The following is a 144,179-nucleotide window of genomic DNA, read 5'->3' as shown; positions in this document are numbered from 1 at the left end:
TGTCATGACATTCCCTAATGGTAATTTGAGGGACCCGTATATCTCCTTTGCGTAGATGTCTCTGAGTTGACATCCTTCTACTTCCACAGGTGGTATTTGATGCTCTTCCTTGTGGCATTTCCCTCTTCTTTTCCTGGCTACAACTCCAAAACCCTGAAAGCATTGTTTGTGTCCATCTTTCATTTATGTTATCTTACTGAGGAAGATGTAAAAGACATACATGAGTAGATAATCTATAGAAACAGTGCCCCAAATTCCAACGCTTTATTTCAATTTTCAAATTGAAGAATTAAATTAATAAGTAATGTAGTTAAATCTTTAAGTAAATGAAATTACTAATTTTATTTATTGAATTGTTGATTTGCTCATTTAAATAAATGAATAAATAAGTAAATCATAGATTAAATAAAGGACTTAAAATGCTTAACATAGTTAAGATCTTCTAGACTGCTCCCTAAATCTCATCACTTATACTCCTTCCCAGAGGCAACCTTTATCAAGGGGTCATTTAAAATTATTCCATTCCAGTTTCTGTATTTTTCAAACATAAATGCATTTTTATAAACTATACTGGTACAAATAGGTTTCCACTTACACAAATAGTAGCATGGGGTAACTATAATCTTGCAATGTGCTGTTTTCCAATCATCATTATGTTTTTAAGATCTATGATTTAAGATGTTAACAGTTGCATGTATCATTCTATTGTGTGATTATACTCACACTTTGTTTTGTCATTTCCCTATTGATATACATCCATGCTGTTTCTAATTTTTACTGTTACCTCATATGCTGTATGCTGTAGTGAACACACACTTGAGTATGTCTCTTCATGAACATATGATTCTCTGGCATATATGTAAAATAAATCAAAGGATATGTGGATTTCAGTTTTTTAAGATACCGCCAGAGCACCTGGGTGATTCAGTGGGTTAAGCCTCTGCCTTTGGCTCAGGTCATGATCTCAGGGTCCTGGGATCAAGCCCCACATCGGGCTCTCTGCTCAGCAGGGAACATGCTTCCCTCTCTCTCTCTGCCTGCCTCTCTGCCTACTTGTGATCTCTCTCTCTCTGTCAAATAAATAAATAAAATCTTAAAAAAAAAATAAGATACTGCCAAATGTCTTTCAAAATAGTTTATATCAATTTTAACTTTTTTTTTTCTCTTTCTCAATTAACATATAATGTATTATTTTTTTCCGGGGTACAGGTCTGTGATTCACCAGTCACAATTCACGGCACTCACCATAGCACATCCCCTCCCCAGTGTCCATCACGCAGCCACCCCATCCCTCCCACCCCCCTCTCCTCCAGCAACCCTCAGTTTGTTTCCTGAGATTAAGATTATGTTTATCTTATGGTTTGTCTCCCTCTTTGGTTTCATCTTGTTTCATTTTTCCCTTCCTTGCCCTATGATCCTCTGTCTTGTCTCTCAAATTCCTCCTATCAGTGAGATCATATGATAATTATCTTTCTCTGATTGACGTATTTCACTTAACGTAATGGCCTCTAGTTTCATCCACATCATTGCAAATGGCAAGATTTAGGTTTTTTGATGGCTGCATAATATTCCATTGTATATATATACCACATCTTCTTTATCCATTCATCTGTTGATGGATATCAAGGATCTTTACATAGTTTGGCTATTGTGGACTTGGCTGCTGTAAACATTGGGGTGCATGTGCCCCTTTGGATCACTCCATTTGTATCATTAGGGTAAATACCAGTAGTGCGATTTCTGTGTCATAGGGTAGCTCTATTTTCAACTTTTTGAGGAACCTCCATACTGTTTTCCAAACTGGCTGTACCAACTTGGATTTCTACCAGCAGTATAGGAGGGTTCCGCTTTCTTTGCATCCTCACCAACACCTATCATTTCCTGACTTACTAATTTTAGCCGTTCTGACTGGTGTGAGGTGGTAGCTCACTGTGGTTTTGATTTGTATTTGCCGAGTGATGTTGAGTGCTTTTTCATGTGTCTCTGGGCCATTTGGATGTCTTCTTTGCAGAAATATCGGTTATGTCTTCTGCCCATTTCTTGATTGGATGATTTGTTCTTTGGTATCAATTTTAACTCTTACAAGTACTCTGAGAATATCCAATTCTCAACATCCTTCCCAATATAGAATGTTAGATAGACTTTCAGAAATGATGTCTCAATGCTATAATTTTAATTTGCTTTATCCTTATTATTTCTTATTAGGAAAAGAAAGTATTTCCTGTCACTTGATATATTGTGAATAAGGTAGCATTCTGCTTTATTTTAGTGTGTCAAATAACTTGCTTTATTCTTGCCTTAATGAAGCACTCTCTACCTTATTTAGCCTTTTGGGGGGGCATTAACCAGTACTGTTTTATTCCAAGTGACAGAAATCCAACCTAAGATGGCTGAGGCAGGAGAGGGGATTTGTTGTCTCTTGTAACTGGAAAGAAGAGAGGTGGATGTTGTTCTGGACAGAGCCACTGCTTGGGGCTCAGATGATGTCACTAATCTATCTCCACCTTGGAGCTGTTTTTCTTTGTGTTGGCTTCACTCTGAAGTGTTCTTTTCCCATGAAATACCAGAGATGGGCCTCAGCAGCCCCAGACGCACAGCCTCTCAACCTAACACCACAGCGGGGAGAGAGAGAGCACACTTTTACCCAGTTATTCCAGCAGAAGTCCCCTTATTTAGGATTGTCTCCCTTATTTAGCCTTCTTAAGAACTATCCATTCTTGGGACGCCTGGGTGGCTCAGTTGGTTAAGCAGCTGCCTTCGGCTCAGGTCATGATCCCGGCATCCTGGGATCGAGTCCCGCATCGGGCTCCTTGCTCGGCGGGGAGCCTGCTTCTCCCTCTGCCTGCCATTCTGTCTGCCTGTGCTCGCTCTCTCCCCCCCCTCTCTCTGATAAATAAATAAAATCTTTAAAAAAAAAACAAAACTATCCATTCTTGGGGCACCTGTGTGACTCAGTGGGTTAAGCCTCTGCCTTTGGCTCCCAGAGTCCTGGGATTAAGCCCCGCATTGGGCTTTCTGCTCAGCAGGGAGCCTGCTTCCCTTCCTCTCTCTCTGCCTGCCTCTCTACCTACTTGTGATTTCTGTCTGTCCAATAAATAAATAAAATCTTTTAAATTAAAAAAAAAGAACTATCCATTCTCAATTTTAATGATATCCAGATTATATTATATAATGATTGTCTGTTTTTTCCAAACTCTACTTCTTGAGCTATTTTAGAGGTTACAAAATAAAACAACTAAACGATCCTCCAGGATTCCTGGCTTTTAATTCTAAGGCAGCTTGGTCTTATTTTCTCTCTTGGGATGAGTGAAAGCTTAGATCTTATAACATCTGGCTGTGTCTCGACTTTCCTGAGTCTCCAGCAAAGTTCTCCATACCTTTCAGGAGTCTCAGTGGCTCTTCTAAATAGCAAGGGTGTTTGTCTCCATCTGTAGCAGTGCTTTACAATGTTCCCCCTCCCTCCCCCATCCCCAGTAGCTGAAGCCTGATCCTCCATGGACCATCTCCCTCTCACAAAGTGGAGATCAGAAGCAAGATTTTCCATTCAAGAGAAGCAGAGGAAGCCAGTCATTATTAGTTCAATGGCTGGTTCAGATTAACACAAGGCACTAAGATGTTGTCAGCAGGTTCTAATGATCAGCATAAATTATTATTTTTGCTTTTATTTTTTGCCATAGAATTTACTAATCCTAAACAATCTGATTGTCTTCTTCTCTTTGTCTGTCTTTTAAAAAATGCAGTGCTCAGGGTGCCTGGATGCTCATGCGGTTAAGCATCTGCCTTCAGCCCAGGTCATGATCCCAGGGTCATGGAGCCCCACGGCGGTCTTCCTGCTCAGTGGGGAGCCTGCTTCTCTCCCTCTGCCACCCCCTCTGTTTGTGTTCTCTTCTCCTCTCTGTCTGTCAAACAAATAAATAAAATCTTTTAAAGAAATACAGTCCTCCATAAATGCAAACCAAATTTTAGAAGCTGTTCTAAACACTAGGGACCATCCAAATGTTTGTCCCTAAAGCACTCCAGTTTACAAAATGTATTGCGAGCTAATCTATCAACGTGTAGGTGATTTTAACTCTTAAAACCTACGCTGAGAATTCAGTAACAAAGATCTTTCTCAAAAGCGCTATTCTGGGGCACCTGGGTGGCTTAGTCGGGTAAGCATCTGCCTTTGGCTCAGGTCATGATCTCAGGGTCCTGGGATCAAGCCCCGCATCGGGCTCTCTGCTCAGCGGGGGGCCTGCTTCCTCCTCTCTCTCTCTTTCGGCCTACCTCTCTGCCTACTTGTAATCTCTATCTGTCAAATAAATAAATAAAATCTTTAAAAAAAAAAAAAAGCGCTGTTCTGTGAATTCAGAAAATAGACAAAATGTGGGAGAAAACAAAATTAGAGTGCAACAGTAGAGGATCTGGGACACCACTTAGAAGAATGGTGCTTTATAATACATTTATCTATGCTTTTCCTAGTGTGTTTCTTCTTTAATGAGACAGTGTGGTAACCAGGGTCCCAAGTCTAGCAAAGGTTAAACTGTTTATCTTCATTATCACAAGTCCTGGAGAACTTAATAAGCCTCAAGGCACATGCTGAATGGTTTCTGTCGTATATAATTGAGTGTGCTATACTTCCAACCAAGATAAAAACCTCAGGATCTATTTTTAAGATATTCCTATGAATGCTTACTATATTCTCAGAGGGTTGACGAACTTCAGTACTATTTTCTGAAAATGTAACATAATTTCTGATAAACTCTCAGTTTGTCCAGACCAAAAAGGAAGAATTCATTTTATTTTAAATTGAGCTTTTATCTTACTAATAATCATGAGCTGTCTCCTTTGAATAGTGAAAATGCTGAGACCATGGTATGATCAGTTACCAGTACAATTTGAAGGTGTTTTCCCCTTAATGATGGTGATTCTTGGAAATCCACTCCTCAGTATATGCCAGTTTCATTCTGGGTACAGTTCTACATGTGTCAATTTGCTGATTTTTATGAAGTTATAATCTGAAACCCAGACCGAAGTTAAATGAGGTTCAGCCTGGAACCCTTTCATAGGAGATATCAGAGACATGTGTTTGCCACGTGCTAAAACTCAGCTAGGAATTATTCCTAAACATTTTTCTCAGCTGGGCAAAGCGCCTAGGTGGACTGATACTATAAGTGAGTATTTAGATTTTGAGATGATGGTTGTGGCTGAGTATCCCAGGCTTGATAAAATTAATCCAAGTTGTTGCTGATAAATGCTGTATCAAAAACCCACATCGGGCTCTCTGCTCAGCGGGAAGCCTGCTTCCTCTCCTCTCTCTGCCTGCCTCTCTGACCACTTGTAATCTCTGTCAAATGAATAAATAAAATCTTTAGAAAAAAATAATTATATATTTAGTGAATCTTTATTGTGGTGGCGACCATACGTCAGGCACTCATATAAGTACTCAGGCTTTCATGGTACATAAACGTAGTGCTCTTGCCTTCCTGGAACTTACTGATTTGGGGGGATGGAGGGATAAATCAGCGTATAGAAATAAGCAGTTATAATTAATTTTTATATGCAGAGAGATGAAAGCAAGCAAAGTATGCTTGCTATGAGAGCCTCTGGAGAGGTGCTAAACTCAAATGGAAGAGGGAGATCAGGCAACATCCTGGAGAAGGCAGCATCAGAGCTGAGAACTGAAGGGAGGGGGAGGTTACAAGAGTACCAGAGGAAAAGCACATAGGAAGGTTAGGACAGTGATACATTTTAAGGACCTGAAAGAAGTTTGGAAACATGAGCTGTGTTGTGCAAACTAGGGAATCACAAGAGGGAGGGCACAATCAAGCTGTCTGGGAGTGACATCATCTCCCAGGTGCCTTGGGCTGTGGTCGGCTGGAAGTACTGATCAGAGAGAGTCCAGGTGGTTCAAACTGGCTCTGAGTTAGTTTCTGTGGTTACATTATTTTCAAGTCATTGTAAAAATGTATCCTTTCCCTATTTATCAATGTATTTAATTTATGTAATTTTTTTTTTTTTTTGCAAAAATGGTTGAAAGTCGTTTCCAAGGTTACATAAAATAAAACACAACTGCATGGATTTAATGTAGAGGGCAAGGAGACAGACAAAAGAAAACCACAACTGGGATACAATGAATACTCCTATGAAGGTGTGTTATACTGATCTGTAAGCTCCATCTCAGTAACATGAACAGTTGGAGTCAGGGCTTTTCAGATTCTTATGATGTGGTGGGCAGTGTTTTCAATGCTTTGCTCCTGTTCTCTCATTCTGTCCTTTCAGCCATTGCTGCTTAAAGTGTGGTCCATAGACCAGCTGCCTCAGGATCACCTGGAGTTTGTGGGAAATCCAAAATCTCTGGCCTCATCCCAGATCAGCTGAATCAGAATGTACACATTACCAAGGCTCCAGGTGATGCCTGAGCACAGGAAATATTGCCAAGAACTGGACTAAGAGACATTTAATGTTACTACATTTTCACATTAAAGATCAGAGAACAGAGTTCTGAGAGAAAAAGTAATTGGCCCAACACCAAACACTTAGCGAATGCAAGTGAGGATTTTGAATTTTTATCTTTCCGACTCTTGGACAGTTTGTGATCTCCAAGTGGCGTAGCCTCTCCACACATTTGTTCCTAAATTTACATTGACCAGGCAAATAGGAAATATGGGCTTTTATACAAAATACATTGTCACAAGGTTGATATCAGACCAGTTGCTCAGAAGAACAGCTGGGCAGCTGTCATTGACATTATCAGAAAAGTATGTCTCCCAGAAATGTACATAGACAAGACTTTGCCTGATGTGATGAATGATAACCCAAACAAAATTCTCCCATAGATACTATCTGATCAACCAAAATGATGTGCTTCAATGGAAAACAAATAGTAGCAAGTAATTAGCATACTTAGTTATCTCACAAGGCAAAGAAAAAGTTGATCAGACAGGGACAGTAACCTCAGATCAAAGTCAGTTAGGAAGTCAAGCTAATGATATCAAAGGCCCCTTCTACTTCTATTATTTTGATTTCTGCTGGGTCATTCATTCCATGATTAAAAATGAAAATACTTTATGAATGTTCACAAACCCAAATGCTTACACAAGTGTTATGGGCTGATTTGTATCCCCCAAAATTCATAGACTGATGCCTTAACCCCCAATATGACTGTATTTGGAGATAAGGTCTTTAAAGAGATCACTTAGATTAAATAAAATTATAAGTATGAAGCCCTAAACCAATAGAACTGGTTCTTTAAAAGAGGGATGACACCAAGGGGGCATGCACACACAAGAAAGGCCATATGAGGAGATGACCAGAAGGCATCCATCTGCAAACCAAGGACAGAGGCCTCAGGAGGAACCAAACTGGTCAACAGTTTAATCTTGGACTTCTTGCCTCCATCACTATGACAGTGAATCTTTGCTGTTTAAGTCCCCCAGTCTGTGGTATTTTGTTATGTCAGCCCTTGATGACTAATGCAAGGAGTTAGGCAAGTAATTTTTTTTTAAGATTTTATTTATTTATTTGACAGAGAGAGTGATCACAAGTAGGCAGAGAGAGAGGCAGAGAGAGAGGAAGGGAAGCAGGCTCCCTGCCTAGCAAAGAGCCTGATGTGGGGCTCTATCCCAGGACCCTGGGACCATGACCCGAGCCAAAGGCAGAGGCTTTAACCCACTGAGCCACCCAGGTGCCCCTAGGCAAGTAATTTAAGGAAGGGAGACAGCAAGGACTAAATGGAATTCATGCATATGGGGAACAGTGGAGAGTTCTGGGGCCATGGTTGATAGAACTGTAGAATTGGTGTTGTCCAACTTCCTAATCTTTAAAGAAGAAAAAAGAGCATTCATGTAAAATCTATTTAAGAAGAATATTTTTATTTATTTAAAAAGTCATAGGAGCAGCTGGGTGGCTCAGTTGGTTAAGTATCTTCCTTTGGCTTAGGGCATGATCTCAGGGTCCTGGGATGGAGTCTCACATCAGGCTCCCTGCTCAGCAGGGAGTCTGCTTCTCCCTCGCTTTCTGCCTCTCTTCCCAACTCATGCTTTCTCTCTCTCTCTCAAGTAAATCAATGAAATATTTTCTTTAAGAGTCATAAAATTTTTTTTTAAAGTCATAAAATACTGCATGGTCTGTGCAAAACACATCAGGGGTTTACAACCTCTTTACCCAGACTGTTAACAATACTGTATAGTAGACGCAGTGAAAGTCTATGTGGCCTTACAGTCCTCTTGCTTTTTATCATAATCATCCAAATGACACAGTTATAAGTATTTTCACCCAAACTCTGTAGATGCTATAAGAGAAAGGCTGCTCTAAAATATGCAAGATAGAACTGTCAGACCTTGACACTACATGTATATTGCAGGAGGCCAGAATAGCTATTGCTAAAAATGCATTTCATTGACTATTCCATCTGCAAATGTTGTGCCATGATGACAATCAATCAGGATAAATCACACAGCTACTCAACTAATTCATCCATAAAGAAAACTGGTAATTAGAATATTGAAGTCAGCAAGGCTGAAATCACATGCCTGTAACATCTGCATCTGTGGGAGATGAGGCCTTAATGGTAGTCCGTCAGAAATTTTAAGAACAGTCATATCAGTATTATCCGAAACTGTACTTGAGATAGCATCTGCCATGATTTTCAAGGTCACATGGGTGGTTAAAATGCAATTCTTGTGCATTTACAAACTGTAGGAGCTTTCTGGAAGAAGTTCTGAATAATTTCCCTGTTGCTAATTGCAGTTCTGAAAACTCTAAATTTGAAATGCCAGCTTCTTTTTGGAAAATAGTTTCATATTGGTGCTGGTCAGTAAGATTTCCCAACTTTGAATCAATCCCTTGATCACATTTTATTCACTGAGCATTGTTACTGCATTTGCTGTTTGATTGCAGGACTCGCTCCGTGTTTCTGCAGCGGTAAAATTCTTTACCTTTCGCCACAGAAACTGTTCTCACTCTCTCTTTCCTGGATTTTCACCGTAACTATTAATGATCCTAAGGTTTCCCAGCCTTGCCTGACTCTGCAGCGTGTCATTAGTATTTCTTTTTTAGGTAAAATTTTATCACAGATTTTGGATTTAGGTCCAAAAAATATAGTGTGGTATTCATGGTCCTACAAGCTCTTACCCCAATCTGCCACTCTATATTGCCTCTTCTTAGGTTCCTTTTCCATTTCATCCGCCACAGCTGAAAAGAACTTACTGCTCACGGAAACACAGGTCCACCAGTGCAAATGCCCATACTGTCACCTGTTAATTTGGGAAAAAATCTTTATAGATGCTTTGTTTGGTGGTGTATGTAGAATTATAAATTTTGTCTAAGGTTTTCTTTTTCCTCTTGCTTCAGATATTTCTACTGCTATATTCTCTTTCCTTGTGGCATTTAGATATTGTGTATTTTAAACCTTTTTTTTTTTTTTTTCCTTTCAAAGTAATCTCTACACCCAGCAAGGGGCTCAAACTCAACTAAAACTCAAGAGTCTCATGCTCTACCCACCGAGCCAGCCAGGCACCCTGTGTACCCCACAGCTCATGGATGTTCTGGGGGTTTTTATTCTTTTCTTGTACTTTTCATTTTATTTGGGGACATTTCCGCTGATCTATCATTAAGATCTGTGGTTCTTTCCTTGACTGTGTTCAATCTAGTAAGGAGTCGGTCAAAGGCATTCTTCATTTCTTTTACAGTGTTTTTGATTTCTAGCCTTTTGTTTCTTAGAGTTTGTTTCTTATAGTTCCCATCGCTCTGCTTATGTTACCCATCTGTTCTCATGTGTTGTCTACTTGTTCCAGTACAGCCTTTAACTGAAATCACAGTTATTTTAAATTCCTTATTTGGTAATACCAACATTTGAGACATATCTCAGTTTTTGTTCTGATGATTGTTCTGTCTCTTTATGTTGTGTTTTTGTTTTTGTTTTTGTTTTTAATTCTCTTTTATCATGCCTTGTAATAATTTGCAGAAAGCTAAATTTGTAATACTTTGTAGAAAGTCAGACATGTGGTATCGGGTACTAGGAATTGAGGTCAGTAGTCCTGTGATGTGAGAATTTCTAAGAATCTCCTTAAGAGTAAGGCTCTACTTAACGTTTACTATAGCTTCATAGTAAAAAGCCTGGGATACAGAGGCTTCAAATTCAGCTGCCGACCTTGTTTTGGTCTCCCCCTTGGACCTGGGACTTCCCTAAGTACTTGTTTTCAAAGAAAGGCTTAGTTTTGCAGCTCTTTTAGCTATAGTCTGCTGTCATGATATTGGGAAATTCTTGGTGTGATGTAAAGGTGTAGGAGAAAGGGGGCATGATATAGTCCTCCAATTAAATCTTTGTTTGGGCACCTGGGTGTCTCAGTCAGTTAAGCATCTGCTTTTTGGCTTAGGTCATGATCCTGGGGTCCTGGGATGGACCCCCGCATCAGGCTCCCTGCTCTGAGGGAGTCTGCTTCTCCTCTCCCTCTGCCTGCCACTCCCCCTGCTTGTGCACTCTCTCTCTCTCTCTCTCTGTCAAGTAAATAAATAAAATCGTATTAATCAGTCAATCAATCTCAGTGTTTGAATGGGCCAATATCCTGGAACCATGACCTTTTTGGTATAGCTTTTTCCCTACTTCCCCATATCCCCCTTCCTGGCTGCAGCATTCCCTATCTATTCCATTGATCCCTCTTGACTATGTTTTTCTTCCTTAGGTGAGACAAGAAGACTAAAGGGAGCTTGAGTGGGAGGAATGCCCTGCCCACTTACTGAAATAAACTTTTAGCAAACTCTTTTTCTCTGAAGAGTCAGCCTCTCTTATGGATAAAGCTCCGGTCTCTTTACAGATTACTCTTCCCTTCCTCCTGCCTGAGCCATCAGGAGGTCTTTCCAGATCTTCACAGTGAGAAACAGATGGAGTTTCTAAATATAAAGCCCACTAAAGTGTGAGGGTCCCCAGTACAGCAAACCGCACCCCCACCCCCATGTAGTATTTTGTCAGAATTACCATCTAAGTGTTCCTACCAGTATAGAGCTCCAGCAGCTTCTGCTCAAAGTAAGTAGATCTCAGGTGTTCCTGTCTGGGTGCCCCCAGATAGTTCCAGAAAAGTTACTGATGTTCCATTTGTTCAGTGTTTCCTTGTTGTAAAGCAAATGTGATGTCTAAGCTTTCTACATTTCAGCTACAACGGAGCTGAGACCAGAAGCCTACGCTTTCTTAAAAGTCAGGTTTTTTGTTTTTCTTTTTAATGTTTAGAAGCTCTAAGACAAAAAAATTAAAATGCACGCCAAGAGTGCCTTGGGTAGGATGAAGCCTTGGGTAGGATGAATGAAGTCTTTTCAATTCAACTGAGGGCCCAAAGGATAAAATGCCTTCCTCAAGCAATCACAGCCTTACATAAAATTTCTGCTCCGCTGGTGCTTGCTGTAGCTAATGGGGACAGAGTTGAGACTTGAACCTGAAGTCTGCAGTGCTGCTTCTGTTAACACAATGTAGTCCATGTGTATTCTCCTTTGAGCTGTTATGGTAAGTCTTGACCGTTCCCTCCTCTCCTATCCATTCTTAAGAACAGCAGGCTCCCTGGGGTACAAAATGGGTATTTGGATAAGGAGAGAGAAATTTTACTAACTGCCACACAGAAAGCTTAGCACTTAAAACTGTGTATTGAATATCCAGACAAACCTGTGAAGATGAAATCTTGTAATTCCTCCTTCTTCTTCTTGTGATGAGAGAGGTGAGTCTCAGACTGGCTAAGCAACAGTCAGGAGATGAGTAAGCAGCAGAGTCAGCGGAGGCCCCGGCCGTCTGGTTGCAGAGATCATAGCAGCAGCAGCTCTTGCAAGACAGTGACTCTCACTGTTTTGTCTTGTCTTTTCTCTATATTTCCTTCTGCTACTCCCACTCCCACCTCCTCCAGAGCCTGTGTAGAGCTGTAGATAGATAATCGGTTTCCTGTTACTGCTCTAACGATGAAGTACATACTTTGAGTGGGTTTAACAATACAGATGTTTTATCTGGCACTTCTGGAGGTCAGAGTCTGAAGTGGCTCTCACTGAGTGAAAACCGTATGTATAAAGCTGTGTGCCTTCTGGAGGCTCCAAGAAAGAATCTTTTTTCTTTCTTTCTCTCTTTCTTTCTTTCCTTTCCTCCCTCCCTCTCTCCCTCCCTCCCTATTTCTTCCTTCCTTCCTCTTTCTTTCTCTCTCTCCCTCTCTCTCTCTCTCTTTCTTTACATTTTCCAGTTTCTAAAACCTACCCACAGTCCCCATCTCATGGTTCCCTTCCTGCATCTTCAAAGCCAGTGAAGCTGGACTGAATACTTCCCACACTGCCATTCTTTGAACCTCCGTATTCTGCCTCCCTTTCTACTTTTAAAGACCCCAGCTAGGGGCTCCTGGGTGGCTCAGTGGGTTAAGCCTCTGCCTTCAGCTCAGGTCATGATCCCAGGGTCCTGGGATGGAGCCCCACATCGGGCTCTCTGCTCAGCCGGGAGCCTGCTCCCCCCCCCTCTCTGCCTGCCTCTCTGCATACTTATGATCTCTGTCTGTCCAATAAATAAATAAAATCTTTAAAAAAAATAAAAATTAAAGACCCCAGCTGATTGACACCTTCAATTCTATTTTGCCCTATAACCTAACATACTCATTTTCAACAATTAGGCCATGGACATCTTTGGATGTCCATTGTTCTGCCTACTATAGGTAGATAGATAGATAGAGAGATATTCCTCCTTTAGCACATAGTTTGGTGGTTAGATGTATAAGTTGGAAAATGGAAACAATGTTATTAGAGATAAAGATAATATAGAGCAATTAATTTATTAGGTTCAAGTTGTGACCATTGAAATAAAAAGAAGTCACTGATGCAAAGAAACCGGAAACATCCAAGAAATTTACGTACAGTTGGGTATTAAATAACTGATTAGGTACTGGATGAAGCCAGAAATGATGTTCATGAAAAAAAGAAAACAGTTGGGAAAGAAGAAGTTATGTGCACAGAACAGCAATGGAACTTACTTCAATAGACCGAACCTCATGTTGGTAAATAGTGAGGAAAAAGTCGCTAGGAGGAGTGCAGTACAATTTGGGTAATTCTAACTAATTAGTCAGGGAAGTTTAATGGAATGATTATTTAAAACAAGTCCAAGTACATGGTGTATACATTACCTTTGGGTTCAGAAAACATGTGGGCAATCAGGAAGGGATTCGTCATGCTATATCATCTGACATTACCATGTCTGTAATGTTACATTGTTGAAGAAAAAGGGACCTGGAGTGGGCGCTGAGGGGAAGAAGATAACGGTGTAGGCCTGGCTGCTATTCTATTTCATACATTCTCATATATTTATCTTGTGAAATAGACTGTGATATTATTGTTGCGTAATGAATTAAAACGTCAGGACTTTAAATACTGTTAATGGGGCACCTGGGTGGCTCAGTGGATTAAACCTCTGCCTTTGACTCAGGTCATGATCCCAGAGTCCTGGGATCGAGCCCCGCATCAGGCTCTCTGCTCAGCGGAGAGTCTGCTTCCCCCCACTCCCTCTGTCTGCCTGCCTGCCTACTTGTGATCTCTCTCTGTGTCAAATAAATTAAAAAAAGTCTTTTAAAAAGAACTGTTGGGAGCCTGGGTGGCTCAGTGGGTTAAGCCGCTGCCTTTGGCTCAGGTCATGATCTCAGGGTCCTGGGATCGAGTACCGCATTGGGCTCTCTGCTTGGCAGGGAGCCTGCTTTCCTCTCTCTCTCTCTCTCTGCCTACCTCTCCATCTACTTGTGATTTCTCTCTGTCAAATAAATAAATAAAATCTTTAAAAAAAAAAAAGAACTGTTAAATATCAGCAATCAATTGTCGTTCACCATAGGAGATTCGTAGAGGCTCATTATTAGAAATACAGGGGAGGTGGAGGACAGTCACTGATCAGCAAGCTGTTCTTTATATTCACCACAAGAGGGTGGTAAGGAATTATACTTTACATCCGCACACCAACAGCTTGGCTGTCTTTCTTCACCCACCCACAAAAACAATTATTAATATGTAAGATGGAACGTTGGAAAATTTTTTTCTTTCTCATTTACATTCGTTAATCCTATTTAACATAGCTTCACTGGGCATCCTCTGAGTGTATTGGCTGATGGCTGGCCATCTTCAATGCAGAACACACCGCTTACAAGCGCGTATCTCTGTCTTCCATGTGTGCTGTCCACACTTAAAAAGCAACAGCTTCATGCATAAATTATGAGCATCTCGTCACTGTCAAACTTCTAATCTGTGATGATGAATTCAATAGAATTTTAAATGGGTAGATCTCTATTTTAAATCCATCCCCCCTTCCTGTTTATGAAACGAAATATTGAAGTGAATTGAAGGGAGTGGTCCTGTGGTTCAGGCTTGAGTGTTCGTTAGTCAGGCTCCTACTGTTGACTGTTCCCAGTGACCTTGACCAAATTGCTCAACTCAGCTGGGAACTCAATTGTGTATTTAGAGGATTAAGCAGTGCTGCACGACATTTGGGAGTCAGACACACCTACCACAACTTGCTCTGGCATTAATACCCTGTCGCTTTTGAATGAAAATGGAAATCTCCGTTCTGCACAGGGAAGGTCTCAGGGGCTTGAAACCATGTTCACTCCATCCTTCTGGTGTTGATTTCCCTTTTCTTTCTCCATTGCTCTTCTTTAAAACTAAAAAATTTCCAAAGTTTTTAATAGACATATTTCATTTCTCTAGAATTTTCTGATCATTGTTTTGCGCATCTGTGGGGGTGACTGTATGTGATTCTGTGTGCATGTGTGCACGAATGCATGTGAGTATATACTTGTGTGTGTGATGTGTATGGGGGTGCTTACATACCACATTTGTATACATCTGTGTTAGGGTTGTTCCCATGTGTCTGTTCATGTGAATTATGTGAGTGTGTGAATGTTGCATGCATGAGTATGTGTGTGCATGTGTGCCTGTATGAAGTGTGTGTGTGTGTGCACATGTACACATGCAAGGGCATGCATTGTGTGATATGTACCAGTGTACTTGCATTTATATATGTGTTCACGGAATATGCATTAGAATGAGTTCGTGGATGCTGCATGTGCTCACATTATGTGTCTTTGTACATATGCATGTTCTTGATGTGCATATGTATGTGCCTATATGTGTATTTGTGGCATTTTGGTGGGTAGGTAGGGAGATTTCAAATTGTATTTCTGCGTCTATGTATGCACATAAAGATAAGGAACTAGACAAATTGGCTATTGTCATAAGAATATTATTCATAGTTAGACATTTTTCTGAGCCAAGAGAAGGCGTGTGCTGCTTGTACCCATCTTTGAGTTCAACAGGGAAAAGCTCTGAAATCTAGTGGCCTGTTACTGCTTTGCCCCTTTCTCTCTTCCCTCCATAGCCCTTCGTCTTCCTCTATTGTGTGAGAACCCATTTTAAGTTCTCCCAACCCTCCCCTTAATTTTCATTTCACCTGTGTACTTGAAATTAAAAGCATTTTAGAGTAAAGAATATAAGTGATTTATCAGGGTATGAAAGCGATCATTCGTGTGTGTGTTTCTATCACTTCATAGTCTGACTTCCTTTGGATTTTCAGATTCTACTCTTGGGTAATATCATAAAGATTTTGAGTTTCAAGAAAAGAAGTATAAACCATCATTTGATTTGATCTTTTCACTAATAATGACCTTTTTTTAACCTCAGCATATTCTTAAAAATAAGTATTTTCAGCTAATCTTTCTTTTTTTTTTTTAAGATTTTATTTATTTATTTGACAGAGAGAGAGAGCGCGCACAAGCAGGGGGAGCTGCAGAGGGAGAGGGAGAAGCAGGCTCCCAGCCAAGCAGGGGCCCCATGTGGGACTTGATCCCAGGACCCTGGGACTGTGACCTGAGATGAAGGCAGAGGCTTAACCATCTGAGCCACCCAGGTCCCCCCTCGGCTAATCTTTCTAAAACTCAGTTTATGTCTGTCTTTAATGTAAAACTCAGTATTTTTTGCCAAAAAAAGCCAGAATTGACTTTGCACATTCTGTTTTCTAAGAAACTATTATTGCTCACCTTTGAGATTTGTTTTAAAAATGTGTTATCTGACCTCAGTGCTTGGTACTTAGTCATTTATTTTTCTTTTTTCCTACCTGGTTAGGTTAGTTTTCTGAACCAGCGTTTGCTAGTTTTAGAATACTGTAAAAAGAGCAATGACTTTGCAGTCAGAGAAGCCTAGGCTCACTGGGTCCAACCCCATATCAAGTTAAACTCCTGGCCTTTACAACCATTTATTTATGATATCTTCTGAGCATCTATAAAATTTTAAAATTTTGGCCTGTACTGTACAATAAAGAGCCAAATAATATACTATTTTGCCTTTTTTTTTTTTTTCCTTACAGTACCCTACATACCACTAAGTTATATAGCCGGTTTGTCACATAGTCATTGTCATTGAAATTTTATCAAGGAAACTATTAAAACACTGACAATTTTCAGACAGATTACATTTGAAACACATTAATGTAGTTGATTTTCTGCATAAGAGCCAGAACACTTTAACTGCATAAGATCCAGAAAATTCTTTTCTTCAAAAGAACACTTAAGCCTCTGACTTTAAAGTATATAGATTATATAAAAATGTTTAGCAGCATTTTTAAAAATAAATAATTGTTGGTACTTATTGGCCTCATGAGAGAAACGATTTGGGAGGTAAGATATGGCTTAACTACCAGAAGTTTCCAGAGATGGCCAAGATTCTTAAATTATTCTACTTACTCCAAACGACATAAAAGTTCAGGTCCTCTTTTAACTCATATTCAAGAGGAATATGAGCTATCCCTTTGAAGGAGATGCTGGAAGATTATGTTTCTTAGTTCACAATGTCAAAACCAAGAGTCAGAAATATTAATGACATGATTAAGTCAGCTGATCAATAGGATACCATTGTGAACTTGTATGGTTCTTCTTGATCCATGGCTACTGTCTTTGTTCCTCTGATCCCAATTCAAAATTTATCAGTACACTTTTCTTCTACCTTAGACTGATTCATCTTTGATCTCATTCCCTTCATACCCCACAGTTTGCCTTATAGGTAACCTGACTGGGTGATCTCTACTACCTAAGAAGTTTACGGGACACCTCTCCCATCTATATGCATTTTTCAAATTCAGTTCAAGTGAACTGATGTTTGGTCATCTCCTTATATGCAAAACACTGATTCAGACTCTGAAGATTCACAATGACAGTTCTATCCCCTATACCTAATAGAAGCCCTTAGGTGTAACCAGAAAAACTAAAAGATCTATGGCTTCTACCTCACCATAAGATGAAGTAAAAATAATATTTTGCTTTGTAGTACAAGGCAAAAATAAAAACAAAATATTTTTAATAAAGGGAAAATTCCTTATTTATTTCACTGCTCTTGAGATTGCCTATTCTTTCTCTTTGATTATATAGGTTAGCTGATCGAAACAAGAGTGATGGTAACTTAGTCATGATGTATTTTTTTGTTGTTCATCTACCTATAACTGAATCTACATAGTCATTGCTGAGTTCAGGTGGGAGCAGACCTTGTGTCATACTGAGTCTACTTCTTCAAGAGCTGTACAATCTTCTCTAACTCAGATTCACTCTTCTACTTAAGGAATGGAAAGAACAATGAGAAATTCTATTGGAAGACGTAAGAATAAGATTGGATAGCATTCCTGATTGCAGAAGTATTGTAAGGACAGAGACACTCAGTGTTACTAATAAGATAAAGAAGGGAAGAGATTCATAGCTTGTTACTATGCCTGGGCTTTTCTTCCCCTTTTCCAGACCAAATTCAGCAGCCTTATTCTCATTATACCCTTTACCTTCAACTAGTTTTATTGAGTAAACATCTGTTGACCAACTCTCAAATCCCAGAAGCTGTAAGTTTTAGGCAGCAGCAAACACAGTCTGGTGAATAATACGTGATAAATAGTCGAGATCAACAACTGAATAAAAAGATAATGAAAGATGCAGAGTTTTTCCAACATGGGGGTATTCTCCTTTTTCACTTTCACTGATTTCTAGGTGTAGCAAACATCTGTGGGCTCAGAGCTGGACCTTCCACTGACGGTGCCGTTCCTCCTTGCTGACCAGGACCCTCTCTATCTGTACAGCACTCACTGCCAGCACGCTGTACTCCTGACTTCTTCAACATCTCTGCCTGCCTGAAGACTTGTTATTTGCTAGCTCCCTTCTGCTTAGATGGAATTCCATGCCAGGATCTACCTGACCCAATGATTGTGTACTCTCCAAAGTTATTCAAATTTAGGGTACAACGTATAAGAACTTGAAGCACTCATTTATTCATTCATTCAAGAAAAGCAATGAGCATCTACCAAGTTCTGGGCCATGGTACTCAGAATGGATCCCACATTCAATAAAAAGCGTTTTTTACCCAGAAAATAAAGAGAATAACAAAGAATCTGGTAATTACCAAAAGACAGCCCAGCTTGAGCACCAAACACCTATATTACGTAAAAACCTATGACTAAAGTCTCCAAAATGGCCAGAGTTTGAAAAGTATACAATGCATAATTTTTGATGATGTCAGCAAGTATTTGCTAAAGACCATTCTGTTTTTTTAGATGGACAGAAATCTATTATATTAAGTCAATATAGAATAAATCACATCAAACAAAGGGATGATATTGACTGGAATCACAATAAAACCAAAGTGGTACTTTTTAATATAAATTAACTTAAACTAAGCTAATAGCCCTGATATGTAGAAAGTTCTAGAAGACCTGCTAAAAAGGGGAGATACTAATTATTTTAATTAGTTTATCAGCCTTTAAAATAGTGTCTCTAAAGTGTCAGGCGAACGTGATAACCACTACACTATGGAAACTAAAATAGTGTCTCTAAAGTGATAATACATGCTTTGGAAGAGTTTGCTTTCCTCAATTACTTTTTTTTTTTTTTTTTTTGGTATTCATTTGAGGGAGAGATCACAAGTAGGCTGAGAGGCAGGCAGAGAGAGAGGAGGAAGCAGCCTCCCTGCTGAGCAGAGAGCTGGATGCAGGACTCGATCCCAGGATCCCGGGATCATGACCCGAGCTGAAGGCAGAGGCTTTAACCCATTGAGCCACCCAGGCACCCCACCTTTTATCGAACTCAGGTAGGCAGTGCCCTGTTAAAGGTCACTCCAGCTATTGCCACATGATCATAAACTCCAAATGAGTGCCTTCTAAATGAATGAAATTTTACTGCAAAATAATTCTGCTCGTGTCGGCCAGGCTCCATGAATGCCTTGAAATATTTCAGGAACCCAATCCTCATAAGCTACTAGGAACTCAACTTCATTATGCAGTTATGGTCACCAATTTTTCCTGGGAATGACATATAAAACCTCTCATCTGAGCAAAACGAGGCAGATTAATGTTGCATAAAACATATACAGTCTGGATTACAAAATCACAAAAGCTATCTCTTGGAAAGAAAAGCCATCCCTCTTTAGATGTCTGTAATTGCAAGACAAATTTCCCCATGGCCTCATATTTCTTACTCTTTCAAAAAGGAAATTCTACATAAAAGAAATAAACCTTGGCATAGGGAAATTTTAGTAAACTTTGCTTGCTGGCTAGGAAGCATCAATAATGAATTACCATTTTTGATGACCTCAATTGTCTATGCATATTTTCTCTTCAAAACTAAGGTAAGGTCTTTCTCATAAGCTTCTCAAAATATATTGTCAAGAAACTCACGGAACGTGAAAAATTAAGATAAAATCAATTTTGGCAAATAATTATTTTAAACTACAATGTGGAAAACGGTTGACACATTTACAGTGTAGGTGTGCAATACCTTCTTGCCGGTCACTGATCTCCCTCCCTGTCTTCCATCTCTTTGGCCACTGCTATCCATCTCCCAACCCTCTTTAAATAGAGCTTGTATCCTGACACTCCTACTAAAACCGCTTCAACTCTACTGAAGGGGCATATTCTGAGCTCCCACTTATGTGCTTAACCTATCTTTCCGAAGACAGAATTGGTCTGTATGATCAACCCTTCAGGGGTGAAAAGGCTAAGTGTAGACAGTAAGGGGTTGCATCCTATTTGGAATCCACATGTAATGATGAGCCACTGCAACCTTAGCTGTTTAATTCCCCAGTAGCAGGGAGGAGGTGCTGGACAATGGCAGTCATGGTACCCTCCCCTCTCTCCACTCTATCTCCGGGGAGGTGCTAACAAGCATGTAAATGCTCCCTGCAGGCAAGAAGCTGTAGGAGGGTGAAGAGACTGCAGAGTCTTCAAAAACCCACAAATTGGATTATCAATTCCTAAATAATCAGGAGCTGGTCATTGTAACAAACCCTGCCTGGAGGCGTAGAGTTCAAATGGCACTCAAAGCAGAAGTGAAGCAAGTATCCTCGATACACCAAGTATCGAGAGCAGCGGTGCACAGGCCTGAGAGCATAGACTGCCTTAGCGCACACACTGTTTGGGTTTGACTTTCAGCTACAACATGAACAAGCAGTTTAGCCGTGGACAAGTTAATTCAGTTCTCTAGTTTTTAGTTTCCTCATCTATTTAATGTTGCTAATCATGGTAGCTGTATCATAGTGAATATATAAAATGCTTGCAACGGAGCCTGACGCCTGGTAAGCAATACATAACTATTGAATGTTACTGGAAAATATTTATTCCACACATACTTTATTACAAGCGCTGTGCTAGAAAATGTGGAGAAACTCAAGATCCTAACAGATCCCTGTTGTAATTAGCCACTTACCTAATTACAAGATTCAGGATAGCATCCTGGGCTCAGGAATGCTGAAAGCAGGCCTTGGGAAAGAGGAAAGCGGGAAAGGACATTTGAGTGTGACTTGAAGGGACAGGCAGATTTACCAGGATGCTAAGGAGGCTTCAGCTCTCTTGTCCCTCCCTCGAGAAGGTCGCTGGGAGGGCTGGGGGTGTACATGTGGGGAGAAAATCCAAGAAACAATCAAGATATCATTTCCCTTTAAGGATTAGTAAATTCTGTAATGTCTTGGAAGAGAGTGGCTTAAATCTCAAGCCCGCAGTAATTTATTTGACTTCCCTTCTCATCCTTAATGATGGTTTACTTCCAATATACCTTTTGTGTTTGTAATTTTATATATTTTTTTCTTCACGTAAGCCCCACTCAAAGCTTCGGGCCTCACAAAATCTGTACCTACTTCTATTCAAAAGATAAATGGGATTTAACTAACGTAATGGGATTTAGCTAAGGGTCCCCCGGGTTAGTTAAAGTTGGTAAATGAGCAGTAGAGGAAGATACCATCTTGAGCAAAAGCTCCTAGGTGAAATAGCCCTGAACCTTGGGTAATCCCAAAGAATTCCACAGAGTGTCTGCAGTGGGGCATTTGAAGTTTGCTTCCTTCCATTCATTCCATTCAGTTGTGCAGGAACTTGATTGTGCAGAGATTTGGACCTTTCTCTTAATTAATGCTCGATTCCCCATATGTTAATCTTTTTCTTTCACTTTTGGAAGACTCATACAGGAAGAGTACTTTCAGTCTGTGCTCTGTGTTTTATGCAAGGTGCAATCTTTTTTTTTTCTTTTCTTTTCTTTTTTTTTTTTTTTAATGCAAGGTGCAATCTTAAATAACCAGCACAGAGCCTTAAAGAAAGAGGGCATAAGGAGGTCTCTTCTTACACATCAACTACACAGAAAATCCTCTCCGGCTTTTTATATCGAACACCATAAGTAATAAATGAGTATGCTTGTGTATATACCATTATATACAGTAGTGTCCATATAATACTTCTGAGTCTAAGTAGTTTTTTAAATAAACCAGAGTGAAATATTAGAAAAGCTCATTGTTCATATAGCTCCATTATTTTTGTTTATGCTTGTCATGGCTTTTTAAACATGGAAGATTTGGATGCATACATATTAGTTAATACTACATGATATATAAAATTACTTTTTAAAGGGAACAAAGAAAAATAATATGCAAATACTAAAATCCTTGTAAGGGAGTAAACTTCAAAAGAAGAAATCCAGCATATTAAATGTGAACCCTTTCAGAACAATATGTTGTGGTCACAGATGTTACACATTTCATTTTCCTAAGAAGGAAAAAGAAAAAGAATGAGAAAAACAAACTAACAAATGCCATGGAATTAGAAATCAATAAGGATTAGGATGTTCTATGCTTTTCAACCTCTAGTTATTCGGTGGATTATAGCATACCACTTCTTGCACTAATGTAGCCTGAAATAAGCCACAGAGGCAGGTCAGAGTCAGGTGCACTCAGGGGCCATACACATTCTCAATCAATTACAGAGAGACCAAACAACCTCTTCTTCCCTTTCAAATGAGCTTGAGAAAAATTGGGTTGTTTTCCCAAAATGGAGGAAATAGATGAGAATTGCTCATTCTCTGAAAAGGAATCATGTTAATGGAATGACAAAGAGAGCTTTGTTCATTTAAATACCATAAGGTCCATCAGAATTGGTAATAGACCACATAATTGTCTCTTTTATATCTCAGTCAAATCTTTGCAAAGGAGCTGGTCTCTCCAGTCCTAATTGAGAAAGAGAACTGGAAGGGACTCAGTTTCATGATACTTAAAATCTTCCCCAAGGGCACTCGAGCTCCATAACAACCACAAAAATCAATTACCACTAATATTATTCTTTGAATTGTAAAGCAAACTAACAGAAATAACGAATATATATCAGCAAAATATTTTGCTCCTATAAAAAAAGCGATGCTTATATTTTACTTAACTGTGGTTTTCCAATTAGTTTGCTATGACTATGTATATTAGTTGGTTAATTACTTTTTTAATGAGTGTGTTATCAGTTCATAAAATCCCATATAACATTTGACTACATCTATGTCAATATATATGCAGAAATAGAATGAAAAATCGTACTCCGATTTCTGTGTGCTGAAATTTTTATTTTTTCCACATTTTGTACATTTTCCATTATATAAACATTTTGTTTTGCGGGATAGCTCTGATTTAATTTAAAAATCTAGAACATCAGTAGTATGATTTATCAAACTATGTATAAGAATAAGAATCATTTTTAGCAGAATATCCATAAGCAGTGTTTCATCATATCAAATGTGGTTAACTAGACTGGCATGAGAAGGTTTACCCAGGTTATTTTTTTAATTATCTAACCACAGGGTGAATGTGGCTCATGAAAATTAATTGGGAGCACCTGTTCCTAGGTAGCCTTCTGACAGAGGAGCATTAATCTTCCCACCGCATGTAATTCTTCTTCTAAAGAGACAAGAAATATCTCTTTTTGGTGAAGTCAACATCTCTGGCCACAGAACCAGGCCTTTCTTTCCCAGAGCCTCCTCTAGTGCTCCTGGCTTCCTGTGACAAAGGGATGGGTCGATCAAAGTATTTTTCAATGTGAGTCAATTGGGTAGCATTGTCGAGGATATCCATTCAGAATCTGCAGTTGTATTCCCCTGCATTTGAAGTGGGCCTGCGGGATTCAGATGTGATAATGGCAAAGTGGATAAATGACAGCTCTGGGCATCAGTTTCAAGGAAGTGCTTAGCTGAATATAGAAATCAAATGGAAGAAAACAAATAGCACTTTGTGGATCCTCTTCTCCCAAGCTTGAATTGTTCCTTGCTGTTCTGTGCTTCCTGAAAGAAGGCAAAAGGTCAACGGGTAACCTTCCATTGAACCTCGGAGTTGGTGATTTTCTTCTCAGTTTATACACACACACACACACACACACACACACACACACACACACACACACACGATCTCTCTTATACTATATGCACACAGCTCCACGAGGCTTGGTTATCATTCCCAAAATATCTGGTCATTTCACGGAGCCTGAAAGGTTGTTTGCCACTTCCCCAATGAACAGAATTTTAAAAATGAAATACAGCTCAGTTCATTTGGAAATTGATTTGAAATCCCCATCTGACTAATGAGCTTTAACTTCAGGTCCAGCTCACTCATTTGTAGAATGAGATCCCCGAACTAGAATCTCTCAAGAGCCCTTGCAGTTCTCCATTTTAGAAGATACGTTTTGGACTAAGACAATGTGATTTTGCAAATCCTGCTAGATAAAGACATGGTTGCAGTATGAGGAGGAAGGGAATTGATCTACAATTCTGACTTTTCCACTTAGCTGAGTGAAGGGACAGTTTGTTTAAGTTTCCTCATCTGGGGCGCCTGGGGGCTCAGTCTGTTGAGCCTTCTGCTCAGGTCAAGATCCCAGGATTCTGGGATGGAGCCTCTCACATGGGCTCCCTGCTCAGGGGGAGACTGCTTCCCTCTCCATCTGCCCCTCCCCCTGCTCATGCTTGCTCTCTCTGTCAAATAAATAAATAAAATCTTTTTTTTTTTTTTTTTTAAAGATCCCATTCATTTATTTGACAGACAGAGATCACAAGTAGGCAGAGAGGCAGGCAGAAAGAGAGGGAGGAAGCAGGCTCCCTGCTGAGCAAAGAGCCCAATATGGGGCTCAATCCCAGGACCATGGAATCATAACCTGAGCCGAAGGCAGAGGCTTTAACCCACTGAGCCACCCAGGCACTCCAATAAAATCTTTTTTAAAATTTTTCTCATCTTTTAATGAAGATAGCAATTCTCATCCATGGGCTCATTGTCGGAATTAAATAAAATATTGTAATCTCAGCATAAAAGAACTGATCAATGGATAACATGTGATTATTATTATTATTATTATTAAGACTTATTGCTGGGGCGCCTGGGTGGCTCAGTGGGTTAAAGCCTCTGCTTTCGGCTCAGGTCATGATCTCAGGGTCTTGGGATCGAGCCCCGCATCGCATCGGGCTCTCTGCTCAGCAGGGAGCCTGCTTCCCTTCCTCTCTCTGCCTGCCTCTCTGCCTACTTGTGATCTCTGTCTGTCAAATAAATTAAAAAAAAAAAAGACTTATTGCATCAATTCTTAAATTTGCCAAGTATCAATTTTCTTGTATATAAAGTGAAAAAAACAATTATTTTTCTCCTAGGGTTATTTGACAATTAAATGATCTAACTCTGTATATACTAAGTACTTCAGGGATAACTGCTTTATATTATTATTGGAACTATTATTTGAGGACTTTCAAACCAGCATTTCCCAGAGTTTGCTCTCTGTGCTCTCATTTGTGTATGGAAGGAAAAGGCCAGTGAATCATAGTGCCGTATTTATATAATGTATATAAAATTAATAAAGATTGCCAAAAGATACCTATATAATCAAATTTTCTGTTGGAACACACTTATTAAATTCAAAGAGGTGAGTCATTTTAGACAAACAGATATAAGAAAATAATGGTTTCAGTGGGACTCATTCTTTCATACACCTCCCTAAGTGCCAGCGATGTGCCAAGCACTGTTCCATTTCTATGTAAGAGAACACGTCTCCCTGACTATAGTATTTACCGCCTCAAACCTGTGAATTGGGTTTCACACAGTAGCAGCAGAGTGACTTCATGTGCAAGCTGAGCCAATCATTTTAGTACCACAACAGCACACACGCTGCTAACAAAGCTGAAATCACCAATAAGTAGATTCCCAACAGCATATTCCAATAAAGATCAAAATGAAAGAATATGACCATTATTGCTCAATTTTCTACAGCCTGGTGCTATTGAAAAACACAGTTATTTCAGTGCAAACAAATCCAATCCAATCAGTGTACCAGAACTGCAGATCTGACTTCCACACAAGGAAAGAAGGTTTAGAATATCATGGCACTTGGGCAAGAGGACCCTAATGATCTTTGTCACCACTGAGTTTGGCTTACTATCTAGGGGGAAGAGAAAGAGTTAAGATGAAAGAAAATGCTATCCTGATATTAAATGAGGGAGCTTTGCTAAAGAAAACAATACATGGGGTAGTCATAATGGCTTTTTGCTTCAGTGAAAGGTAAGCTATCGCATGTTTTTTTCATTAAAGAAATGAATTACAATTACCAGTAATTATGAGAGTAAACAGGGTGGGTTTGGTTTTGCACATCATTTGTGAATAAATAGACGAGAACTAGAGCAAAGACTTGGAGCCTTTCCCTTGCCGGCTCCTTTGTCTGAAACAGCAGAGCACAGCACAGCTTGTCTTATGCACAATGACACAGAAGCAGAGGAAAGCTTTTACCAAAAATGTAGACTTCGGTCACAGTGCCATTTGCTTTTGCTTCTCAAGATATCTTTTTTGAAAATGTCCTTGCAGTTCAGCACCGCATCAGAAAAGAAAATCCTGCACACAAAAGCCAAATCTATATCCAGGCCGCTATATGTGTAGCTGTGAAAATTGCTAAATGTGTTAAAAAAAAAAAATCTTGATGTAAATTAACCTAAACTTCCTCCATGGATATTATCAATTATTCATGGCATAAATTATGCAACAGAGCCGACAGTTAGTACTTGACAGAATATGTAGAATGAGATATATGTGTATACATCCATGTATGTGTTCATGCACATACATTGAAATACAGATAGTCATGCATATGTTTGCATAATCATTGTACATACGCACACACACATGCATAAATGAAGGTGATAGAATGAAAGAGCACTGAGATAGGAGTCTGGAGACCTAGATTTGAGCCGTTCAATGTGAGTCACTCACTCCTGCTCTTAGGGCTTCCATTGCCTCATTTGGGATCAATGGCCCTTTTGATTATAAAATTGTTTCTTTCTGCATTCCAGGCTCCTCTCCTACCAGATGTGGTACAGATTCTTACTGAGGATGAGTCATGATCCTTAAGCTTGTGGTCTTACAAATGCTGATTTGGAGGAGCTGTCCCTTCAACTCACCTGTTCACATTTTACACCTCCTCTGGGTCATACCTGTGGCCTTTTTTATGTCTTGTTGGTGTTGTTTTCTTAAAGGCTAGAAAAGTGATCCCAGTTCTTTGGTGTGAATTGAGCTTCTAGTTTAAGGCCCACCCAGCAGAAAATTGGCATCTCATTTGATTTAAGTGGAAATAGAAGACCAAATAGTTAATTATTTTATGACGTGTAGAAGAATCAAATTAGTTGCTTATTATGTTTCTATTGTAGTTTTTAATTTTTATTGTACTTGAAATCCTAACAAAGGGCCTAACTGGAACTTGCCAACAGAGTTCTTCTTTCTTACGGTCTAAGTTAAGAGCAAGTGCTTCCATTTATCTGTTATTTTTTATTTGCTATTTTGCCATCATTATTATTACTTCTTTGAATTTACTAAGGCCTGTCTTTTTTTTTTTTTTTAAGATTGTATTTATTTATTTGACAGAGAGAAAGAGAGAGAGATCACAAGTAGGCAGAGAGGAAGGCAGAGAGAGAGGTAGAAGCAGGCTCCCCGACAGAACAGAGAGCCCAATGCAGGGCTCGATCCCAGGACCCTGAGATCATGACCTGAGCCAAAAGCAGAAGCTTTAACCCACTGAGCCACCCAGGCACCCCAAGGCCTGTCTTATATAAGGGAAGAAAAATTTTGTTATTTAATCATCAAGTAATTTTCATAACTGACCTATTATTAGTATCTCCATTTTAGAAATGAGGATACTTAGGCATAGACATGTTAAGTAACTTGGTCAAGGTCACATAGTTAGTGTGTGCTGGAGCTGAGATTCCAGTTGGAGAAATCTGGATCCAGACCTTGTATTAGTAACCAGTAATTAGTAGCCAATTAGTAGCCACCATTGAGACATTCGCCAGGAGTACTATGATGGGTACCAGGAAGTTTCCTCTCAAACACATACAATATCTTCAAATACAAAGTCCTCTTTTAAGATTGTATTTCTATCCTGGGGCTTCTTGCCAAATACAACTAGCTATGTGAACTTGCACTAATTATTTAGTTCTTTCTACTTCCATTTCTTTCTTTCTTTCATTCTTTCTTTTTTTTCTTTTAAGATTTTATTTTTTATTTGACAGAGAGAGAGAGGGCACAAGCAGTGGCAGCAGCAGGCAGCGAGAGAGGGAGAAGCAAACTCCGCGAAGCAGGGAGCCTGCCACAGGGCTTGATCCCAGGACCCTGGGATCATGACTGAACTGAAGGCAGATGCTCTACTTCCTCTAGAGGCATCCTTCTACTTCCATTTCTTCAGTCATAAATGGTTACAATAGTAGTCATTTACCTCATAAAGTTTTTGTAAGAGTTGTATAAGACTCGTCCTATAAAATACTTGTAGCTTTGCCTACCATGTAGTTAGTGCTCAGTCAAGCTAAGCTAGTAGTAGTAGTAGTAGTAGCAGCAGCAGTGAGATCTCAGGGAGAATTTAGATTTGGATATTAGAGAGGACTGAGTTTGAGTTCTAGATTTGTCACATATATATTTCAATAACCTCCGTAGACTTACTTGTATAGTGTTACCTGTTTGGTGGTTATATCTATAATATTCCTACAAAACCCTATTTTACATATATAAAATAACATTTTGTGTGTTTTAATATAACATTGCATATATGTGCATATAGTAATCCTACAAAAATATATATGGAGGCATTTGTGTATTTTTATATGTAGGTATATGTATGGGGATATGTATATAATACACATAGATACATGCATAAAGGAGGAGAAAAATACAGGGAGAAAATATTGAAAACTGCTGGGATTCTCTTACCTCCTCACTGGAAACTGAGGCATCTAGTTTACATGTACAGAAATTAGAAGTACAAGGGGCACCTGGGGGGCTCAGTGGGTTAAGCCTCTGCCTTCGGCTGGGGTCATGATCTCAGAGTCCTGGGATGGAGCCCTGCATCAGGCTCTCTGCTCATCAGGGAGCCTATTTCCCCGCCACCCCTCTCTGCCTGCTTCTCTGCCTACTTGTGATCTCTGTCTGTCAAATAAATAATAAAAATAAAACCTTTAAAAAAAAAATTGGAAGTACAAATGTGTTGGTCAGATGAATAATTATACAAGGGTAAAATAGGAAACAACCTAATAATAATAGTGAATTGCTAAATGAACAATAATGAACGAGTATGAGTGAAAACTATAGAGTCACTAAAATCATGTTTTGGAGGAATATTTAATTACCTGAAAAATCTTTATAGCAGGCTTTTAAGTGAAGAAATCGGGCTACGGGGCAGACTGTGTATCAACATCCCAAGGTAATATAAAAAAAGATCTCAAGAGAATGTAAAAGTATAGAAATAGATACGGATAAATACATACAATAGGAAGGACTCAGAATAAGATGTTAACAGTGGTTATTTCTGCAAGATCATTATCAGCAATCTTTATTTTCTCTGTGTCCACTTGTGTGTGTATGTGATTTATATAATATTTCACATCAACATAGATTATGTGTTTTTTTTTTTTTTTTAAAGATTTTATTTATTTATTTGTCAGAGAGAGAGCGAGAGAGAGTGAGCGAGAGCAAGCACAGGCAGACAGAGTGGAAGGCAGAGTCAGAGGGAGAAGCAGGCTCCCTGCGGAGCAAGGAGCCCGATGTGGGACTCGATCCCAGGACGCTGGGATCATGACCTGAGCCGAAGGCAGCTGCTTAACCAACTGAGCCACCCAGGCATCCCTAGATTATGTTTTTAACAATACTAAAAATGATACTTCATAAATGATATTTTATAAGGTAAAAACTGACTCTGTGTTTTGGAGAGACTCTCCTAATTACCTTCCTCGCCAGTCCAGTGTGTTCCAGCCAGAAGAAGCCCCACACAAACATCTGCAACATGGTCATCACGGCCACCCGCTTGTCCTTTTCTGTCCACCCAGCCACATACTTCTACTGAAGGTTTTGCTGTGCCGGCTTTCCAAAGTAGCTTCTCCCCTCTCAGGTCATTCTTGATAAATGACTTTCTACTTGCTGATAGGTCCTTTCCAACACCAGTGTTCAATTTTTCTATCATGTGTGTTTAAATGTACATGAGCTTTTGCAATGCACTTTTAGGAGAGGACTACACCCCCTTTCCTTTGTTTCTCTCGTTGGTGCCTCAGAGAGTTTGAGACCAAGGTGGTGGTTAGTTGAGGTTAGTGGGCTGATGATTGGCCAGCCTCATTTTCTTCATCTGTCTAGACTCCTAGATCTAAATCTTTCACCGGATCAGAAACATGTAGCAAAGTAGTCATCCCTTCCCCCCACCCTTCTTATTACTTGAATTTAATGCTGCCATGAGGCAACAATGAATCTTTCACCTGGGACAGAGAATGAGGATTCATGGACATTTGTAATCCAAAAATCAATGCTACCTCACAATATATCTACTTGCGGTTGAGTCATTCTCTTGAGTCATTCTCTTTACTGGTTATTCTTAAAGTGTACTGGATGCACCGTAAAGGAAAACAAGCATGGGTTATGATGGAGTCTAACTGATTTTATGTATATGCATTGTTTTTTAAAGATTTTATTTATTTATTTGACAGACGGAGATTACAAGTAGGCAGAGAGGCAGGCAGAGAGGTGGGGGGGGGGAGGCAGGCTCCCCGGGCTTGATCCCAGGACCCCGAGATCATGACCTGAGCCGAAGGCAGAGGCTTTAACCCACTGAGGCACCCAGGCACCCCTACATTTTTTTTTTTTTTTAAATAAGCATGTCAACTCCTGAAGTACAATAGCCACATAGAAGTGGTATGGCAGTATTTTTAAGGTCTCTGTACCTAGAGACAAGCAAACCAACTGTAAGATTTTGGGGATCCCTGATTTTTTATTTCTTCATCTTTAAAATGGAGATAAAATGCATTATTTAAGGTGTATTTTTTAAGGACTAAATATAATAAAGTTTTAATATGCTTACCACACATAACTTCTCAGCCTTTTGGCTAAAATCAAATGTAAAATGCTTACCACGGTGTCTGACATTCATAGTAAGATATCACTGACTGTTAACTGTTGTGGTAGGCCAAGAAATGTTCCCGCCAAAAGATACATCTATGTCTTCATCCCTGAGACTTGTGAATATCACCTTTATGGTAGAAGAGTGAACATTATTTTACGGGACAGAAGATGTGATTATATTCTGGATCTTGAAAGGAGACATTTATCCTTGATTATTTGGGTGGCCTAAACACATGTGACCTTATATGGCAGAGGGAGTTTGGACACAGACACACAGAGAAAAATACAGAAGAGGAGAAAGTTATACAAAGGTGGAAATGAAGATTGGACTGATTTACCACAGGCCAAGGAATCCCTGTAGCCACCAGAAGCTGCAGAGGCAAAGAACAGATTCTCCCCTAGAACCTCCAAAGGGAGCACAGCCTGGCGGACTCCTTTAGTTCAGCTCGGTGGAATTGATTTGGGATTTCTGGCCTTCAGAGCTCTAAGAGAGAAAGAGGAAAAAAAAAAAAAAATCCGTTGTTTTAAGCCTCCAAATATGTGCAATTTGCTGCAGTGGCAATAAGAAACTAAAACCGACCTTCTATAACTGCTGTAATAAATTCCGAAAAATGAAGAGGTGGGTACTGAGGAGTGGCTAGAAGAATGTGAAAGAGTGTGATAGTGAGTGTCTAGATTTCCTTGAGCAAACCGTTGGTAGACATCTGAACTTGAAAGGAGATTCTGGTGAGAGCTCAGAGGATAGTGAGGAGGGGCGCTGGGATGGCTCAGTGGGTTAAAGCCTCTGCCTTCCAGCTCAAGTCACAGTCCCAGGGTCCCAGGTTCGAGCTCTGCATCAGGCTCTCCGCTTAGCAGGGAGCCTGCTTCCCCCACCTCCCTCTCCGCCTGCCTCTCTGCCTACTTGTGATCTCTGTCAAATAAATAAATAAAATCTTTTAAAATAAATAAATAAATAAATAAATAAGTTAGTGAGGAGCATGGTAAAAAAATCTATAGTTTTAGAGAATACATATATAGTCATAAATAGGATGTCATTAGAAATACGAATGCTAAAGGCATTGTTGGTGAGCCTCCAGAAGGAAATGAAGAACATGTTACAGGCAAATGATGGACAGAATATCTTTGTTATAAAGTGACAGAAAATTTGGCCGAATTGTGTTCTATTGTTGTGTGGAAAGGAGAACCTAAAAGCAATGAACTTGGATATTTAGCGGAGGAGATTTCCAAACAAAATGTTAATGGTGCAGACTGACGTCTTCTTACTGCTAAAGATAAAAATCCAAGAGGAAGGAAACATTTTAAAAAGGTACTGTTGAGCAGGAAGGAATCAGAATTTAATAATTTCAGAAATTCATAGCCCATCCAGATTGCCAAAAAAACAACGCTAACGTGAGAAGAGCTATCGTTAGAAAATCATGTTTTTAAAGAAAGCGAAGGATGCGGCTGGGCAATAATTTGATAAAGGGGTTTGCGGTATGTACTCAGTCAAGTCAGCAGTAGTTGGGAAGAAAGATGGGGTTATCTGGGAAAGATCAGTGGGGGGCACTCTTGCCCAGTGGTGTGACGACCCAGCACAAACATGGAAGACTCACGCGGTTATTGAGAATTTTATAGCAGCAGAAGCAGAAACTCTGCCAGACTGGAAAGAAAGGGGCAGAGAGAAGACAAAAGGAAAGAACACTGTGAAGATTCTACAGACAGGAAACAGCGATAGGGCTAGTTGGCCGTAAATCCGTGCTACCCCTCTGTAAGAAGGAGGAATGACTGCGGTCAGAGACCCGAGGGCAGACGGGGCAGCAGAGGACAGAGCTGCAGGCCAGAAAGGCACAGTTACAAGCAACATAAGATTATGATCAGGCTTGGAAACCTAATGAAAGGCGCTTGCTCCATTTTAAACTTGCTTGGGATGGATGAGGCCATCATTCCTTCCATCTCTTTCCTTTCAGAATGGGAATGTCTGTTATCTTATGACCATCCTGCAGTTGTATTTTGGAGGCAGGTAACTTTATTTTCCCCCCTAGGTTTCACAGGTCCACAGAGAAAGAGGAATTTTGCCTTAGGATGAATCGAATCGTACCCAGAGTTTCAACTATGCCTGATTTACATGATAAGATGCAGAGCTTTGGGTCTAATGATGTTTCCATGACATTTGGACTTGAATTGATGCTGTAATGGGTTGAAACTTTGGGGGATGTTGAAATGGGAGTATATATTTTACTTGTAGAGGCTAGAGGGCAAACTCTGGTTGCCTGAAAAATGAGGCCCCCCTCCCCACCCACCACGCCACCCACCGAAAGATAGGACATGCCCATGTGCTAATCGCCAGAACTAAGGATTTCACTTTATACAGCAAAACTATGAATGTTACGTCACAGGCTAATCAATTTATGCGGTTGAGCTAGGAATAGGAGCTTATCTGGTATTGTCTGGGTGAACCTGAAATACAATCACATGTATTCCTGTGGAAGAAAGCAAGAGGGAGTTAGAGATAGACATACAGAAGAGAAGATGCATGCAAAAGGAAAAGCAGTGTGAAGAGAGGGACAGGTTGGCCTAATGTGATTATAAGCAAAGGAAATGCCACGGGCTGGTGGCAGCTACTAAAAGCTGGAAACAGGCATCAGATAGGTTCTTCCCCAAGAGCCTCTGGAGGGAGCGTGGCCCTGCCAACCTTGATTTCAGAATTATGAGAAGATAAATGTGTGTTGTTTTAAGCCACCAAATTTGTGACAATCTGTTACAGTGGTAGAGGAACCAAATAATAGCTGTCTTACTTCTTTTCATTCACCCGAGTGTGGAAAAGGCATTAGCCCAGGGTAAGCATAAAGCCTTTTTGATAATGTCTTTATGTCCTTATGATAGAATTCGTGTCTGAGGATATAGTGTATGCTCTATAAACACTTTTTGACTTAAACGAATGTCCCCAAAATGTGCAAATAGATTTCACGGACCTTTCCAAAATAGTCTCAAAAGACCACATTTCAAAAGGTCACTCTTTTTCCAAATATTCTTGCAAATTCTCATTTCAAGTAAACAATACTCCCCAAACAAGTTTTAAAATGCAGTTTGACTGATGGCTCAGCAGCAGCAAAGCCGCACTTTGAAAACCACATATTTACATGGTCAATACACAAATTAAACATGAGATTTCCCCGCAGTCATTCTACCAACTTGTTAAAACGAAAAGCCACTTCTACACTCTTATTTCGGGGAAGGAGATCACCCAGCCCCCAAACTACATCTCAGATTATTGGAGGCATGAACACATTCTTTGTTTTGCTTGGTGAGGCTTGATTCTGAATTACTGTAAACCTCTTGCATAGTAGCGGAATGTTGGCTGAAGCCCTCCGCCTTCCACCAGAAGGGAGGAGAATGTCCTATCAATACCCACAAGGAATATTTTTCTTGTTTTTAATCATCTCAAACACGACTGACTAGTTTATCTCTCACAGGAGCTGCCTTCTTTGTACTCCCTGTTATGAAGGGAAGGGCGGGAGGCAGGGAAGGGGAGGGGAGCAGTCTGCTCTCAGCCAGCCGCAGATGGAGGTTTTGCAAGATAACCAGGGGAGGTGAGAGTTCTTAGTTCTTTGTACAACTTGGGAAACGTTGTGTCTGGGGAACGGCTCCACCCAAGGCGTGTTGCTTTCACTGTAACTCTGTGCCAACACCCCGAATAAGCCTTAATCGGTAAACGCAGAACCAAGTGAAGAAAATGACTGAAATCCAGGAGGAGTTGATATATGAGGCCCAATTAGCTAATCTAAGTGTTGCATCCAAATGGTGACTAAGAAAACATCAACATGAATGAGAAGGGTGTGAAAGGTAAAGCTGACAAGGTATAGAGAGAATGCAATGCAGATAGTCAAAATATTAAGAACAGATTTTACAGAAAGAAAGCAAATGGCAGTGGCAGAAAACCTGACTTGGTAAAATGTTAGTACGCCTTTCTTTTAAGTTCGTAGATTTGGGCTGCTAGTTTGTGGTCAAAATATATGGATAATTTACAAAGAATGCACTACCAAATTTTTAGCAAGTACTCAGTGCCAGGTAGTGCCTTAAATATTTTGTATTTGCTTCTAATATCCCTCCATAGTGAAGTCAGAAGTAGAAATTAAGACAGGAAAATTAACAGACTGGCTTCAAACCATGAAGCTCCTAACTGTTGAAGCCAAGATAGGATTTACATCCGCCATCTTTTTGTTAGACCAGGAAGCTACTACTCTTGAGTCAAATTGTCTGAAATTCGCTTTTCAACACAAACTAACTCTCCCTCTTTAATGTTCCAGGCATGATCATGAGACTTGTTAGCAGTACCCTTCAGATGTAGGTGGAATAAAATCATGCAGCAATTAAGCAGGGTTTTATACAGGGTTTTAAGGGACGCCTGGGTGGCTCAGTTGGTTGGACAACTGCCTTCAGCTCATGTTATGATCCTGGAGTCCCGGGATCGAGTCCCGCATTGGACTCCCAGCTCCATGGGGAGTCTGCTTCTCTCTCTGACCTTCTCCTCGTTCATGCTCTCTCTCACTGTCTCTCTCTCAAGTAAATTAGAAAAAAAAAAAAAAATCTTTAAAAGAGGGATTCTCTCAGCAACCCTAGTTACCTCCTTTAGCCTTTTACTCTATATTTTTACCCCGTCAGTTTTTTTGTTTTTTGTGGTATTTTTTTTAAAAGATTTTATTTATTTATTTGGCAGACAGAGATCACAAGCAGACAGATAGACAGGCAGAGAGAGGAGCAAGCAGGCTCCCCGCTGAGCAGAGAGCCCAGTGCTGGACTCGATCCCAGGACCCTGAGATCATGACCTGAGCCGAAGGCAGAGGCTTAACCCACTGAGCCACCCAGGTGCCTCTACCCCTTCAGTTTGTTAAGGAGGATTTTTTGTTCTGTTCACCACAGGTCTAAAAAAAGTGAAATGTTACAGATTCAAGGTGTGTGGTCAGTTTATTGAGAAACTGCAGTATGCTTAATTGTCTGTTGGGATATTTTGGGATTTGCAAAAGGAATATATAGATTAATAAAAGCTCTACTCTCAAAGAGCTCATTGTCAAGAGGGAAAGAGTAGCCCTTCATGAAGTTATCAGGCAGCACAACACCAAACTCAGTTCAGGACAGAGACTTCCCTCCTTTTGATCCTACTTTCTAGTGCTCTGAAACATCTTCACTGTCACCATCTGGAGAGGAAATAGAAACTGTTTTTCATCCAGTAACTGGCCTCTTGGGTTTATAACAGCTCATTTCTCTTTATCTGCTCTGGCAGCCCCCTCTCTTCACTAGGCAGTATGGCACTTGCAGAATCCTTACGTTGTGACAGAATATCATACATTAATTATTGACAATTAAGGAAATTTAAAAGAATACATTTCATGAGGCGCCTGGGTGGCTCAATGAGTTAAAGCCTCTGCCTTCGATCTCAGGGTCCTGGGATCGAGCCCCGCGTCGGGCTCTCTGCTCAGGGGGGAACCTGCTTCTCCTCTCTCTTGCTCTCTGCCTGCCTCTCTGCCTAATTGTGATCTCTGTCAAATAAATAAACAAACTCTTAAAAAAAAAAGAATACATTTCATAATGAACATGGTGCAGGACTTTCTGAATATAGGGAATGAAAAAAACTAAGAGGACGAGAGTCTTTGAGATGATGGGACCAGACCAATGGCATTTGTTCATGTATTCATTCAAAACATAGGTGACATAGAGGGGCCTGGCTGGCTCAGTTGATGGAGCATGTGATTCTATTTGGGGTTGTGAGTTTGAGCCCCATGAGTGGTATGGAGTTTACTTTAAACAAAGATATTGATAACACAGTGGCAAAGTCCCTTAACGCCAAGAGCCACCATTCTTCCCCTACTCCTTCCCTTGCCAGGTAAATACAGTCTTATCCTTGGCCTTCAGGTACTCCCCTTTTGCTGCTTCCTGTGTGTTTCCGAGACTTCTGTACAATTTGTGTCGTGAAAGACAGAGAGGCAGGAGGGATGGGGAACAGTGGAAAAGAGTAACAGTGTTACAGGGAGGTTTAAGGTGGGGAGCTGAGAAAGAATGGGATCTGTAAGATGGTAGATTAGGAGGAAGATAATTTTATAAAGTGTTCATTTGAATTTTGAATTAACATTGTCTTCTCTAAGAAATGAAAGTTTGTGGTTATGCTACAGTTCACTCTGCTTCTGGCTCCTGGGCTGGGTACATTGGACCAGAATAGTACTCAGAAACTCTGCTGCACGGGTGCCCGCTTACAGTCAGGTTGCTTCTACTTTGCACCTTCCGTGTGGAGGCACGAGGCTAGGCAGTAATACATATTAGTGATCAAGGCTGGCATAGCCTCCAGAGCCTAAAGAACTTCCTTTCCAATGAAAAGACAATGACATAGAAATGATCGTAATAGGGCTATAGTTTGTGAGGATCTGTGGGGCCTTTTACACAGAATACTGGCTCTTCAGATCAGTCCCATGAGACTGTATTATCAATCCCAACTAATCATGAAAGAACCGAGCTCAGGGAGGCCAAGGTCTACTCAAATAACACATATGTAATTGATAGCAGAGCTGGGATTCAAAATATAGGTTTGTCTGATTCCAAAGCCTTCACCTTGACAGTGGAAGACATCGAATGGTTAAGATGGGAATCGACTAAGACCTTAGAACTAACCTTTAGGAGAGTCCAACAGTCATGGGTTGGAAGAGGGAAAATTTGTGGAAAAGGACTATGTGAAGTGTTCAGGGTTTGAGGGAGATGTAGGACCAGCTTATAATATAAGTGGGTATAATCTTTCTAAAAGCCAAAGAATATTTATAAATTGATGATACCAAGAAATAGGGGAAAATAAAGGGAAACATGTAGTCAGGAATTCATTACTTTTGGAAATGCTAGCATTAAGGAAGTGGATTTCAGGAGGGTGTTCAAGCTCCCTGCCCACCCTAACCTCCCCACTCAAAATTTAGGCTCTGCAAAGCAGTGTGTTTTGAGAAAAGGGTATAGAACACTGATTCTTTATTCAGTTAAAAAAAAAAAAAAGATATTGCAAGAATAATCACTAGAAAAGGACAGAAATTTCTGAATACTTAAACAATGGGCTTATTGGTAAGGATTTGAAGGAGGAAAGAAAAAGCCAGTTGGGCTGAAGCTATTAAACAGTGCCACTTGGCAGAACAGTTTTGGGGTCCTCGTGCATTTTGAGTTTCAAGTTGTGCTTCAGGGCATGCCTTGTTTATAGTTCACACTATGAATGGTGCCCTCTAGAGTTGTGCAATGGGGCAAGCCTGAAACTATGTTCCTTTGGGAGCAATGTCCCATAAAAGCTGGCATGAAAGAGCTTGCATGGTATTTACAAATGTCACTGTGTGTTCTTACATAATTTTTTTTTTTTTCATTTTCTGGGCTTTGATGTATTTAAAATTAAGAGACTAAACCAGGTCAGTTTTGTGATACTCCCTAGGAACATTAATTCACATTTGTGTTTATAAATCTCTTTTCACAAACACAACCTCATTTAGTCTTGATAAAATATATAATGAAGTGTGATTAAGTCAATCTTAGTATTTCGTAATCTTTTTTTTCTCAAATACAAAGAAAGAAAAAACTCTAACGTTCAGCACGTTTGTCCTTCTTTTCTCTAATCAGATAACTGGTAATTAGAGGTGGCCAGAATAAAAATCCCCGGCGTCAAACCCTATGCAAAAGGGTTTAGAAAACAGGACCGATGGGCAGTCACATATTCCTTCCACGACCTATTTGAAGATAGAGTCTAAGAACATTCTTGTTTCCTAATTTAGAGAAGGACTCTTTTGTTCATTTAACCAGGAAGGATTTTTTTAAAGCCCCATGAGTTATTGCTATTGAAATGTTTGCAAGCAGTTACAATTGGATTCCGGTATCCCTGCATCCATAAGGATGTTATAATGACATAAACAACAAATACACAAATGTAAAGCGTTGGTAAAGATAGCAAAACAATTAAAGTCGAAAAACATACCTCAAAGTGTATTTTTTAATTTTTTTTTTTTTTTGATAACTCAGCTCATGAATGATAAACTTTGGAAGCCATCTGAAACAGAGGCCTAATGCTTGCAGAAGTAGGCAGCCTTAGTTGAAAGAACATGTGCATTGACAGCCACCATATCTTCATTTGAGTTACTAAATGGCCCTTAAACACATGTGGGTTTTGTATGAGTGAATTGGCCCTTCTGTGTCTCTCTTTCTTCAGCCTGAATTGGAGATAATACTTCCCGGTATAGTTGTTGTGGTGATTAAGAGGGATAATTGGGTGGAGTAATGAATACAGCATGGCAAAGGGTGGTCTCAGAATTAAGAATAGTCATTTTTGTTAATATTAAAGGTTCTATAAGGAGATCTTTAAACATGGTGTTCGGCTGTTACACTTCAGTTTGGCATTTCTGACAATAAAGGCATGTTTCTCATGTGACTACGTATAATGCTGACCAAGTGTTACATGTTGCAAATTATACTTGTAAAAATATAAGGCAACTCATTTAAATTCATATTATTGATTATGGATATGGGGACAAGGTTTATTAAAATTAAGTGATTGATTTGATTATATCAATTTGCACTTAGGGACCTGTGGTCAATAAATTAGATCCACTGTTTCTTCTCTTCTATTGAGTTTTATGGGCTTTGATTGATAATTCGGAAGCCACTTTCCTTTAACGTGCCTATACTCAACATAAACGGGAACTGAATGACCTGGATGTTAATAAAACATTCCTGGCTTTCCAAGCTGTGGTTTTATTTTAAAATGAATGAACATAAATGTCATCTCATTTGCCAAATATGATTTAATCATGCTGTATATTATGGTTATTGAAAAATATGTATTCAATGAGTGAGGATGATTTGGGCTTAAATCCCAGTTTTGCTATTTATTGGTTGTGTGTTCTGACATAAGTTGCATAGCCTCCAAGCATCAGTCTGCTCATTGGGAAAACAGTCAATAGTAACACCTAACTTCTCACTTTGTTTGGAAGATTAAATGAAATAAATAATATTTTCATTTTTAAAAAATTAGCACAGCATCTGGCGTGTAGTAATGTCTCAATAGTTGTTAACTTTCTCTTTTAAATATATTTTTTTAAGATTATTTTTCAAAAATTATTTAACAGAGAGAGAGGGGCAGTACATGCAGGGGAAGCAGCAGGCAGAGGGAGAGGGAGAAGCAGGCTTCCCGCTGAGCAGAGAGCCCAATGCAGAACTGGATCCTAGGGTCCCGAGATCATGATCTGAGCAAAAGGCAGACGCTTAACCGATTGCGCCACCCAGGCACCCCCTTTATAAAATTTTTATTTACTTTAGAGAGAGGGAGCATGTGACTGAGGGGAGAGGCAGAGGGAGAGAATCTCAAAGAGACTCTGCACCAAGCGTGGGGCCCAAATCGGGCTCTGTCCCAGGACCCGTGAGATCAAGACCTGAGCCCAAATCACCAGTCAGACACTTAACCAAATGAGTCACCCAGGTGCCCCATTAGTTGGTACTTTCCTTATTGTTATTAATATGTACATTGTTCTGGAAGTTGAAAATACTTAGCCAGTGTCTTTAGAAGTTTCTGAAAAAATGTCTTCCACTTAAGAATTTTTATGTCCTAGATAATAAACTTTTGTGTTCAAGTATATTTTTTTAAAGGGCATACAATTAAAGGAGTAGTTTTTAGTTTCTTCTTTTGAGCATAGGACACTACCAACAACAGCAAACAGCATAATCCAAGCCAAAGTCATACCACAAATTTAGAAAAATCGGTGTCACATTCTTTAAACCATTGTATTGAAATAAGATATTGGTACCAAATCATTATGAAGATATTGCTAAAGCCAACCAGGCAGAAAAAAAGAAAAGATGTAAGTGCTTGGCAAACTACTGCTTCCCCAGTTAAAAGTTAGAGGAAAACTAGAATTCACTAAGAGCAGGAAATCGAGGCATGTCATGTTGCTGACCTGACTCACAATGGCAGCTTTTGGGCCACAGAGAGGAGAATATTATGAGGCAAGAGTGCCTTGAAATTTTGAGATTAGAGCTTTTCCATACAAATATAAGGAATTTGCTGAGGGCAAGTAAGAAGAAAGCCAGTTCCAACTGTGCCAATCCCCTGGCCACCCAGCTTCAACAAGTGGGAACAAGCAAAAGCACAGGAAGTCATTTCTCGGGCACAAGGATAATTGCAGTGAAAGGAACTTGTGTTTTCAGCAGCTCATGCCAGTGGTTCTGAGGGTAAATAGAATCAATAATACAAGCAACATAGTAAGTGCTAAATGTGCACTTAATGAATTGAAAACAGACTAGAGAGCCAACTATCAAGACATAGTCGAGAACCGGGGAAGGAAGGAGAAAAAAATCCTATCATAAATGAAGCACAAGTTGCTATTATATTTCTTTAGTTGGCTTGACATCCAATTTATTTTTAAAATTATAATGCAGTCAATTTCCATAGTGTGAAATTGAAAATGCAGAAAAGAAAAAAAATGACTTAAAAGATAGTAGTATATAATTTTTCACCATAAAAAAATGATTCAAAAAGAATAGTATGTAATTTTTCACTTGGCAAGGACATTTTCTAGCCTTGTGACCTCAAGTGACTTAATTAAGCCTTCTTAAGCGTCCGTTTACTCATGTGTACACTTGTAACTCCTTGTTAGCGTTTTGATGGGGATAAACGAGAGGCTACATAGGCTTAACACAACAGCCAAACATAATAATGGAGTATTAAAACTGGTAGCTTTAATATAAAAATATTTTACAAATGTGTATCTAGTCTTTTTTCCGCTGTGTGGGCAACAGAAGGGTTTAGAATTCATTTCTTGGGTATAAACTTGTATATCCTGCTTTTCCCATGTTTATCATAAGCGCTTTCAATCATCCCCTTCATATGTATCACACTGAATGGCCACCTAAGATCCCATCATAAGAATCTGCCAACTTTCCGTGAATGATCTCATACTGATGAAAAATTTAGGTTGTTTCTTCACACTCTCTCATAAATAAGGCTACATGAAGATTTGTTCATCAACTTTGTTAATGATTCTTCTAATACCCTAAACCTTGCCCCCACAACTTCCTCTGTTCTCTTCACCTCCGTTTTTCCATTTCAGCCACGTGTGATGGCTTTAAACACTTTACCGGGGAGTGAAAGGGCATGGTAGATTCAGCTTTTCCTGCTTCTGAATGTCATTTGACCTCACTTGGCCCTGATGTTTTCTTTGTAAAATGAGGAATCAGGTGATCTCTAGGTCACTCCCAAGCCTACCATTCTATGAATTCTATGTTTTGACATTTTTCTATAAAGGAGCAGGTAAAATATAAAAGATCTTTAGCTTGTAAGTCACCAATTCCACTTATTACTGCTCCTCATTCATGTGACTAGATCATAATACCTTGACCAGATGGCCTGGGGGTCACTTACCCCCTTATTTCAATCGATGTGCCCTGTTGACTCATTGGGATCCTGACCACTACCCACCCCATACATCGTTGTGAGTTTCCAAGGCTGACCATCATGTGAGTCCTGGTCCCACTGAATCACAGCCTACAGCATGGAGTAGTCTGGTCCATGCTTCCATCTCTGACTTCTGCTCAAGCTATCTTCTCCAGCTAAGCATACTTTAACCACATAGCTCTTTTGGGGGGCTTTTGTTAGGATAAATCCTTTCTTATCATAGGACTTTTTAATATCTTTTCTGTGTCATTCTCCCCCAACTTTTTTTTTTTAAAGACTTACTGATTTGGGGCGCCTACGTGGCTCAGTGGGTTAAGCCTCTGCCTTCAGCTCAGGTCATGATCTCAGGGTCCTGGGATTGAGCCCCGTATCAGGGTCTCTGCTCAGCGGGGAGCCTGCTTCCCCCTCTCTCTCTGCCTGCCTACTTGTTATCTCTCTCTGTATGCCAAATAAATAAAATCTTAAAAAAATAAAAAAGACTTATTATTTTGAGAGGGAGGGAGGGAGAACGTGCATGTGCAGTGGGGAGGGGCAGAGAGAGTTGGAGAGAGTCCTATGCCATCTCCTCTGGCTTTTTGTTCTGTAATTCAGCCTCTTACTGGTTCAGTCCCTTCCTAACAATGATCACCATTTGAATTTACTTATTTAACTACCTATTTATTCATTCACTTGTACTTTTCCTTTTTTTTCCTTTTAAATATTTTATTTATTTATTTGACAGAGAGAGAGAGAGATCACAAGTAGGCAGAGGGGCAGACAGAGAGGGAGGGAAGCAGGCTCCCTGCTGAGCAGAGAGCCCAACTGGGGCTTGATCCCAGGACTCTGAGATCATGAGGGTCAATACTGAATTCCACACAGAACTGTGTCTTTGAGAAATGTACACATCTTCAATATGAATGATTCAGGTAGCTACATCAAGAGAATTGCCTCCTGCACTCACTCCTGCTTTTCTTGAATAAAACACAACTGTTTCAAGGTTACATTGGGGCTCTCCTTTTCACTCCCCTGCCCCCGGAATTTAGGTTTAGCTTATCTTGTATAAAGAATGACTTTTTGCAAGTTGCAATGATGAGGTTTTGGAATATAGGTGAGGTTCGGTGGGGTGGAGTCCAGAACCGACGACAAAGAATGGATTCTTGAGACATATTTGGTGCAAAATGGTGGTTTATTAAAGCAGGGGGACAGGACCCACGGACAGAAAGAGCTACTGCCCTGGGGTTGTGAGGGGTGGCTGATTATATGCTATGGGGTTGGGGAATTAAGGAAAAAGGGAGGGTTTTTTTGTTTGTTTTGTTTTGTTGCTGTTTTTGTTTTTAAAGATTTTATTTTTTATTTTTTTTGACAGAGACAGCAAGAGAAGGAACACAAGCAGGGGGAGTGGGAGAGGGAGGAGCAGGCTTCGGGCTGAGCAGGGAGCCCAACGTGGGGCTTGATCTCAAGACCCTGGGATCAATCAGAGGCTTAATGACTGAGCCACCCAGAAACCCCAAAAGGAAGGTTTTGAAAGAACTTTCATATGCTAAAGCGGACCTACAAGATACCAGAGGCCTTGCTGTTGTCCTATTAAGGTTGTTTACCCCTCTAGTAAGGCACTAACATTAAGATCGTTGGGAACTTCCTGGAGGAATGTTATACTCTGGGCACTTCAATTATCTGTCAATGGGCTGCAGGTTATAAGGGCATTTATTTCATTGTATCTACATTTCCTTCTGGAAGCTAGGTTATTGATAGAAATGCTTTGTTCTTGTGGATCACTAAGACATTTATAAACTGAGGGGGACTCCTGTCTTGCAGGATTGTGATCTCTATAAGTTTAACTATTTGTTTTTCCTTTCCTTAGCTTTGCGGCAACCAGGAGTGCGTGAAGAATGTCACCTATATTCCATGGTGGGGGAGTTGTGGGATGTCAGCTTCTGCTTTGTCCTCAGCTTGCCTTCTGTCCCCTCATCAGCAATATTGCATTGGTTTTGATTTGTTTCATTCCGTTATTAATAGTAACTTCAAAGAGACAGAAATCATTATTGAACATTGGCCATCGCCAAACCACCATATATTGTCCACCTCATTAAAATCAGCCCACAGAGACTATAATGGACTCTAGTTCAGGGGTTTACCATCAGGCAAGGAAGTGCTTTTGTTCGAGGTCAAAAAATTTCATTCATGCTGCAAATCACTCTGCTTCCAGCCACTGTGTGAAAGGCTGTGTATGTTTATCAAGGATTTTTGGATAGCTCTTCTATCTGTGTATGTGCCAGAATCTTTGAAGGGAGCATTGTTCTTGTGCAGTGAATTCCAGTTCAGGAGAGGGAACATTCCTTCCCAAAACAACCGCTTTAGAACCAAGCCTCTGTGTACTATTCTTATACCGAGATACGTGTGTGTGTGTGTGTGTGTGTGTGTGTTGTCTTCCTCAAGTTTTGCCACTCATTCCCTAAGAGAACCCATTCCACTGCTCGCATGAAAATGTGCCCAAAAACCGTTGTGGTTTCAAAGCATGCCCATCGTTCTCAGACAGTTTTCTTGCCGTTTCCCCGCTCTGTTGTTTTCATCCAGAATGCCTCAAGCTGGGCACCAGTTAAAACAGAGAGGACATTACAGATTCAGAGAGGCAACCATTTTCACCACCTTTGTAAGCACGTGTTATTTTCATTGAACATGGAAAAACTCAGAGGCCATTTTCCACTGGACCATCCTGAAGGGGCTGCCTGGCTTCCTCTGCCACGGATTTTACCAGTTGCTGCCAATAAGGAATCATTCCGTGATGTCTCCAGAATCTGAAACCCTCTGCCACTCTGAATCCGGCTTTTAAATCTCCTTTTGCAGTGCTTGCCAAGAACGAATTTCTGTTTAGAGAGCCAGTGTTTCATTTGCAATTGAAAGAGACAACCCTATCATTGAATGTAGTCTTATAGGCAAGCGAAAGAGCAGAAGGATAGGGCAAAAGTTGGAAGGGAAGAAACTCAAGGAAGTTAGTCCCTTTAGCTTTGACTAGATACCGTGAATAGCTTTTCTTGGAATTGCCTCTGTCCCTTAATTCTGTGCTTAGTGCCTGTCATGGACCACTTGGCTTATGATTGTGGGTGGCTGGAAGTCAAAGTTGTAAACCAGGTCACTTAAACTCCGAATTTAGCCAGTGACTCTTTCACATTTGTAAGCAAGAATATTGCTAGCCTCCCCACTGAGCCTGCATGAGGACTGACCTTTCATGGATCACAGGAAGGAAGTCTGGCTTCTCAGAGGAGAAGTCAGACTGGTTTTGACATAAAAGTCTTTGCCAACAAAACTCTGGGCAGACGCAAGCATATTCAGTGGCAGGAGAAAGCAGAGTGCATGCCAATGGTAGAAATACAAGGAACTTGAAGGTAGGAAAGGGGATTTGGGGGTGGCTAGGTACAGGGTAGGGGAAGGAACAAAAGAAACCAGATTAGGGGCATCTGGGTGGCTCAGTGGGTTAAGACTCTGCCTTCGCCTCAGGTCATGATCTCAGGGTCCTGGGATCGAGCCCCACATGGGGCTCTCTGCTCAGCAGAGAGCCTGCTTCCCCCTCTCTCTCTGCCTGTCTTTCTGCCTACTTGTGATCTCTCTCTGTCAAAGAAGTAAATAAAATCTTAAAAAAAAAAAGAAAGAAAGAAAGAAAAGAAAATCGAAGTTTAGGTGAACGGATTGCCCTCCATCAGAAGTAACGTGTTCTTTCTCCACATGTTCAAGTAAGAAGAGTGGGGCTTTTCCAGCAAATTTTTTTTTTAAAAGATTTTATTTATTTATTTGTCAGAGAGAGAGTGAGCGAGAGCGAGCACAGGCAGACAGAGTGGAAGGCAGAGTCAGAGGGAGAAGCAGGCTCCCTGCGGAGCAAGGAGCCCGATGTGGGATTCGATCCCAGGACGCTGGGATCATGACCTGAGCCGAAGGCAGCTGCTTAACCAACTGAGCCACCCAGGCGTCCCTTCCAGCAAATTTTAAGGTGATGTATTTTTAAGTCTTTAACCATCATAAAAGGATATTAAGCAAGAAGGGGGGGCAGTAATATGTGTACACAGCGTAATGCATGGAAGCACTTTTTTTATAAGCGGTTTAATCACCACCAGCCAGAGAAGTAGGTGCCTGTCGGGCCCTGCCCCTAATTACCTTGATGTGCCAACCTGATTGTTAAGGGAGGTGGTCCATTTAGGTAATGTGCATATGAAAACGCTGGGCTAAGGAGGCAGGTGGACACCCACAGAGAGTGACCTGGGATCTCTGCCTCCTGAGACGTCTGGTAGAGTGGAAAGAAAGCTTTGAGCTTCCTTCCAACTAGAAGCCAGACCAACTGGATCCACATACTGACTCATACATACGCTCAACAGCTGTGTGATCACAAGTGGATATTTCAACTCTCTGAACCCAATTTCCCTGCTGGAGGAAGATAATAAATGTCTGCTTTACAGAAATGGGTGGGACGAATTACAAAGGAATTTACAGTGTCTGGCACAAGGGGGGCGGGGGCTAAGGAAATCATAGTTATTATCTGTCTAATGAGGGGCTGAATGACTTCTGTGATTCTTTCAAGCCCCTAGAACGTTCTCCTTTCCTGGATCATTGTAAATGATTTTAAATTTTTGAATACGTGCATATGTACAATTAAATAGCACATACTTGTTCTTATCTTTAGTAAGAGTTTTCCTTTTGCTGTTTTCACTTGTTTATTTCAAAAAGAGAGAAGGAACAGAATCATTGGGCCACGTTTAAATAATTTGCCATGACAGAAGTTATTTCTCTAATGGGAACTTTCCAGAATATTTCCCTGTGTATTTGCATCTTCGCAAATGATCTAAGGTAAATGCCTCTCTCCTTCTTGGAATGTGACTTTACAATCTCATATTTCTGCTGTCAGGACTGGACTTGACTTCTAGTCAAAATTTACCTTAATTTCAGCTTGTGCCATGCGAAAGAATTTACTTTTCTCTTTGATTCATTTGGTATTCGAATGCACATATCTCTCTCTATGGGTGGACCCATTGAAGGGGCTTCCTGAATCAGTAGCTTCCTTACCAAAAATATCCTTGTGCTTTTCCTTTCATCCTTTGTCATGTAAGGACCTATTTAGCCAGAGGCTTCCATCCAGGTTAAACAATAACCTTGTTGTTTAACTCTTAAACTATCTCTGCTCCCCTTCCCCCAGGGCACTTACTTAAAAACAAGTCCCAGAAACCAGCCCCAGGTAACAAAGCCCAGGTACAAGGGTGGGTCAGGCCAGGTGGAGACATCCTATCAGTGGGGCGGGGGGGGGGGGGGGGGGGGGGGGTTTGCATACTGTCTCCCTAACTACCAAGGAGTATGGGCCCCGCCCTTTGGGAGCCTTTTGGGTGCCAATTCTAACCAAGGTGATAAGTTAGGTCAAATGTCTACTATAGGGTAAATTGTAATTCAGTTGGTCACCTAGCATCACTGTGCAGCTTTCTCTGTGTGCTACAATTTCATTGGCCACCTGTGCGTGGCCAGGCCCAACCACATGGCCTTTGTCAAAAGCTAGTCTGTGAAACAGAGAAAGAGGTAAAAGAGGTAAGAGAGGTGCGGCCCCGAACGTTTGGTTTGATTCTTATGCTAGGCGCCAAATAAAGCTTTGCTTGACCTTTGCTTTGTATCAGTCTCACTCCTTTAATCACAGACCCATTATTGGGGGACCTATCAGTTATGCTCCTCTGCCACTGAGAATGTATGGATTAAGTAGATGAAACTAACATAATCCTCACTCCACTGAAATCCATGAATTTTAGGCTTTGAGGAACAGGAGACAAAAAGTGATTAAAAATCTGAGCGAGGAGGAGATAATGTAAAAGGACAAAGTACAGCTAGGTAGAAGTCAAGTCTCAGTATACACATAGGCCCCGGTGGCTCAGCACAGGACCACTTCTATCCATGTTTATCTGAGATCCTACACGGTCCAGGCAAAAAACATAAATAAATAAGGAATAAACCACATTTACTCTACCGAGCCTCTCAATACTGAAAGAAGGTTAATACATTTTGGGAATAACTTTTAAAACCAGGGTAGAAATAAAAGCACTTTGTTCTTTTGATTTTCCTGGATGCTTTCCAGTTAACTGACATGATTTTTTCCTGAATACTTCATTTATTTTTATTTATGTATTTATTTATTTATTTATTTTATTTATTTATTTTTTTAAGATTTTATTTATTTGTCAGAGAGAGAGACGGGGAGAGAGCAAGCACAGGCAGACAGAATGGCAGGCAGAGGCAGAGGGAGAAGCAGGCTCCCTGCTGAGCAAGTAGCCCGATGTGGGACTCGATCCCAGGACGCTGGGATCATGACCTGAGCCGAAGGCAGCTGCTTATCCAACTGAGCCACCCAGGCGTCCCTATTTTTATTTTTATTTTTATTTTTATTTTTATTTTTATTTTTTACCATTTTGGCTTTTCTAGATGTATCAGGATGCTTTGGGTTCCAATGACAACCGAAAAAGGAAATAAAACATAAGAAAAACTAGGACTTTATATAATTGGAAGTTGAAAGATGGGACAGGCTTGGTGGGGCAAATGACTCAACGGTGCCCTCAGAGGCTTTGGTTTTTAACATTCCCCTGCAGTTCATGGCATCCCATCTCCAAAAAAGGCAATGTCAAAAAGAGAAAGGAGCTTATCTTTCTTAGGAGCAAGTAGGTCTTCACAGAAAATTTCTGAAGCCTCATTGACCTGAGCTGAGTCCTCATGTACTGTTTCTAAACCAATAACCAGTGAGGGACCTAGAAGTGCCTTAAAACCAATCAGACTCCAACCTGTTTGTGTCTGCATGGTGGAGGGGTGGGCAATTCACTCTGCTGTAGTTGTGTCAAGAGAAGATCTGGGGAATGTGTACCAAGTGGACCTCTAACAGTGTCTGATATAATAGGATTCTTTGAATTTTAACCTGATACTCTCAACAAAAACATAAAAGTAAATACTGCTTTGCATATTCCAGACCAATAGCTAGGCCTGTGGATGCCCTAATTATTTGGGAATATTCTGGTTTGTGAGATTATCTAGTACTTTTCTTGCTCTTGTTGTCATTGCTGAGTTTATTTATGGCGCTTTTTCTTTTTCTGTTACCTTTCTTTTTTTAAACTAGAATTCACTAAGCTTATCCCTTAAAATGTTCTCCAGCATCTTTTAATACAAGCAGAGTGTCGGGGATGTCCTTCTGCAGTAAGTCAGAGCACCTGGAATGTGGATGTGGCAGACATTTTATATAAAAAGCAATTCCTTCAGGAAGTGTTATGGAAAGGACAGGACACAGACACGGAAATCCTCAGAGCACCCTTGGTTCTGTGCTCCAGCATCATGTTCAGAGAGCTGTGGTTTCACTTCATTTCCTGAACTAAGATACTTAGGATTTGGAAGAGCGTAGACACAGGAAGTGACAGTGTATACCTGGGGGACGGATTTGAGTAAGATTTCCTTCATCCTAGAGAAGGGTTTATGTTTTCCTTCTCATAGAAATATCAGAGGTCAGGGGCGCCTGGGTGGTTCATTGGACTGAGTGACTGATTGTTGGTTTCAGCTGGTCATGATCTCATTGTTGTGAGATCTAGTGGGGCAGAGGCCTCTGTGTTCAGCGGGGAGTCTGCTTGAGATTTTATTTTCTCTCTCTCTCTCCCTCTGCTCCTTCCCCCACTCCCATGTGGTCCTACTCTCTCTCTCTCAAATAATAAATAAATAAATAAATAAATAAATAAATAAATAAATAAAATCTTAAAAAAAAATCAAGATAGTTATTGCTAATCACCACTGTCTTTTCCTTGGTTCAATGTATGTTTTGATATCAGGCATTTGTTTTCACTGTTCCCAAACTTAATGAACCCATGGCCCTTTATCATTACCCATTTTTTGCTGTTGAACTGTTAGCTTTTTCTTCACATGGTCAGCCAATAGGACAAAAAGTACATCAAAGACATTGATGTCTTTGTGAAAAGCTCTGAAATTATCCTTTAAAAAAAAAAAAGATTTTATTTATTTATTTGACACAGAGACTGAGAGGGAGACAGAGACAGAGAGCAAGCACAAATAGGGGGAACAGCAGGCAGAGGGAGAAGTAGGCTCCCCGCTGAGCTAGGAGCCCAACGTGGAGCTCAATCCCAGGACCCTGGGATCGTGGCCTGAGCTGAAGGCAGCTGCTTAACTGACTGAGTCACCCACACACCCCTGAAATTAGTCTTGACAGTGAAATACTAGGTTTACTACTGTAGGAGAACTCCACATACCTGAAATATGATTTTGTGCTATTTTTGTATGTTTGTAAGAGGGAAGGAGACATTTATTAAAGCAGTTAATGTGGATTAGGCTCTGTGCTATGCATTTTGAAAACAGCAATCTTAGAAAATCTACCGACTTTCAGAGTTGGTATCAGACACTCCTTGCAGTAGAATCAGCATCTGATTGCTTCTTGAGTCTGTAGGTTTAATGTCTCTTGACGAATTTGGAAAGTTTCAGCCACTATTTCTGTGAGCACTTTTTACATTTTCCTTCTTCTTCACCTCCTGGTACTTTGATGACATGAATGTTTGATGTTAAGTTACCGTCTAACTGGTCCCTAAGGCTCTGTTCATTTTGTTCAGTCCATCTTCTCTCTGTTGTTCAAATTGAGTAATCTCTGTTCATCTTTCAATTCCCTGATCTATCCTCTGTCTTCTCCTTTCTACTATTGAGCCCATCCACAGAACATTTTATTTGTTATCCTATTCTTCAATTCTAAAGTTTCCATTTAGCTCTTCATAACCTTTATTTCTTTGCCAAGGCTTTCTATTTTTCATTTATTTCATGCATGTTCATGATTACTCACTGAAGCATTTTTATCATGACAGCTTGAAAAAATACTTTTTAAAAATATTTTATTTATTTGACAGAGGGTCGGCGGCAGGGCGGGGGGAGATGCGGAGAAAACCAGGGAGAGCTGTAGGCAGAGGGAGAGGGAGAAGCAGGCTCCCCTTGTTGCAGGAAGCTCAATGCAGACTTGATCCCAGGACCCCTGGGATCATAACCCAAGCCAAATGCAGACCCTAACTGACTGAGCCACCCAGGCACCCCAGGTTTGAAAAGTTTGAATAATTCTAGCATCTTTTCTCCTCTTGGGATTCACATCTTTTTTTTTTTTTTTCTTCCTTTTTTCATTTAGTTTGAGATCTTCCTGGATCTTGCTGTAATGAAAAAAAAAATTTTTAAATGGAAACCTGGGCATTTTTATAATATATTATAGGACCATGGATCTTATTTAAACCTTCTATTTTAGCTGACTTCCTCTACTGGCATGTCCTGTTACTGTCAAGCGGAGGCAGAATTTCAAACTTCTGCTCCATTTCTGTTGACACCAAAGGGGTAGTGCCATTACCAGATTGGGATAGGAGATCTGATTTCTATTCTACTTCCCACTGACGCTGTAGAGGCAGGAACCTCATTACTTGCCTGTGGGGATCAAAGTCCCAGGTCCCTAGTTATCCTTTTTTGACATTACCCAGCAGATGTGAAAGGGGGCTTCGTTCATAACCTTGTGTGGGTGAAAACTTAGGTTCTTCTCTTGACTCTTACTGTTGGGGATGGGACTACAGTTTCTGTGATGTTTAGCTGGAGTGGAGTGGGGATGGTATGAAGTTTTCTATCTTGCTAGGCTGGCCCTTTACTGGAACTTTGGCTAAAGCAAATAAGCTCTTATTGCTTTGTTGTGGTGGTGGTTTGTGGTTTGTTTGTTTGTTTGATTGTTTGTTTGTTTTGTCTACACTCATTGGCATTTCTAGGTCACCAGATTCTTCAGCTGTAAGTGTTGGGTAGATGAGGAACCCCAAGAAACTCACAAGTAGGTTATCTCTCCAGTTTTGAAGCCCCTAGGCAATCTATTCTCTCCATCCTTCAGTTTTCCCACATTTGTTTTATATATAATGTCTATGCTTTTTAGTTGTACTTAGTAGGAGAGATAGGAAAAAATATTTCTACTCTATATTCCTTGAAGCAGAAATTGCTCAAGAATATACATTTTTAGGGGCGCCTGGGTGGCTCAGTGGGTTAGGCCACTGCCTTCGGCTTGGGTCATGATCTCAGGGTCCTGGGATTGAGTCCTGCATCGGGCTCTCTGCTCAGCGGGGAGCCTGCTTCCTCTTCTCTCTCTGCCTACTTGTGATCTCTCTCTGTCAAATAAATAAATAAATTCTTAAAAAAAAAGAGAGAATATACATTTTTAATAAGCATCTCAGGTGATTCTGAGGTAGGTGTCTATGGGCCATACTTTGAGGAACATTTTATAGATAAAGGAACTGAGCCTAGGGACACTAACCCAAAGGTGCATATGTCAAATACTTGAGTTGCACAATGCAAAGCCTAAACTAGGACCCCTTTGTTTCCCTTTTGATGTCATTTTCTCCTCTTGACACTAAGACTACTAAGAGTACCAAAACAGATTGAAGTACCAATTTTATTGATATTAGTATTAAGATTAATTAATTTGCCTAAAAATAATGCATGGGCCTAAAGAAAAGTAGCGGCAGAGTCTAATTCACTTGCTTCCCACAATCTTCAATGTAATTTCTACTGAGGAGGATTCCAGGCGGTTGTTCCAAGATGGGGCATGGTCTGTACATGAAAGAGTTGTTCTTGGAATGAAAGTCTCTGTAGTCTATTGAGGGTGCTGTGCCCAGCCTGGAGATCCTGACTCATACCCGGTGAAGCTCTTCCAGTTATGTTAATACTCATTTGGCAGCTGCCTCTATAATTGTCTAAGTCAGTTGGTAGACATGAAGGAAATGTTAATTCTCTGCAAATATAGTTATTCATAACTTGGTGTCAATCGTACCACCCTCAATAGAGACAGCTCCTCAGATGTCATGGCATTAGGGATGGGAGATGTGTATTTAGTCAGCTTCGGGGAGCCCTTGAATTTCCTAAAGGCAAATCTGGAGGGACAGGAAATGGCGTGAGACTGAAGGCAGCATACAAATACATCTAATGAAAGATGGGCATTCTTCAATGGCTGCCGTCATTTGACTAGCCCTATGCACAGGTTGTACCAGATGGCACTCATGGTTTCCATCAATGTGGAAATGTGATGAAGAAGGGGAGGAGAAAAATGGATGAGGAAAATAACACCAGTCTGCACAGCTGAAAATAATTATGATTACGTAGCTAATGACCCAGGGAATTAGACAAAGCCAAACTCATTGGAACTCAGGCCACATGCAGGCAGATGTCACAACTTAATGACAAAAGATGAATTGCTTTATCTCCTGCAGAGTAACTCATGATGAAGAGTTGCACTTCTCTTTTTTTTTTTAATTGAAATGTAATCGACATACAGTATCCTGTTAGTTTCAGGTGTACATCATCATATCATTTTTGGTATTTTTGTGCACTATGAAATGATCGCCATGTCAGTTATCATCTGTCACCATACAAGGTTATGAAAATATTATTGATTATATTCTCCATGCTGTACATTTCATCCCATGACTTATTTATTTTAGAAATAAATGTGTGTTATCTCTTAATCCTGTTCACCTACTTTGCCTGCTCCCCAATCCCTTCCGACTCTGGTAACCAACAGTTTGTTTCCTGTGCTGTGAATCTGTTTCTGTTTCATTTTGTTCATTTGTTTTGTTTTTAGATTTCACATTTAAATGAAACCATATGGTATTTGTCTTCCCTGGTCAGACTTATTTTACTTAGTGTAATACCTTGTAGGACCATCAGTGTTGTTGCAAATGGCAAGATTTCATTTTTTTCTATGACTGAGTAATATTTCGTTTTATACATATATATAAAATCATCCCATTATATATATCACATATATACATCATATATATCTCACATCTTCTTTATCCATTCACCTGTGAGTGGCCATCTGGGTTATTTCTGTACCTTAGCTATTGTAAATAATGCTACAGTATACATAGGGATGCATATATCCCTTCCAATTTGTGTTTTCATTTTCTTTGGGTGAAAATTCTGAAGTGGAATTGCCGAATCATATGGTAGTTCTATTTTTAATTTATGAGGAACCTCCATACTATACCAATATGTGTTTTCACAGACGGTGTACAAGAGTTCCTTTTTCTTCACATCTTTGCCAACACTTGTTATTTTTTGTCTTTTTGATAATAGCCAATCTGAGAGGTGTGAAGTGATACTTCATTGTGGCTTTGATTTGCATTTCCCTGATGATTAGTGATCTTGGACATCTTTTCAGCTACCCATTGGCCATCTGTATATCTTCTTTGGAAAAATGTCTAGTCGAGTTTTCTGCCCATTTTTTTAAATCTGTTGGGTTTTGTTGTTATTGTTGTTTTTATTTTGATACTAAATTGTGGAGTTTTTCTATATATTTTTGATACTAACCCCTCATTAGGTGTATGATTTGCAAATAGACTCTCCCATTCACTAGGTTGCCTTTTTCATTGTGTTGATGCTTTCTTTGGCTGTGCAGGAGCTTGTTATTTTCATATAATCCCATTTGCTTATTTTAGCTTTTGTTGGCCTTGTGTGAGGAGACTGCTCCAAAAAAATACTAAGACTGATGTCAAAGAGTTTGCAGCCTATGTGTGGTTTTTTTTTTTTTTTAAGATTTTATTTATTTATTTGACAGAGATCACAAGTAGACAGAGAGACAGGCAGAGAGAGAGAGAGGGAAGCAGACTCCCTATTGAGCAGAGAGACTGATGTGGGGCTCCATCCCAGGACCCTGAGATCATGACTTGAGCCAAAGGCAACAGCTTAACCCACTGAGCCACCCCGGTGCACCAGCCTATGTTTTTTTTTATAGGAGTTTTATGGTTTCAAGCCTTATATTCAAGTCTTTAAGCCATTTTGATTTTATTTTTGTATGTGGTGTCAAATGGTGGTCCAGTTATGTTCTTTTGCATGTAGCTGTCCAGTTTTTCCAATACCACTTATTGAAGAGGTTTGTATGTTCTTGCTCCTTTGGCATAGATTAATTGGCCATATATATGCATGGGTTTTTTTTCTGAGCTTCTTATTTTATTCCATTCATCTACGTGTCAGTTTTTATTGTACCATATTGTTATGATTACTATTACTGTAGTACAGTTTGAAATTAGGAAGTATATGTCCAGCTTTCTTTTCCTTCCTCAAGATTGCTTTGGGTATTTGGGAGTCTGTTCTTGTTTCACACAGATTTTGGGACTCTTATCTACTTCTGTGGAAAATGCCGTTGCTATTTTGATGAAAGTTGCATTGAATCTGTAGATTGCTTTGAATAGTGTGGACATTTGAACAATATAAATTCTTCCAATCCATGAGCATGGAATATCTTGCCATTTGTTTGCATTGTCCTCAATTTTTTCCATCAGTGTCTTATAGTTTTCAGACTACATGTCTTTCAACTTCTTGGTTAAATTTATTCCTAGATATTATTCTTTTTGATGCAAAGAAATTGGGGTTTCTCTTTCCAAATCCCTATATTAGAATAAAATCATAAGGAGACCCATGTCATGAATATCTTTTCATTTTGAAAAGGAATTTAAATGGGCCTTCTGGGTGGGTCCCCTAAGTGTCCTCCTTCAGCTCGGGTCATGATGCCAGGGTTCTGGGATTACGCCCACAGCAGGTTCCTCCCTCAGCGGGCAGTCTGCTTCTCCCACTCTCTCTGCCCCAATCCCTCTGCCCCCACCCACCATTTGTGCTGTCTCTCTTTCAAAAAAAAAAAAAAAATTGTAAAAAAAAAAAAAGTGAAAGAATTAACTAGCAACAGTTTTGGACTCTTAAAAAAAGTCAAGAAATTTTAATCAGTATTATATTGGTATTTACTACTCCTACAGGAGTAGCAAGCAGCAACCCACAGGAAGTTGGAGATAGTCTTTCTGCCACCAAAACATAGATTATGCATTCCTTGGAGGAAAGGGTAAAAATCTTACACTTTTTTTGTGACCACTTAAAAGCATTTATTGAAATTCTGCCATGTGTGTGCCCCTCCTTTAACAACTTGTATTGGAAAGATGAAAAAAATACTACCCTTGCTCCCCTTCTGGAGTTTTGCTTATAGCAGTATACACTTTGTAAATATTGATTCACAGTGGATGACTGATTGCTATTCCCTACGTATACCCTACTGAGGTTATTGAAATTCTCACCAGCCTTCCATTAAAGCTGTGACAACTAATATTCAGATGCTGGCGGTTGGAGTTTTCATTCTTTAATTCGCTTACTCAGTCACTCAGCAAATCTCTGTTGAATACCTATTATGTTCCAGGCACAGATTTGGACCTAGGTTTAAATGAGTGAACACAATTTTAATATTAATATACCATATATGAGTATATGATATATTAAGCCATGATCTGTTTAAAAAAATAATGGTGCTGGGGTGCCTGGGTGGCTCTACTGGTTAGGCATCTACCTTTGGCTCAGGTCATGATCTCAGTGTCCTGGGATCAAGCCCCACATTGAGCTCTGCTCAATGGGGAGCCTGCTTCTCTCTCTCCCTGTTCCCCTGCTCTCTCTATCAAATAAATAACATTTAAAAAAAATTAATGGTTCAATAAGAGTAACAAGCTTATCATTTAGAAATCATTGGTGGAATTATTGACAGTTAAAAAGGTTTATGAGAAAGGAATAGTAGTATGAGTGTCTCAACTAATGTATTGGCCAGTTAGGGGAAAAATGTAAAGCAAATGCCATTAATATGTTGTCTTAAAAATTATGTTTATAAAAAATGTATTTGGGGAACTGATAGCTCAGAAGTTTGGCAATGAAAGACCAAACATTTTAAATCCATGTAATTGGTTGAAATCCAGCCAAAACTGATATCAAATGCAACTCTTCCCCATCTGCTGGTTTATGTTAATGAGTTGGTGATCTCATTTAGTTTGCTAGGAGACAGGTGTCTATATTACTAAAGCAGCAACTCACTTGGCACCTAGCCCTAGTCTCAGGCAAAGTCTTGAATTTAGCTGTGGGGTAGTACTCAGCTTACAATATGGTCCTAAGAATCCCAGGACAAGAGAGTATAGGTAGAATTGAAAATCACTGTAGGTCTGTATCCAGTCTCTCCGAGGAGTGAATCAACCATGGCAGGTCAGATTCTAGTTTGCCATGTGTACATTCTCTACCTGATTCCTGCAGAGTTGAAGATCTACCAAGCAGAAAGCTCTGATAGAAATTTTTGCTAGATTCTATCAAACCCAAATACCAATACCAAGCCTGATTGGATTATGCCTTATTTCCTTCTGGAACTTTCATGATTTTCCAGAAAACAAGAGAATGCAAGTTTTTTTTTTTTTTTTTAAACACTTGTAGGAATAAAATATCACAGATAGAGTATCATTGGTAGGAAAAACCCTAACCTTTAATATACACCTGTTATTGAAAAAGAGAGAAGTGGAGAAGAGTGTAGACTATGAAATTAGAGAAGAGCTTTGGTTCAAATCCTCTCATGGTCACTTATTTTTGTAACCCTAGGGAAGTTAATTAGTCTTTGTTGTTCTCATTTCTTCTAACCATAAAATAGAAATAGTAGAATTACCAAATTCCTAGAAACTTGTTATGAGGTTGAGTTAATGTGTGTAATATACTTAGAACAATACCTGGCCTGTATAGTAAGTGTTTTGCACAAGTTATCCCATCGTACTGTGTGCCAAGAACTGTGCTAATTCAGTGGGGGGAAAATCCTCACGTTATTTAATTGTGAACATCAGGTATTATGTGCTGCCACATATAGCAGGTAAGGGCACTAAATTTCAGAATGGTGAATGGTAGGGAGGAGTTAAGATGGCTTATTGAGTCTTTCTAATTTCAAACCACGATCTTTCTACTGTAGTTAGTTGCTTGAGATCACACAGCAAGTAAGAGGGGAACAGGGATTGTAATCCGAGATCCCTGGTTCTCAGTTATTGAATATACCTTTCATGCACTAGGTGAACCATAATTAGAGAACTAAAGTAATGTCCAATTTCTTATTTTGTTAGTACAAGGGAAAAATATATATACTTTAGTAAGGAATGTCTAATTTTATGATTTTTAAAAAGATTTTATTTATTTATTTGAGAGAGAAAGCAAAGCAAGAGAGAGAGAGGGAGAGCATGCACAAGTGGGGGGGGGGTGCAAAAGAGGGCCGAGGAAGAGGGAGAAGCATGTTCCTCACTGAGCGGGGCTGGATCTCAGGACCCCTGGCGTCATCACCAGCCTAAGTCCAATCATCACCTGGATGGCTCCATCAGTTAAGCCTGACGGATTTTATGATTTTTATGATTTTATGATTTTTTTTTTAGAAATAATAATTAATGGTCAGGGAAACTTAATTTTAAAAAAATATTAATTGCTACTACATAGCAAGTATTATGTTTAATTCAGGGGTCATAGAGGTAAATAGTACAGGTAAGATGATTCCTGGAAAATGCCTAATAAATTCCAATTACTCAGATAAATTTTTTCTTTCATCACATTCTTTCAACACATTCTTGAAAACCTGGTTTTGATTCTGTAGGCTTTTACTTTCAAACAAAAAAGATTATTCTTGCCTGTAAGAATTTGGTAGCAACTATAACCATGAGCTGTTAAAAATTATCATCAGGTACTTAAAAGGAAGAGATTTTTAAAATTATTTTTCTGTTGGACTTGGCTCATTAAGATCTGTACGTGTTCGTGATCCACTCGAGTGAGTGGACTGCGTGGTGGTGCTATGATGGCATCTCCATGACTTTAAGAGCTTCCAGAAGAGGTAGACCATAATGAAGGCATTCATTAGAGGTCTATGAACCAGGGAGGTGGCGCACATGAAAGTTCCCACATCATCATTCATACTGATCTGATTAACTCCCCCAGTTTCATTTTCAGAGTGCAGGGATCAGGAATTTTGGCAACCATCTGGGTAACAGAAGTCCCTCCCCAAGGATCTTGTAAATTTCTGTCCATATGTTCCCTGTAAAACTGCATTGCCGACGGCTTTCTTCCCACAGCTCATGTCTACAAAGATGACCAGCCAACCAGATCCTGTGACAGGGCCCTTCAGCCTTTCAGGAATATGCCAGTGTTTTCATTCCTCACTTGGACGTATACATGATTTTTATTGACAATGGGAGCACTGAGAATAGTAGCAAATACATTAGATGCGGGAAGACGTTTTCAGACAGTAAACTTAAAATACATAGAGCCCTTATAAAAGGAACTTTGTATATAAGATACACCAAAATACAGTGTCCCTTCTTAAAGTACAACACCTGAGAAGCAACCTTTAGGAACATGAAGTCTGATATAATTCTCTCCAGCTGGGGGAAACTCCAGGGAGAGAGATACAACATTGATTTATTTGGATTATCCTACAAATGCCATTTTTAACAACTTCAAACTAAGGCTTGATTCCTAGCATTATGATTATTAAAATGATAGCAATCTTGGGCAGGGTTTCTCTTATCTGATTTCCCTAAATCCCAAGACAGCCCTTGGTAGAAATATCTTACACTTATCAGCAGCTTTCATTAACTGAATAATAAATAAGACTTTCCCTCTTCTGAATAACTCAAAGGAGCATGTGCTTAGAGATTCTACATGCTCCCCCTTTTCTCTGGTTTTCAGTCTGAGCTAGAATATTTATCTCCCTGTACTCATCAGAAGATACCTATTTATAGGATGTTTGAGCATGGCAATAAACATTGAATATTTAGCTCATTTTTGAGAGCTGAAGGAAAAGATTCAGACTTCTCTCTAAGACTATTCCTATTCTTCTTAAGATTTCATTTATAGCACTGCTATAGAAAGGAGAACCACACAAATATCAGTTTTATCAGGGGTAGAGCTGTTAGAATCTGCTTCCTGTTCTTAGACAGCCAAAAACCCATGTGTAACAGGTGAGAATGGGCAAATTGTCCCAAATTATTGACATTCCCAGCCAGATAGTATCTAAAACTACTCTGAGGAATGTATAGATACAAGATTGTGTGATTTTTCTCCCTGGGGCCCTGGGCCCAAACACACCCTTGTGGGGGCGAGGGTATACTTAAGAAGAAATAGCTGTTTCCATTGAAAATCAGCCCATAGAGATGTGGGTCAGAGGCAGGACATAAACGCTCAACTTTAGAAATTCACAAGTTACAATCTTCTCTACTTTTGGGGGTTAGGGTTATTGTGGTCCACCCTCAGTGTCCCGGGATAAACAGAGTGATCCCAATGGTGGGCGTAAACCACCTCTTGATAAGTAGGCGTGTTGGAATAAAACAAGACTGTGGCTGGGTAAGGGATCCTGAAGTTCTGTTTGAGGCTTTGTACAAACTGTGCACAAACTCTGTCAATCAAACTCCACTTAATTGATTTATTGGGTTTACCAGTTCTCTGCTATAAAGAATAGTCCCTGGCACCCACAGGGTGAGCAACCAACGTGGTTTTGCCCAAATCTATCCTGGTTTTAGCGCCAAAAGTCCTGAATCCCAAGAAACCATTGGTGATAGGAAAACCCAGATAGTCAGTCACCTTAATCATTACACATTCATCGAATTTGGATATCTAAAAGAAACTCAGTAGTGACTCATGCAATTTTGTTCCCACCAGTTGAACTGAATGTTTACTATGAATCTGTTATGCCATTTGTTCCTAAACCTGTTTAAGTTATTTACTTGTTGTTATAATTACTTAATTTAATTAAATATAATATAAATTGATGAAATATCTGTGTGAAAATAAAGTGTTGTGTGGCTATGGCAACTAATTTGAATGTTTTAGAGAGACCCAATAAAGAAAAGTTACTAGAGAAATTTTATTACATTATAATGTTGACAAGACAACCATAAATGATTTGGAAAAAGATATATATCACAAATACCTCTAAGTTCTCATTCCTTGTTATAGAAATTGAAAATGGAAATATAGATAATCCATTATGAGTGTGGTTTATGTAAGAAAGATGACAGGGAATGCTGAGCAGATGATCCATGCATAAAGAAAAGACCTTGGCCTTACACCAAAAGATTGTATTGCATTTTCTATGTTCCAGACTAAACATCAAATGTGTCAGGCATGTATAATTCAATAATTATTCCCCATGATCATGAGTTGTGCTTTTCTTTGTTCCCAAACTTTCAGTAAGATCCTATGAACTTATTATTCTTCATCAGTCACTGTATGTTGATGCCTGCTCTTGTGTAACAGAGAAGAACAGAGACACACGAACACAAGTTGTAATTTTTGTGTGCCAAGGACCGGGTCTGTTTTATTCCCCATTGCCAGGAACCTTGATTGCTACCAGCAAAATACTAAGAGCTCCCTGTATGAGGTATGTTTGATAAATAAACAATCAGTGAATGAATGAATGAATGGACATCTTTCAAGAACCGAAATGAAGAGAGAATTAAATGTTAAATTATTAAAAATTAAAATATTTACTATTTATTTAATCTTTTTTTTTCCTTAAAAAAGAATAGGCAGGCATCTGATTATGGTACTTTTCTAAGTACTAGAAAGATCATAAAGATGGATAAGTTACATAATATAAAAAAGTATAAGAATGCACATATTCAAAATTTAACGATGGGTTCAGTATTGGCATAGACCAATCAGAGCAGAGACTGGACAGTCAGAAAGGATATCATCATCATCCAGGTAGTGGAACATGCGAACTGAGGAATTGGACCTGAATTTAAGGAAGAAAGTAATCAGTGCTGAGCTGGCCTTGGAATTCAGTCATTATGAGTAGAGACAGGATTTGGAGTCAAACAGACCTGATTTAAAGTCAGATTCTCACACTTAGAATTGTTGGCACATGAGTAATTTATTTAACTGCTCTCAGCTTCAGTTTTCTGGGCTGTACAATGGGCATAATGATGCTTAAGTAGTTACAAGGATCACCTGCAGTAACCTATTGACATACGTGCACTTATGCACAGTTTCTGCCCATGGCAAGCACTTTGCAGCTGTAAGCTATTATTAAGAGAAATAGGCTGTAAAAATTTGAGAAGATTTCAAGACAAAACTAGCATTTGAGCTTCTAAAATGATGGTGACTTTGGATATGGGCAGGAAGGGGTGTAGGGAGGACAGAGAATACAAAAGAAAGCATTTTCAGTCCCAAGAACAGCAGGAGCGGTATAGATCCAGGGAATGTTGGTAAATGGACGAAGAACAAAAAGGTTGGAGCATCAGAAAAAAAGGGGAGTGGCTACCTAACTTGGAGCACACTGGAATTGCTTTAGAAGTTTGGGGAACAAAACACTCACTGCAGCCTGGAATATTTAGCCAGTCTGTTGCAGAGGGTAAACTAAATTAAAGAGAAAGAGACTCGTTATTAGGTAGTCTGTCCCTTGCAAAAGTAAGAGCCCTTTGAAAACTGCTTATGCAACCATGAGATGAGTGGGAAAAAAGAGAAAGGACAGCCACAAATCCAACCCCCACACCTTTCTACTTGGAGGGGCGTTAGTGAACCGTCTGTAAGTGCCTACATTATGACTTTGGCAATAGAAAATTTCCTCATCTCTTCTTTTGATTCTGGTATAGAGATTGCAGTACTTAAGTCATTTGATTTGAAATGGTCTTTCTTCCTCATGTGATGTGCTTTCAGCTGCCTCATTAATTTTGATTTTATGGTCAATAAAATTTCTGTTATTTCTGCAAATTTCATATCTGGTTAATCTCTAGGATTTCTTGCCTTTTAATCTTGTCTTCACAAGTACCAATCCTTGTCTCAGTGTCCGTGCATTTCCTCCTTCGACGGGAGTCTTATTCTTCCTGAAGATCTTCCCTGCCCTTGCCAACCAATGTATTTTCCATGTTCTGATCTCCTATGACCTTATTAACCATGTGTGTCATGAACCTTTATATCACATACAATAATTCTTAGATTTTAGGTGAATAAATATATCATGTACCTTTCTATTCCACTGAATCATAATCCGCCCCCCACTGCCACCCCTCCGACCATGCTTTTTATTCTACAGATATAAGCTGAGTATGTCCTTTGTACATGACATTCACTGGGGATATGGATAGAACAGTAAACAGCCGGGCGCCTGGGTGGCTCAGTGGGTTAAAGCCTCTGCCTTCGGCTTGGGTCATGATCTCAGGGTCCTGGGATCGAGTCCCGCATCGGGCTCTCTGCTCAGCAGGGAGCCTGCTTCCTCCTCTCTCTGCCTTCCTCTCTGCCTACTTCTGATCTGCCTCTGTCAAAGGAATAAATAAAATTAAAAAAAAAAAAAACAGTAAACAGCCACACTCCCTGCTATCATAGACCTTAGGTGTAATATGAAAGATGACAGAAATGAGATGTAACTAAATGAAATGATTTCTAATAATGATAAGTCCTCAAAGAAATTAATCAGATGATGTGTTGGCAGGAGATTGCTAGGATGAAGCAGGGCATATGAGAGATTTCAGGAAAATCTTTTTGTTGAGATTATGTTTGGAACGAGACGGGAATCACAAGAGTAGACACCACAGTGATCTAGGAACAGATTCTTTGGACTGAAAGAGCAAGTACAAAAAACCCTGAGGCAAGGCCAGGTTGACCTATTCGAGAAACACAAAAATGGTACATAAGGCTGGAACCTAGTAAGCAAGCAGGTAGTGATGCAGAAACAGAAGGGAGCTAGACCATGTAAGTCCAGGCGAGGTGGACAGAGTTTGGATTTTACTGTAAGTGCAATGGAAATTTTCAAGTAGAAATCAGACTTGAATTTTTTTTTTTAAGATTTTATTTATTTATTTGACACACAGAGATCACAAGTAGGCAGAGAGGCAGGCAGAGAGAGAGGAGGAAGCAGCCTCCCCGCCAAGCAGAGAGCCTGATGCGGGTCTCAATCCCAGGACTCTGGGATCATGACCTGAGCTGAAGGCAGAGGCTTTAACCCACTGAGCCACTCAGGTGCCCCACGACTTGAATTTTTTGAAAGATTCCATTAGAAAAAAAAAAAATCCTATTAGCTTTTGGATGACTAATTGTTTGGAACAGGGGCAAAAAATAAGCTTGTGAAGATGTCATTGCTGAAGTCCAGCTGAGTATTGATTTTTACCTTGGCTAGGATCACAGCAGTGGTGTCAGAGGGAAGTGTGTGGATTCGCAACACCTGTTGAAGGTAATACAGGTGGCCATGACAGGATTTGGTAATGAAACCAATGTCGGAGAAAGAAGAGACAAATTAAGAATGAGTCCCTCCTTTTTTGTGCCAAGCATTTGAGTAGATAGTGCTATTGCTGAAAATCCAGAAATTTTTTTAAGATTTTAATTTATCAGTGGGTTCTCATTTAAGAAAATGTTTTTCTCATTAAAACTAATGATAGCCCTTTTTATTGTTTTCATTTATTTATTTGACAGAGAAAAAGAGACAGCGACAAGGGGAACACAAGCCAGGGGACCTGAGTCGAATGCAGATGCTTAAGGACTGAGCCACCCAGGCACCCTGATGATAGTCCTTTTTAAAAGGTAATGTGTTAAACAACTGTTCCAAGTTATGTTGATGGCTATACAATATCTCCCCAACTTCCTTTTTTTTTTTTTTTAAAGATTTTATTTATTTGACAGACAGAGATCACAAGTAGGCAGAGAGACAGGCAGAGAGAGAGAGGAGGAAGCAGGCTCCCCGCGGAGCAGACAGTCAGATGCGGGACTTGATCCCAGGACCAACTTCCTTTTTTTAAAAAAAATTCCTGTAATATATGTCAGAAGGTAACAAACTTTTTTTGCAAAGGACCAATTAGTAAATAATCCAGGCCTTGCGGGCCACACTGTCTTCAGCCATAGGCATTTCATAGGTGAATGAGTGTGGCCGTGTTCCCATACGGGTTTAGGTTTATTACCAAAAAACAGCTGTGACTGTAGTCAGCCTACACCTCTTGTCATATGGTCATAGAATGATAACTCATACGACTCTTCAAAAATATATTCAGCTTAGGAATGGAGGCTTCAGAAGAATACAAAACCAGACTTATTTTTTCTCAAGTGCCATTTCATTTGTTGAGAATTCCAGTTAAGTGTTTATGTTCAAATACTCATCCCGAAATGTGCAGGGTATAGAAACTGGAAATCTGATAAGAGCATTACGATTACAGGATCTCTCTGTTTCCAAACCTCAATAGAAAAATGGGGGTTAAAAGGCCTTTTAATTGAACCTTAAATTGAGTGGCAGAGGTGGAATATTTGTTATTTTTAATTCAGTTCAGTTATTCCAAGTGGCTTTTCATTCTTCTAATTTATATTTCAAAGTGTTCGTCCTTGAAAGGTGTCATCTGAATTCAACAATCAGTTCCCCTTTGTAGGGGTCAGAGATAGTTACTGTCTGTATCTCATAGAAAAATAAAGCCCCTATGTTCTAAAGGTTATTAATATTTACTCCAAATTGTGATGTATTGAAGTCACAGCTTTTATCTCGCCTCTGAGGTCCTGATAACAAAAAAGACAGGAAGATCAATAGCCACATGATGGGTAACTAATTGCTTTTGCTTCAACCTGCAACCTTCCATTTCTCTCGAGCTCATTGCAAAGTCCATTTGACAATCTCGGATATTGTTTTCAACCTTGGCTCTTAACAGTCTGGATTCCAAACTGAGTTGGAAAAATACGTGAAAACCTTTTCAACTGACAGTGCTTTACACATATATACTCCTCAGTACTATCCATACAAAAATTTATTAGAGACAATTGATAAGATGATTATCAAGAAATGGAACTTCTCTTTGTTGAGACTGATTATCTACTAAATGGTATTTAATTATTTTTTGGTTATATTTGTAATGGTTTCAGTCACTATTGCGAAGTCAAACTTCTCATTCAAAAAATCACTTATTTAGTGCTTATCTAGTACCACTGTTTTTAGCTAACACATTTTCATCAATAACTGCAGGCCATATTCTCATCTAAAGGCTTAACAAAACTTACTTCTTGGATCTTTACAGCTCCACAAAGCAGTTTCTTCTATTTTCTAAATTGAGACACAGAAGTGTCTCTAGCTTTATAGTAAAAGAAAATAATAATAAAAATAAAAATTCTGGATTTCCTGCTTGTCAATTTTTTTTTTCTAAGATCTTATTTATTTATTTGACAGAGAGTGAGAGATCACAAGTAGGCAGAGAGGCAGGCAGAGAGAGAGGGGGAAGCAGGTGCCCTGCTAAGCAGAGAGCCAGATACGGGGCTCGTTCCCAGGACCCTGGGATCATGACCTGAGCCGAAGGCAGAGGCCTTAACCCACTGAGCCACCCAGGTGCCCCCTGCTTGTCAAATTTGTGACCTTGGGCAAATTCATTAATCTCTTTGTGCCTCTGTGTTCTCATCAATAGTTTGGGAATAACAATAATGCCTTCTTTATTGGGATATTAAGTAAGTTAATATTTTAAGGCACGTGGGAGCATTCCTGGCATATGTTAAGGATTTTTAACTGCTAAGATAAAACTAACTTTCCAAAGTCACAAAGCTAGTAATGGCAGGGCCCTTATTTACAAGATGCTATAGAGAATACAGAGATAAATTAACAAATTGGAAGATCTGGCATGTATATATCCTGATGGATAAGAACATTTTAACGGCATTCTGTCTCGTTTTTCCTTTTAGCATCATATTCTTCTTTTACTGAGTAGGAAATAAATCTTTACCCGTGCAAAGTGAGAGAGAAATTGTGCTTTTGCCTATCAGTTTATATCTACTGGTAGGAAATATTCACCTTTGAGGCAAACAAACTGAATAGAGCACACCCCCTCATCTAAGGTTTCACTTTCTGCAGATTCAGTTACCCTGAGTCACCCGTGGTCTGGAAGCAGGTAATCCTTCTGATGTATGTCAGAAGGTCAGTGGTACCCTAATGCCACACTGCAACACCAACATCATTCACCTCACTTCATCTTCTCCCATAGGCGTTTTTCCATCTTGCATCATCACAAGAAGGGTAAGAACAGCATAGTAAGATTTTGAGAGAGAGAGAGAGAGATTGCATTCCCGTAACTTTTACTATAGTGTGCTAAAACTGTTCAATTTTGTTACTAGTTATTGTTGTTAATCTCTAACTGTGGCTAATTTATTAATAAAAGTTTATCATAAGTATGAATGTATAGGGAAAAAAACATAGTGTCTATAGAGTTTGCTACTATTTGTGGTTTTAGGCATCCGCTGGGTGTTTTGGAAGGTATCCCCAGTGGATAAGGGGGGGAGGTACTGTCTATGAGTTTATTCTTGTTTATGTTGTTTTCAGTGTTTGCACTGATGCACAGCTACAGTGACACCATCCTGTTGAAAATTTGCTGGGAGGAACAATTGTAGGGAGTAGTTTTTCCAATAAATCAAATACTTACCATTTTTCTGTTAAAACATTGCTTATATTTTTTGTTATTAACTTTTAAAATTTCTTACCTGGGGCGCTTGGGTGGCTCAATGGGTTAAAGCCTCTGCCTTTGGCTCAGTTCATGATCCCAGGGTCCTGGGATAGAGCCCCGCATCGGGCTCTCTGCTCAGCGGGGAGCCTGCTTCCTCCTCTCTCTCTGCCTGCCTCTCTGTCTACTTGTGATCTCTGTCTGTCCAATAAATAAATAAAATCTTAAAAAAAAAAAGATGCTTTAAAATTTCTTACCAAACATTGAGCATTAACAGTATAGTTATTCATAATTAAGAGTTTTTGAAGGTCATTTCCATTTCTGCAGTTATAGGTGTATTTCTTCCTGACCCACATCCTCCAATACTGTGTATTTTGATGAGTGATTAATTTTAAAGATGACTGAGATAACTTTTGCAAGACTGTACATTCATTCTTTTCCACTCATCTTGCTCAGTGGCTGCCCTCAATTTTGATCAGAGATAACCTTCTCGCTTTTTCTTCTTAACTAGCAGTGTTTCAATATTTCATCGTCTTAGTTTAAACACTTGATTTATTCACTCTCAATGTGAGCCCAAAGTTATTTCTTAGCTAGATGAGAAATTTTAAAAAGAGATAAAAGAAAAGCTTGCAAAATATTCAGGTTTCTTTCCTCTTCCTCTTGATATATCACTTGTATTGAGAGAGAAACCCAGCCAATCTGATGAATGAAGCAAGAAGTGTTGAGTTCGCATCTATTTTAGGAATGAGTCTTCTTTGGTTGATTAGCCTTCTTTGCCCAGGCTGCAGTGCTGTGCTGCTCGAGAATGTTTCTTTATCAAAGTACTAACACAGAAAACAAACTAAAAGCCTCTTAAAGACTTCTCGCTTATGTCCATAAAAATCCCGTCCTCCAATGTGGACAAATTGATGGGGGTGGTGTTGGAAATGCAACCAAAGAGGTTTAGTTAAGTCAGGAGACACTTTCCATAGAATGACATGGCCCATATATTGAAAACCAAGTATTTGACATAGCCATTGCCTTAGAATCATTCCCTTGGTGTTGCAAGTCCTTTAAAAGCTTTCCCGAATAAAGCCGATTTGCTTTCGTGGAGTCTTGTACTTTTAATGGGCTTCATGCTGTTACAAATACTCAGACAGGACTTCCCTTTCAATTCCCTGAAAGGTTAGATTGAGACAATTAAATCCCCTTTGTGAACCTTTTGGAAGTAATCTTGAACTAAGGCAGTAGGGAAATAATTGCTGTAGAGTGTGGTCTGTAGCACTTTCTAAGTGTGGTCTCCTAACCAGAAGCATTAGGATCACCTGCTAATTGTTAGAAATAAGAATTTTACAGCCTGACCCCAACCCTACTAAATCTGAACTGCATGGAGATGGGACCCACCAACCAGATGCCCTGGGTTTATAGAGAGACACTTAAGAAAGAAACACATGGGGCACCTGGGTGGCAGAGTGGGTTAAGCAGCTGCCTTCAGCTCAGGTCATGATCCCAGCGTCCTGGGATCAAGTCCCACATTGGGCTCCTTGCTAGGCAGGGAGCCTGCTTCTCCCTCTGCCTCTGCCTGCCATTCTGTCTGCCTGTGCTCGCTCTCTCTCTCTCTCTCTCTCTCTGACAAATAAAAAACAAAACAAAAAAAAACAACACATGCTCTTTTATGAAGTCTGTAAAAATGCCATCATCTGTGGTTCTGATTTTCGATTCTAGCATGTTTCCAGAGTGAACCATTATTTTAATAAGCACTAATCTCTCTAAGCCAATCATCCTCTCAGCATAAATCTTGCGTGGCATTGTCGTACCTTATTTTCTAATGTGATATGACCACTGCTTATGTACCTACCAAATTATACCAGTGATTGTCTCTCTCACTTCCATCAAACTATAACCCCTATTTCATATCTCCTTACAGCATTCATAAATACCCTTAATGCTTCATTCATTCATTTTTTTAAAAGATTTTATTTATTTATTTATTTATTTATTTATTTATTTATTTGGAGAGGGGAGACAAGTGAGTAGAGGGAGGTGCAGAGGCAAAGGGAGAGACAGAATCCCAAGTAGACTCCATACTGAGCTCAGAGCCTGACACGGGGCTTAGTCTCATGACCCTGAGATCATGACCTGAGCTGAAATCAAGAGTCAGATGCTTATCCTACTGAGCCACCCAGGCACCCCAGTATTTCATTCTTTCCAATGTTTTGTTGTAAATTCCCTTTCTCCCATTAGGTAGAGAGTTTATGGATTGTTGGTGTGTTCAGTCAAGAAACGTGATTCCTCTCGTGTGTTCAAGTTGAGTGGCTGGGATATATTTTCTTCCCATCTCTTGCCCTCTTCAGGGCAAGTGCATTAAGCCCTCTGGGCTTCAATTTTATTGCCTTCAAAGTGGAGCTGCTAATTTCTGTTGTTTAACACTTGCATATTGCTTATTATGACATACATAAATATGCCTTTATATGAACTAATCAACAAATTCTCACCACTGCCCTATAAGATAGGCATCATTTTTATAACCATTTTGCTGATGAGAAAATGAAGGCAGAGAAGCATTAACTCACCCAAGATCCTGGGACTGTATGTGATGAAACTGATAGCCCAGTAATCTGGGGCCCAGTATGAGGTACTGAACCCCATGCCCGTTGCTCTGTAATCTGATTCTCTAGGTGTTGCATATACTTAGACAGGGTCTGACATGATCACCTTTGATATAGAGTTGCTACTTTCAACCACTTAAAAGTTCTGTGGAAGGAGAAAGACATGGAAATGAAATCAGTAAAATGTTATGGGTGTATATTAGTTTCCCATTGCTAATATAACAAATTACTAAATACTTACTGGCTTAAAATAACACAAATTTATTATCTTGCCATTTTTTGAAGTCAAAAATCTGAAACATATGTCAACATATGTCAACAGGTTAATATTTTAACAGGGCTACATTCCTTCTGGAAGCTCTAGGAGAAAAACTGTTTCTCTGCCTTTTTCCATTTCTAGACGCTACCCGCTTTCCTTGTCTTTTGCTCCCCGCACCCATCCTCAAAGCCAGAGATGACATCACTTCAGCCTCTTCTTCCATTGTCATACTTCTCTAACTCCAACACTTCTACTCCCTCTTCCACTTCTAAGAACACTCACAGCTACCTTGGATAATCCAGGATAATTTCCCCATTTTAAGATTTGCAACTGAATCATATTTGCAAAGATCCTTTAGCAATGCAAGATAATACATTCTCAAGTCCTGGGGATCAGGATGTAAACATCTTTGGGGAGCCGATATGATGCCTACCACAGTGCATTTTACAGAAGTATGCTCACATACACACGCATATGCGTGCGCACATGTACACACAAGTTACAAAGGAGAAGGTGAAGAAAGTCACGGAACCTTTTTGAAGCAATTATGCTTGAATGTAAAGGAATGCTTAATTATGAATAGTTTTTTCATTAGTCAGTGGAGAAGGAACGGAAGGCATTTCTAAGACCCTCCAATCCTGACAGTAATGGCGCAGTCAGGTTATAGGTGTAGTTCTCGTCATTAGAGGATTGTGTTTCAGGGGTAGCAGTGTGTGGAGTTGAGGCCAAAATGGTAAGTAGAAGTCAGATAATTGATGTCCTTGAATGACAAGCTAAGTAAGGCATTTGGCTTTTATTGGCTGACAGTGGGCGTCTTTTTCCTATGAGACCCAGTAAGGTACACATGGTAAATACTCAGTAAATACCATTGATTCACAAACTATGCAATTGAATAAATGCAGAGGTTATTACAAAGTTTGGTCAGGAGAAATAAACGTACTGATAACTCCTTCTGTCTTCTGAAAGCAGCATCTGATCTGAGCATTTCATTGATCTCTCTTACTTCCCACTGGGAAGTAGAAGAGCGCTATTTGCCCACGAGCTGCCACAGGCAGCCTTCATTACACACTGTGGTTAGGAAACCACTTTGATTTAGAGCAGTGCTTGCTGTCCCAGGTCAAAAATGGGCTGTCTGTGCGTGGGGTACAATAGTCAGTTTGGGATGCAGTGTAGATGATGCACATTTTACCCCACATCTTCATTCACATTCCCAGAGTAATGTAAGTTAACCTCCTATCCAAAAGTAAGTGGGACTCTGGGAGTCTAAGAAGAAGGTGTTCACCAACTCAGTGGGGTGTGTTCTCAGGGCTCACTCAGTATTAAAATCACATTCTATCACCTCTCCTTGTTGATATGCTTGTCCGAGTGCAAGCTGTGCCCTATAGCCACTGAAGTAATAAGCAAAGTCATTGATTTTATAGCTTCTTCCTACAACAGGCTCCAAATTCTGCACTTGTCTCATCACTGCGGCTTGAAGCCTCCGGAGAGAGACGGACAGGCATTATCAATCATGCCCCAAAGAAAGGGAAGAGAACACATGAGGCAGAGCTGGGATAGAATTCCTTCTCCAGGAATTCCCTCCTACCTCTCAGTTCATTGCATTTGCTTTCTCCACTCAGGAATGTCCCAACACATCAGCATTCTTGTATTTTGTCTCTTGTCCATAATTCTTCCCCTTGGTAGAATCCAGGAGTAAAGTGGAATTTCTAAAGTTGAACCATCCTAGTTTCAGGTTTCTGCTTTAGTCTCTGTAAGTAAAGCGGATAAAGGGGTTCCCCTTTTCAAAGAAAATAGCCATTCTTTATCCATTTCTTTATTCACTGGCAATATATTAGCTGAGCTCCTACTATATAGCTGGCACTTTGCAAGGTACCATTAATATTTCAAGGCCCAAGATAGAAGTGCTATGCCTGCTTTCACAGATTATGTCCAGCTAATGCGAAAGACAGACCTTAGCAAAATAAATTAACTAGTGACTGCTCATCGAGTGCTAACTCCAAGGCTGGCCCCCAGAATGCTTTACTCTCCAAAGATCCTTACAGCTCATTGAAGTATGGACAGTACTGTCTTATTTCAGCCAAACTGCCAAAAGTCATAGAGTTCCTAAGTGCTGGATCCTCAATCCTGCTTCTGTGGCTCACCCTCTTACGGTCAACGCTCAGAATAAAAGCACCAGGGGCCCAGGGAGCCTGCCATCAATTAAGATTGGACACTTCCCCAGAAAACCACAAAACCCACAGCCAAAATCATGGCAACGGATTCCGCAGCCAGGCTGTGTGTTGCTGTTGCATCTCATTACCATGGTAATGAGATGCATTTCTCGCTAACCTCTCCCTAGACCTCCCGAGATCTCCCATCCCCAGGGGAGCTCCTTGAAGATCATTTATGAAAATCAGCAGTAAGCACCAGTGGCCTTTCGAAACCTCTCAGTGAGTGCTTAATGCAGTAATTGTTTACTCTGATTTGTAATGAGAGAGAATAACGTGGTGATGTTAGTGACTGATTAATTTTCCCTTATGTATGCTGGAGCAGAAGGCACCTTGAAGAGCAAAGCTCATTCTGTCCCCCTGTGGATTACCACGTCTTGATTCACATAGCCAAACCCTACCCCACCGGCATACCTCGAAACACAGCTTGCCTTGGATTTGCATAAATGTGGAATTGCTAAACTACATTATTGCCACACGTAGGACTTGCTATCATTTTCTTACCCCTGGAATGGGTGAAAATGTTGCCGCAGAAACACTAATAGAACGGAGGTAGTCCATGGGTTGCTCGTTCATTCCGAGGAGGTACCATTTTATTTCTTCTCTTTACAACAGACACACAGCAAACAGCTAGAACTGACAGGGCTCAGAGAAGCCATTTTGGAATTGCTAAAAAAGAATATAAACACTGAACAGACACAGCAGCTCATTGAATAAAGAAGACAACGGTGTATCTGTGAAATAAAGCAAGTGTGTTTGGGTAAATAGGAATTTCTCAGATGTGTGTGTGTGTCTTCATACTTGGAAACAGCTTATTTACACCGATTGGGCCTTTGTTACAGAGCAGCATGTGCGTTGCTGGGGAACTGAGGCCTTGTAAATTGGCCCTTACCAGCTGCTTTGTCTTGTCTTCTAAATTGCTTGAAAACCTATTAAGATATATGACCCACATAAAAATAGGACCAGAGGGTTTCTGTATCATGGACCCTGGGGATCAGATTTTACTTTATCGCCCATTAATGTAGAAGGGATTTCATCAGTCGGCTTACCCTTCTCCCACCCCCAGGGGTTATAAAAATCCCAAAGATTAGCCCTTCTAGGATCTTAGCTAAGATGTGAATACCCAGACAGCTGCTCGACAGACAGATATGCAGGGATTTAAGGGATAGATGAAGCATGAGGGTCATGGGGTAGAGACACACTAAGTTTGTGAAGAGTTGGTTGGCAAGAGAGGGCATCAAAATATTGGACAATTAGCCTCATGATTAGGAAGGCACGAACAGATCTTTGTTGTTGACTCCTAATGGTTACCGACCCTTTTCTTTTCTTACAAAGAAAGAAGGGGGTCCATGTCCTCAGTGCATCCTCTCCAAGGCATCTTTGCTTCCTGTCTTGGCTTCTGTGACCTGGATCACGCTGCTGTCACAGCTTTCTTCTCTTTTCTTTTAAGATTTTATTTATTTATCTGTCAAAGAGCGTAGAGTGCGTGCACAAGCAGGGAGTGCAGAAGGCAGAGGGAGAAGACACAGGCTCCCCTCTGAGCAAGGAGGCTGATCCTGATGTGGGACTCCATCTCAGGAACCTGAGATCATGACCTGAGCTGAAGGCAACCTCTTAACTGACTGAGCCACCACGCACCCCTGCTGGCACAGCTTCTTCCCCAAGTTTACAACTTGTGTGTTCAGAATGAACCACAATGCCATCATACTTCACATGAGGAAAGGAAGCTGAGTCTTGCCGTATCTATTCAGGCAGAAGAAAAGAGAGGTTTGAAACATGAGTTGGTGTGTTTAATTAACCAAACCAAATGACACAAAGTGCTATTGGCTGGATTGGACCTAAAATGTGTTTCGTTTGGCTTGCACTATCTTTTAAAATGATTTCGTTTCCAGTGTATATAAGGTGGGAGATTCCACCAAAAAGAACTGGTTTATTAAGCAGTCTTGAGCATAGTCTTCGGTGTTTCCTGGGATCATACACCTGTTTCATTCCTGTGTGTTACTTCCTGGCACCAGTGAACATTTCAGTTTTTTATACCGGAATCTGCCCACGGCATCATTCTAGCTTTTTCTGGCTGGTCATGTCTGAAAACTGGCAATGGGTCTGTCAGTCTTCTGTTTCACTCTTAACCTCCCTCACTGGGATCCCCCTCACCCTAGTCCCCAGGCTTCCTTGTGCCTCAGTGTCTCAATTTCTACTGCAGTCCTGCTCTCTCTTCCTTTCCCAGGAACACCGCAGCGATTTCATAAAAAGGGCTTGTAAGATGCTCTAAACTCACAGGGACATATGCACCACTCAGGACAACCGCATTGTGTTAATTTCTGTTTGTATGGGCCATTTTCATCTTGCCTCTGAGAGCTGGTCTGGGGCTTCTTCCTGCTTTGGCTGTGTGACACGCTCTGGGATCAGAGAAGATGCAAAGCACCATCACTCCCTCCATCCTCTTTTTTTCCCCCATCACAAGAGATTGGCAGTCCTGTCTCAGCAGCCTTGCATTTATTAGTCGGGAGATGACTGCCCTCCGTTTATCTGTGACTGGGCTTTGCTTAAAGAGGGTGGCTTCCTGCCAAAATGAGATGCATGCCTAATGAACTTGAATGCTCAGAAGCCCCGGTCTCACAGAATCCCTCCACGTTAGCCTGCAGCCACTGGAAAAATGGAGAAGATTCCAGAAGGTTAATATTGATGGAGTTACCCTCTTGAATTAATTTTCCATGCACATAACTCCACTCACAGAATTGCCAATTCTTATTTTCTAAAAACTCTGCACTAGGAATTGAAATCTGTGCTTGCTAGTCTCCCCTTTTCTAGTAGAATTATAGTTTTTGGTTCTCTTTTTTTCCTTGGAAAAAAGAAAAGACAAGTATGAGTGTGTGTAGTATGTGGCAGCAGTGGGGAAGAGTGTTACATTCACCACGTATAATCTTGAAGCAATTCTTCTTCTGTAAAGGAGGGAAATGAAGCTATTTGAGTTTCTAATCTGAAAGTGAATGCTGGGTTCAGAGTCCACAGTTGTGCCTGTTATCAAGGGAGGAAATTGGAAAAACAGAGAAATAATGACTGCATAGATTTCTGACTCACCCTGGCTTCCCAATCCCATGGAAGATTAGGTGGTGGGAGCAGAATGAGTCCTAAGATTGAGTGATTTCAGGCTGTGTAATACCATGTTATGGGTTTTGTGGAAACACAAGTGATGGTTTGCAAAATACAGTGGCTGCAAAACCCAAGTGTCTGAAAGATGACTGATCGTAGAGGTCCAGGGGTGACCCTGAAGAGACAAAGCCAGAAGAGCCACCGGGGGGGGCCCCATTGTTAACTCTTTGATTTACATGTGGGAGGCTTGAGCTCCTCTCATTGGCAATAAAGTCGTGATAATGTGGTCCCTGACCTCCCCGGCACACCCAATAAGCCCCCTTTCCCCCAGTGCATTAGCCACACACCACGAGGAAAATTAGTGCACTGAAGCAAGGATTTGCCAAATGTGCTCCCTGGGGAGCAGAAAGAGTTAATGCAATTTTCCAACCTGCCTAATTTACGCCAAGAGGGTATTATGTCCTCTGAGAGAATCCCAGTCAAGTGTGCCTGCAGAGAAGGGGAGGGGGGGGAAGCAAAATTAGGGAAAATACAGAAATGACACCCACCCCTATCCCAGTATCACATTACAATACATTTGCATATAACTTTTCTTAGCCTACAAGTGCTTTGACATTCCGACAGTCTTTCAAAATAGATTCAGGGTTGTTTTTTTTTTTTTTTCCTTTTCTTTTCTATTTGCAACTGCCTGTGGGGTGTGGAAGGAAGAGCACTGAGAAGGAGCCCACGCTGGTTTCAGTCTTAACCGTGCCGCTGTCTTGCTGTCCCTGAGCCCGGTCCCTTCTCAGCTTTCTCAACTGTAATATGAACAGTTTGAGTCAGATGTTTTCTAAGGGTCATTATGCTTTATGATTTAGTGGTTTAGATGTTTGCAAATATTAATGCTTAGAGCACCTCTTTATCACAACATTTTTAAAATTCACGCAGCATCTTTTCTCCTCATTACTCAAGGCACTACCTCAAACAAATTTATGCATTCCTCCCTCATAGAATACTTAAGAACCAATGAAGCTGGTGGGGCTGCCGGGTCCCTCTTCCCAGCAGCCCACACGATTGCTGCCACCTTTAAGAGCAGCCCCGTTGGGACTCTGAGGGAGGTTTGCGGACTGTAAATCTGGCCCCTCGTGACTTCCTGTCTTTTCACCTCCCACCCTATTCTGATTAGTGACCCCAGTGCCTGTCAGAAATCCTGGGAACTTAAATATTTTCAGGCAGGCAGGTAGGATCTTTGAAACCTGGCTATTAAAAAAAGGGGGGTGAGGTGGGGGAGTGGCTAAAATTGTAGGACACAATGCTGTCTCTCAAACATGCTTCCACAAGCATTTCCAGTTTTGTGGGTGAGAGCAGGATAGAAAAGGGACCAACAAAAGGAGAAAGTGATTTAGGTTTGCAAAGAAGGAGTGGTACTTTCTGAACATTTTGTTCTGTGTCCAACGTCCCGATTCCTCTAGCTGATTCTTAAACTGTGCTGATGTAGTAGCCACAAGCTGGATGTGGGCACTTAAATTTAAGTGAATTAAATTTATATAAATTTAAAATCTAGGTTCTCAGTCATCCTACACATTTCAAGTGCTTGAGAGTCACAGGTGGCTAGTGGCTAACCTATCGGACAGTGCGAACAGATCAATATAATTCCCACATCACAGAAAGTGATATGCAGTTCTGAAAGAAAGTGGGTGAAGGTTTAAACCTTCAGGAGCTGTTTGTTATGTTTTGTTTTTATTTTTCCCATTCAGTTGTTCCTTCAAAATATATTAGTTTAAAGCAGTGTGCTAGAGGCCAAAAAAAATTATCCACCTTCTGAATGTTTATTGTAGGTTACGTTTTATGTGAAGTCCTTCCAATGCATTTCCTAGATTTATGCCTTTGAAGTAGGTACATTATATGTATTTTACAGAAGAGAAATCTGAGGTGCGGAATCACACAGTTGGTCAGTGCAGAGTTCAGATGCACACATTATCCACCCTTCAGATTCCAAAGCCTGTGTTAATCTGAGATAAAAAATGGTTTCTGGAATATTTTCTATAAAAAGTGGGATTTCCAGACTGAACGAACAGCCCCAGTGGCATTTGTGAGAAGTGACTGAGCTTTCATTTTTTATAATTTTGGAAAAGATTTTCTTTTATACCAAGAACCTAAGATTTTAATTATGGATCACCTCAAAGTTACATTAAGACAGAACAGGAAAAAAGGGGAAAAAAAAATAAAATAAAATGCCAGCATACATAAGTAACTCAAACATTTGTGGTTAAGATCTTATTTTTATTTATTTATTTATTTGTTTGTTTATTTATAAGGGCCTTATTTATTTATTTGACACAGAGAGAGAAGGCACAAGTGGGAGGGCAGCAGAGGGAGAAGCAGGTTCCCTGCTGAGCAAGGAGCCCAATGTGACTCCATCCCAGGACCCTGGGATCATGACCTGAGCTGAAGGCAGATGCTTAACCTACTGAGCCACCCAAGTGCCCCTAAAGATTTTATTTACTTATTTGACAGAGAGACACAGCGAGAGAAGAAACACAAGCAGGGGAAGCAGGATAGGGAGAAGCAAGCTCTCTGCTGAAGGAAGAGCTTGATGTGGGTTTGATCCCACAACTCTGGGATCATAACCTGAGCCGAAGACAGACGCCCAAGGACTGAGTTGCCCAGGCATCCAAATGTTTGTATTTCAGTCTTGTGTTTATAATCGTTCTGTTTGGAGCTGCTGTAGCCCCAGTTTTGTCCCCCTGAGCAGGCAGCATCTGTCCAGGCCTTCCAGGTAGAAATAAGTGTTAGGTACTTGAGATGCAGTGTGCTCCTTCCCTGTGAAGCAGTTCCGCTGAGAAGCGAGGAACTGCACTTCAGACTTTATATGTTTTATCCCTTGGCAACCCACAGCAGTGATATTACAAACACTGCGACTGTTAGGCTAATGGGAGTAAATACTGTAAAAACTGTGAAAGATGCCTGTAAAGTATTCATTCATTCACGGAAGAACCATTGCTGAGCACCCACTCTGTGCTAGGCACTGGCTGTAGACCAGCTCTGACAAAAAAAAAAAAAAAAGATGCCCTGATGATATAATCCCTTCCCTTGAGGAGTTCACAATTAAGTGTGATGTGAACTATTCTATCGGTAACTTCAAAATAATATAACACAATCAGTAGCGTTCGTAAATATTAAACCAGAATTCAAGAAAAATAACCTCATTTGTATCCGTTGCAATTGCTGTGGTGTAGACGAATACTCCTACCATGACCTGTGCTGAGTTTCCAACACAATGTCATAGACTCTGGAGTTGGAAAGAGATGGGTTATTGCAAGCAGGACGAGTCAGCCCCACTGACCATATATTGCATTGTATTATATCATGTTAATACATTATAGCATATTGCAGACCATGCCATGTTAGTATACATGCGTGCATATATAAATATATGCATATAATATTCAGAATGTAATAAATGTGAAATGATATAGAATCATCTAAGATTAATTCCATGCTAAGGTGATATAAACTATTTGTTAAAAGTTTAGGTTTTAGGATAGGACCAATGTGACCTTAATTGTCAGCTTAACAACTTCTTAGCTGTGTGCTTTTAGTAAATTACTTCACCTTGCTCTGCCTCAGTGTTTCCATCTATTTAATGGGAGAAATGCTAGTACCTATCACATAGGGCTGTTGTGACAAAAGCGTAGAAATCCTTAGCCAGTCCCTGATCTGTGGTCGGTTGGCCGTAAATTTTTACTTAATGCATGAGGGAGGGAACAACGATTAGCTGCATCACTGTGTCGGAAGTAAACAGCCTAAGGATCTAGAGAAGGGAGAACTTCAGATCATTGTCAATCAGCCAAGGCAGCAGAGGAAAATGAGGTTTGAAATGGGCCTTGAAGGCTAAGTACAATCCTGCCAGGTGCCAAAAGAAAAGCAGCTCAGCCCAGACAGAGGTGGCAAGAGCAATTCTATTTGTGGTGGTGGTGGTGGTTGTCAAATGGGTGTTGTGCCTTGAGCTGATAGATCTTCTTTCCCCCGTGTACAACTAGGAGCTGCCACACATCTGATTCTGCTCTTCCTTCTGGGGCGCCGGGTCCCTCACAGCCCACGAGCCACTCAGGACGATGGCCAGAGGTTGCCTGTCTTTCCTGAGGACTCTGGGAAGACTCCATGCATAGCTCGCACTGGTTTGCCCATAGCTTTTGTTTGCTGACGCCCCAGAAACTGGCTATTAATGATGGGGTCTAGTTTCTATTGTACTTTGCAGAAATTCCATTTCAGCTGCAGAAATGCCACATGTCTGCCAGTGAAATATAATGTCTTGAAGTCCCACATACTAAAGGACATCATATTTCATCTCTCCCTGCCTGTGGTTTATCCAAACAAAGGAAATGGGTTGTTACCAAGGAAAGCATAACTCAAAATTCTAATTATGACTGTGAAATCACATGTGAAATTACTTTTAATAATTAAAAATAGCTCGCGCCTCTCTGCCATCCTAGCTCGATAGTACGTCTGGCGCCATTTTAAGGAAAGCTAATAATCCCCAGGAAATCCCGATGACCTTAATTGTCTTCATATCCACCCTTCAGTGACCTTTATCGCTTAGACGGTTAAAATATAAAATAAATGATACTAATATCTGATGTGCAACTGCATCATGCTCACTTATCTTATGCGTTTGTTATGTTTCCGTGACACTATTTCTCTGATGGCGTGAACATGCTTTGAAGAGAACGTTTATTATGTCTATTTCTTAAATTCAGATTTTAAAGTGGAGAGAGGAAATTATCAATGAGGAAACTGTCATCTGGGGAAGAATGTAAAACCCTGCAAGGAAAAGAAGCTGAAAAGGAGTGGAGGTAGAGAAAAGAGTCAGTCATTATAAACTCCACTGGCAAAAATGCAGATGTTGCATAAAAAAAGCATACGAGAGCAGCAAAAGCTGTTTCCTGAAGCAACAAAGGCATGTAAATATTTGCATCTTGTGGAATAATTCCTTTTTCAAAAGATTCCAAGAGACCGTGTAGGTAACATCGTGGCCAGAATACCACTTGGCTATTTATCATAGGAGTCAGCTTTTCTATCTGTATCTCATATCTAGGAATATTCTTAGAGTCAAATTCGTACGTGGTTCTGTAGGGATTTGCACACAGAGGCATCACAGATTTCTTATGTTTCACACTTCAGGTAACTGTTGTCACTCTCACACCTTTGTGGTCTCCATTTCTGCCATTTTTGCATAATGCTGCAAAAGCTGCTCTTCTCTTACATTTATTCATTTAATCAGTCATCCATTTATTCATTCAATGAGCATTTCCTGAGCAAATAATATGTCCTGGGACTGCATTTGTTTTTGTTTTTGTCTGCTTTAAGCTGCTAAATTTGAGAGTCACTTGGTATGCAGAAGCAGATAGATAGCTAATATCCATGCACTGCTAACTGCGAGGCCCTGTCCTTAAGAATCTCTCACGTAGCAGGCAGTCAACATTTGTTGGATATATTTCCAGATGGAAGGGTAGTAGAAGAAAATTCCTCAACTGCGTTTAAGTTCATTTACAACCAAGAGTAGCTATAGTTACACTGCAAGATTAAAAACGGAGCCAATTATTGAAAAGTTCACTTTACAAAATGTGGCGATGGTGAAATTGGTATCACCTGTTTGAAAATTCGAAGCAGCCTGCACCTTCTCTTCCTAAGTCCCAAGTTTCTTTGGCTTTGCAAAGTCAATGAGCTGGAGGGCCTTTGTCTCATTCTCTCTTAAAGATCGTTAACTCCTATTTGCAGGTGTTTTTGCCTTCTAATCTTTCTCTCTGTTGTTTCCCTAGCCTTTGTCACCATAACAGATGTACGTTTTGTATTCTTTCAAACCCAGCCATTTTGGTGTAGAAGGAAAAAGATTTAAATCAAATTGTGGTTCATTTGTGGGACTCTCCACAGACATTTATAACTGACAACTGAATGCATCAGTTGCTTTAAATAGCCTGACTCTGTAGTCATTCAGAACATAAACAAAGGGGCTGACTGGAGAACAGCTCTCTGGAGTGGAGGAAGGTTGGAAAACTTCAGAGTTTCAATTTAGAGTTTCACAGAAATCTCTGAAACATGTTTGTATTGTAGATCCCGCTTCAAATTTTAGAGCAGAGGGCAACATCATTTGGCCCAAGTGGTCGAATAGGACTTCTTTTCAATATGTTTTTCTCCTGTGAACATCCTTGTTAACATGTCAAACACTTGCTTCTGTCTCTACCAAGGGCCCATTTTCATGAGCAGTGATAAGTAGCCTCCATTTTATCTGTTTGAATTTTATGAAAGACAAAGACACAGCAAACCTTGTTTGAAATTTGCCTCATGTTAGAAGATTTACTTCATCCTTGTAACCGTATGGGCCTTTAGCAGCCAATTTAAAATAGGCACTTTGAAAAGCACAAGTTATTTTGTTTTAATGATATTTTATACTCATGATTCTCATTTTTGTGCAGATAAAATAGGTCATCATTAAGAACTGCACCGTTGTGACATCTTGCAGTGTTAAAATCTCTGAGGAGGAAATGTTTAAGCCTTAGTAGTTTTGGACCACGAATTCACATTTTGAAAGAAAATACTTTTAGGGTTAGGAAAACAGCAGGTGCAAAGGGAGTTATAACTGTCTCTTTTTACACTTAGGGGGAAAAATAAAATTGGCAGCAATAGACTTGTTCATCTTGTGCACTTCTATTCTTAATGATAATTATATGACCAAATGATGCACATTAGCAATGACAGTTAGGATATCAAATTATATAGCATTATTGGCACCATCCCACAAATAGAAAGCTGAATGGGAGAAAGAGGCATTAGAATTATTTATCACTGATGAGAGCTAGTGATGTGAGAGGAACATTTTGCAATGCACAGTGATATTCAAGTCTTATCCAGCACAGGGTTTCTCAACCGCGGCACCATAGACACTCTGGGCCAGATGATTCTTTGTTGTGGGGACCCATCTTGTACATTGTAGGAGGTATGTGTAGCAGTATCCCTGACCTCTACCCACTAGATGCTAGTGGCAACACCCCAGTCCTGACAATCAAAACTGCTCCAGTCCTTGCCAAGTGTCCTCTGATGGGCAAAATAGCCCTTGTCCCCTGCTCTGAAAACCAGTACTTCAGAGTATAATATGAATACATATGCATAATATGGAGAAGCTCAAGAGCTACACTCTCTATGCCAGGAATTTCCCCATAAAAGGGCAGCCAGTAGCTTGACCAGATAGAAGCAGAGGCTCGCACAGCTGGATGAGGCCTTGGGTGATCTGCGAGCCATTTTTTTTTTCTTTTAAAGAGTTTATTTATTTATTTGACAGAGAGAGAGCGCACAAGCAGACAGAGCAGTAGGCAGAGAGGGAGGGGGAAACAGGCTCGCCACTGAGCAGAGAGTCCAATGCGGGGCTCGATCCCAGAACCCTGAGATCATGACCCGAGCCGAAGGCAGAGGCTTAACCCACTGAGCCACCCAGGTGCCCCCTGCGAGCCATTTCTTGAACTGGGCCCTGAGACTCTGGGAAGGTGTATGTTAACTCAAAGCCACACAGCCGATTTGGGACATGTCTGAAACTTAATGTTTCCCTTGTGTATGCTGTCTTTTCCCTCTATCTAAAGTTAACTCAACCTCTGTAAAGCTTGGGTTTGAATCTTAATTTGGGGTTTACATCTTACTTAACTGTGTTTGCATTATCTTAACCCATGGAAATGACCAATGGTGCTGGAGAGAAACAATAGCACTCCTACCTTGAAGAATCATCTGCCCCCACACCAGAGTGCATAAAAAGGGATCTTGATGTGGAATCTTGTATTTTCTGTGTTAGATCATTCCTGTAACTATGCTAATGACACCAGTTTAAGGACTGAAACTTTGAAGTGCACATGTTCAATGTAAGCATACAGAATCCAGCTTTATTGCCTGGGTTCAAATTTTGGCTCAATCTCTTACTATCTGTGCGCCCATGAACTGATCTGATAACTTCTTTAAGCATGAATTTTCATAGTTGGGCAGGGGGAGATGGAGGGGAGAATGGAACCTACCTCATAGCGTTGACATGGAGATGAACTACAGTGATGTGTGTAAAGTAGTTGAGCACAGTTCTTAGGAGAAAGCACCGCCTAAATATAAGTGCTGTTATGTTGCTATTGCTATTATTAGTAGTACTATAGTTAAAACAAATGATTTCCAAATGGACTGTGTGGGGAGAGATATCAGTACCATTCTTTGTAAAACACACATCAAAAAGACTAATTAAGAAATAAAGATGTATGGGACGCCTGGGTGGCTCAGTTGGTTGGACGACTGCGTTCGGCTCAGGTCATGATCCCGGAGTCCCGCGATCGAGTCCTCCATCGGGCTCCCAGACTCCATAGGGAGTCTGCTTCGCTCTCTGACCTTCTCCTCGCTCATGCTCTCTCTCACTGTCTCTCTCTCAAATGAATAAATAAAATCTTTAAAAAAAGAAAGAAAGAAAGAAAGAAAGAAAGAAAGACGTATGAGTTAACAGGAAGGGTGCTTGATCCTGGCTAGGACTGAGAAAAACTATGTGGAAAAGTCCAAGATAGGGCGCCTGGGTGGCTCAGTGGGTTAAGCCGCTGCCTTCAGCTCAGGTCATGATCTCAGGGTCCTGGGGTCAAGTCCCGCATTGGGCTCTCTGCTCAGCAGGGAGCCTGCTTCCCCCTCTCTCTCTCTGCCTGCCTCCCTGCCTACTTGTGATCTCTGTCTGTCAAATAAATAAATAAAATCTTCAAAAAAAAAAAAAAGTCCAAGATATCCCATTATGAGAAAAGAATTTTAGGATACAAGATATCTACAGGATTATCACAGTTTAAAATGGAATTTCAGAAGTTTTAATTTGATACTGAAATGAGACAAGTTAACGTACATGCAAGTTAACATACATACATAGGTCTGTATGTATGAACATGACTTTTTTTTTTTCCCCTAATTTTATCTAATGAATGACTCCTAAATGCCAGGCATTCTCCTCTCTGTGGCTCCCTGTCTTCCCCAAGTTGAGTTGGTAATGAGACTCAAATACATGCAAATCACCTGATATCTTTGCCCTCACCAATTCAACAATCGTGGGACTCTGCACTATTTATAACATATAATAAAGGATTCCAACACGAATTGTAGCTGGAGAAGAGGTGGGAAAATATTATGTCTTCTCTGTGAATACTTTGAAATGAAAACGTAAGTTGTACATACTTCAGAATAATTTGAGAAGTTTCTTGTTACATCAGACCATTTTCGATAATTAAAAAAGACAATATTTTGGCTCCATTTCGTCTGTTGGCACAGTGTTTGTGGGGATTTCTAGGCATGTAATTTGGTTTCCTTACTTATTAGGCTTTATCTGTATCCACTTGAGAATTCTTGGCTTTTTGTGCAAAGCTTTGGTTTCTTTGTACAAAATATAGACCCAGTGGTTTCATTTTGGTTCCTCAGCAGGTCTTAAGGATACCCTGACACTTTATTATAAGCAGCTAAAATTCTCCATGGCACTCATATATACAACAATGAGCAATGTATTATTTAATCTTATTTTTAATCTTTTAAAAAAAGGAAAAGCTATATATTCACCATGGTATTGAAATGAGCAACAAGTGAAATTCTGCTGTTCACCAAGCAAAATGCCCTGCTGCTATGCATAATAAATAGCAAATCCTCATTGTCTGTCATCTGGTTGCTCATTGTCCTGATAACTTCTCATGTGGAAACAAATTAATCCATGTCCCCCTTTAAGGAAAGAGTAGAATGAGATAGAGAGCACTGGCTTGAAGTTAAAAGAGCCTGTTCTAACCCACTTAGTGGCTGTGTGAACTTGGATAAGACGTTGTTTGAGTCTATAAAATGGAGTTAAATCTCTCTGTTCTGCCTCCATCTGAGAGTCACGTTGAGAATCAGGCGAGATAACGCAGGTAAACTGCTCTGTAAAATGAGCCGCATGTGCAAAGGTGAAGCATTACCAGGAGGGACGAGGACTGTGGCAGCTGTGCCTTCACCAGGGCTCAGGCGTGTCTGAGCATGAATCCTGAATGGGGGGGGGGGGGCTTTTCTCCCAGGAGTCTGTTTGTGTAGGAGACCTGGCGCCTACTTGAAGAGAAGTCATAATAAGAGGAGACTGGGGCGAGCATGGCATTCTGGAGCCAGTTAAACACGAAACAAAACAAAACATCAACCAAAAAAACTGTTTTGCTCACTTGAGAAAGCAAATGATTGTGAAACCAGCCCAGGGGCTGTCCTTGGATTTCTCTTCTGGCTCCACCTCGTTGACCGCTCGTGTAAGTCCCATGGGAGGAGGGAAGGGAGGGCTCTCAGGAAAAATTCGTTGATCCCACAGGGTATTTGGAGAAGCGGCAGCTCTTGCAGACACTTTATACAGAGTGAAACTCTCAAAGTGGGGAGAGCCGTTCCTTCCCACATGCAGTAACAGAACATCATTTACCTTTGACAACAGAGATGCTACAATTCATCATTGACATGCAGTACCTGGCATTGCAGACATTCCAAGGTCGTTACTAAAATAGCGGTGAGCATCTGTGCAAGACCTGGCAGCCACCAAACTTGTTTGATGTGGTACAGTCCCCATTTGGGGTGGGGGCTGCCTAAGTAACTTGGTTTATGTAGAAGAGCCCTGACCCAAAGTTGGGAGTATCTGTGGCTGTGTCTTGGCTGTAGGAGCCTCTTCTTCCTTCTTGTGGTCTATTACCTGGGTTTGATACCTGATTCAGTTAGGTAGTAACATTTGCTTTACATTAAAATTAAATTTGGGGCACCTGGGTGGCTCAGTGGGTTAGGCCTCTGCCTTTGGCTCAGGTCATACCTCAGGGTCCTGGGATTGAGCCCCCCATCCTGCTCTCTGCTTGGCGGGGAGCCTGCTTCTTCCACTCTCTCCCTCTGCCTGCTGCTCTGCCTACTTGTAATCTCTCTCTCTCTCTCTGTTAAATTAAAAAAAAAAAATTAAATTTAACTTAATGTAAATAGTGAAGAGACAGACTGAAAGTCACCAAAACTTCCTTACCCAATTATCTGGGTTCTGGAGAAAGTCCAGAAACTTGGTCCTGAAATTCTCTGGATATGCTCCCATTCTTGATCTTACTGAAGCTGCTCTTTGTTTGTTGATTTCTCGTGATTCCCAAAATAACGTTAGTACTCTTTTCATAAATCCCGTCAAAAAGAACTAATTTTCTGTTGTTTCAGACCAAAGGAAGCTTAACTAATAATGGGGGGGAAAGAAGACTTTAAGGGTGATAGGACTTGGGACTTCAGCAAGTGAGGGGGAAAGTGAGTGTATTTTGAGTTATTTGGTTAAACATTTCGCTGGATGCTTCTTTGAAGGTGTCTTTTGGCTGAGATTAATATTTAAATGGTGAACTTTGGGTAAAGCAAACTGCCCTCTCTAATGTGGGTGGCTCTTGTCCAATCAGTGGAAGGCCTGAATAGAACAAAGACTGACCTCCTTGAACAAAAAGGAATTCTGCTAACAGAACACCTTTGGACTCGGACTGGGTCTCTAGGTGCCAGCCTATCTCACAGACTTTGGACTTGGAACTCCGTGATCACATAAGCCAGTTCCTGAAAACAATATTGTTTTATACACATCTTGTTGGTTCTGTTTCTTTGGAAGATGCTGACTCATATACGCACTGTTATGGAACTGGTTGGCAAGGATATCAGGACCCTCTGAATGAACAGTTCCCAATCTCACTGCTGTAAGATAAGTGAGGATCAGCTGACAACAAAGGAGTGAGAGTATTAGAGAATCAGTTGGAAATTTCACAAAACCCTCAGCCACTCTTATTTATACAGCAGACTGAGACACGAATTCTTTATCAATGGATGTATGCCTATGTTAGTTTCCTATTTTTGCTTTAACAAATCACCACAAATTTATTGCTTTAAAACAGTACAAATGTATTATCTTACTGTTCTGGAGGTCAAGTCAGAATTCTAAAATGGGTTGTCAAGGCTGTGTTTCTTCCGGAAGCTCTAGGGGAGAATCTGTTTCCTTGTCTTTCTGGCTTTAGAGACTGCCTGCATGCCTTGCTTCCTGGCTTCTTTCTGGAATCACTCCAAACTTACCTTTGTCATCACAATTTCTCCAGCCTGCCTCTTACAAGGACCCTGAGATTACATTGGACCCACATGGGTCATCCAGGCCACTGTCCTCAGTTCAAGATCTTTAACTTCCACATGTTTGCCAAGTCCCTAGTGCCATGTAAGGTAACATTCACAAGTACTGGGGATTGGGGCGTGGCCATCTTTGGTGGAGAGAAAGGTATTATTTGGCTTTCCATAAAGCCACGACTGAGAATGTGGTCCTATGAGAATGCTCAGAGAAGGGTTGAGAACCATTTTTCTGGAAGACAAAGAAGAGACGACTCATTGATTCCTTTGTCTATATTGTTTCCAAAAGTTGGATCCAAAAGCTTCTTCTCCCCAATTTGGGATAGGAGAAGTAGAAAAACCAAAAGAGAGAAGATATGTCACCAACAGCATAAGAATGCTTATGATTACTGGGAGTAAGTAGCATAAACGCAAGAGATGGAGTCCTTATTCTTGTGGAAATTAAATTCCTTGTGAAGGAGAGAAATAATAAGCATACAAAAAATTGGGGTACATTTTGACAGTGGAACTGACTGAATTTGGTGGGAAATTAGACATGAGGAGTGAGAGGAAGAGAGAGATCAAGGTGCAAGCCTTATTTGACACAACTGCGGAGTGGATGACATGGCGTTGGGCACTGCAGAGACTGTGACGACGAGGTAGAGACCAAATTCTCCCTCAGTGATCAAAGTTTAGTAGAAGAATAAACTCAGAAGATCAAAAACAGACGTGGAAGTAGGGTCTTATTACACACAAGAAGGAACAAATCATTGGCCAGTACAGATTTGTAAAGATGCTTACTGAATCAGTGCTCACCAGAGAAGTGGGAATTAGCTTTATTACTTTTTTCACAAAACTGGAAAAATTAGAGGACTGGCAGTAAAAATTAATAACATGGCGAAGCTGCCTCAAAACCTATCTCAGTCATTAACTGCATGAAAAAGAGACACCAAACCTTATATTGGCAGAACTGTAGGGAAGCAAGTACTTTCCATTTTCATTTGTGGGGTTGGAAATTGGTATTACTCTTCAGAAAAAAAAAAAATTCTTTATCTCCTAAAAATTAAAAATGTGCCAAGTGACACATTTAAATGTAAAGGTAAATTAGAAGTGTACGAAGAGACAAATTCAAAAGGTTCACTGCAATATTGTTTATAATAATGGAAAAAATCAGGTGAAATTTAAATGCCTCTTAACAAGCTATTTGTTAAATGGACTATCCATATCTAAATAAAAATATTCCTAATGAGAAGCAGTAGGCAGATTTATATGTACTACCATACACAAATGTTAAAAACACATTGGTAAGTGAAAATTCGTTGCAAAGATTTATGCACAGTATAATATGATTTCTGTCTGAAATGTCTGCAAACAAAACTATTTAGTCCTTTTTAAAAAAAATTATTTATTTATTTGTCAGAGAGAAGAGTACAAGCAGGGGGAGTGGCAGGCAGAGCAGGCAGAGGGAGAAACAGACTCCTGGCTGAGCAAAGAGCCTGAGGCGAGATTCTATCCCAGGAACATGGAATCATGACCTGAGCCAAAGGCAGATGCTTAACCAACTGAGCCACCCAGGCATCCCCAAACTGTATAGTCCTTATGTACATGTGTAAGTAGGACAGCATAACTCTGTTGGAGGGGGAGTCAAAGAGGGCAATCACTTTATCTATATTGTTTGAATATTGTAAAATGATATTTTATTAATGTAACATTTGTATTATTAAAAATTAAAATGATGACAAAAATAAAAAGGAGTCAGCTCAGTAAACACAAGGACACTGTGCTGTGTGGGTGTACATTCTCATCAAAGCTTTGTTCATTGAATAAGCCCAGATTCTCTTGATCATTAAGTGCTTTTCATATTGACGTGAAAATCAGATATTTTTTTTCAGACAAAAGGCAGTAGAATATCTTTGAAATGCAAAGCAACATAAGAGTGCAATACGTCAGGGTTTTATTCAACTGCAAGGTCAATATAAATCTACACTGTGATAAGGCTTCCTGCAAAGCTGTCTCCATCATTAACTGAATGGAAAGAGACATCAAATCTTGAACAAGGGAAGAAACAGCCCATCTCTTCTCTATGCTGCTCACACTCTACCTGGAGTATTACAACCAGGTGTGTATGCCGCATTTGAAGCATGTGCAAAGAAAGAAAGCAGAACTGCTAAAGGGTTTGAAAAGATGTCCTGTGGGAAATAGTAGGATGAATGGGGAATTATTTAATCAGGAGAAAAGGATACTCCAATGACATATGATGGTTGAATTTAAACACTTTAAGACTGCTACATAGAGAACAAAAGGAACTTACTCTGTTTTCATGCAGTGTGCAGAAAATCATAATCGCTATTTTACAAAAATCCAACATGTGTATGTCTTCTCAACCTTGGGAGTTATTACTGTTCTATTTGACAGCTATAGTAGAGAACAATAAAATTTGTGTTTCCCTTTTCTGTAGTCTTGTCTCTAAGAAGTGACTGCCAGTCAGGGGCTGCATATCCTAGCTCTATATGAGGTTAGATGTGGCCCTATGTCTGGGCCCTATGACTGTGCCATTCTGCCAGCAACTGCACCAGGATGAATGTTATAAATGAAAGGGACGGAGATTACAGCTAAAGATGGAAGACTTCAGTAACAGAACTATTCTTGCATTTCTTCAAGAGGCAGTATGTACTCCATCTCAGGAACTGTTCAAAAAGAGGCCATTAGAGAAAAAAATTTAAAAAAATCATGATGAGTGTCAGAGCTAGATGATTTAATGTTTTTTTACAGCCTGAGACTCCATGATTCAGTGCACACATGAAGCACTCAAATGATATTTATTATACAAACACTATGCACTCAGCAGCAATTTGGGAGCCCTGTGGTCTCCTTAACAAGGTATAATGTGAGTGCTAGGAACTGAGCCAGAAAGAAAAGTGAATAAGAACTTTAAGTGGAATAAGATCCAACAAATTTTTCATTTGGAAAGTTTGTAAGATTGAGAATGATAATGAAATTCATTATAGACATATGGATAATTTTTTGAACAAATGAAGTTCTTGGATAATTTGTTGACACTAGAAGAGTTTACACAAATGTAAAAAGCCCTGCTTCTGACATTTGTCCTTCTTACTGGGATGAGGGTCATAACCAGAGAACCATGAATAAGGGGTAAAATATTAGAGCAGATGTCTTTGGTTAATACTGGTGAGGATGCTATAAGGATGAAGGCTTTAGGAAGCAGATGATGATTTCAAGTCTGAGTAGCTTTACTGTAAAAATGTCAACAGGTTCTTGTCTCACCTATAGGATCGTCTTTGAAGCATCCAACCTCCAGACCTTCAGCAAAGCTGAACATGGCAGCTACTTCCTGTCCATGATTTTTTTCTCTAGCAGGGGAAAAAAAGGAACAGGAGAGAAATCAAGGAGGGTATTCAAGTTAGCATGAGATAAACTTGGCTGAAGTCTGGGTGACAACCCTAACTTTTGTCCTTAATGCTTTATTGGCATTTGTCTAGAACTCCCCCCATTAAGAGATAGATGAAAATAATTATTTATTTATCCCAGTGATACATAAAACTCAAGATGATTTGTTCATTCAGCAATACTTTTCAGTCCTATACAATATGCCAGACAGTGATCTAAGTATTGGGAAAGCAATAATACATAGAAAAAAAACAACAATCACTACCTTATAGAACTTACATTCCAGTAGAAGAGAGAGGTCAGTAAACTAAAGAAAAGACATGCGATGATGCTAAGTGCACAAGAAGAGCTTGTTGGAGGACATGTTGGAGGAAATTTTAGTAAAGGTAGTCATGAAATGCTTTAATTAGACTGGGAATTTTGAGCAAATTGTGAAAGAAGTGAGAAATTGAGACAGACAGTTGGTTCATGAAGCTAATTCCAAGTTAGAGTCCTTAGCTGCCCCTGGCATCAAAGTGCTGGCATGGTTGGAATAGAGGGCAGTACAGAGAAAGGATGAGGCAATGACATTAGAAAGATAACAAGGGTCAGACCAAGTAGAACCTTGAGATCGTAGTAAGAAGTTTTAGACTAGTTGCAATGGGGAAACTTAAGCAAAGGGTTGATAGAATCTGACTTACTTTTTAAGGAGATCATTCTAGCTACTGTGCCAAGCAAATCTGGCCAAGGTGGAAGCAGGGAGATTCATTAGACTATTGCAAGAATCTAGGCATAGTGGTTTAGTTCAGAATGGTGGCTGTAGGAGCAATGAGAATGGGATGAATTCTGAATATGTTCTGAAGTTAGAATTGAGAGCATTTGCTGGTTAGACAGAATATGGGGTATAAGACCAAGAGAAGAGTTAAGGAAGATACCAAAGTTTGGGGCATGAAATAAAGGAATAGAGATGAACCAAGATGAAAAAACCTTATCAAAAAAGAACTTTTTACAGGGAGAAAGGGAGTTTGAGAGGAAGACATAATGAGCTCAGTTTTAGTTACATTCATATCGGGGTCACCTTTTAGATATTCAAGTGGGAGTGACAAATTGGTGGTGGAAGGTACAACTGCATATTTCTGGTGAAAGGTTGTGAAAAGATAGAAATTGAGAGGATGTCAGCACAGAGATAAATATTCAAAGGGATGTTACCAGCTGAGATCACCCGGGAGACTGTAGATTGCAAAGACAGAAGAGGTCCTAGGATCACATGCTGGATTCTTCCAAAATGCAGAAGAAGAGCCAGTCTAAGAGACTGAGACTAAGTGATTAGAAAGGTAGGAGGCAAGTTAGAAGAGTGAGCTGTCTTGAAACTTTTTAAGGAAAGAGATCAATTGTGGCAAATACTAGGTAGACAGAGAGGTAACCTTGGATTTAGTAACTACACGGTCATTGTTAGCATTCAGATGCCAGGTACAGTGGAGTGGTGATATAAAAAACTGATTGTAGTTGTGGCAAGAGAGATGGATGTAGATTTAAAAAATTGGTCATATGGCATATAGATTTCTTTTCAAGGGAAGAAAAGAAATTAGGTGATGGTTTCAGGAGGGAAGGGAGGTCCAGGGAGAGAGTTTTCTTTAATATGGGATAAATGACAACATATTTGTATGATTGAGGTAATGTTCCAGTAGATATTTTAAAAATTGTTTTAAAACTAAGAGGGGAGAATTGCCAGGGCAAACTGAGAGAGCAGAATAGAAAGAGGTCTAGATTTAGTATGTGATATACAGAGCTTAACATTGGTGAGGACACTGAACAGTCCATCCTTACTAATAGGAGATAAGGTAAGTGCATGACCTCAATTGTAGGAATTTGGGAAAGTATGATGGGTACTGCTTATAGAATTTCTGCTGTGATTGCTTCAATTTTCTAGTAAAGTAGGAAGCAAGGTCAATGGTTGAGAGTTATGATGGGAAAACATAATGAAATTTTGAGGAAGGAAAGAAGGATTTGTAATTTTCATTGGACCCTTCTTTTTTTTTATTTTTTTAAGATTTTATTTATTGTCAGAGAGAGAGAGAGAGAGAGCGAGCACAGGCAGACAGAGTGGCAGGCAGAGTCAGAGGGAAGAAGCAGGCTCTCTGCGGAGCAAGGAACCCCATGCGGGACTCGATCCCAGGACGCTGGGATCATGACCTGAGCCGAAGGCAGCTGCTTAACCAACTGAGCCACCCAGGCGCCCCTGGACCCTTCCTTCTTAATGTACCAGCAGCATTATTATCTAGGAGCCTACTAGAAACAGAATCTCATGTTCCACTGCACACCTAAAAAATCAGAATGGACATCTTAACTAGAATCTCCAGGTGATTTCATTTTTTCCCACTAAAGTTTGAGAGGCACTGACTAGAGGGTAAGAAAGTAGGGTCTGAGGGTATATACTATGCTTGATGGGCAGCAATAAGGGCCACCTTAAGATTACTGATGAATTTAAAATGAGATCAATCAGGATATTTTGTATGTTCTTCAGCAGGTTCAGCAGGTCTGGTGGAGGCATTGAGTACATAAAGAGATGGATTTAACCAGTGGTGTGGTTTTGCCAAGATAGTAGAGAGAGGTGTGATGTACTTGCAAGAGAATGATTAAAATAATAGATTAATTGTAAAAGATAATAGTAGCCAACCATGCAATTTGAGTGGAATATAGCAGGAAGAAAAGACTTGGGAAGGGCAGTGAAGAATGATGTTAAATTGGTGGACTGATGCATTAGATGTTCGGGAGGGGTTGAAGTATTATTGGAGTTTAGGTATTACAGGAAGGGAACTGAAAAATAGAATGGAATGTCATGCCGTTATTAGTAAGTACCATGCCCTAGCATACCGCAGTAATATAGAGTGCCTGAGATAGAGTGTAGGACAAAATCACCAGAGCAGAGAAGGTCAAGAAATTGAGAGGAGGACATTGGAAAGATCATTTGTGTGGCTATAGAAATAATCTAGGATTCTCATATTAGTAGTGTCAAATAAAGTAAAGTGTGTCAGGAGAAAAATTTTTCAAGGAAAGAGGGAGGATAATCTAATGGTGGATGGAGAATAAGAAGCAACGTTCAGGGAAGAATGGTCTGGAAGTGGCACTACAGAGTAGTGAGACATCTGTTGTGCCTCCAGATGCTTGAGAGGAAAATTGTAGGAGAAAAATAAGCCACTCCTTGAAAGTGTTTCAGGGAAAGTAGTGCCATCAGTGGAAAGCAGATTTTTGAGTGAGAAGAAGCAAATATTTGCTGATGAGAATATGTGCTTACTAATGATTGACCTAGAGCTCTCTGAAAATGTCTTAGGAGATGGGGTGAAAGGGATGAGTCACAACACGCAACAGGCATAGAGTCTGGAGGATGCAGCAACAATGTGAAAATCCTGAACATCCCATAATGGTCAACCTAAGCCCTGCAAAGGGTATGATGATTGCAGATTCCCCTCTGCAAGGGGCAGAGGAAAAAAGAGATTGCTAGCATTGAAGAGAGAGTGATAAAGGGGGCCCTTGCCAGAAGGAAGAATTCCGAAGTTCCCATTTGATTCATGCTGTTGGAGGCAAGATGTCCAACTGAAAGATAGTCTTCCTCTGAGGTTGGGGGCACCTGCTTGGCACCTACTGAATGGAGCCTTGCAGAGGGTGGACCCTCTTTGGACCTATGCATAGAGCAGCCTGCAAGGACCATGCTTATAGCAATAGCATATTTGACTCAGCTACAATGAACTGGTAAAAGATCAGGAAGAAAAATGGAATATCAAAAAGAGATCGAGCAAAATAAACTGCAATAAGAAAAAAAAAAATAAGAAAATAATCACTGCAGTTGACAAGCCTGTTGGTCAGTATGCTGAAAAGGAGCAGAACAATCCATTGTTAACAGTTCATTATGCCCTGCCAGCAGCCTTGTTTTTGCCATTTATTTAGCCTTAGTTTTGACACCTGCCTCATTAATTACTTATTGTGACACTGTTGATTCTGATATCAAAATGGACCTAAACTTTATAATTAAAGCTAAACCTCATGGGAATTTTTTTTCTTTGCTTCTTAGTCAATTTCAGACAGAAGTCTCAGTTTCCTGGACATTCTCAGGAAAGCCTTTAGAGTTCTTAAGATGCTATGGAGGGAAAAAAACAAAACAAAACAAAACAAAAATGTGATGAGGTCTACCCTCTGATGGAGGAGCAGAATAAACTGTGAAAGGCTTTCTCCTTCTTCTGTTTTTCTGAGACCTAAAATACTATCTTTATGACCTTAAATATGATCCTGTAAGTCAAAAAGATTTCTACCTCCTTCAAATTATGCTTTTGTCAAACTGTCAGAACTTCAGTAGATACCTAGAATTCAACCCTCCCCCCAAAAACTAGCAAATAGTTCCATCATCTATGTCTAAATCTCAGTGGGACTTTATAGCTCCTTCCCTGAGAGCACAATTCATGTTTTTAAAGTTCAGCGTACATATCATGTTGAAAAATTGGAACAAACACAGTGCAGTTTTTTATGACCATATAAAATTGAAGGACCAAAGAGAACAGTGTGCATTTCAAAGTGTTTGATATAGTGTTTGATCATAACCTGAGGGAATCAGTGCACCTTTACAAAACTCTTGGGGCTCCTCATGCAGCAAATTCAATCATTTGATAACCTACTCATCACAGTTCTATTGTACATTTACCATGTACTACACTCAGCTGACAAAACTAAACCAGCTCTTAAAAACTGATCTGGAGGGGGAAAACCTATTCTGTTTGGAAAAGTCAGTGTAAAAAAAAAAATAATATAACTCATGAATTATGTGTTTCCCAGGTTTCTTTAAGGACATCACTATCAAGTTAAAAAGATAAAGTTGTCAGTTGTACATCAAAATAATAATGCCACAAAATGAGATGAAGAGATTCTCATCTGTAGTGGAAAATTTAGCAGATATAGTATCAGAATTGTAGCTTAGGCATCATGAGGAATTCTGCCTAAATCTAGTTTAAGTGAAAATAGTAATAATAAAAAAGTAAAAGACTATATTGGCACATGGAAGTGAGAAATTCAGGAATATTACCGCTTAGATATAGCTTGATTCCAAAACTGAAGGCTCTTTTTCTCTTCTTTTGACTTCTCAAACAATCTTCACTGTTGCCTTATTTATCCTCATTCTCCTTAACCACAGGTAGGTTTCTCCCAAGAGATCTCAGAGGAGAGCTGTGGGAGCTGCTGTCTTGTATCATTACAATGAAGGAACACTAAGGAAAAGAAAACTTCACCTACCCTTCAGCTCATCCCTAACATCGCTGTACCATTCTCTGGGAGGGCTCTGATTTTCCCTGTATGAGGTATAGTCTCAATATTCGGCAAATCGCTTTTTCCAAGACATAAAGTATTTGTCAAGCCAAGGTCCCTGTACCCAGGAATGGGCAATGGACAGTGATTGATATGTCTTCAGAATGAATGGAGTGGTAGTACCCTCAAACAGGGGATGCTGGGGAGGACAGAAAACAATGCATGTCTGCTATAAGCAACACAGCAAGAGGGACTGAAGCCACCTAGTTCTCCAACATATAAATTAATTATGATACAGCTAAACCACAAAGCCCTATGCAGATATTAGAATCATGTTGTCTAAGAATATGTCCCCTCCTAGAAAACATTCACAATGGATGTTTATACTGAGAAGTTAGTTTACTAAACAGTAAATATATGATCTTGTTTGGAAAACATTTTGGTCTTACATGATGAAAAAGGCGTATTTTATGTATGCAGAGAAGCAATAGTATAAGGAAATACACTAAAATGTTAACAGACCATCTTTGGAAGGCAAGGTTAAAGGGATATTTTATTCTTATTTTCATATAATGCATTGGTTGCTTTTTCGTAACAAAATGCTTTACTTATGAGCTTAAAGGAAAAAAGGAACTATCATTGTTAAAATGCAAAGCTAGGAGTTTGGGCTTATTTCCAAAAGAAAATGTTGCTCTGATAGAACCCTTGCAACGATTTTTCACGGATACGCAAGATGAGTACATGTCAGGTCCTCCTGAGGCCGAATCACACTTCGTTCGTAGGCTCTGATCTGAGCCCTGGGAAATCTTATTTTCAGTTTGATTCCCCGCATATTTCAGAAATGGCAGGATGAGATGAAAGGAGGATTAGAGGCATATCTAAAAACTGGCTTTACTCGGGCAAGTTAGACCTTTTTACATTGTAATTCTCATTTTGAACTGCAAGACATTTTGGGGAGAATTCCTAAAACACAAAAACAAAGGTGTTTTTATTGTCCCAATTTCAGCAAAATGCAATTCATTTATTGCATACCATAAAAAAATGGATGGGGGAGACAAAACAAGAAAAATATTCAGAGTAGATCTAGCACTGATTAAGGCTTGATATTTTTGGGGGGTCTGAAATCACCTTTTCAGAGAAAACAGTTGTTAGGACAGGTGATATAAAATCATGTATTCTTTTTTATCATTTTGCATAAATTTTAAAGATTTGCTATTGTGGGATGCTGAAAATCTCCATCAGGTTTTAATGGATGTATATACCTTAGTCCTTATTTGGCCCAGATTTGTTGTAAAGGAGAAGAATATTACATTCACTTGACACATGGTTATTGACTGCATACAAAAAGAAGAGCCTGCAAAGAAATCAGCAGAGGAAACTGAGGAGGGGAGGCGACAAAGCGGGAAGAAAACGTGAAGGAAGAGATGGGGAAGTTCACTGAGAGCCAAAAGGAGAAAGGACATTGATTACAAGAGGCCAAGAGAGTGTGACCGGAAGGTTGAATCACAGAGGCTGAGAGGCAGAAAGGACTTTGGTTATTCACTCAAAGATCCTAAATTTTATAAAGAAGAAAACCAAAGCTCAATGGCAGAGGGGAATGATGTGATCAAAGTCACTTGAAGATTGCAATACATTTGCAATACATTTCCTAGCATCCACAGATACTATGGAGTTTAGCTTTGGATAAAACAAAATTTTGCCAACAGCACTACCATCGTGTACAAGCACCCCAGTTTGGTTCAACAAATATTTGTTGTGTACTTACTATGTGTCTATAAATGTGTCTGGCCTTGGAGCCACAGAACTAAAAGATTCAAGTCACTTGTATTTTAAAAGCAAAAGTAGAAAAGGGAACATATAGTCAATAACTTCAGCTAAGATTTCTGGGGGAGGTTAGCCAGGTGCTAGGGACTGATTGGTGTCCCCCCAAAAGTCGCTGTATGGAAGCCCTACCCCCCAATGTGATGATATTTGCAGATGTTGCCTTTGATAATTAGGTTAGATGAAGTCACAAGGATGATGAGGTTAGTGGCTTTGAAAAAGAAGAGAGAGAGGTTGCTCTCTCTCACCCTTGTGAAAACACAGGGAGATGGTTGCTGTCCGCGAGACAAGAAGAGGGCTCTCCCCAGGAAAGAGCCAGCCCCTTGAACTTAGACCTCCTGCCTCCAGACCTTTAAGAAATAAATGTCTGTTGTGTAAGCCACCCAGTCTGTGGTAATTTTATACTGTAGCCCAAGCTGACTAATATACCAGGTATGTTCTGAGATAGGGTAGGAAACCCAAATCTTATCTGGGCATCAGGGACATTTCCTAAGGAAGGAATTTCTGAAATGCCTCCTCCAGACTGTATTAGTGTCCCTCAAATATGTTTATATAAAAGCTCATTTCCTCACCAGTCATTTCCTCACCATGCACATACTCTCCTCTAGTTAAGTGAGCATGGTTATCATCCATCCCGCAATGCCATGTTCCCACAAGTTTCTTAAAGCCAGAGTGCCATATTGTTTGCAGTCACCTTTTTTTTTTTTTGAGTCGCTATTCAATAAATTATAGCTCAATGAATGAATGAAGGCATGAACAAATGACTCAGTAATGAAATGGAGCACCAGTTGGAGACACTTAATCAAAGAAAAAGGAGTTTTAATACAGGCAAAGAAGACAGTTTAAGGAAAGGCAGGAACATAAAATACAATATGCCACATGAAGGAAGTGTCCGATAGACATGAATGTCTAAGGTACAAGGTTGGGGGTCTGAGAAATCTTTACAGAGTACTTAATATGTCTCAAAGAGTATTCAAAATTATTTACAATATATATTAATCTCTTTAATGCTCCATAACAACCTTTTTAAGATAAGCAGTATTATAATCCCATCTTACAAAAGAGGAAACTGAACCACAGAGGCGTTGAGAAACTTGCTCAAGTCTACACAGCCAGTGAGTAGCAAAGTGGGTTAGGAATTCATCAGCCTCCTGAGTCTACTCTATAGATGAGGCTTGAGAAAGGCAGTGACCACACTCCCTAGACCCTATAAAATCATGCCAAGAAACTTGAATTTTATTTTTAATTTTGATTGATTGATTGATTGATTGATTGATTTTAGAGAGAGTGAGCGTGAGAGAGGGTGGGGGAGGTGAGGAGCAGAGGGAGAGAAACAAACAGACTCCCTGTTGAGCATGGAGCCCAATGATGGGCTTGATCCCAGGACCCTGAGATCGTGACCTAAAGAGAAATCAAGAGTCGGACGCTCACCCGACTGAGCCACCCAGGGGCCCCGGGAACTTGAATTTTAGAACGCAGAATACTAGAAGCTGTTCAGTTGTGAGAGCCACTTGGTCAGCTTCCAGTTCATTAAAGAGAGCTTTGAACGGTGTAAAATGGAAGGTGCAACACTTCTTTTGAGAAATGTTGGGAAGCTAAGAATTATGAATGAGGAGACAGATTTCAGAAATATTTACAGGGTAAAAGTGACAGAGTGAAGAGTGTGGAAATAGAATGAATCCAGGATGATACTGGAAATGATAACTTAGGTGACTGGGTGGGTGATGAGGCCATTAACTGAGACAGGGAAGCTAGGAAGAAAAAGTGGTAAGAGGAATCTGATACATTTAGATTTGCCTGTATTCATTTGGAGGTGCCTTGGGGCATTCTCAAGCAGGTGACGAAAAGGCAGTTGAATATAGAAGTCTGAGAGGAGTCTCTGCTGGAATTAAGAAATTAAGAGTCATCAGACATGGGTGATGGTGAAACCATGAGAGAAATGAGATTGCTATTGTCAGATTTATGTGCATGAATGTTACCTGTCAGTGCATACACAACTTCAGAGCCCAATTATTAAAAGCTTTCCACAGGGGCCTGCTCAGTTAGCTGAATCTGCAAAATACGTTGCAAGATGCCAAAGCAGCTCTGTTGCTTTCAGCCTCTAAATGGGTCTTCAAAGACCTCAACTGGGGGTAAAGAAGAGTCTCTCTTTACAAATGTCCCCAGAATATTTAAAAAATAATAATAAATTAAATTTAAATTAAAACAGCCATCCCTCCTGCTCTCTCCAACATGTATGATATCCAGATAGAGATTGAATTCTGATGGATTTCCAGTACTCTACTGCAGAATTTTTTTTTCTCTACCATGTATTAAATTAGGTTGTTTCAATTTGCCTTAACTCTTTATATTTCGTTGTCCCTTATAAAGCCTTTACATTGTAATTGGCATTAGGAGAGAGCCTTGAGGAATTTCTTCTAAGGGTGGACTTAGTTAATGTTTCCAGCTGTGTGGGACCCTCCAAGCCCCAGGTGATGAGGACGGACTTAGTAACCAGGAGACCAGGCTTCTTCATCTTCTCGAGCTCTTCATCACAGCTCAGGAAAGTGTTAAATTTGGGTGGAAATGGGGAGGGGGGGGGTGTTTAAAGTCTTTACCACTGTACCATGACTTACTTCTTTTTCAGCCATTTGCAAACTGTTCTCATCAATTCCTATGTAGTATGCTCAGAACAAGACACGTTTCTAGAGACAGGGCATGGAAACCAGAAAGGAAGATGTGGGAATTTGCATTCTGTGTGCTGATCACATGGCTTTACTCTGCTCCAGGGGCGAGAGGGCGGAGGCAGCAGAGAGTCTGAGTCACAGTAATAGATGTCCACTCAGAGGTTTAATGCCCTTTAAAAATCATCGTGCTCAGTTTCTGGAAGGGCTTCTCAGAGTAAAAAGAACATGGGGTTTTGAAATCAAGGGGTGTGTTTAAAGCCCGATGGGATGCTGAGTCACAGATGATTCTGAGTTAGCCACTTAACCATTTGCAATCTCTGTATTGATTCTAGGAAACCAGGAATAGCCTTCCATGCTGTAGAATCACTTTGCTATTGCTGCATAGAAAATTATGCCCAAATTCAAGGGCTTAGAAAAACCATTATTTATTATTGTAGTTCATGCAGTTGCAGGTCAGCTGACTGCTCTGTTTAGATTTCGCCGGGCTGGGAGAGCTTTGTGGGACGTTTCTGCTCTGTGTGTCCCTCATCCATCTCCTGGAACCAATAGGCTAGTCTAGGAATGTTCTCTGCATGGTGTGAGCTGAAGCCTAATGGCAGAAGCAAAAACCTATAAGATATCCCAAGGCCTAGGCCCAGATTATGCATATATGCACTCCAGCCTGATTCTCTTGGTCAAAGTAAGCCACATGCCCCAAATCAGAACCACTGCAGGGCCACATGGCAAAGACCAATAAGACGGGTACGCATACCAGGAGGGGTAGAGAATTGGGGTCATTCATTATATCTATCAGATTTAGGATAACAGTTAAAATATAAAAATACTTTGCCAGGTTCAAAAGACTGTGTGACTATTATATACTATAACTGACCCAATTTCAAAGAAGTATACTTACTTTTTACCAAAACTTTCAGCAAACGAAAAATATTCTAATTTGTGTAGTTATCTGTTCATAATTCACTATTTCAGGAACAGAATAAATGTTCTTTCATCATCATTATCATAATACCTTGAATTTATATAAAACAACAACAAAAATCCTTGGTATTAAGCAAAAAGTTTTGTGTCTTTTAGTAGACCAAGACAAGACTGTCGAAGGATGTTCAAAAACAACATCAATATCTTCTGTGTCTATTTGTAAATTATCTTGCTGGCTAAAGAAATCTCACCTTTCTTATTTTATCTACGTTTTAAAGGGAGAGGATCATTGCTACTTTTCCCCCCACTCTAATCACAAATGTGACTGGTGAAATTCTCTCCACCTTGGCATTTCTGGATCATTCCGGAGACAGCCACGCTTATGTGGATCAGCCTGGTTAAACACCACTCAGAAATCAGTGCGGTGCCCATAGCCTCTATCTGCAAGCAGAATTCTCTATGTACAAATTCTGGTGAAAGGATGGGGTGTCATAGACAGAAACAGGTAGGGCATTTTTAAAGATAGCTAGAGAGAGGTTAAGCAGCAAATCCAAATTTCTATTGCTATTTGCAGCTTGTTTATAGCTTCATAATTAATTGAGTGTGTGGGTGTTTTTCATTGAAGAAACAATGATTTGATCAGAGAATTTCTTTATTTTGGATTTTTTAATTCTCTTCCTATTCTCTCAGCTTGCCTTCCTGAGGGCTAAGGGATGGATATGGGCAGTTTAGCTACCCCCATACCCTCCAATTCCAATTGAGGGTGGCCTTGGAAACCAGCCAGATTGCATTGTTATCCTTCTGTCAATTACAAATGTGCCAGACACCCAAAGCATTGGGGAGGAAGAGCAATTATTAGTATCTACCCAAGAGAATATGCCCAATGTCATCCCTGACTTGCCAGGTGACCTTTAGAAAATCAGATGTGTAAAAGAGGGATGATAAATTGTTCCATAGGCCAATCATGCAAATGAGTAGAAACACCAAAGATGGAAAGAAATTAGGGCAAAAAGAATTCCAAAGAAACCAATTTTTTGTTCATAAAAGAATTGTCATCTAATACCAAGGGAATCTAATCCAAATAATGGCTGAAGTCCTTACCCAGATAGTGGTAATAATATACCACCCTATCTCTATTCATGTTTGTTAATCCCAAATGCCATTCTCCTGCCAAATACCCATGTCTCTAACACCGAGTCTTTCATTTTGGTGAAGCACTAATGGTTTCATAAAATAAATTCTAAAATGCCTGATCCCATTGCCAGAAAAAAAAAAACAAAAACCCAAAAACATTTGCTTTCCTTTGGATGTAGGGCTGTGGGGATCAGAATGAGAACAGAAAGGAGAATGCAGACAGATCAGTTATAGTATATGTCTGTGGTGATAACACCTCCTCTGATCTGTTGGGGTCCTCCACTGAGGGTAGTATGTTTTCAGAACAGGTATTAAAAAGGGGATTTTTTTTTTCATCACTAAAAGATTTACTTTCTCAAAATCTGTGCTAATAAGAGATGCTTTGAAAAAGAGAGAGAGAGAGATGCTTTGAGCTATCAAAAGAGTTGGACAATAAGAAGGCCAACATGGATTGACCCCTGAATATGCATAGAACACTTCCTTAGGCACCTTATATATGTATCATGTAGTAAGTACCAAAATCACTTAGTAATTAAATTCAAATAAGAAGTAAAGGGCATTGGTTATAAATCTCTACCATGGACAGAGCCAATCTGGGCTTCATTGTACATTGTTCTCAAAGAGGCTTGAACAACTTTTTTAAAAGTATGTGAAACATTGCGCATTGTAAACAAGGCATTATCTTAAAATTACATATATCATTCATGGCACCAGACCTTTATCCTTCATATAGGTACACTGGAATACTGCAGTTCATTCTGATAGTAACCAATAAGAGTTAGCATAAGACTACCACAGGTTGAAGGGCATGGTCCCCAATAAGACTGCCTTCCAATTTAAGATGCCAGCAGTGAAGTTGGAGGTTCCCAGGCCACTGCTTCTGATCAACTGGCTGCAGAACTGGCAAGTTCCCATGACCTCCACTCATGTTCAGTAATTCACTAGAATGGTTCACAGAACTCAGGAAAGTGTTTTCAATTACAGTTTCATTATAAAGAATACAAATCAGGACCAGTCAAGTGAAGCCAACTGACACATAGTGTGAGGTCTGGAAGGATCCCAAATGCAGGCTTCCGTCCCCTCTTCCCATGGAACCAGGGCACATCACTCTTCTCAGGACATTGATGTGTTCATCAGCCAAGAAGCTCCCCCAAGCCTTTGTGTCCAGGGCTCTTATTGGGTCTTCATTACATAGGGTTGGTAGAATCGTTGGCCATCTAGGTGAACTCACACTGCAACCCCCCATTTTCACCCCTTCCTGGAGGTCAAGCTGGCTCCAAGCCCCAAACCTCTAACCACAAGCTCGGTATTTGTAGTGACAAGACTCCATCCAGAGTTATCTTCTTAGCATAAACTGAGTGTGACCCAAATGTCACGCATAACAAAAACACATATTATTTGAGAGACGCCTGAGTGGCCCAGTGGGTTAAGCTGCTGCCTTTGGCTCAGGTCATGATCTTAGGGTCCTGAGATTGAGTCCCGCATCAGGCTCCTTGCTCAGTGGGGAGCCTGCTTCTCTCTCTGCCTCTGCCTGCTACTCTGCCTGCTTGTGCACACACACTCTCTCTCTGACAAATAAATAAAATCTTAAAAAAAACCCACATATTATTTGGGAAATTCCAAGATTTAAAGTCTTACTCCCAGCAACCAAGAATAAAAACCAGTCAAATTCTTTATTATGCAACATATACTCAAGTATAAGTTTACATATATAAATAAGTATAAATCTGTGTGCCTGTGTGTGTGTGTGTGTGTGTGTGTGTGTATCTCCTTTATATATAAAACTAGACCATGGTGGTATTATCGGGAAAGACTATAAAGAAAGCAGTCGTTACCAAATGAGAATCAAGATCAATTAACAAATAGATTAAAATCACTACTATATTTCTATGGGCTGAAACAAACAGTAGGCAGCATTTCAATGGTGTTACTCAAACTGAAGTTCAGCGATTGGATAAAAAGACCCAGAAAACCCAGTAACAGGTTATACTCCTGGCAAAAATTTATCATATCAAACTCTACTGAATAAAAGCAGCAGGAGAAAAAGACATGCATCAGATGGAGTCCAGATACGTCAGGCTTTGGAGTCCATCCCTATCATGGCTTCAGGTTCTCTTGGAGACATGCAAGGAATAACCAACCACACTTTCTGCATTAACTCCTCAAAGACAGTTACCACAGTCAAGGTCTATGAACATGTGAATGGCATGGATGACCCTCAAATCTTAATTCTAAGAAGATGGGATTAGAATTGTAGCTGTATTTGAGCAAGGTGTGGCCAGTATATGAAGGTAAAAGCTTTGTATCATTAATAAGAGAATTGTAATAAATTAATAATAAATTAATAATAAATTTTAATAAATTAATTTCTAGTAGGAAGACACAAAAAAAGATCAACTCATGGATCTTTGTTTATTTATGAATGAATGATGTACAGTCCCATCCAGCACAATAGATCTATTTGTATGAGTTATTATAAAGAATTACATAGCAAACCATCTTGATACCTTGCTTAAAACCCTACAGTGGCCTCCCTTCTACTTAGAATCAATCCACATCTGCCCTTAAATGCATGATTTCCCTCTAGTGTACTTGTTCTCTCCCCTGATTGCACTGCCACACTATCTTCTCTTGGTTCCCTGTTGGTGCCAAGCTTCCTTCCCGCCAAGTGGCCTACATACTGGATATTTCCTACTCTCTTTCTTGTGACTGGTTCTTGGCTGATTTCTACCTTTCTCAAGAATTGTAACTCAGGGGCACCTGGGTGGCTCAGTGGGTTAAGCCTCTGCCTTCGGCTCAGGTCATGATCCCAGGGTCCTGGGATCGAGCCCCACTTCGGGCTTTCTCCCTCTGCCTGCCTCTCCGCCTGCTTGTGATCTCTTTCTCTGTCAAATAAATAAATAAAATCTTTAAAAAAAAAAATTGCAACTCAAATGCCCATCTCCCCTGAGAATGCCTCCCTGAACATTCATTCAAAATATCTACCACTCCAAGTCCCATCACTTCACAGTTTTATTTCTTTCTTTGCACTTATAGACATTAACTCTTTCTTTGTATCTTTTTTTGTTTTTTGTTTTTTCATGATTAAAAATGTAAGATCTGTGTGAACAGATATTTCTTCTGTTCTCAGTTTGATCTCTGTTGCCAGCCAGCATCTTTTAGGTGTTCAGTAAATATATGTTGAAATCATAAACTAAAACATCCTATAAAGGCTGATTTTAAAGTTGATTATAGATTCCCTATCCTTGGGCTACTAAGAACATTCAGACTATGTAACAGCTCTGTCCCACCCTCAGGGTCACTTCAACTACCATCTTAAAATAATTGAATAATGTGACTCAAAATGTGGTCCACAGATTACTTGCATTGGAATTACCTGGTTTATCTTGGTAAATGTGTTGCTTAATGAATCTACTCCCTGAAATTCTTATTTAGTAGATTAACTGGAGCTCAGAACTTTTCATTTCAACGTGTGTTTCAACAATTTGTATATCCACACAAACAGAAGTTCTGCCTTAAATCCCATATTGGTAATGGCCCTCAGAAACAGTGGCACAAAAACTAAATTTCTCAGGTTGGAGAAAATCTGAATATGTAACAGTTATTGATAACAAAACCAAATAGGCATGAATATGATCATTTTATTAAAAGTCATTACTTGGGACACCTGGGTGGCTCAGTTGGTTAAGCCACTGCCTTTGACTCAGGTCATGATCCCAGGGTCCTGGGATCGAGTCCCACATTGGGATCCTTGCTCAGCAGGGATCCTGCTTCTCTCTCTGCCTCTGCCTTTCACTCTGCCGGCTTGTGCTCTGTCTCTCTCTCTCTCTCTCTGACAAATAAATAAATAAATAAATAAAATCTTTTAAAAAATAAAAAAAAATAAAATAAAAGGCATTAATTCAGTTGGGAAGATCACAGACTACTGAGTGATGCTGCTTCTCTTACAAGATGTAAAATATTGAGTTTTTAACTATTTCGAACCCAAATTTTATCTTCTCTATAATAGGATTAGAAATGCCTAATTTACAACATCTTTTTAAAAATTAATGAGACTGGGGCATCTAGCTGGCTCAGTTGGTAGAGCATGTGACTCTTGATCTCAAGGTTGCAAGTTCAAGCCCCATGTTGGGCATGGAGTTTACTTAATTAGAAACAAATAAATTAAAATAAAATAAAAACTAATAAGCTAATGTATGTATAACACTTAGCACAGTGTCTAATAAATAGTAGCTTGCGAAATGATAAGAGTTAGATAGTGAGATTTCAGACAGAACACAAAACCAGCAGACCAACCTCAGACCAAAAGAATGAACTGAAATCAGAAGGTATCGCATTACTTTTCCTTTTTAAAAAAAAGTTGTTATTTATTTGTTTGTTTGCTTTTCAGAGAGGGAAAAAGCACAAGCGGACTGAGAAGCAGGCAGAGGGAGAAGCAGGCTCCCTGCTGAGCAAGGAGCCTGATGCAGGCGGGACTCGATCCCAGGACCCTGAGATCATGACCTGAGCCAAAGGCAGATACTTAACAAACTGAGCCACCCAAGCATCCCATCTCATTACTTTTCAAGAATTTATTTTGGGCACCTGGGTGGCTCAGTGGGTTTAAGCCTCTGCCTTAGGCTAGGGTCATGGTCCCAGGATTCTGGGATAGAGTTCCATGTTGGGCTCTCTGCTTGGCGGGGGGGTCTGCTTCCCCCCGCCTCCACTGCCTGCCTCTCTGCCTACTTGTGATCTCTGTCTGTCAAATAAATAGATTAAATCTTAAAATATATATATATTTATTTATTTATTTATTTGCTCCCCCGCCCCCCCCCCCTTTTTAAGTGCTACATCGCCAGTAAATGCTTTATTTTACAAAGTATTCGTCTCTGGCAAACAGTGGAGATGTTTTAACTTTCACATCTATTATGAGTTAATTTTTTAAAAGGAAAGATTTTAGCATGGCTAATCACCTGAGGGCTTTTATCCTTTGAGTACCATAATGATTCAGTCTTCCTGTCTGTCTTTCTATTTTATTAGACTCCTCTCATATTATTTTATGTTCATTCCCTATGAATATTCGCATCACCTGGGTCAAAGGTCACATCTTGGTACTTTACATTTTATAGTACTTAACCGCACTGTACTGCAGAATCTCTTTCTTTCAGTAACTCTCACGGAGCTTCGTGAGACAGGGACATTGTCTATTCATGTTTAAATCTTCAACACATATTACAGTGTTTGACACATAGTAGATACATAATAAATATGTATTAAATGAATGAATAAATTAAGAATGAAGGATGCTCTAAGAAACATTTTGTGTGCACTTCTTTCTGACCTGACAAGGGGACTCAATTAGAAAGCCATATTTTCAGAGAAAGTGGGAATGAGAGGAGTTTTCTTTTTCATCTTGTGAGGTTTCATCCTCCCAGAATTTACCTTCTCCCAAGAGTAATGATCTAAACACACAGTGAGAACTTGATATAATTCACTTTTTTTCTATCCTATGAATTAGCACTTTTAAATTCAGAAATCGGCCAGGCACTTTTGTATGTGCTGATAATTCAAAGATAGTGAATTTAACAGACAGAACTCATTCCCCTCCTGGTTCTATCACTGTAGAAACAAAGGAACAAAAAACCAACATTGTATTCTCATAACTTGCTCAGCCTCTTCTCTGCCTAATCCCAATTTCTCTCTCTCTCTCTCTCTCTGTTTTTACTGGTAGTTAAAAACACCAATATGAGGGGTAACTTTGTGTCTGCTAGTCATTCTCAGTATCTGGACCTTGCATATAAAAAGCAAGTGAAGAAATAATCAGCACCAGAAAAGAAAATATCGAGTAGCCTTTGTTTAAATCTGCACGGAAGCCTCGGGTTTTGCTATAATATAAAAGCAACTGATGTAATGCTTGTTTGATTTGCTGAACAGGATCACAACAGGAAAATTCCTTGAGCAGGGAAAACAGCTGGTTTGCCAAATCTGCACATTTGGCTGTACAACTGGCTCTGTTGGTAGCTTCAGGGCATCAATATTTTTTTCCTGACAATTTACATGCTGCTCCAGCCCAAGGAGTCTGAAATGAAGTCTTTGAAAATACATAGTTCGAAAAAACCTTGGCTTGTAACCCTGATGGGAACTCCACTTTGAAAAGGAAAGTCACACTGATCCATGGTAATGTGATAAGATTGTCCCTTTTCAGCACAGATTTGCTATGCAAGGCACATTGTTTTATCTGGCATTATGTAAAATACAGTGTTGATAATCCATATTGTTTCTCTTAATACCATTATTCACCTTCCGGTATCATGCCTACTGTAGCCTCTTGGTAATCTGGAATCCAACACACATATTAAGAAAGAAATAACTGTGGAGGAACACAGTTTCATACAAATTGTACTGGGCTGGTATGGAATTGCCTCTCTGCTTCTCTCAGACAAAGCATTTTAGATCCCTGGGTTGTGTTTTCTATCTTTCTTTAAGGAAAAAAACAAAAAAAAAAAACCCAACAAAAAAACAAAACAAAAACAGATTTTGTTGGATCTCCAAGTTTCCAACTGCTTAAAAGGCAGATTTCATCAAACTAATTAAAATTTCTTTGTGGCTAATCACTTTGGGGGTTCAGTTAACTTCTGGAGAATACTTAAATAGAATTTTAATTTTATCTGATTTCACTCTAAAATGGAATTAAATAAGCACATTTGAAACCAAATATGTGAACAATGTATGCTGTCATAGGGTCACATTCCATTTTGTTAAACAATTGATTTTCCATATTATCCTTAGGTCCCAGGGTACAATGTGTAAATACATCTCAGTGAGATATAAACTGAGCAAGAAAATAATTGAATTTTATAGAACTTCTCTAGGGTGGTAAAAATCTATGACATCCATTAAAATTCAGATTGTAAAAGCAATCAGAATGATCACAATTGTCTTTAAATTGGGAGAATAACAGATCTTGCTGTGAGAGACTTGTACAAAAGATCTTATCATTTCTTTAAAAAAAATTGAAAGACCCAAACAGACGTACAGAAAAATTGTGAATACAGTAACAGAGACCTTTTTCTGAATCACTGGAGAATAAATTGCAGAGGCTGTGCCATAGTATCACCAAATAGCATAGAAACAAAGACATTCCCTTACATCACCGTAATACACCCATCAAAAGCAGGAAATTAGAATTGAGACATTACTGCCACCTCAACCTCAGATCCCATTCAGATTTCACCAACTGTTTCATTAATGTCATTTAGAGTCACAAATCCAGTTCAGAATTACAAGCCACATTTCTGTGTGATTTAGATGCTCTTGAATTCGGAGCAGTCTGTCTATATTTCCTTCAGTTTATGACCTTGACACTTTTGAAGATCACAGGCCAGGTGTCTTCTAAACTGTTTCTCAATTTGAGTTTGTGTGATGTTCCTTATAATTAGATTTCGGTGATGCATTTTTAGCAGGAATATCACCAGAGCAAAGCTGTGTTCTTTTCACTGCATCCATACATAGCACATGATTTCTATTTGTCTCATTCTATTTGTTCATTTACACCACTTGATTAAAATGATGTCTGTAGATTTCTCTACTATAAAGATACACTTTTTCTATTTATGATTAGTAATTATTTTATTGGGAGTTAATTAGAAATTTATAAATATCCTGTTCCTCATAAAATGTTCAATTAATTCATTTCCTTACATCTGTAAAAGGAACTCATGGTTTCCTATTTTATTCAGCAGCTTACAATTAGTTGTTATGTTTAGATGCTCTATTGTTTCATTCAGCTATTGAGAATATCTTCTAGCTGTCTTCTACACCCTCTGGACATTTTTTTTTTTTTTTCAGTGCTTTCACGTTTTCTGGCATAACAAGATGCTCCATGGCCATGTTGTACTTTATTTCCATTCTTCAGCCATGAAATCAGGCATTTTTCCAAGGAGTCCAGAATGGTATTTAGAAGCCAACATTGGGGCACTAAGAGTGCTTATTGCTATTGGTGAGTCACTATTTCCAGGACCTCTATCAAACAGAACCAGGCAGCATACATATGTATACACACAGTACAGTGACAATTATATTTATATTTATTTCCATATCCATCATATATACATTGAAAACCATGGATTCATACCTGTGGTGTTAATTGAACACAGAGAGTTCAACCTAGTTCTCCTTTTCTCATTTATTTCTCCCCTTCTCTGATAGTGAGAAATCTAGCTCCTGTTGTTTTAAATTTATTTACTTATTTGATCAGTCCTCCTGTATATAACTAATATCCTGTCTCAGCCATCACCCTGTACCCCAGATGAATGCTTTCCTCCATCCACGGGGATTGAGGCGCCCCATGCTTGGCATCCTTTATGTGAATCTCCTCATTACCTCAAGTGGGCCCCAATACCCCTACCAGTGTACCCTACTGTTTTGATGTCTTCCTTACCCCAGTAAGGCTTCAGTGTGCTTCACAGAGTAACTCTCCTAGTGGATAATGTACTTTTCTTGACATCCTCCTCTGGATCACTGTGGTCCCCTCCCAGTTTTGGTACACATACTTTGTTGTACTCTGCCAAAGCCTTTAATATTGAATTGCTCCAGAGAGAAAGGAAGAAAGTGGAGGGGAAGGGAAGGGCAAGAGAAACAGGAAGAGAAAGAGTTAAAACATCTTTTGAAATCCCAGCTTATCTTTGTTGTTTTATATTTACAATATACACAATGTCAGTTTATATTTACATATAAACCTTGCCATGTATAAAACTTCTATAATCTCATATTTTTCCATATGTTCTTGAAAATAATCAAATACGCATTTTTCTTAAACATGTGACATTAATGAGTGTTAAACTTAGTCAGATTGCTCTTATTTTGCCAGCTGAGTGTCAAAAGTTATTCAGAAGTTAGAGAGCATCGTGGTTGGAAGAATAAACATTGTTAAAATGTCTATATTGCTTAGAGCAATCAATGCCATCCTGATCAAAATTCCACTGGCATTTTTCAAAGAGCTGGAACAAACAATCCTAAAATTTGTATGGAACCAGAGGAGAGCCTGAATTGCTAAGGAAAAGTTGAAAAAGAGAAACAAAACTGGGGGCATCACGTTGCCTGATTTCAAGCTTTACTACAAAGCTGTGATCACCAAGACAGCATGGTGCTGGCACAAAAAAAGACACACAGACCCATGGAACAGAGCAGAAAGCCCAGATATGGACCCTCAACTCTATGGTCAACTACTAAACTGAGGGTTTTAGAGGGGAAGCGGATGGGGGACAGGTGAACCCAGTAGTGGGCATTAAAGAGGACACATATTGCATGGAGCACTGGGTGTTGTACATAAACAATGAATTTTGGATCACTGAAAAAGTAAATAAATAAAATTAAAAAAAAAAAGAAATGAGAGAGTGAGGCACATTTTTAAATGATAATATGTTGAAGGGCACTAGAGTAAGGCTCAGCTTATCTAGAGATATGACAATTTCCATAATTCACACTGATATGTTATCTCACAAATTTTAGGAAAGAAGTCTTCATTTTTTAATATTGATTGGTAGTCATATGTAAGGAATAAATTATAATAAAATAATTAAGGAATAATAATAAATAAATAATAAATAGTAATAAAAGGAAACAGATCTAGCTATAATCTATAACAATCTTATTTATTTTTAATTCCCAACAGCAATTTATCACATCAAAAAAAGTTATAACATTACAGAGTGGGTCATGCAGTACATTATATAATAGGATTTTACTTATTAGAGCTTTGAAACTATTAAGAACTCAGTCAGCACTTTGTATTTCTGCAAAGATCTTTGTGTGTGTGTGTGTGTGTGTGTGTGTTTCCAGTGAAGTGAATCTATTTCAATATTTAATCACTGTCAGAATTTAGCAGATACAGAAGATTTATGATCTTATCTCATTTCTTTATATTTATGGAGTGTTTTTTTTTTTTTCTTTCATGAGTGCCCAGGCTAAACAAAATGGAAGATTAATAAAATCCAAAGTGGAGAGGTGCTATCTTTTTTAAAAATTTTCTTAGAGTGAGCTTATTTCAGGAGGAAATTAGATTCTAATATGATTAGTGTCAAGTGTATACCACTTAAAAAGTGTTCATTATATATCAATTATAACTATTCCTCTCACAGTTGGGTTTTGATTTATGGCTTCATTTTATTGGGTTTGGACACCCTTACCAAACATGCAATTAGAAGACTGAAGCTCAAATCCCTAGACCTTCTTACTAATGTTTTTCATTCCAATTTAAACCTAGCACACAAAAGATCTCTGTTCTTCCACAAACAAGGAGAAATAATGACTTAAGATGAGTGTATTGAAAATGTGTTCATAGAATTAAAATGCTGGCAAGGTTTTCCTCCCTTTCAATGCACTCTGGCAAGTTTAAAGAATTCCCCAGTCATTGAGCACATTCAGTCACCTCTGGCCTGTGCTGTCCCCCTCACAGCTCCCCGAGTTCCTTGTGAATTCATTAGCCGTATCTCATTATAGCCCCTAGCAGGCCAGAGTATTACTAAAGTAGTGCAAAATAATATTTGGCAAAATCACTCCCAAACCACTGAAATGATAGTCTCTATTTATGCAGATTTCCTGTAAACCACCTTGTTATTGTTCCAATTTGAAACATTGTCATTTAATTTTTTAAATTTTTTTAAATTGTGTTATGTTAGGTTACCATAAAATACATCATTAGTTTTTAATGCAGTGTTGCAAGATTCATTGTTTATGTTCAACACCCAGTGCTCCTTGCAATACATGTCCTCCTTAATACCCACTACCAGGCTTACCCATCCCCTCACCCAGTACCCTCAGTTTGTTTCTCAGAGTCCACAGTCTCTCATGGCTTATCTCCCCCGCCTATTTGCCTCAATTCACTTTTCCTTTCCTTCTCCTAATGCCCTCTATATTATTTCTTACTTTCTACAAGTAAATAAAACCATATGACAATTGATTCTCTCTGCTTGACTTATTTCACTCAGCATCATCTCCTCCAGTCCCATCCATGTTGTTGCAAAAGTTGGGTATTCATCCTTTCTGATGGCTGAGTAATATTCCATTGTATATATGGACCACATCTTCTTTATCCATTCATCTGTTGAAGGGCATCTTGGTTCTTTCGACAGTTTGGCTCTTGTGGCCACTGCTGCTAAGAACATTGGGGTACAATTGCCCCTTCTCTTCACTACATCTGTATCTTTGGGATAAATACCCAGTAATGCAATTGCAGGGTCATAGGGTAGCTCTATGTTTAATTTTTTGAGGAATCTCCACACTGTTTTACAAAGTGGCTGCACCAACTTGCATTCCCACCAACAGTGTAGAGATGGTTCCCTTTTTCTACATCCTCTCCACCATTTGTTGTTTCCTGCCTTGTTAATCTTTGCCATTCTAACTGGTATAAGGTCACTGTGGTTTTTATTTGAATTTCCCTGATGACTAATGATGAGGAACATTTTTTTATGTGTCTGCAGGCCATTTGTATGTCTTCATTAGAGAAGTGTCTTTTCATGTCTTCTGTCCATTTTTTGACATGATTATCTGTGTTTTGGGTGTTGAGTTGGAGAAGTTCTTTATAGATCTTGGATGTCAGCCCTTTGTCTGTAATGTCATTTGCGAATATCTTCTCCCATTCCTTGGGTTGCCTCTTTGTTTTGTTGACTGTTTCCTTTACTATGCAGGAGCTTTTGATCTTGATGAAGTCCCAAAAGTCCATTTTTTTTTGTTGTTGTTGTTTCCTTTGCCTTTGGAGACATGTCTTGAAAGAAGATGCTGTGGCCGATGTGGAAGAGGTTACTGCCTACATTCTCCTCTAGGATTTTGATAGATTCCTGCCTCATGTTGAGGTCTTTCATCCATTTTGAGTTTATCCTTGTCTATGGTGTAAGAGAATGGTCGAGTTTCATTCTTCTATACATAGGTGTCCTATTTTCCCAGCACCATTTATTGAAGAGACTGTCTTTTTTCCACTGGGTATTTTTTCCTGCTTTGTCAAAGAGTAGTTGACCATAGAGTTGAGGGTCCATATCTGGGCTTTCTGCTCTGTTCCATGGGTCTGTGTGTCTTTTTTTGTGCCAGCACCATGCTGTCTTGGTGATCACAGCTTTGTAGTAAAGCTTGAAATCAGGCAACGTGATGCCCCCAGTTTTGTTTCTCTTTTTCAACATTTCCTTAGTGATTCAGGGTCTTTTTTGGTTCCATAAAACTTTAGGATTGTTTATCCCAGCACTTTGAAAAATGCTGCTCTTATTTTGATTGGGATGACATTGAAGGTATAGAGTACTGAAACATTGTCATTTTAAAACTAAAAACTTAAGTGTTTTGTTTCCTTTTCTGTGCTCTCCCCCAAATCTTCTAAACTCATGCAAAAAATTTAGCCACACCGCAGCCTTCATTTAGTATTTGTATTCTTGGTATTATTGGTGTTTAAGAGATGAAACATGATCAGAGAAAGTAAGTGCTTTGTAAAACACTAAGGTTTTATTAATCTGCAGCAGTGGAAAGGATTTGAGGTAAGGAAGATTGGGTGGATGTAAATTATGGTCACTTGCTGCTGGGATATCCCAGGTTCTGATTATCCTAGCAATGTCCCCCTCTTCCCATTTCAGTGCTCTCTCAGCATCAGGGAGGAATTGAGCTGTATTTGCTATGTTTCTTATCTCTTCCACCAACCACTTGTTGAAATTCATGAGTACTGTGATCCATTTTCTTTGGACACTGTTTTCTAAATCTGTGGACAGGTATTCCCTGAGGATGTGTTAATGGATGCTAATGGATGAATGGATGATACTCTATTCATGGGGTTAGGTGCAAAGTGACCTTGCCTTAAATGTAAGAAGGAACAAAAAGAGTGGGCATTTCAGGCCAGGTAGACTTAGAAGGCCAGCACTTAGAAAACAAGATACTTCTGATAGCCTCAATTATTCTGCTAGCAATGCAAGCCAGTCCAAGGAGAAAATACTTCTTTACCCAAAAACTAACCATCTTTATGTGTGTGTGTGTGTTTTTTTTTTAATTGTGGTGAAACACACACACATAGAACTTATGATTTTAGCCAGTGTACAATTCAGGGGTACTAAGTACATTCATACTGTTGTGCAACCACCACCATTCACCTCCAAAACTCTTTTCATCTTGCAAAGCTAAAACTGAAAAACTCAGTTTTCTTGTTGAGCAGAACAGATAGCCTTGTGTCCAACTGGGGCAGTAGAGACACTTCTGGGGTTCAAGTCCTGGCTCCCCACTTTTGCTAGCTGAGTGACTGAACTCATCCCTTTTGAGCCTCAATGTCCTCACCCCCAAGATGCAGAATCACCAGACAAGTTGTATGAGGAGAAGGTCAGAAACTATTGTTTTTAGTGGCAGAACAATGCTTTCAACAAATAAGGAAGATGGTAGAGGGGATGCTGGAAAAGACTGCCTGGATTTAAATTCTTGTCCATCCACTGCAATAAGTACGGTGTTGGTAAAACTACTTAACGTCTGTAGCACTTTAGTTTCTTCATCTGTAAAATTGGAATTATTATATCACCTCCTTCACGGGTTTACAAGGAGATTATGGAGGTATATATAAAAATACTTGACATCGGGGCACATGGGCTGCTCAGTCGGTTAAGCATTGACTCTTGATTTTGGCTCAGACCATGATCTCAGGGCCATGCACATGTGCTTTCTCTCTCCCTCCCTAGGAAAAGAAAACATTTGGCATCACCTGCCCCATAGTGGGAACTCAAGGAACATTAACTGTAACGATGGAAACACCAAAATCAAATAATAATAGTATACTTCACTAATCAATGTACCCAAGCAGATATAAGAGAGAAATGGTAATAAATGTTGTCTATCTAATGCGTTACATTGTCTTTTAGCTCATGATTTGGGTGTCTTTTTTTTCAAAGCAAAAATAAATCAAGCAAATAAGTTTTTTTAAATGTACAAGTTCTTTACAACAAGAGCAATGTTGATGAAGAAAAATACATGTGAAATCCAAATGCATTAATTTCAGAATTGGTTCTGAAAGGGCCAATTGTAAGTCGTTTTTCTACATGTGTTGTGTTCACAGGTGGTAAATGTGGCTTTAATCAAAAAAGACCACATGCAAAGCACTATAGATTCTCTGCCAGAATGAGTTTGTATGACCGTTGTAATAAACAAAATAATAGCTTTAAATTTGATTAAAGTATTTAAATAAGGAGGTCATACAGTGAGATGGCTCTAATGCCTTGCTAACCTATACAAGCTAACCAAAATCTAAGCCAGAATCATGCAGTCGAATCCAAGAAAATAGAACTTAAGAGCAGCAAGTCAGAAAATATCAATACAAACATGGCAGATTATTTGCCAACAACAATCAAATAATTGCTTTGCTTCCCTTTAATGTCTTCTCTGTAAAAACCTTGCCCCTTGCTTCTGTTGGTGGAGCACTCTAGATCACCTTGGGTTTGGCACTGTCCCAGTTCTAGCTGAAACATGCTTAAGGAAACTCTAAAAAATTTAAATGTGCCTCAGCATACCTTTTAACAGTTCTCATACCTTGTTTGAAAGCAATGCTTTTCACAGTCATTGGACCAAAGGATATTTCTGTTTCCTGAAAGTAAATTATCACCAAAAAAAATAGGATTTTCAGTGAAATATTTGCCATTGACACAAAGCAAAATTTTGTTTTTTATTTTAAGTTCATTTGAGTGGTAGGATAGAGAAAGGCCGGGTCCTGCAATTTTAAGAATCTTGTATTGATATATACACTATCCTGTTGGATTCAGGAAAGTAAAAGATAAAGTCCTATTGCTGCTGTTACTCTATTACAGCCATTCAGATTTCTTCTACCTACTATTCATCAGTCATTTATAATGAACTAGATATTGTGTTAGGCACTTCACTCATATTAATTCCTTTAATTATCATATCAACTCGTGACGTAGAATCCAATATTATTCCCATTTTACAGATGAGGAAACTAAGAAATCAAAATCCAAGCTTTGAATGCCTTGCCCAAGGGCCCCCATAAAACAAAATCAGACAGTCTATGGATCCAGAGTATTCTTTTTTTTTTTTTTTTTTTTACTTTTATTTATTTATTTGACAGAGAAAGAGAGACAGTGACTCCCACAAGCAGGGGAAGCGGGAGAGGGAGAAGCAGTCTTCCCTTGGAGCAGGGAGCCCTGATGTTGGACTCGATGTAGGGCTTGATCCCAGGACGCCGGGACATGACCTGAGCCGAAGGTAGACGCCCAACGACTGAGCCACCCAGGAGCCCCTGATCCAGAGTATTCTTTTTTTTTTTTTAAAGATTTTATTTATTTATTTGACAGAGAGAGATCACAAGTAGGCAGAGAGAGAGAGAGAGGGAAGCAGGCTCCCCACTGAGCAGAGAGCCCAATGCGGGACTCGATCCCAGGACCCTCAGATCATGACCTGAGCTGAAGGCAGTGGCTTAACCCACTGAGCCACCCAGGTGCCCCGATCCAGAATATTCTTATGCTGTATTACTTCCCTATATTCAAGTTGGGACATGCTGAGTAATGAAATCTTCTACCGTCCTTGATTTTCTTCTCTTATTTTTTCTAGCTCAACAAACACACTGTTCTTTCAAGAGTTATGTGCATGTGTATGTATGTAAAAATTTTATAGCTTATGACAATAATGTCTATTTGCTGTTCAGTGGTATGTGAAATCAGCTGGTTGTCTTGGTCTAGTAACTGAGACACAGGTGCTCACATTACAAATAAATAGTGGCACAGATTTAATGGGCGTTTAAGTTAGCAGGCACAGGGAAGAGGGGAAGAAAGGTGGGGACACTATAAACTGAATACTTTCACCCTTAGCAGAGGTCTCTTGTCTGGAGCCACGAATTAGTGGAATAAGGCTCCTCTTCTCTTTGCTTTATGAAAGATTGCCTTTGTATCTTTCTTCCTTTTTAAATACTTAATTTTTTTTTTTTTAAAGATTTTATTTATTTAACAGAGAGAGATCACAAGCAGGCAGAGAGAGAGGAGGAAGCAGGCTCCCCTTCAGGTTTACATCAAAACCATGAGGAAGGTACAGAGATATCCCGTATGCCCCCTATCTTCCCACATGCATCGCCTCCTCATTATCAACATCCCCCACCAGAGTGGTCCTTTGTTTTAAAACCAAGGATGAACCTACATCGACACATCATAATCAATCAAAGTCTACAGTTTACCTGAGAGTTCGCTCTTGGTGTTTATATTCTATGGGTTTGGACAAATTTATGACATATATCCATTAATATACTATCATACAGAGTATTTTCTTTCATTGCCCTAAAAATCTGTGCTCTGTCTACTCACCTCTCCTCTCCCTCCCCCAACTTCTGGCAGCTGCTGACCTTTTTATTGTCTCCATAGTTTTGCCTTTTCCAGAATGCCATATGGTTGAAATCATATATTATGTCGCCTCCAAAATGGCTTCTCTTTTACTTGGTAATAGGTACTTAAAAGTTCCTCCAGATCTTTTCACGCCTTGGTAATTCATTTCATTTTAGTGTTGAATAAAACTCCATTGTCTAGATGTACCACAGTAATTTATCTATTCACCTACCGAAGGATATCTTGGCTGCTTCCAAGTTTTGGTAATTATGAATAATGCTGCTATAAACATCCGTGTGCAGGTTTGTGGGTGAACATAATTTTTCAACTCCTTTCAGTATGTTCTAAGGAGTGTGCTTGCTGGAGGATATGATAAGACTATGTTAAGTTTGGTCAGAAACCTCCAGATTGTTTTCCATTCTGTATCTTACCTGATGTACAACTGTAATTTTGCAAAAAGATGTCCTTATCTGAGAAAAAGAATAGCAAGGTAGAGATGGGGGATGGAATAGCCTCTCTTAGAACCAATTAGCATCTGATTAGTTCTGAACAGAAATCTTTGTGGTGTCCAATACCTGTCTACTGCCTCATAGCAATTGGTATGACTACAACAGATTAGAAATAAAAACCTTCTGTTTGACAAGGAAGCTAATTGATGGTGAAGGCATACTGGCAAGGTATACCAATTCAATCTATGGTTAATTCTGAAACTCTCTCCCCATCAGGGTAAATTTTTTTCTCCTGTAAATCCCCACATACAAAGAAAGGAGAAAGGGAAGGAAGCAAGCAGTCTCCTTAGAGTAATTTCTTAGCATTGCTCAAGTCTGTGCAAGAATGTAAACTATCCCTTCTGTGAAATGTCTTTTAATATATTCAAGTGAGTTCTTCCAAATCCTCATGTTCTTTCTGAGCTGATTTAGTTGTGCATTGCTCCTGGGAAAAAACCAGGAGGAGGGTTTGTGAACCACATACATCTCTATTCCAAATGATAGCAATTTGGTGTGAAATGTTTGACAAATACTGGCAGGCTGATTATTTACCAAAAGCTATTACTGCTTTTGGATCAAAAGGGGACAATTTATTAATTAAATTGGAAGACAAAGGCTTCATTACCCTGTTATTATTAAAATGTGAGAAACCACCTGTTTTCTTGCATTTTAATCTCTTCCAAGGTTCTCATTAAGAATAGCAAAAGCATAAAAAAAAAAAAAACTGTACAGTTTTAAAAGCAAAAACCAAAAAGAGAATAACAAAAGCATTGTAATCAGGCTATGACAAAAGGTAATTTGCTGGTTCTGTATATGCCCTATAAATCATCAAATTCTTGATATAATAGAAGTGTGAAGGTTTAATTCGTGATGCTAATTACATACTTATAGGCAAGAATTCATTAGTTTAAAAAACTATTTTATTTTCAAAAGCCATCATTTGTCTCTACTTTTAATCCATTGACTAGATAGTATTATGAGAACAGCCAATACTTATTAATAAGCAGTAAGATCATGCCATGTAGAAGATTGACAAGAATAAATTCATTTACTCCTCAAACAATTGTGTTTGAGTAGTAATACTATTACCCCATTTTTACAGATGATGACACTGAGGTACATGATAATTAAATAACTTGGTCCAGGTCACCTGGAAATAATTATCAGAAAAGGACTTAGAACCAGTCTTACTCTAAGCCTCACCCTTTTTTTTCCTAAGTAAATTTAGCTTATTTGTTTTAATTTGAATATAGTTGACACACAATATTACACTAGTTTTAGGTGTACATTATAGGGATTCAACTTTTTTTTTAAAGATTTTATTTTATTTGACAGACAAGAGATCACAAGTAGGCACAGAGGCAGGCAGAGAGAGAGGGAATCAGGCTCCCCGCTGAGCAGAGAGCCCGATGCGGGGCTCGATCCTAGGACCCCCAGATCATGACCAGAGCCAAAGGCAAAGGCGCAACCCGCAGCCACCCAGGCACCCCGGGATTCAACTTTTCTGTGTATTATGCTATAGGTACATATATGCTATGTATATATATATATATGCTAGGGTAGCCACACCATCACCATACAATGCTATTACAGTATCACTGACTGTAATCTCTATACTGTGCCTTTCATTCCTGTAAATTCCATAACTAAAAGCCTCTATCTTATTTTCCCCTTCATGTATTTTGCCCCTCCCCTTCTCTCTGGCAACCATCAGTTTGTCCTTTGTATTTTTAGGTCTGGCTCTGCTTTTGTTTATTCATTTGTTTCGTGGTTTTTGTTTTCCTCTTTGTTTGTTTTAGAGTCCACATCTGAGTGAAATCATGTGGTATTTGTCTTTCTCAGACTGACTTATTTCACTTAGCATAATACCCTCTCGGTCTATCCGTGTGGTCACCAATAGCACCATCTCATCCTTTTTTTTTTGAGGCTGCATTGTGTGTGTGTGTGTGTGTGTGTGTGTGTGTGTGTACATATAAAAAACATATCTTCCTTATCCGTTCATCTATTGATGAATACTTAGGTTGCTTCCATAGCTTGGCTACTGTAAGTAATGCTGTGATTAGTATTTGGGGTTTCTTTGGATAAATGCCCACTAGTGGAATTATTGGATTATATGGTATTTATATGGTATGGTATATATGGTATTTCTATTTTAATTCTTTGAGGAAACTCCATACTGTTTTCCCCAGTGGCTGCACCAATTTACATTTTTACCAACAAGCAGGAGGGTTTCTTTTTCTCCACATCCTTACCAATAATTATTACTTACTATCTTTTTTATTTTAGTCATTCTGACAGGCATGAGGAGATATCTCATCATGGTTTTGATTTACATTTCCCTCCCTCATGATTAGTGATGTTGAACATCTTTTCATGTGTCTGTTGGCTATCTGCATATCTTCTTTGGGAAAATGTCTATTCAGATCTTCTGCCTATTTTTTGATCAGATTGTTGCCTTTTTAGTGTGTAAGTTCTTTACATATTTTGGATTTTGATCCCTTGTCAGATGTATCATTTGCAAATATCTTCTCCCATTCACTGGGTTGCCTTTTTGTTTTGTTGACAGATCCTTTCCCTGTGCAAAAGCTTTTTATTTTGATGTAATTCCAATAGTTTATGTGTGCTTCTGTTTTCCTTGCCTTAGTAGACATATGTAGAAAGAGACTGCTACCACTGCAATCACAGAAATTACTGCCTGTGCTCTGTTCTAGTATTTGTATTGTTTCGGGTCTCACATTTAGGTTCTTTGATATGTTTTATATTTATTTTTGTATATGATGTTGGAAAATGATCCAGTTTCATTCTTTTACATGTAGTTGTCCAGTTTTCCCAGTACCATTAGCTGGGGAAACTATCTTTTCCCCACTGTATAGTCTTGCCTCTTTTGTCTTAGATTAACTGACTGTATAGCTGTGGGTTTATTTCTTGGGTCTTTATTCTGTTCCATTGATCTATGTGTCTGTTTTTGTGCCAGTACCATATTGTTTTAATTACTTCAGCTTTGTAGTATATCTTGAAGTCTAGAATAGTGATAGCTTCAAGCTTTGTTTTTTCATTCTTAGGATTGTTTTGGCTATTTGGGATTCTATGCTTTCACTCTTGACTTCAAGCAAAATGTTTTAGGCATTTTGCAAATATTTCATGAGCTCGATTACTATTTTCTGAACATGGAATCAAAAATGTCAGTCATTGTTTAGGACTTTGTTTAGATTTCTTCTATCAACAGAATAATTTGCTTTTTAAAACCATATAACTATATTTTATTGGTTATTTCTTATTCAGTGAAAGTTTCACAGATGTTTCAGAATAGTGGAGAATAGATATTGGGCTAGCCCATCTTTCTCTTTTCTCCCTGAACACCAGTTTCTTGAGAAGACATTGGTCTCCTTTAAGCAAACAATTAAAATATGGATTCAAGGAAAATCATAGTGAAGCACTATCAGCAATATTATAAAGAAACCTTATCATATTGGGGAGATACCTTGGAAATGAGGTGTCTGACATTTTCTCATGCTGCATTTAATCTCTAACATCTTTGACAAACTCATCTAGTCAATGGAGGCACTTCCCCATAGGATAGCCATTCCTTCTTTGAATAGTTGTAATTATCTTAAAAATATCCCTTAAATAAAATCAAACACACCTCTTGTTTCTATCTGTAATGGAAAAAACCTCTAAGATAGTGTCCCTGATCCCATATTCATATTCATATCCTTGTGTAAATTCTCCCCTCCGGTGTGGGTGACACCTATAACTTCTAACCAAAAGAATCCAGCAAAGCTTATGGGATGACCCTTCTGTGGTTATGTTATTTAGGATTGTAACTTCTGTCTTGCTAGTATACTTTTTTCCATATTGACTTTGAGAAGCAAGCTGCCATGTTGTGGGCTGCTCTATGGAATGGGCCACATGGTAGCCTTTACTTATAGCTCAAAAGAAAGAGAAGGCTGATAGGAATCCAATTTTGCCAACAAACACATGAGCCTGGAAGCAGATCCTTCCTTTTAGAGCTTGAAGCGGGATCCTAATCCTGGCCAGCAACCTCATCATAGGTTGTAAGAGACCCCGAAGCAGAGGATCCTGTTAAGCTGTACCCTGATTCTCAAAGAATGTGTGAGACAATAAATGTGTGTTGTTTTTAGCCACTAAATGTGTAGTAATATTGTTATGCAGCAATAAATAACTACTGAACTACACATTTTGGTTTGAATGATAATCCTTAAGAGGCTTCATGGAAAGTAATAAAAGTATATTAGCATTATTAGTTTTACTACAATAACTACAGAGACTGCCCTTTATTGATTACCTACTATGTGCCAAACATATTTACTTTATGAGGTTTGCTACATAAATTATCTCATTCATCTTCATAACAACATTACAAGAAAGGCATTGTTATTTTTAGTTTACGACTCTGAGGCTGAGGGGCGCCTAGGTGACTCAGTTGGTTAAGTGGCTTCTGTCAGCTTGGGTTATGGTCCCAGGGTCCTGAGATTGAGCCCTGTACGGGCTCCCTGCTCAGTGGAGAGTCTGCTTCTCCTTCTCAGTGTGCCCCTCCCTCTGCTTGGGATCTCTCTTTCTCTCTCTCAAATAAATAAATAAAATCTTAAAAAAAAAAATCAAAAGACTCTGAAGCTCAGAAGACATAGGGACTTGCCCCCAATCACAAAGCTAGTATGTAAGAGAGTTGCAGTCAAAGCTAAGGTGCATTGACTTGTTCACTGTGGCATCCTTTTTCCTATTTCATTTGGTACGACAACAACGAACAGTTATTTCCTGTTTGTTAACATTTTTCTTTATGGCAGACATGGTTCTGGGACCCAGATGGCTACTGCCATATCACAGTCAGGAGACAATACATTTGGATCTGGATGGTTTCTTTTTCACCTTTCCCATCCCTTCACCTAGTCTTATCACCTATAGACTAAGTATTCGTTAAGTCTTCACCCACTTCTACCACTTTATATACAACGTGTTTTTGTTTTCCTCTGCCTTCTCAGTGTTTTCAAGTTTTTGTTTTTTATATCCCATTTGTAATGCAGAATCTTAATGAACACATAAAATGGAATACTGATTGCCAGACTAATAGAAATAAAAGGACTTGACCACACAAAATGAAAGTCATTTTCCTTACTAAAAAATTGACATATCAAGGTGACAATATAAGTAAGTAAACAAAGTGAATATGAAAAATATGATTGACAAGCTTCGTAAAGTTAATAGGCATATCTAGATTTTTTTTTAACTCTAAAAAAGAGGCACAACACATATTTTTTTAACACATTAGCTAAGAAATTCTCTTATATTAGGTCAAAAGTAAAAATCTCAGCATAGTCTCCAAAGCAGAAATTATGTAGTCTAGGTAACGGAATCAAGAGGTAATAAAAGTGAAAAATTAAGAAGTAAAGAATACCCAAATATCATGCCTTGAAAGATAATAACAAGCATACATCTGAATAAGGCTTAAAAAGAGAGGATTATATATATATTATATATATATAATATATATATACAAAAAAAATATGAGAGAGACACCAACTGCACATTGACAGGTACAAATATCTCTAACTACCTACTGAATTTTCTGGCACTATTGTTCATATTTCTGTGAGATGTCAGGATATTGCTAGCCTATATCTCATACACAGAAGCAAGCACAGTGACTACTCACCTACTATTTCTTGCCATATTTTAATATCAGTATATGAGGAAAGCTTAGAAAACAAGTGTTCTTTGTGTTAATGACTTTTAAACCCTAGGGATTTCAGTTGCTAAAGACCTTTCTTCATTATCAGCCATGAAAATTAGCATTCAGAAGGAATTTTGAAAACCAATTATTCTTAACTTTGATAATTACAAATTGGAAAATGAATTTTTAAAAATCATTGATCTGAAGATGTTTCCACAAAATATACCGGTGATATTAAATACTTTCATGGTTCTATTTTCTTTCTCAGAATGTCTTCCTTTGAGCCTTTTTGTTCCTAAAAAGACATTTTACTATAACATGAAAGTCATATTGTGTCTCATCTAGAATATTTGCAGATGATTGTCTTCATTTATCAGGAAGCACATATTTAAATAGTTTGCAGTATTTCAGTTTTCCTTGTGAAGCAGGAATATTCATCATACTAGTTAAGGTTTATATTACCCTGTAGCAAAGTAATTTATCATATCCCTACATCAGCAACTTCTTTGATTATTAAAATTCTCTTGCAGAGGTACACTTAGGAGCACACCAAGCTGCTGTTTAATGAATTTTCTTTATTATTTGACCTGAAGTGCAGGAAAAAGATACATTAAGACATATGACTTGAAAACAGTGATAGAGGATGCAGAAGCAGATTAATTAAGTTAGTATCTGGAAATAGCTTACCAGAATTTAACACACTGCATATGTCATGCAAACAACCTTCAGGAAGCACTTGCTAGTGATTCATTTTCCCTCCTTTAGAAAAGATTTTTATTTCCCCAATTCGAGCTGCTCTTACATGGTAATTTTGTGAAGCTCCATCAGTTCAATTTTGAATAGTAATTTTAATTAAGGGGATGTGTAATTGACTCAAGTTACTAATGACCACTTTCTTCCAAGTTTTTCAGCCATATTCCCATGAATATTTACTGAGCATTCTTTTGTTTGTCTGACAGTGCTGGTTTCTTTCACAGATGTCAAAGAAGTTTATACAGTGCTTCTGGCTTCAATGAGTTTGCAGTCTAACTGGAGAGGGAAGATTTGCGCTTGTAATCCAGAAGATAACCATTTAAGAAATAAAGTAATTAAATAGCAAAATGTAACTTATTGGAAAGTCAAAAAAAAAGAATTATCAGAGAATGCAAACTATCCTCTGCCCAAAGAGGCCCCGGCAAGTAACCTAAACAATGAATCAGAAGTAGTGGAAGTGAGGGAAGTGGCAGGAGGGGAAGGGGCACGATGTAGGGACGTTTGTTAAAAAGGGCTACACAGGGACGCCTGGGTGGCTCAGTTGGTTGAGCAGCTGCCTTCGGCTCAGGTCATGATCCCAGCGTCCTGGGATCGAGTCCCGCATCGGGCTCCTTGCTCGGCGGGGAGCCTGCTTCTCCCTCTGCCTCTGCCGGCCATTCTGTCTGCCTGTGCTCACTCTCCCCACCCCACCACGATAAATAAATAAAATCTTAAAAAAAAAAAAAAAAAGGGCTACACAGGGTGCCTGGATGGTTCAGTCAGTTAAGTGTCTGACTCTTGATCTTGGCTCAGCTCTTGATTTCATGGTTATGGTTCCACACAGAGCATAGAGCCTACCTAAAATGGGAGGAGAAATGGGGGAGGGGCTATAATCGTGTAAGGCTAGCTCTTGGCCAGTGGAGATTTACCTCTACAACTAAGTGATTGTATGAATGATTGTGTATTTCCATATCAACAAAAATGTCTTATCATTTAAGAGCAGTGGTCATCAATTTATGCTGCATACTAGAATCACCTAGGAAGTTTTTTAAAAATTCTAATGGCTAGGATATAACCCTTCTCAATCATACACGAAACTTTGGGGGTGAAGCCTGGCCATCAGTTTTGAAAACCTGAAGATGATTCCAGGATACAACCAAGTGGAAGAACAGATAATTTAGACCAGAGGTACCCAAACTATGCTGGGCATTAAAATAGCCTGGAGAGCTTTTAAAATCCCAAATGCTCAGGTCACACCCCGTGTCAGTATTTATTGCTGGATAACAACCCATTCTACAACTTAGTGTCTTAAAATGAAAACCATATTCATTTGCTGTTTCAACTGGGTTCACCCAGCTGGTTCTTTTACTTCTGTCATCTGAGGTCATTCATGTAGTCGTCTGGCAGAATGACTGTATGGCCTCATTCACACGTTCAGTAGTTGGCAAATCATCAGACAAGCACACCTCATTCCCCCTGCATGTGACCTCTTTCATAGCCTAGTTTGGATTTGATCACAGTATGATCTCAGGTACCTGAAAGGAGCCCAAAAGAGCAAAACCAAGGTTCAAGTTTTTCCAAGTCGCTGCTTGTAGTATGTTTTCTAATAACCTATTGGACAAAACAAGTCATGTGATAAGGCTGGCATTTTAAGGGTGAAAGTGTAACCTCCACCTTTTCCTGTGTGGAGTGGCAAATGATCTTGCCCTGGGGGGATGGGAGAATCTTGCAGCATCTTTGAGAATAATCTACTATACCTTTTATCCCAACTGAAGTAGAATTTCTTGGTGTGGAGCATGGACAGTAATATTTCAAGAACCATTTTAGGCAACTTCAGTTTGCAACAAAGCTGAGAATCAGTTTTGTCGAGTGCTTCTCAGACGTCAGTGTGCGTCAGAATCACCTGGAATATTTGTTAACTACAAATCCATGAACCACATTCCCAAAGAGACTGATTAAGCACCTCTGCAGTGGGGGCCGACACTGTGGTTTTAATAAGCTCCCGCATAATGCTGATGGTGCAGTTCCTGTGTCTGCAGTTGGGGTAGCATTAATTTAAATAACGGTGAAAATTAACTGTATGCGTGTGTGTATATACATTAACATATTTATATACATATGTCTCTGTGTGTGTTTATAAAGTGGTTTTTACTCATTTGGTTGGATCCATGTTCCCAGTTTGTCAATTCTGCTATAAGTTGGAACAGTTGAACTGCTCACACCATACAGTGGGACCAATCTCGCCCAATGGTAAGGGGAAGAATAAAAAGTCGAAAGTCAGTAGCTCAAAGTTGAACATCCTGTAATCCTTGATACCTTTCCTATTGCAACCTCTTGTCTGTTTCTTGTAACTCACTGTCTAAGCACTCTCCCCTTTATCTCACCATTTTGGATCTTGCCCTGAGGATTTCTTATTCTTCGTATACTCAAGCCTTACCTCTGTCCCTAACCTGGCAGTTAGGATCTTGCATGTTCCCCAAGTTCATTCAAAGAACTAAGCCTTCACAGTTCCTTCTGGAATTCTTCCTGCTTTCTGCTACCTATATTCGTACATGCAAACTTCATATTGTATTTGTACTTTGGATTTCTTTCATGCTTGTTGATGGTCTCTCTCTGCGCGCTGGTTATTTTCCATTGGCTCCCCGCAGACTCATACTCATCTCTCTGCTCTGTGCCTGTCTGAGTTGGATGATTGCTTGTGCAGTGCAGCACTTGGGCTCTCTTGCTGGCTGGCTTCCTGTAGCCCCTGTTCTCAGAGTAGGATCCCTACCGCAGCAGCATCACCACTGCCTGGGAACTTTTTGGTGAGCACTGAAGGTTTTAGGGCCCCCCTCAAAGGCAGGTTTATCAGAGCTCTAGCCATCTGTATTTCAACAAGCCTTTCAGATGATACTGATGCATGTTAATGTTTGAGAATCTCTGCCATAGGGTTTGACCAGTGGCCAGTACTGTCAGGAAACCTATATATGGACAGAGTGGTAGACTTCGTTCTTTCTACTTTTACTCCTTTCCCTGAGCTGCATTTTTCGACAAAGGCTGCATGCCTCCGTAATTACAGTGCTCATCTTGTCTGGTGTTGCTGCGTGCTTGATCCCACTCTGTTCTCCAACAATGTCATTTCCTTCTCCTCCTACTTCAAGCCTGCCTGTGCTAATGGCTTGTTGCTGTTGCTAAGTTTCAGATCTGAGCATCCAGTGTCCTTTCCCGTAATCTCATCTGCGCACTGATAAATAGTTCCTTCCTAAAATCATCCAATTGGCTTCTGTTTCCCACTGGGATCCCCAGAGAATGCTGCCTGTAGATTTCTCCTTTCTAGGTTTCAAAAGCTGAAGCCACCCCACCAAAGCCCTAGACTAGACCTTGACAGGTGATAGAATTGGAGTGGATACCACTTATTTGAAGGTTTGGTTTCAGAGTCAGTATCAAGAGCAGAAAGGCGTTGCAGGTTGTGATATCAGGAAGTCAGGGTCCTTACTAGAGTTCCTGAAATTAAATGCACAGTTCTCACCTAGTACCTACACACACAGTTACATACATATATCTGTGTATGCACAAAGTGTGTGCAGTTTGTAAATAAATAAGTAGCTCTTCTGGCAAAATGAGAAATGAAACTCTGAAAATCTCCTGGCAGCTGCTTTCGATGTCAGAATACATTTGTCAGAGAAACAATAGGATCTGGTTTGGAGAGCAGTTCTGTTTGGGGTGGGGAGAAAAAGTGAGATTTAGCAAGAATGTGAACTAGATCATCAACCCAACTGAATGTTAATCAGATGGTCTGCTTCCAAGTTCAGTGGTCTTGCTTACTCAGCATTGATGCGCTTAGTTATTTGCTGGTGTCTTCGCCTATCCAGGCTGTTACAACAAAAGTCCGCAGACTGGGAAAAGAAAATTTATTTCTCACAGTCCTAGAGGCTGGACACGTTAGATTAGGGTACCAGCATGGTGAGGTGAGGGTCCCCTCTGGGTCACAGACATTCTGTTGTAGCCTCGTGTACTGGAAGGGGCGAGCTCTCTGGTGTCTCTTTTATAAGGGCACTGATCCAGTTCCTGAGGTTGCCACTTTATGACCTCATCACTTCTCAAAGGCCCCACTTCCTAATACCATCACTTTGGGGATTAGGTTTTCAACATATGAATTTTATGGAGACACAAATATTCAGTATATAGTAGTTTATATTTTGTTTTTAATCTCTTCTGTGTGAAACTCAGCACGGTTAAATCTATAATGACATTCACACGACAGATTCTCTTCCCAAGGTGGACCATTACTAAGCAGCAAAATGAACTTAACACCGTATGTAGAGAATAGGCTTATACATACTCAAACTAAGTATGAACCTTGCCCTAGCCTAGGATCAAAGTAAGCAAGTGCTATAGGTACAGAAACAGTGTCTTGTAAAGTCTCTATATTCAAAGCAGATAAGACATTTTTCCCCCAAAAGCACCAGCAATTCTTGTCATGCTAGAGACCCATCTCCTAAGAATATAGGATAAATTTGTTGCAATTATGAATCTCATTTCATAGGTGAGGAATCTGAGAGCAGACAAGGGAAATCCTAGTAGCAAACATTAAGCAGGAAATACACAGTAAAAATTAATATCAGCCTATTAAGGAGTCATATCTCTGATAGGCTTGCCTATAATTTTCTGAAACAATCCATATGTTTTTATTTTTGGTTTAATTTGCCAGGGTCTTTATTTTAGTTTTTCTCTGCAAATGTTTCTTATGACAATGTTCTTTTAAAAACAATTTTTTTTGTGTGGTAGAAAACACATGATATAAAATTAACCATTTAAATCATTTTAACTGTATGTTCAGTAATGTTAAGTATATTAACATTGTTCTACAATCACTTTCCAGGATCATTTTATCTTACAAAACTGAAACTCTATGCCCAGCAAACAATTCTCCTCCCCTACTCTGTTTTAAGCATATATTTTAACTCCTATTATTTTTTAATTCATATTTTATGTTCTTAAATAGTGCACCAAAATTAGGGATGATTTTTAAGTAAATATTTCTTTCTACTAAGACACATTTACTTTATAAACATTTTTTAACTTCAGCTCTGCGAGACACCATGTCTACAATGGTGAGCAAAGCAGATGCATTGCATTCCTTCTCATGATGGGGCAAAATCTGTGAGACAGTGATGATAAAAACATAAAGAATGATAATTCTATTGACTGACATAACAGTATAAATAATAGTGAGAAATAACAATATTGTAAGTCCCAGCATTTGTTTTCTCAAGGGATGCTATGAAATTGTGCCTCTTAAATGTTGAAACTTGTAATTGAACATATCAAAGGCAGAATTTGCCCATCTATTTTAATAGCTCTTGCCTGCTCTAGGGAACTGGTCCTGCATGACTCCTTGATCTGCACAATCACCTCCTGCCCTTGGCAGTTCCACTTGCAAAGCTATGGAATTTGGCCCCAAACTGGGGCCGGCCAGAGCTGACTTGCAGGTAGACATTGTCTCCACACAGGTATCTGATGGAGCCCAAGAATGTCAACATGATCTCAAAATGATTCACCTGTTTTCCACCAAAGGCCTCTAGAGCCTCTCATATTGGCATGGATAATGACTGCCCTGCTTCTCCAGACTATAGCTCATCTACCAATTAAAAAGAAAAGAAAAGAAAAAAAGACAACATTACACAAAGAAAAAGAAAACCCAGCCTTGAGGTGTATAAGAGCATAAGGTACTGGAGTGAGATGGGTTGCCATGTAGCTCTCACACTTATTAACTGTGTGGCAGTGGACAAGTTGTTTAACCTGTTTCCCAAGCTAGACTTAGGCTAGTTCATAAATGTGAAGATCTTCAAATAATTCCTGGAGCATTATATAAGTATTATATAAGTCCTGTAAGCATTATGTATTTGCTACTGGAGGCTCAATGATTTGGTGAACTAGATAGCACTTTGTAGCTGATGCCCAGCTGTAATTCACCATATTCACCAATTCCAGTGCATGCCTACTTACACTCTCTTCAGATGCCTAAGTTTATATAGCTGTTCATTCCACCTAGATAAAATTGCACTGAGTAGAAAAAAAGCTCTTAGCCAGTAAAAAAAGTCCTTGAGACCAAAAAGTTCTAAGTGGAGAAGGCCAGATCCCCCCTTAAAGCCAGATCACTGTCACAGAAAGGGCTTTGGAGGGACGACCTTGTTACCAAGCTCACAGTGCTTTCATATCTGTTCTTCTTCTAGTTATCCCACGTGCCTAATAAGAAAGTTCTTGTGCTGGGCGCCTGGGTGGCTCAGTGGGTTAAAGCCTCTGCCTTCGGCTCAGGTCATGATCTCAGGGTCCTGGGATCGAGTCCCACATCGGGCTCTCTGCTCAGCGGGGAGCCTGCTTCCTCCTCTCTATCTCTCTGTCGTCTGCCTCTCTGCCTACTTGTGATCTCTCTCTGTCAAATAAATAAATAAAAATCTTTAAAAAAAAAAAAAAAAAAAAAAAAAAAAAAAAGAAAGTTCTTGTGCTTTGCCACTCATTTCACTTTGTTCAGTGCATGACTGCGGTTACCAAACATTATCTTCTGGACCCAGGCATAATGTTCGAGATTCTCATCTATTATGGATGATCTCCAACCTTTCCTCCAATTAAAATTCCTTGAATTTTAGTAATTCTTTGCATAGCAAATTGCTGTCACAACACCTGTGACTTCTGTATCTGTGTTAATAGCATTTTTGTCTTTGGATCTGAATTGAATCTAGAAAGCATATGTTAACTCTGCTCCTAACTCGGTTAGGTTTGGTTATTATATACTCTATAGCTAGCACTCTGTGCCCCTTCATGGTTACATTGGACGTATTTGCATTATTTATTCTACTCTGTCTTCTCCATTAAAGTCTAAGCTTTACGAAAGATACCAAATTTGCTGGTTTTATTGATCTTCTCTGTGCTGAGACAACTATACCTTTGGTCATATTTGCCAGGAACTAATGCTTACCTTAATTTTTATAAAATGTCGGCATTTTCAATATTCTTCCAATTATTTTTTCTTATGATTTTTATTACTTCTTAATGTTCATAACACTTATCTCTAGATTAATTATGTAAGACAGTCCAAATTGTGGTTAATTTTTGAAGAAATATGAACTGAATTCAGGTAACCCTTACAGAAGGTTAGTTACCTGTAAAAGCTCCAGTGGTTTTGCTATTACACTATAATCTCTGCTAAACATCTTACTCTCCATTATGGGAAATTTGCTTTGGCAGAATCCAAACAGAATGAACATAAATCCTAATGAAATATGTTCATGGGACTCATTAGTCCAGCTCCCTTGCCTCACTTAAATATCTAGTATCTGTTAATTCCTACTAGGTTCTTTCACAGTTTGACAGGTATCTGTGGACTCTTATCTTAAACTGTGTACCATCTTCAAAATTCTTTATGGTTTAGGCCCCAGTTAAATAGATCGTTTTCACAAGGCAATAATTTCTACAAAGACATGATATTTAAAAACGTTACCACCTCTCTTAAGAGCTTTCCAGAAAATTAGAAATAAGAGGATTATTATGGTTGTTGTCCCTGGTGAGTTATCCATAGGATTATATTTTATGAAATTATTCTTTTTTATTAAAAGTAAAACATTGATGATCACAACTGCAACTATCATTTCCTGAGCACTGATTAAATGTCAAGGCTTTATTTGAGTTTTATATATATTTTTAAAAGATTTATTTGTTTATTTATTTGAGAGAGAGAAAGAGAGAGATCAAGAGCAGGAGGGCAGAGGGAGAGAGGGAGAATCCCACAGAGCTGACTCTGTGCTGATCGGATGTGGGCTCAATGTCAGGACTCTGAGATCAGGACCTGAGCTGAAACCACGAGCTAGTTGCTCAATGGACTCTGCCAACCAGGCATCCCAGAGTTTTATATTTTTTTATGTTCAAATCTCACAATAATTCTGTTATATACATATTATTGTTACTATTTAAACATTTATACATGAAGAAATTGAGCTGCATACAAGGAGAATTCACTAAATATGAGTTAGTTGATAAATGAACAAAGGAGAACTCAAAACCAGTCCTTTCTGGGTCCATAGTTCATGTACTTGCACTAAGGGCAGACTCAAGTATATAATCTTTATATAAAGTTAGAAAACAAACTTTGCCTGAGTACTTTGTAAATCTTCACAACTCAGAAAAACATCGTGACTTGATGTTCACTGAGAAAGGTGAGACTCCATCTGAGCCCAGCATTGGGACTAAGCATCCAGATGTGGCTTCTGCGGTATCTTTTTACAGAATGGAAGAGGACAAAGACGGGGGTTTTAACTGTCATCATGTAGTGATGTAGTGCCTGATGTAGTCTTAGAAGTTGACATTTCATTCTATTCCTATTCTTAACCTTAGAAGGATAAGAAAAGGAAGGAAGGAGAGAAGGAAGGGAGGGAGGCAGGAAGGAAAGAAGGAACATGGGCCAACAGAGCTGTTATGAGAAGAGAACAGGTTCGCCCCTCTTAAAAATTGATTATTAAGATGAATAACAAGTGAAGAAAAGCAGAATTCTTTCTGATAATGAGATAAGGTAACAACCAAGCATAAATTAAGCATTTTGCTAAATGAAAAAAGAAAAATGGGAAGTAAATTAAGAAATGATGGCTAACAAAATGTTTAATTATATACTTAACATTTGATGTCATACTAAGATCTTTGAGTTTATTTGAGTTGTAATGGTTAGGAATCCATTCAGCTGCAAGAGGCAGAAAACCAACCACATAGAGCTTGAAGCAGTTGTTCTAAAGCATGGCTGATTTTGGAGTTGCCCAGACAGCATTTAGAATGACAGTATTGGGCTCCAGTTCTTTCTGTTTCTGATGAAATTGGTCTCTTTCAGGACTACCGTATAGGTAGTTTTTAGAAGTTCCTTCAGGTGTGCTAATATCAGCCTATGTATCTGTTATCTATTCCTGCATAGAGAATTACCCTAAAACTTAGCAACTTAAAACAATAAATATTATTATTTTCATGTTTCAGTCATGAATTTAGGTACAGCCGAGCTGGGTACCTCTGGCTTCGGCTCTGTCTCCAGACTCTAATCAGGGTGTCAGTTTGGGCTGCAGTGACCTCCAGCTTCAGCTGAGGGAAGGTCTATTTCTGGGCCCACTCACATGATTGTTGGGTAGCCTCGGTCCCTGTGGGTTTTTGGCCAGAGACACCTCTGGTTTTTGCCACATGAGCCTCTCCAAAGAGCAGCTCACCACATGACAGCTGGTTTCCCTTAGAGTAGGCGATCACAAGAGCAAGAAAGAGTACCCCATATGAAAGCCACAGTCATATGTAACCTAATCTTAGAAGTGACATCCCATCACTTTTAATAATAATAATAAGTTTTATTTATGACTTTTTAATTCATAATCCTAACAGATTTAATGATTAACTCATTCCACAGCTTGAAAAATACATTCATCTCAGTTTTTCCCCAAAGGGTAATCTCAGTATTCTAGCATTTTATAAAAGGGCCTTCCTAATCCGGTCACAACCTTTGTCTGTGGCCTTACTCCTCTCTGTTCCTCCTATACTCTCTTCTCTCCAGCAACACATGTGTTCTGAACGTAACATCTTCTTCTCGCCCTTTCTGTTCCCTCTATGCCTGCAGTGTCCTTCCTGACTCATCTTTCAAGGTCTACATCACATCAAAGAATCTCAGATGCCTACAGGGACAGGGAAACAATGGAAATGAGAAGAGTGTGCTGGTGGATGCATATTAAACACATGGAAATAACACTTCCAACAAGAGATGTGCTCCACCTGCCTTTTTAATATTTTCTCTATTCTTGGTTATTCCTTTAGACTAAAGAATTTTGATAGAAACATAATGATCAGCCTAGGTTCATTGCTGACATGTGGGATATGGCTACAGTACTACTATGTTTTCTCTTTCCCTTTTAAATTTTTATCAGGAGTGATGAGAAATCCATAGTTCAGTGTGAAGCATCTCATTTTGAAATGAATATACATATTTACTCATGTAATTATTTCAGTGGAGAAAGAGAATATTCTACACAGCACATAAAATACATCTGCAGTCTGGAGTCAGCCTGCTAACTGCTAGTTTGCAAGCCTATGTCAAAATAACTTCCCTTCTGCAGTCTCTCCTAGATGCCCAAACAAGTTTCTTCCCCTCCTCCAGCAGTGGCAGGCTGACCTCCAAAATAACACTTTGTATACTATCCTACTACAACTGTGGTCTATATGTAAGTCTTTACCAGAACTGTAGTATTTAAGGGCTGGATCTGCATATTTTGATTGAATTCCCAGCATAACACACGCTCTCCTAGTTGACACCTTGTAAATACTGATGCAGTAATGTAACTTGAATGAATAAATGAATCTAATAAAGAAATGCAATTGATGTGGAAAGGATATGATCTAGTTAGAGAACAAATAGTCTCTGATTTAGCCACAAAATACCAGAAGGGGAAATTTCCTGTTTGGACTCCTTAGACAGAAGTTTTGGATAGTGGCCCAAGATTCATGCATTTCACATGTATGTGTTGAAAACCCATGATTCATCAAGCACTCTTCTTATTCACTGAAACAGCAACACAGAAAAAAAAAAAATCTTAGTGGAAAGGGACAGGTAAGAAATAAAATAAAAAATAAAGCAAGTCACGTTTTCAGTTGTTATCATGTGTTTTGGTGGGGATGGGGGTGGGGAATTAAACCAGAATGGAGGGATATGGTAGTGAGAACCTGATGAATGGGACTGTGCACAGATTTAAATAGGCTACTCACAATCGGTCTCTGTGAGAAAGGGAACATTCTGGAAGAAATAAGAAAGCCATGCGAGTGGGTATCTGGGGGAGGAGTGATCCAGCAGATGGAATATCAAGTTCAAATCCCGAGACAAAAGTAAACCTATTCAAAGAATGGCGAGGTGGCTGGGGGGGGGGGGGGGAGGAAGAGAAGAGAATGAAGGAGATAGAGAGGAAGCCATACTAGATACATTAACAGCAAGATAGGAGTGAAGCTCTCTTAGGACGTTAAAAGCATTTTGTGACAATTTTAACTTTTACTCCAAAGTAAATGGAAGCCATTGGAAGAACAGGAGAGTGACATGGTCTGACATATTTTAGTGGGATCCTTCTGGTGGTTCTGTTGAGATTGGACTGAATGGGAACAAGAGAGGAGAAGGATGGCCACTTAGACATTGAGGTAATGCAGGCAAAGAAGATGAAAACTTGAACCAGTGCTGTAGTCACAGAGGTAAAGAGACTGATTTCAACTTAGTTTCCAAGCTCCTTAGGTTATTCACATAAGACCATTCTCCTCGTAGAGTAATCGGGTCACAGCATGACCTACCAGCTCCGTCCAAGTATATCTTCTCTGGGATCTTTCTAATTTCAGCACAACCCCAAAATGAGAAATGAAATTTTCTAATTACCGTATTCCCCCCCAACATTTAGCACAAGGTCTAGCACACATACATTCATTGGATACATGGATGGATAGATGGATAGACGGATGGATGAATGGATGCATAATCCGATTGACTTAGAATTTAAGCATTACTCATCTTGCTATTTCTCACCATTCAGTGCAATTTGTATTCTTGGAGGCGTGAATAGAGAACAATCACAAGTGCTGATTGTTGCAAATGTGCTGCTGTAAAGCTGGGCTACAAAGACAGCCATTTTGTCCTGTCTGGTGATAAATAGGCATAGTTTGAGTAATGGCAATTAGCGCCAGAATTCAACTGGTGAGTCACAGCGAACACCACTTGAGTGAACTGATGGTTCGTAATCATGACTATTCCTCATTTGGAAGCCTGGGGACTTAATGCTTTTGTTTGCCTGTTTTCTCCCTGGCACAGTCTGCGAGCCTAGAATGAAAAGATTATTATCTTTAACCAACATCTCGTATTCTTCAATTTTCATCAAGCTTTTCACATTTTCATATCAAGAAAGCTGAAAATGATTTTTATATATCTAAGAATAACTCACTGACATTTTTGCAATGTTGCCTTTAAAAAAATAATACACAGACCTTTCTAGAAAAGTAGTCTTGTATTAACTTCATAAAGCAAGAATATATTAGTTCTTTCTCTTCCAAAAATAAATTGAAGCCAGTGTCCCTATTTTGACACAAATGATTTTATATGCACTCAAATACAATGTTCTCTAACCGGGTGTTAAAATAAAATTCTACCATAAGTCGTGAAACTTTATAAATTCTGTCAATATTGGATCACCCGCTTGAAGAACAATGTCTTTTTTAGGCATTCCTCATAAATTTTATCTCTTAATTTTCCTATAAACAGGTTGGTGTGTTTTGTGATCAAGCACCTTAAGTGTATATTTTTATAGGTCTTGGGGTCATTTTAAAATTAGGCTAACAAACAGCAAAGGCAGTTGATGTGGATAAGCCTTAGAAGAATAAATATAAGAACAAAGGGAGAAGAAAATAATGTGCATCTGCTGAAAGGAAAGATACTGCTGAATACTGATTAGGAAAGTGGTCTGGGAGTTGTTGGAGAAAACCTCTAAAGCATGCAGCTTAATGTACAGCTGTGTTGAAAGGGCAGGGAGAATGCTAGATCATATGGCTGGGGAGAAACAATATAAATCAGATTTTGCATCGTTAATCTAAGCTCAAGTGCTAACGTCACCTAAAGAATTGTTCTCTACTTTGCTCTTGGTCAAGAGAGGAGCAAAATAATGCATTTGCTGTTGAAACGGTGTAGTAAAAAGGCAGCTACCTGAATTTAGTGGTCTGAGGTTGGCAAGTGGAGCAGTGGGGGGGGGGGGGGGGGGCGGCGGGGAGGAAGATTCACAGCCCTGCTGGTAACTGCAAACGAAGATGGGTGTCACTGCCCTTTCTCTGCAGATGGGCCACTGGGAGTTAAATAAACAAGAGATATCATCGAGTTCATATTAAACTGAACCCCAAGCCACTTGAGCCAGACTCAACAGAGACTTCCATTCCCCCAAACCCTCAGATTTCTACCCTTTCCAGTTTATCCAGTCTTTCTCCAGAGGATAATTTGCTGCCTCCCTTGACAGGTAGTTCTCTCTGTTTGGTTTTCTTTCTTTCTTCTTTGTTTTATTTGCCTCTTATTTGTTTGTTATGAGAACTAAAGAAGATAATAGTATTTTAAACATTAACACAATTCCTGGTACATACTAAATGCTCGATTTTATGCATTGTTCTTCAAACAACCACTAATTCTTACCTTTTCTTTATCTCATTTCAGTCCATTTTACTCTGGCCATTCTTCCAGTGTCTTGGAGTACAGAAACAAAATTTCAGAGCTGAAAGCCTCTGCTGATAATATGATTTACAGATACAAAGACCGAATCTCAAGGGAAAACATAATGAGCCCCAAATCTCAGAGCTGGTGCTTCTATGAGAACTTCTCTCCCATTTTCTATAATGCCAACTTGAATCTTTAGTTTAGGTTTTGTATATGGGGATAAAGACACCAGGTTCTCTGAATTCTGTCTTGGAAGTGTTTTTCCTATCCATCATGCTGTCATGCCCTCCAACCCCATTCTGCCGCCATAGCAACGTCATGCTTGGATCATTGCAATATCTTCCTAGCTCATTTCTTGGCCCTTCTCTTTCTTTAAATCTTACTCACCATGGAAGGTCACACTTTTGGAGCCATGCCATCTCTGCTGTTACTCCAATCCTTCATGAGTTCCCACTCTGACATTCATATAAACACAAATTCCTTTGCCTCATTCTGAATACTCATCATCACTGGCTGCCTCCCTTTCTACCACACTCTCCTCCAACACATTCCTCAGTGCCAGCTGGCCCACTGTTCTCAGTGTATAATGAGCAACAATTGTGTCCATTGATGTGAATGTGCTTAAGTGTTCCCACTGCTGGGTTATGTTATATATATTATAGTATAGTATGGTTTGGTATAGTTTACCACATTATGTATATGTATTATTATTATATTTCTTTCTTATCTTTCTTGTTCATTCATCTTTAATCCAGGTAATATAGAATTGGGAAACTGAGTGAAAGTTCCAGAAAATCCCAGGAAGTTGTTATATGTCTCTTTGTATAAGCATATATATGCTTATGAACAAGCATGCTAGCATTTTTTTTCTCTGAATTATTATGCCAAAAGTAATACCCTTTTTTAAAAAACAAAATTATTTATTTATTTGACAGAGAGAGAGATCACAAGTAGGCAAAGAGGCAGGCAGAGAGAGGGGGGAAGCAGGCTCCCTGCTGAGCAGAGAGCCCAATGCGGGGCTCAATCTCAGGACCCTGAGATCATGATGTGAGCTTAAAGCAGAGGCTTAACTCATTGAGCCACCCAGGTGCCCCCAAAAGTAATATCCTTAACCATTTTGTAAGTAAAAATTCATATGAGGGTAGATTCAAAACAAAACAAAAATCAAAGGAATTCTTATCTCTGAAGTTTCCCTACTTGCAGGATCCATTCTTTGATATTTTAAAAAATGGATTTATTTAGCTTGATAAATAAGAGTTACTATCTGATATCCTCTCTGTGCTTGCAAATTGATTTTTTAATAAACTGGTGCAAAATCTCTTTGAATCTTTCTGGTAACATTACCCTTTTCACTTCTGTAAATTGGAGTTGACAGTACTACACAATGCTGCGGACGGCAGGATGTGGAGTAAAAGATACAGCCCTTGAATTGGTGGTCATATCCATACAGAGCCAGAACCATCAACAGATCACCAGAGATCTCCCCTTCTGGGAACCTTTGGCATATAAGTGCTTCCTAGTGTCTTTATGACTATGTTTCTGGTTTTCCGGTATTATATAAAATATCACAGTGCTGGATATATTCATGGAGGATGCTTTAGATATCAATGTACCTAACACATGTACCAAATTTAAAATGATCTTTAAAATATTGGGACGCCTGGGTGGCTCAGTGGGTTAAGCAGCTGCCTTCGGCTCAGGTCATGATCCCGGCGTCCTGGGATCGAGTCCCACATCGGGCTCCTTGCTCCACGGGGAGCCTGCTTCTCCCTCTGACTCTGTTTGCCACTCTGTCTGCCTGTGCTCGCTCTCGCTCTCTCTCTCTGACTAAATAAATTAAAAAAAAAATCTTAAAATATTGATAATATTGGCGGTTGGGATGGCAGTTAAGTGAGGCATGCCATGAGCCTCCAGCGCCTCTGCTGCCTGTGAGCAAGCCATTGGTGTGGGGGCGACCTGGTGCGATGCTCTGATTGTAGCTGCGTCCACTTGTTATGAGGCTGTCTCCTACCAGCCTGGTCACTGGAATCTCCAGTAGTAAAGTGAAATACTTACGGCTTTCCAGTACAGATGATGCCTACACTTTGGCTGTGAGTTTAAGAAAAAACACTCTTAAGATCCCATACGAAACCATTCTATTTACTACAGTGCTGTTTTGATGGGTGCCTTTTTCATCATAGGCTCCCTCCTGCTGGCTGTATCAACAAAGGGCAGGCTGGAGGCTGGACCATTCTGTCCTGATCATTGGCATCCTGGTGTTCCTACCAGAATTTTACCACCCGAGCATCTACTACTATGTATCCAAAGGCTACTGGGGTTACTCCTACCGATGACCTTCCAGATTTTGACAACTAGTGCCCACCCCCAACACTGAGCAGATGAGTCACAGATGGGACTGAAGCCAGCTTTAGGATATCGAGCAGAAACTGTGGCAAAGGACTGAGGAACTCTGCAGTTTTCAGTTGTTAAACAAAAGAATGGCCAGATTTTATGGGTCCATCCCCAAGTTATCACCTGAGCTTATCATCACAAATTAACTAATCAGGACATGCTCTATTTTTACATCTCCTGGCCCTGGCAACAGCTGACAAGTTTTTCTGCATGCACATGTATCTTGCAAGAGTAGCAGTGTTAATGGTATGGGAAAGCCAGAGGTTATTCTGTAGTGGAAAGTGTTATTACTACCACCTTTCCTGTAGTTGAGCATTTCATTGAAATACTCCTCATTGTCAGTTTGTTCTGGTGGCAAATGGAAGAATTCAGTATGCCAATTTCATATTGCTGGTAATTTATTTTGAAACCTGGTAATTTATTTGAAATTTATACTTAGAAAACATCTAAGTATCTTATTCCTACACTCATCTCTAGCTTTGTATTCTAGTGGAAAACCTTGACAAAATCAAGTACCAGTGTGTGTGCATCTGTAACATTTTTTACTTGCTTTCTTACTAACAGCAGCCAGGACTTTTTTTTTAAAACCTCAGAGTGAGTTTCCAAAAGGTAAACACTTCCTCTGTTCACTAGTCATTGGTCAGCTTTGATTTGGTCCACCAGTAAACTGGCCAGCATATGATTTGGGTCATTTTTTTCTTTGTAGATCGAGATGCTCATGTATCATGCCTTTAAGGACTGGACTTTCAGATGTTTCCTAAGGGGAAAAAATGTAGATAAATTGTTATTATTTAGAGATTATAAGCCTATCATTAGCACCTTGTATCATGATGCCATTCTGCTAGAGATCGCAAGAGTTGTCCTGGATCCCTAGAGGACTAGACTGCCTTAGTTTGATTCTGTCTTCCTAGCTTGCGAAATGTGACATATTCAAAAGAAAGTAAAATGCCAAACTCTAGGCCATTTTGTGAAGAGACGAAGACTGAGCAGTGTGGCCGCATCGTCGACCTCAAGCAGTAGTTGACTTCTCCACGTAGAACCTGGGAGCAAGAGATTCAGAATCCAATCTCTTCTCCCTTCCCTGCCCTGTGAGACTTTTTTTGGTCTTCAGCTACATCATTCGGCTTTGAGAGGAACCTTAACATCAAAGAAGATGGCCAGCAATGTTACCAACAAGACAGATCCTCGCTCCATGAACTCCCGTGTATTCGTTGGGAATCTCAATGCTCTTGTGGTTAAGAAATCTGATGTGGAGGCCATCTTCTGGAAATATGGCAAAATTGTGGGCTCATAAGGGCTTGCCTTTGTCCAGTATGTTAATGAGAGAAATGCCTGGGCTGCTGTGGCAGGAGAGGATGGCAGAATGATTGCTGGCCAGGTTTTAGATATTAATCTGGCTTCAGAGCCAAAGGTGAACTGAGGAAACGCAGGTGTGAAATGATCTGCAGCGGAGATGCACGGGTCAGTACCAGAACACCCTTCTCCGTCCCCTCTACTCAGCAACTCTTATGACTTGGACGATGACTTTCAATGAAGTTATTATGACAAGATGAATAGTTACCCAGCACATATTCCTCCTCCTCCTCCTCCTCCTTCTTGGGCTGTAGTTCCTTCAAAGATGCCAGCGTGTATTAGGAAACACCTCACGAAGGGGCAAAAGTGGCTTCGATTCTAAGAGTGGACAGTGAGGATCTTCTTCCAAGTCTGGAAAGTTGAAAGACGGTGACCTTCAGACCATTAAGAAGGAGTTGACCCAGATAAAACAAAAAGTGGATTCTCTACTGGAAATCCTGGAAAAATTTGGAGAAAAAACAGAGCAAACAAGGAGAGGTGAAGAATGGTAAGTCAGAAGAGGAGCAGAGCAGCAGCTCCCTGAAGAAAGAGGAGACTGATGTGAAGGTGGAGTGTGGGGGCGGGTACAGCTGACTCTGCTGAGGAGGGGGACCTACTCATGATAATGATGAAAATGATAATGAAGATTAGGGGGATGGCCAGCTGGGGTTGATCAAGGACGATGAAAAAGAGGCTGAGGAGGGAGAGGATGACAGAGACAGTGCCAATGGTGAGGATGACTCCTAAGCACATAGTGGTTGCCATTATGTGCCCCATTATTTCTTTACCTCGGTGCTTGTCTAAGATCAAAATATTCACCAGATCCTCTCCCCTAGTGTCTTCTCTCTGCTCACTGTTTTCCTCATCCTGTCCTTCCCATGTTCATTAGTTCATATTGCCCTGGCCTAGTCCCATTTTTGGTTCCTTTGACACTCCTAGTATTTATATTAAGTCTTATTTGATACCTCTTTATGACTTACAAGCAAAAAGGATGTGTGATTTTTATCAGCTGTCTCCAAAATAATCTCTCATTATTCAGAGAGTACAGTTCTTTCCATTCATACATGAGCTCAGTAGTTGCTTCCCTAACTGCAGAGGCAGTTGCATTAGTTGAGTAGCACCTGAGAGCAGCTTCAAGTTAGAGGTATGTGTGTTATACCCTGCATAAGGCTGCTATGTAGGGCTGGTGAACACAAGTGTACCAGTGTACTTT

The 144,179-nt window shown here is 39.6% G+C and overlaps 1 long non-coding RNA gene and 1 pseudogene across 2 annotated transcripts; both read left to right on the top strand.

Moving 5' to 3' along the window:
* The first annotated feature begins 45,364 nt into the window (after positions 1-45,364).
* On the top strand, positions 45,365-135,786 carry LOC309869282. Its single transcript, XR_014314094.1, has 3 exons — positions 45,365-45,462; positions 64,358-64,465; positions 135,647-135,786. It is a non-coding gene; the product is annotated as an uncharacterized lncRNA (long non-coding RNA).
* Positions 135,787-142,787: 7,001 nt separating this feature from the next.
* LOC309846221 (heterogeneous nuclear ribonucleoprotein C pseudogene) lies at positions 142,788-143,713 on the top strand (annotated as a pseudogene). Its single transcript has one exon. The product of its transcript is annotated as a heterogeneous nuclear ribonucleoprotein C pseudogene (transcript).
* Positions 143,714-144,179: the final 466 nt, after the last annotated feature.

The sequence above is a fragment of the Mustela nivalis genome (assembly GCF_964662115.1).
Source record: "Mustela nivalis genome assembly, chromosome: 1".
Lineage (NCBI taxonomy): Eukaryota > Metazoa > Chordata > Mammalia > Carnivora > Mustelidae > Mustela > Mustela nivalis.
The sequence above is the reverse complement of the archived record's forward strand: the minus strand, read 5'-3'. Positions and strand labels throughout refer to the sequence as shown.